This window comes from Staurois parvus, unplaced genomic scaffold (genome assembly GCF_062004578.1).
Source record: "Staurois parvus isolate SC_StPar_1 unplaced genomic scaffold, SC_StPar_1.0 ptg000030l, whole genome shotgun sequence".
NCBI classification, from domain to species: Eukaryota; Metazoa; Chordata; class Amphibia; order Anura; family Ranidae; genus Staurois; species Staurois parvus.
This window is the reverse complement of record NW_028317826.1, coordinates 7,065,636-7,209,814: the sequence shown is the minus strand read 5'-3', so window position 1 is coordinate 7,209,814 and position 144,179 is coordinate 7,065,636.

Here is a 144,179-nt window from a genome sequence, read left to right as displayed (position 1 = left end):
CCCAACACATTGCAGATGTTTCCAGTGAATATTACAGTTCTCTCTATGACTTATGTCACAATACCCATTCAACACAACCTTCCGTAGCTGATATACATACATTTCTAGCTGAACTTAAAGCGATTCTAAAGGTTAATTTTCTTTTTTGTAAAATAACAAATATGTCTAAACATACCTACTGTGTGCAGTGGTTTTGCAGAGTGAAACCTGGATCCTCCTCTTCTCGGGTCCCCCGCAGGCTCTCCTGGCTCCTCCTGTCTCTCAGGTGCCCCCACAGCAAGCAGCTTGCTATGGGGGCACCCGCTCCTCCGTGTGTCCATTCACACACAGAGCAGCAGCTTGGTCCTGCTCCCTCTCTCTCCTCATTGGTTGACTGGCTGTGACTGACAGCAGCGGGAGCCTATGGCTCCCACTTGCTGTCTCAGCAGAAGAGGAGGCAGAGACTCACAACAATCTCGGCTGTCATTCACATTGCTGGATCTCGATGGGGCTCAGGTAAGTATTGAGGGGGCTGGGGGCACTGCTGCACACAGAAAGATTTTTACCTTCATGCATAGAATGTATAAAGGTAAAAAACCTTCAGCCTTTACAACCACTTTAACTTGCTACACTTATCTTCTGTACAACTTCAGGAATTGAATGCTTCCTTTTTGATAACTGAAATTATTCGGGTTATAGACACATTACCTAACAATATACAGTATCTCCTGGATCTAACGGCCTTACTGGAGAGTACTACTGTCAGGGCTCCCAGGTATGACCAGAGGTGTGTGACTGATGCAGGGAAACGCAGACTTCAGATATGTGATAAACAATACAATTTATTAACACTAACCATACAAACATAAACGCAGTGCAATACTAAACATAATACAGTGCAAACAAACCAAACCAAACCACCCACAGATAACAGTACATACAAGCAAGCGTCGTCAGGCAGGCCGGGTCAATATCAATTGGGCAGGTAGGTACAGGGGGAGCAAGCAGAGAATGGTCGGGGTCACGGGCCAGGTTCAGCAGGTAGCAAGCAGCGTAGTACAGAGGGTCAGGCAGAGGGATGGTCAGGGTCACAAGCCAGAGATCAAAACAGGTAACAAGCAGCGTAGTAGAGAGGGTCAGGCAGAGGGACAGGAACAGGATGCAGGACAGATACAGGGCCCAGGAAAAAAACACAACACCAAGGCAGAGTCTGTGGGTCTGGCCATCCCTTAAATACCCCAGCATCATCAGTTCCAGGTGTTAGCTGGCTGAAAGGTTGAGTCTCTGATTGCTGGGAGCACCCGCTGGCCAGCCCTGGTACTGCAGATCAAAAGGCAGGTGAGTCCCACCATTGCTGGCCAGTCCATTCCTAACAGAACCCCCCCCCAAGGAGCGGCCTCAGGACGCTCCAAACAGTCCTAGCTGGGCAAAATGTTCCACCGCCCGGGTCTGGTAACTGGCGGGATATCAAAGACTGGCACACCGGGCAGGACTCCGGGCAGCGGCACACCGGGCTGGACTCCGGGCAGCGGCACACCGGGCTGGACTCCGGGCAGCGGCACACCGGGCTGGACTCCGGGCAGCGGCACAATCGAGCAGAGGCACACCGGGCAGAGGCACCATCGGGCAGAGGCACACCGGGCAGAGGCACATCGGGCAGAGGCACATCGGGCAGGACTCCGGGCAGGACTCCGGGCAGAGGCACATCGGGCAGGACTCCGGGCAGAGGCACATCGGGCAGGACTCCGGGCAGAGGCACATCGGCAGGACTCCGGGCAGAGGCACATCGGGCAGGACTCCGGGCAGAGGCACATCGGATTACCAGGCGAAGCAGCAGGCAGCGGGCCACCAGGCGGAGCAGCAGGCACCGGGCCCCCGGGCGGAGCAGCAGGCACCGGGCCCCCGGGCGGAGCAGCAGGCACCGGGCCCCCGGGCGGAGCAGCAGGCACCGGGCCCTTGGGCGGGGCGACCGGGCCCCCGGGCGGGGCAGCAGGCAGCGGGCCCCCGGGCGGAGCAGCAGGCACCGGGCCCCCGAGCGGGGCAGCAGGCACCGGGCCCCCGGGCGGAGCAGCAGGCACCGGGCCCCCGGGCGGAGCAGCAGGCACCGGGCCCCCGGGCGGGGCGACAGGCACCGGGCCCCCGGGCGGGGCAGCAGGCACCGGGCCCCCGGGCGGGGCAGCAGGCACCGGGCCCCCGGGCGGGGCGACATGCATCGGGCCCCCGGGCGGAGCAGCAGGCACCGGGCCCCCGGGCGGAGCAGCAGGCACCGGGCCCCCGGGTGGAGCAGCAGGCACCGGGCCCCCGGGCGGAGCAGCAGGCACCGGGCCCCCGGGCAGGGCGACCGGCGTCGGGCCCCCAGGTGGGGCGGCGGGCGCCGGGCCCCCAGGCAGGGCGACAGGCATCGGGCCCCCAGGCGGGGCGACAGGCATCGTGCCCCCAGGCGGAGCGGCGGGCGCCGGACCCCCAGGCGGAGCGACAGGCATCGTGCCCCCAGGCGGAGCGGCGGGCGCCGGACCCCCAGGCGGAGCGACAGGTCTCGGGCCCTCAGGCGGAGCGGCGGGCGCCGGACCCCCAGATGGAGCGACAGGTCTCGGGCCCTCAGGCGGAGCGGCGGGCGCCGGACCCCCAGGCGGAGCGACAGGTCTCGGGCCCTCAGGCGGAGCGGCGGGCGCCGGACCCCCAGGCGGAGCGACAGGTCTCGGGCCCTCAGGCGGAGCGGCGGGCGCCGGACCCCCAGGCGGAGCGACAGGTCTCGGGCCCTCAGGCGGAGCGGCGGGCGCCGGACCCCCAGGAGGAGCGACAGGTCTCGGGCCCTCAAGCGGAGCGGCGGGCGCCGGACCCCCAGGCGGAGCGACAGGTCTCGGACCCTCAGGCGGAGTGGCGGGCGCCGGACCCCCAGGCGGAACGACAGGTCTCAGGCCCCCAGGCGGGGCGGCGGGCACCGAGTCACCAGGCACAACCGTGGGCTCCGAGTCAACTGGGATGACCGCTGGCACTGGGTCAGACATTGGATCGTCTGGCTGGACAGTGGGCATCGGGTCACCAGGCATCAGGTCATTTGGCTCGACAGCGGGCACCGCGTCATCTGGCAAGGCAGTGGGCTCCGAGTCAACTGGTATGACCGCGGGCACTGGGTCAGACATTGGATCGTCTGGCTGGACAGCGGGCACTGGGTCACCAGGCATCAGGTCATTTGGCTCGACAGCGGGCACCGCGTCATCTGGCAAGGCAGTGGGCTCCGAGTCAACAGGCACGACAGTGAGCACCGGGTCATCAGGTACCGGATTGTCTGGCTCGACAGCGGGCATCGGGTCACCAGGTATGACAGCGGGCACTGGGTCACCAGGCATCAGGTCATTTGGCTCGACAGCGGGCACCGGATCAGGTACCGGATCATCTGGATCAACAGCGGGCATCGAGTCAACTGGCCTAATAGGATCGTCAGGCTGGATCAGTTCATCATGCTGGGTAGAGGCATCAGGCTGAATGCCGGCGTCCGGCTGAGTAGAGGCTTCAGGCCGAGTAGAGGCTTCAGGCCGAGTAGAGGCTTCAGGCCGAGTAGAGGCATCAGGCCGAGTAGAGGCATCAGGCCGAGTAGAGGCTTCAGGCCGAGTAGAGGCTTCAGGCCGAGTAGAGGCATCAGGCCGAGTAGAGGCATCAGGCCGAGTAGAGGCTTCAGGCCGAGTAGAGGCTTCAGGCCGAGTAGAGGCATCAGGCCGAGTAGAGGCTTCAGGCCGAGTAGAGGCATCAGGCCGAGTAGAGGCATCAGGCCGAGTAGAGGCTTCAGGCCGAGTAGAGGCATCAGGCCGAGTAGAGGCATCAGGCCGAGTAGAGGCTTCAGGCCGAGTAGAGGCTTCAGGCCGAGTAGAGGCATCAGGCCGAGTAGAGGCTTCAGGCTGAGTAGAGGCTTCAGGCTGAACCACGGAAGGCAGGTTCACCGGTTTGGATACTGGCAGGATGGTATTGGTTGGAAAGAATTTTCGCTTTTTTCTGGTTTTAACTACTGGAGCACTGCAAGTAAACGCAGGTCTGCAAACGAATGGAGCAGCTGGAGACAGAGAAGAACTGGAGGATGGAACAGGAGAGGGAGCGGTTGCTACAGAGGGCTCTTTTACAGGGTTAAAGGCAGGATAGGTGCAGCGAGTGGGAACAGGGTACTGACATGCGGTAGATAGCAGGGCAGGAGGAGCTGTTGGGAATGCAGGAATAGAGCTTTGAGGAAATAGATTAGAAGCAGGACTGGGTCTTTGTAAGCTGACTGAGGCTGGGTGCAACAAATCTGTCCATGTCTGCAGTATGGGTTGAACAAAGCTGAGCTTACACAAAGCCTGTCTGGTCAATGACTGCACTGCGTTTATACAATCTCTTAGTGTCTGTGGTGAACATGTGGAATAACGCTCCAGAAAGTAACCCACATCATCCTCTAATAACCACACCAGGGACTCTACCTGGTCTGCACTAAATGGTGGCAAAAATTCATCCCTGCATTCGGGGGAACCAGATGAAACCAACTCAGCACAAACCTCAATCAAAGGCTGCACCTCAGAGAACTCTGTGCCCTGATCTACTAGAACATGAGCGAGCCGTATACATTCTAGCAGTTTATCCCGGGTATACTCCTTCAGAGTTTGATAAGCATACTCCCTGTCATCAAACACTAGCAGATATAAATATTCAACCTCATCAAGATCCATCCTTCCCATCAACAAGCCAAGATGGCTTCCCTGTGCAGCCACTTCTGGTCAGGATTGGCCTTGGTGTAATGTCAGGGCTCCCAGGTATGACCAGAGGTGTGTGACTGAAGCAGGGAAACGCAGACTTCAGATATGTGATAAACAATACAATTTATTAACACTAACCATACAAACATAAACGCAGTGCAATACTAAACATAATACAGTGCAAACAAACCAAACCAAACCACCCACAGATAACAGTACATACAAGCAAGCGTCGTCAGGCAGGCCGGGTCAATATCAATTGGGCAGGTAGGTACAGGGGGAGCAAGCAGAGAATGGTCGGGGTCACAGGCCAGGTTCAGCAGGTAGCAAGCAGCGTAGTACAGAGGGTCAGGCAGAGGGATGGTCAGGGTCACAAGCCAGAGATCAAAACAGGTAACAAGCAGCGTAGTAGAGAGGGTCAGGCAGAGGGACAGGAACAGGATGCAGGACAGATACAGGGCCCAGGACAAACACAACACCAAGGCAGAGTCTGTGGGTCTGGCCATCCCTTAAATACCCCAGCATCATCAGTTCCAGGTGTTAGCTGGCTGAAAGGTTGAGTCTCTGATTGCTGGGAACACCCGCTGGCCAGCCCTGGTACTGCAGATCAAAAGGCAGGTGAGTCCCACCATTGCTGGCCAGTCCATTCCTAACAACTACAAACAATTTAAACATATCTGAGAACTGTTTCTCAACAGAGTATACGATGATGCAGCTGCCTCAGTCACCTCCCCCTCAGAAATGCTAGAAGCTTTAATAGTGACCTCACCAAAACCAGAGAAGACACCGGATGTTCCTCAGAATTTCAGGTCTATTTCTCTTTTGAATAATGATCTAAAGATATGTGCTAAAATGCTCGCACCCCACAGACAAACTTCAGACGCCACCAAGAGGCTTAGTAACATTATTCACCTTAGCATGTGGACAACGAACGCCTTCTCTGATTCTAGTCTTGAATGCAGAGAAGGCATTTGACAAAGTACATTGGATGTATCTGATCAGGGTGATTTCTAAGTTCAGTTTTCAGGGGCATGTGTTGTCCATTTTGGCTTTGTATACTTCTCCATCAGCCTGGGTTTTTACTTCTGGCATGCTATCCAAACCCTTTCAAATAACCAATGGCACACACTAGAGATGCCCTTTATCACCATTGATATTAATTCATCTGATGGAGCCCGGGGCTACAAGCATTAGACAGCATCCCAATATTTCCGGATTTATGATTAAAGGCTGCAAATATGTGATAAGCCTTTTCACAGATGATGTTATCTTAATGCTCTCAATCCTCCCTTGATATCTGTTTCCCAAATATTACAACAGTATGGTATGGTATTATGTTACAAAGTAAACGATACTAAATCTTATATACTAGACCTAGGGGTACTCCTACAAGATAGACGAGTTTTACAAATTAAATTTCCATATATTTGGAATGACTTGAGAATTTCATACCTGGGTATTACTCTTACTCCCTCCCCTAACCATCTATTCAAAACTATCTCCTTCATATAAGTAAACATACTCTATCTTCATCAATCAGGTTCTTGTGGGAAGGTAAAAAAGCCAGCTGACAGCCTTTTTTCTGATTACCACACAACCAAAATACAGGCACAGATGTGGGGCTGGTTCCTGAACTCACCCACTCCTTTATGGGGAATTGAGCAATCTTTAATACCAGGTGGAAGTTTATACACATATCTGCTAGCATATCACCACATGACTGTTATTCCAAAGGATTTACCTCTGCCAACACAAGCAACACTGGGAAAGTGGAAAATCTTAGCCACACCCAACGTGAGTATCTCTTCAACCATTAATCTATATTTACCCATCTCCATCTTTTCATTGTTGATTCCAGATATAGCGACAGATCATTGAGTATCCCAAGCAATGAAGAATGTATCTGACTTGTACCTAGGCCCTTCGAATCGTTACAAACGGAATACAAAAATACTTTACATACCTCCAGGTAATGTCGTACATTCAGTGACATACTCCCTCTTGTTATAAGCTGTGTTGGCAGATTGGACAATATGATGCATCTGCAACTCACCAGAAGTGAGGTATATCGATATTCTATCATTTTCTTAAAGAAAAATACCTATGTACGAAAATGTCTTCTATATTAGCTTAGGAAAGGGACCTTAATACTTTTTACTCTGATATACAATGGCAGAAAGCTCTACAGCAGTGGTTCTCAACCTGTGGGTCGCGACCCCTTTGGGGGTCGAACGACCCTTTCACAGGGGTCCCCTAAGACCATCAGAAAACACGTATTTCCAATGTGTAAAGAGCAGCTACTGTGTAGAAAGCAGCTGCTGTGTTGAAAGCAGCTACTCTGTTAAAAGCAGCTATTGTGTTGAAAGCAGCAGTATTGGAGGTAAAACAACACTCATGAATTATAATTACTGGGTAAATAATTTTATGGTTGGGGTCACCACAACATGAGGAACTGTATTAAAGGGTCACGACATTAGGAAGGTTGAGAACCACTGCTCTACAGTATACCTATGCTTCTATTAAAAGCACCAGTCTTTGGGAACTTTTCCATGAAGTAATGTTGAGATGGTACTTGATTCCGCATAGACCTTCTAAATTTCATTCTTTTCAGTCCCCATTGTGTTGGAGGAACTGTACAAAAGCATGATTTTTTACATTCTTTGGTCCTGCAGCAAATTTGCTAATTTCTTACCTAAAAATTTGTCATAGTTATTCAGGTCACAGGCCTATTTATACCACTGTCCCCTTCTTCCGCTATTCTGAACCTGGGGTTAGAAGATATACCCCCTCCCTCAGACAATTTTTGACAATTTTCTTAGCAGCTAAATTGACTGTTACGCTTGTGGAGATCCCCCTCTGTCCCAGGTATAAATGATACAATACATACACTCCATACCCACTATACCTACGAGCACATATTAGCTACAGTTGCTGGAAACTACTCTACTTTTAGTAAGAACTGACTGATTGGTATTCATCATATACAGCCCTAAAGGAAACTCTTTATTTCCTGTCTCCTACATCCTCTAACAAATGAGATATATTTTAGGCCCTTGAGATTTTGACTTTTCATTGCTAAGTTTTCTTTATGTTTAAAGACTTTTAATCTAATAAACTTTCTTATTGCACAGAAGGTATTGTTTTGATTTGCTGCAGTAAATTTGGCAATAGCCTGTCTATAACAGACTTTTAACAACTTTTCTTTGTCATCTATAGTACAATACATATATGCTTGATAATGGATAAATGTTATTTAACTCGCAGCACAAGTTATTGTGCTCTTCAATGACTTTATTTGTATGTTTATTTGTATTCAAAACTGTACATTTCAATAAAAATGTATTGAAACTAAAAAATGATATATATATATATATATATATATATACAGTCAGGTCCATAAATATTGGGACATCGACACAATTCTAACATTTTTGGCTCTATACACCACCACAATGGATTTGAAATGAAACAAACAAGATGTGCTTTAACTGCAGATTGGAAGCTTTAATTTGAGGGTATTTACATCCAAATCAGGTGAACGGTGTAGGAATTACAACAGTTTGCATATGTGCCTCCCACTTGTTAAGGGACCAAAAGTAATGGGACAATTGGCTTCTCAGCTGTTCCATGGCCAGGCGTGTGTTATTCCCTCATTATCCCAATTACAATGAGCAGATAAAAGGTCCAGAGTTCATTTCAAGTGTGCTATTTGCATTTGGAATCTGTTGCTGTCAACTCTCAACATGAGATCCAAAGAGCTGTCACTATCAGTGAAGCAAGCCATCATTAGGCTGAAAAAACAAAACAAACCCATCAGAGAGATAGCAAAAACATTAGGCGTGGCCAAAACAAGTGTTTGGAACATTCTTAAAAAGAAGGAACGCACCGGTGAGCTCAGCAACACCAAAAGACCCGGAAGACCACGGAAAACAACTGTGGTGGATGACCGAAGAATTCTTTCCCTGGTGAAGAAAGCACCCTTCACAACAGTTGGCCAGATCAAGAACACTCTCCAGGAGGTAGGTGTATGTGTGTCAAAGTCAACAAGAGAAGACTTCACCAGAGTAAATACAGAGGGTTCATCACAAGATGTAAACCATTGGTGAGCCTCAAAAACAGGAAGGCCAGATTAGAGTTTGCCAAACAACATCTAAAAAAGCCTTGACAGTTCTGGAATAACATCCTATGGACAGATGAGACCAAGATCAACTTGTACCAGAGTGATGGGAATAGAAGAGTATGAAGAAGGAAAGGAACTGCTCATGATCCTAAGCATACCACCTCATCAGTGAAGCATGGTGGTGGTAGTGTCACGGCGTAGGCATGTATGGCTGCCAGTGGAACTGGTTCTCTTGTATTTATTGATGATGTGACTGCTGACAAAAGCAGCAGGATGAATTCTGAAGTGTTTCGGGCAATATTATCTGCTCATATTCAGCCAAATGCTTCACAACTCATTGGATGCCGCTTCACTGTGCAGATGGACAATGACCCAAAGGAAACTGCAAAAGCAACCAAAGAGTTTTTTAAGGGAAAGAAGTGCAATGTTATGCAATGGCCAAGTCAATAACCTGACCTGGATCTGATTGAGCATGCATTTCACTTGCTGAAGACAAAACTGAAGGGAAAATGCCCCAAGAACAAGCAGGAATTGAAGACAGTTGCAGTAGAGGCCTGGAAAAGCATCACCAGGGATGAAACCCAGCGTTTGGGGATGTCTATGCGTTCCAGACTTCAGGCTGTAATTGACTGCAAAGGATTTGTAACCAAGTATTAAAAATAAAAGTTTGATTTATGAATATTATTCTGTCCCATTACTTTTGGTCCCTTAACAAGTGGGAGGCACATATGCAAACTGTTGTAATTCCTACACCGTTCACCTGATTTGGATGTAAATACCATCAAATTAAAGCTGACAGTCTGCAGTTAAAGCACATCTTGTTTGTTTCATTTCAAATCCATTGTGGTGGTGTATAGAGCCAAAAATGTTAGAATTGTGTCGATGTCCCAATATTTATGGACCTGACTGTATATATATATATATATATATATATATATATATATATATTTTTTTTTTTTTGTAAAGCAGTTGTTTATAATACACAGTGCTTAACAAACTAAGTGTCATTAAGCTCTAAACCATCAACACAGGGATTCCAAGAAAGTACCATTGTAAATACACCAACTGGCTTAAATTAGCTCCTGTCAACAAATAAGAATCAATGACAATATATGGTCTTGTGATTTACAGATCACAGTGAAAACAGTACAGTTTATTAAAATAAAAATAGATTTTTGACAAGAAAGAATGAGAAATTACAACATCTATTAAAAGATACAGAGATAAAAACAGTCAAACATAACAAAAATTGTATTTGTAAAAATTGTAGCTTATATATTTTAGCAGGTATTACTGAAAGTGTACTCATATAGTTGCACCACTTTAAACCCATTCTTTCACTGGAATTATATGTAACAAGTCCAAAAGGTTTTATCTTCTCCAGCAAACCCTCTAGACTTTACTGTTTTGGCATTTCAGAAAATAAAACATGAAACCCCCATAACTAATCAGGAAACACAATGGAAACCTGTGATTTTTTACTGCCACTTTCAATATAAGTCAAAAAATGTAATGCGTTATGAATCTGATATTTCAATTTCCAGACCAGGAAATATTTAGATTGAAACATGAGCTCTGCCACAGCTGAAGCACTTGTGTTGATTTAAATTATAATCGAATAATCTTTCAATACTTCTTCTATTTGTTAAAACAGACTGTGCACAAAAAGTGAGTCTTCTGGGTATATCGAATGTAAAATGTAATTTGATTTTATCTAGATGCTGAACCGGCCTTGTAAGTTACCAGAGCTGTACTAGCCAAACGTTTCCCGGTAAAGAAGCTGGCCACACAAAATTTTTTTGTGTTGTTAAGGTAATTTGGCAAAAGAAGCCTGCATAGAAATAGGGACCACCCCGAGAGAAGGTCTTTTCTTTGTTGTGGGGGCTATTCTGTCCATTGTTTGCAATTGTATTTCCTGAAACGTTGGTGCTATCCAACTTTTGCAGTAGTGCTTTCTAAAATGTCTTTGATGGCCATTAATTGCAGTTGTCATTCCGGAAACACCTATTATGTTTATTGATTTCAGTTGTCCTCTATGAAATTCTCAATTTGTCTATTGACTTCAGTTGTCTTTTCTGAAACCTCACAATCTGTTCAACAATTGCAGTTGTCGTTTCTGAAACCCCAAATCTGTCTATCCATTGGGGTTGTCCTTTCTGAAACCTTCAATTTGTCCACCCATTGTAGTTGCCTTTCCTGGGCTTGTCTTTATGGGACTTGCTGCTTCCATGAGAGTATGATACGAATCAAACAAACTGCTCACACACATTTCACTGTGACCAGGCACTGCTGATCTCAGTAGGCATAAGTATAAATGCTTGCTTAAGCTCACCTCTTGAAGTTATGGAACTACTATGTAACTGTGGTGCCTAAGGGTGATAATGTCTCCCCTTCTGACTGTCCTCTAAGGTCTTTGCAAGGAGTTTTCCCCAGAGTTTAATGAGTCCACCCCCAAGACAATGTCCTTTACCTTGTCATGGAGGTTAATAAATCCTGTATAATAATAATTCTGTTCATTCTTTGCAGTTGTCCTTCCTGAAATGTTGGCGCTATCTGATTATTGCTTTCTAAAATGTAAGTGATGTCCATCAATTGCAGTTGCCCCTTCTGAAACTCCTGTTCTGTCTATTGTAGTCCTCCCATTACGAAACTCCCGCTTTGTCCATCGATTTCAGTTGTCCTTTCTGACACTCCAAATCTGTCCATCCATTTGAGTTGTTCTTTTCTAAAATCACAAATTTTTCTATCCATTGCAGTTGTCCTTTCTGAAATCTCCAATCTGTCCATCCATTGGAATGCTTTTCCTGGGTTGGTACAAATCATACAAATCGATCAAACACAATACACTCTGACCATATACTGAGATCAGACACTGTTAATCTCAGTAGGTATAAATATAAATGCTTGACCAAGCTGATCTTTTGTGTTCATGGGACTACCATGTAACTGTGGTACCTAAAGGTGACTGGATAATGTCTTCCCACCTAACAGCCCTCTAAGGTCTACATTCACCAACTACTTTATTACGTACACCTGTTCAATTGCTTGGTAACACAAATTACTAATAAGCCAATCACAGGGCAGCAACTCAATGCATTTAGGCATGTAGTCGCAGTGCAGACAACTTGCTGAAGTTCAAACTGAGCATCAGAATGGGGAAGAAAGGGGATTTAAGTGACTTTGACCATGGCTTGATTGTTTGTGTCAAATGCGCTGGTCTGAGTATTTTAAAAACTGCTGATCTACTGGGATTTTCACGCACAACCATTTCTAGGGTTTACAGAGAATGGTCAGAAAAAAGAGAAAATATCCAGTCAGTGGCAGTTGTGTGGACGAAAATGCCTTGTTGATGTCAGAGGTCAGAGGAGAATGGACAGACTGGTTCAGATGGCACGGTCAAAATTTGGTGTAAACAACATAAAAGCATGGATCCATTCTTCCTTGTATCAAAGGTTCAGGCTGGTGGTGATGGTGTAATGGTGTGGGGGATCTTTTCTTGGCACTAGCAAAGTGGACCTAATAAAGTGGCCGGTGTCAGGAAACTAGTGCAGCTAATGCTAATTCTTCTACAGTGAATGCTAATTTTTCTGCAACAACTGCTCAATCCTGTGCAGCTAATGCACATGTACCAGCACATAGACAAGCCCAGGGTAATATCCAGTGTGCACCAACACATAGGTGCATTTCTATGTGCCATTACACATTGATGTGTATGTCTTCCCACATTGGTGCCAAGCTGCCTATTTAAAGGAGACTCTTCTGTGTAATAATTGCTGGATGTTCTTAATCTTCCTGTGATCCATGTTTCTGTGTTCCTGTTTGTACTGACTGATCTTCCGTTGCTGACCTGGCTTGCTCCTGACCTTGCTCTGTGGATTCTGGATTCTGACCTCGGCTTGCCTCTGACTATTCTCTACCTGATCTGCTGGCACTGTCCTCGAATTCCTATTGGACCTCACTCTGCTTGCTAACCTGGTACCAAGTCCAACCCAAGCCTTCCTCCTGTCCACGCTGGTGTCTCACTGTGTATGATCCTGTCTCGCCCTGTCTACATCCCTGACCATGGCAGTCACCTGATATCACACTATCGGCACCTGTGCTTCTTTAAGCCTTGTACCTCTGTCACCACATTCAGGGGTGCTCAGACCAGAGGACCAAGGGAAGTCCTCTCTTCAACTCAGCCTCCAGCCATGTGTGACAGCTGGTGAGTGTATATTGTTGATTTAATAAAAGCAAAAAGGCTTTTCACTTTGCAAGGGAAATTGGACTTTGCAAAGAATGTTCCCCAGAGCTTATTGAAATTGAATCTACACCCAAGAGAATGCCCTTTACCTTCTTGTGGGGTCCATTCTCTCCATCATTTGCAGTTGTATTTTCTGAAACTTTAATGCAATCCATCTATTGCAGTTGTGCTTTCTGGAAGTTTTCCTTCCTAAAAAAAAAGAAAGTTAATTTGCTTTGAAGTTTTAAAACTGAAGCAGGTATGGTGCAAAAAGAAAGCACCAATAATGTTTAAAAAAACCCACATTATTAAATAACACTAAATGTAAGAAATTTATTTTGGTATTGTATTTAGAATTAAAAGTCACTCATCTGTTTTTTTTTACTTTGTGTCTAAACTATTTCACTCTCTCCTACAGTGCATTGCAAATTAAAATCAGGTGACAGATGATATATTGACATATTTCCATGTTCAGGGATTAGGAAAAAGGAGAAAATTCAAAACTACATAATTTAAACTCTATTTATTTTATATAAATTGGTTTAACATAGATCTGCTACTGCATGAGCCATTGACCTTTCCAATAGAACCAGCATCCATGTATGATTTCCTAAAACTGTACAGAAACAATTGAGTACTGTCCGTGATACTTTTTTTATTTGCACTAACATACAATTTTGAGGACAAGCTTTCGGGGTATGTCCCCTTCTTCAAGGTCTAAGCAGTACTATTAAAAATCACAAAGTTTAAGCAGAATGTTAGAATGGATTGAGAGAAAAAAAAAAAAAAAAGGGCTACAGATAAGATACATCAAAAGTGAGGGGGGGAGGGGGGATACAACACTCACACAGAGGGGGTCAAGTTTTAGCTAATAGATAGTCATAAAGCTGACTATCTATTAGCTAAAACTTGACCCCCTCTGTGTGAGTGTTGTATCCCCCCTCCCCCCCCTCACTTTTGATGTATCTTATCTGTAGCCCTTTTTTTTTTTTTTTCTCTCAATCCATTCTAACATTCTGCTTAAACTTTGTGATTTTTAATAGTACTGCTTAGACCTTGAAGAAGGGGACATACCCGAAAGCTTGTCCTCAAAATTGTATGTTAGTGCAAATAAAAAAAGTATCACGGACAGTACTCAGTTGTTTCTGTCGCAAATGCACTAATACGGCTACAATCACCTCAAGCTAAAACTGTACAAAAATTCTAATTTCCCTAATTGTATCTATAGAAACATACCCTGCAGCTTGTGTACAGCAACACCTATCCCATCTTTATTTGATTGAATCCCAATTTTTCCAGAATTGAGCTTTAAAAGAAGTCCACTCTGACTTCCACAGCTGTAGGCACTGTGGGGCGATTCATCCCCAATTTTCACAGCAGAAGCATTGATGTCATTCTCTCTGCAGCTCATCTGATCTTCAGTACACTTTAGCAGCTCAGCTCTCCTTGACCCTATTTTCAGGAGTGACTTAACAGCTCAGCTCGCTCCACTGTTACCTCGTAGCACATATTAAGGTTGAGCCTAACATACTTGGGTTTTGTTCCCAGTGGGTTTGCTGTACTGCACTGAGTTTGGGTGCCTGCTGAATCGAAATCCCATTAAAGTCAAAAGGAGATGAATATTAGAGATCTGTAGTGGCCATTTCTAGGCTAATAAGCAGGGGAATGTCAAACAGATGACAGGGGGGGGAAGCTGGAAAACAGAAATAAGTACTAAAAATTTTCCATTGAGCTGGGAGCAGAAATTTTAATAAATTCTTAAAGCGAAGCATTAAAACTGCAAAATACTTACAAAATGTAAAAAAGGAAAAAAAAACGGACCAAGACAAAAAAAAAAAAGAACATAAATTATTAGGGACTGGTTAGAACTAGAAATTCTGTTAATGTTTTTACTGCTGGCTGTGCCTTTCTCTCCTGGTGACAGCCCATCCCCCTTTCTGTAGGGACAGGAAGTGAGGTGAAATCTCACCAACTGGGTCGCAGACAGACATAAAAACCTGACAGGAGTTTCAACCCTTCTCCACTTTATCCAAACAAAAAATTGGCCATAACCAGGTCATCTCTAGTTTCTCTTTAAATGTATCAGGTGTCAAAACCACCATCCATTTGCTACTATGTTCACTGTTCATGTATTTCCGGTTCTTCGTTGCTTTGTTAAAGCGATTGTTTAGCTATCCCAACAACAGATACACTGAAATCCTCTGGAAACCATATTCAAACAAATAACACTGTGTATGTTGACGTGATACATCCTCACAAGATAAAGCAAATTCCCGATGGATATACATGATGTTTAGTCATGATGAAGAACAGCTCAGTCTTGTTTCATCAAAGGTTTGATCAGAGTTGAGTGAAGCCTAAGTCTATTACAAAGTGCTATTACAAACATGAAAAGAAGTACAGATGTGGAAAATTACCTACATGGGGGATAAATAGATTTATTTTCGATAGATAGATAGATAATGCATCAAAACTGAAGTATAAAAATACAAATGAACGATGAACAGCTACATTTCTTCTTTCATTTAATGGGGAAATTAGACATGAATTGTATTCAGCAAATAACTGTACAATTTTTTTTCTCCAGGTTTAGCGTGCTAATTTTTTGTCCAGGTTAAATGTGGTAATTTGTTATCAAGCTTTAATGTGCTAATTTTTTCTCTAGGTTAAATGTGGTAATTTTTACTCAAGGTTCAATGTGCTAATTTTCTATCCTGGTTTAATGTACCATCCTCAAAGATAGTACCATCCTCAAAGACATTTAACCGCATTTGACTAACTGGAGGAAAGTTCAAAACTAATCTCAGAAAGTATTATTTTACTGAAAGAGTAGTTTATGCTTGAAATAAACTTCCAGCAGAGGTAGTGAGCCGGTCAACAGTAAATAGCTTCAAACATGCTTGGGACAAACATAGATCTATACTCAGACAAAAAAAGTTTAAAAAAAAAAGTATATTAAAAAAAAGGGCAGATTCGATGGATTACTCGGTCTTCTTTTTCTATCGTCACTTTTCTATGTTTTTATAGTTATTAGTTGGACAGATCCAGATAGCTAAATAAAGAAATTTTAGGAACCTAGGGGCCAACAGCAGGCAGACAGATCAAGTATGAGATCAACTTGATTAAGGAAAATTAGCTAGGTATTGGACTAGGGGCGGACTGACAACTCAAGGGGCCCCCGGGCAATAGGGCATCATGGGGTCCTTGTGTCCTCGTCCACACTCAAACCACACCCAAAAATGAACCTATGAATGGTACCAGGGGCATCTCATGGGGCCCCCTACTGACCCCAGGCCCGAGTTCCCAAATGGTCAGTCCACCCCTGTATTGGACCAATCTGGGAGGGAGAATACTCTCAAATTCAAAAACTGAGATTGTAACAAAATCAGGTAGGGTTTCACGCTGCTCATCTGGTTACCTTTAACCTTGACCTGGTTACTGTACCTGTCTTTACCTGCTGATTCTAGTCTGCTTTGCCTGGCTTCTACAAACCTTGGCCTGCTTCCTGGACATGCCCTGCCATCTGGTTTGGTCCCACGCTGCCCAGCTGTTTCTGACTTTGGCCTGCTCTCTGGTTTCCTCTGCTTTGGTACCAAGCTGTTCCTGTGTCCTGTGCTGAAGGCTGTGGCTTCCAGTTGTACCCACCTGCAGTGCGGATTCTGTCAACTAGCTACCACGGCACTTCACACTCTCTGTCTCCACCTTCAGGAGTGTTGGGCAGGAAGTGCAAGAGAAGCCCACACAATGTTCCATTCTCTACCAGGTAGTGTTATATTACTTCATTTCATGTAGTTATTTCACATACCCTACATTTAGATTTAATTAATAAATCCTGTTGTTCAATACATATACCTGTATTAGCCTGATGGCAATAGATTAAGCCATTTCATCAGGCAGAATTTTTACCTTTGTTTGGGAACTGGCCTTAATTGTTGACCTTTCCAGACAATTTCACCCTACATCATTTCATACAACCGTGCATTGAATCATTTTCTCCTTCTGCGTCTTTTCTCATGTGAAACCTCAGACCGTTATGTTCCACGCTACAGTCTCTCCAGATGCATCCTCACTAGTGGCCATTAGCCACTCTATGAAGACTAATCCTTTCTGGCAAAGTAACAAAGGTTATATTGGCAGTATGATTCATCTCCTAAATATTTAATTATGCATAGAAAGGTTTCTGAATGGTGTGACAGCTGTCTGCTAATTTTTCATTTACTTGCTATAATTTCAGTTATTGTTAACCAAACAAGAAAAAGCATCAATTCCTGGATTTCTAAAGGAGCCAACTGTAGAATCATATGGAGAGTTATTTTTTATTTCCTAAAATGAAAAAAATATTTTTTCACCTTTTATGTTTGCCTTAATAGCTTAGGCTGAATTCTAGGTATAGCTATTTTTATATAGTTACGTTGGTCCAGCTTAGACCAATGTAACTGTGCATATACCATAAATAAACATGATTGCAGCACTAAAGCACTGCAAACATGTCTATTTATTATATGAGGTGTATCATATATCTACGTGTATTGCACAGCAGCTGACGTTTTAGAACTAGCTCTGACTATTATAGTTCTTTTATGCATATACCATACCTGGCTGATGCCCCTGGAAACTGGAAATCAATGAAGAAGACACTGATACTCCAGTGATCTTCACTAGCTTCTGGGTCCTGTGCTTAGCGACTGACCTGCTGATTATTGAATACAAGAGGTCATTTGCTTAATAAGGATTTCATTTTGAGAACGCTTTGCATTCCCTCACTGAATGCAAAGTATCTTCAATTGGACAAGGCGGAGATTGTGACATTGCCTCCCCACCTCTCCACCTCCATTAAGAGAACACTTTACATTCATTGAGAAAATATGGTGCCCATGCCAAGTGGGTGATCTCTTGTGCACAATACCCACAAGCTAATGGCAATCACGGTAGTAGCTGTGCCTACAACTGTGATTTCCAGGGGCATGTCAAGGTCCTACCTTTTCCCTGAGGTTATGTTACTCCATGTGCTGGCGTCCATCTTGGATTCTGCTGTGCGTGGTGGGAATCCTTTTATGCCTTCAGGTCTCTGAGGTCCACCCCCCAGAGGGGCGTGGCTGATGACATATAAGCCTGTGGCCCGCACATGCTCTTTGCACTTGTGTCTTGTGTCTTTGTGTTACTATTACTCTGTTCTGACTCTCGTGACTCTCCTGGTATTCTGATTCGGCTTGTGACTTGACTATTCTTTGTATTCTCCTTTGATCTGACCCTCTGTTGCTGAACCCGGCTCGTGACCGGTGATTCTCGTCTGCTGTCCTGTACTGTTTTGTCCTGTTGTTGTTGACCCCGGTCTGTCTGACTACTCTTTTGTCTCTTCCACCAGCTACACGCCATTGGCGGCGGCCATTACCGCAGCTGAGGTGTCTCGGGGGCCGCGACCTGGTTCCTGGCTGCGTCAAGTCCATCCCCACCATCAGGGGCCCTGGTGAAGGGCAGCCTGGGACTTAGACTCCGCGCCCTGGGGGACTTCGGTCTGTGGGTGGTGGTTGTCGTCAGCCAGTGCGTTACATTGTTAGGCCTGCCTGTCCGTTCCTCGGCTCCTGCCCTGACAGGGCATCAGCCAGGCATGATACATGCATGCAAAAGTTACATTGGTCAAAGCTGGACCAATGTAACTACAAATATATCATACCTGGAACTCTTCTTTAAGGAATTATAGACAAATCTTGGGTACATAAAATACTTTAGATGATAAGCAAATAGAAAAAAACCCATTGACTAGGTTAGAGTAGACTCTATGATGGGTTGAAAAGAACTCTTGTATCCAGCATACATCATGTTTATTATTGAATGCCAGTTACAAATATCATTATACAATGATTGTCATGGTACTCCATGTCACTAATAGAGGTCTTGTTCTAATCTCTGTTGTCTGCTGGTTAGAGAACCACTGTAAATGTTGTTGGTAGATATGAATGAAGAGACTTCTCAAGTCCATGGTGGGGCATAGAAGTTCTGTATGTCAGACAGGTTTAAAATTTGTCCCTTAATGTGTGGATTCTCAGAAATGAGGGGACCCACACACAACCAGTACAACTACAGATTTCAGACAAAAGAGAGAAGATTGTGAATATTAAATCCTTGGACTGGATCTGGAGGTGCTGACAAGTCAACAAAACCTTGAAGATAAATACAGCAGGAACTGAGGAGGAGGGGAGGTTGTCCGGGATTAGTCCATCATTATATTTTTTCTGTAACTCTTTAAACCATATGAATAAAAGCCAATCATTGTAACCAGCTTTGTAAGTACAGTAACCAACCCATAATGTGAACCCATCATAAACACACCCATGACCCAATGTGAGTCCGACCCATTGTTTAAGAAACACTGCTATTAAGGTACCAGAATACAATATTTTTCTCTATAGTGGGCCTTTAACATTTAACCTCCTTCCAACACTTAACCTAACCCCTAACACTTAAACTTCATACACACTTGTAATGGTATTGTATATATCTGTGAATAGAAGTGACTGGGAAGCCTGTACAAAGAAAAGACTGAATGAAATTGGGCACAGCAGTCCACCAGTGTTTACATGTAGTTGCATATGGAGTTATTACCTTTGACAAGGGACAGATACTGACGTTCAGCCCTGGTTCACACTGATGCGGTGCGAAATTTGCAGCGTTTTCTGTGTGAATTCCGCACTGCATCAGAATCGCACCCCGTTCATGTGAACCGCTGCGGGTGTGTATCTTAAGTTAACAACACCCCGAAATCGGTCCACAAAATGTGGTATGATGTGCATAATCGGATCGCATAGGTGTGAATACCCATGTGATCCGATTCTAGTGCAGACTCAAAAAGGGTCCTGCACCTTTTTTGGTACAGGTGTGGTGTGATTAGAACCATACAAAATGTATGGCTCCAATCACACCACACACAAATCACATGTGATATGCACAGGAATGTGGTGCGGTTCCTGTGTGAATCACATGCGATATACCGCACCGTATATATGTGAACCCAGGCTCAAGGGGAGCCTATATTGCGATCACATGCAAACACTGGTGGACAGCTGCGGCCGCTATCCACACACATCTGGGATCCCATCCTCAAAATGCTTGCTACACCATGGCCAATTTGGGTATGTGAATGAGGCACCAATCCTCACCCTAACTTTAACACCTAATTTAACCTCTTAAGCAAGTCCCTGACAGTTCGCTCTCTCACACACATAGCCCCTAAAAATGTAAATCTAACCTTGACCCTAATAGTTAAAAAGTAGCCAGTCCCCTCTTGGGGGTCAATGTACATTGCAAGGATTTTAACCCCTTCCCAACTCGGGTACACATATACGTGGCTTCACTGAAGTTGGTTTTCTTCCATGAGGCTCCATACATGCGTACATCTCTTAGCATGGCGTACTCTCATTGAGAGCCCCAGGTCCCATACTAGAGATCACCTGATGGCTGTGCCGCTGATTGGCTATCACATCACTCTAAACCCAGCCCTTTTGTGTGCATGTCTTACCACAGTGTATTCTCATTGAGAGCCCAAGATCCCGTCCAAATGATCGGGATCCAGAAAGCCAGGTTCCTGATCACCCGATCACTGTGATAACCTCTGATTGGCTATCACAGTGATCAATCACTATAAAGCCCGCCCTTTTCTGTGCTTTCTCCTCTGAATGGAGAGAAAGATACATTGGGGTTGATTTACTAAAACCGGAGAGTGCAAAATCTGGTGCAGCTGTGCATAGTAACCAATCAGCTTCTAGCTTCAATCTGTTCAATCAAGCCTTTGCAACAAAACCTGGAAGCTAAATGACTGCCATACACAGCTGCACCAGATTTTGCACTCTCCAGTTTTAGTAAATTATCCCATTGCATCTTTCTCTCCTTGCCAGAGGAGAAAATGTAAATAAATAAAAGTGTGTGTAAAAAAAGAAAAAGAAAAGAAAGAAAGATACTAAAAAAATAATAATTAGATAGCTCAAGGTTTGATCTAGGTCAGTGCCAGGGCTAGAGTTAGGGCCAATATCAGGGTCAAAGGTCAGAGTCAAAGGTCAGAGTCAGTATATTTTAGGTAGGATTAAAAAAGGCATTTTTAAATTAGTACAATGTCAGATAATGTGTTACTAAACCCTGCATTCACTATATCTGGTCTCCCCGGACCCTGCATTCACTATATCTGGTCTCACACAGTACACAGAACATGGAAATGCAATTATTTTAGTAAATATAAACTGCTAAATACCTTTTCTCAACAGCAGTAAGAGCAGTCTTGAAACTTCTATCAGTGTATAGCAGAGCACTGGTTACAGCTTGTAGGAGGAGTTTTCATTTTGCTCTTGGAGGATACAGAAACCTTGACCTGATTGGCCCTGTGCCGATCACATGCACTCTCCCACGAAAAAAAAAACCTCTCTAGCAATACACAACAAACTGAGCATGTGCAAAATGACTCCACACGATATGTCTTATAAGGAGATAAGAGGGGGACACTGGAAGAAGGGGAGGATCAGAGAAGTCAGGATCAAACTGTGGTTTTACACAATGCAGAGGATTAACCCCTTACGTTCCACAGTGAGTATAACAAGCATGCTTTACTACATATACAGACTGATTTTACGGTTGTTGGTTTAGTAACACTTTAATGTCAGTTTCAGTGTGTTTTAGGTAGGATAAAAAAAATCTAATTGTGCACTATTGTTTCTGGGCCCTACTACGGGTGCAAACAACAAATAACATACTCATATTGATACTGCAGTGAATTTTACAGAAAATTACACTGCAGATTGAAAAAAAAGGTAATGTCTAAAGACATTAAATTATAACATGGCTCTATATGGCAATTATATATACAAGATTATTATTTTTTGTTTGTTATATTTTTTTTTTCCATGAAGGCGGAGTTACACTTTAAACTAAACCCTGACTCTACCGCTAACCCAACCTTACCCAAGATCCCCAAACTAACCCATTCTGCAACATATACTTACCTGTGCTGTAAGGTACCTGCGCTAACAATTAACAAAGCGCGCCCACCATCACCCAATGAATCTATACATTTTAGGAGCCATTCATGCAGATTTTTATTAAACTTACAAAAAAATTCAGCATTTTCCTCACAACTGTATATTCCCGTTAATACAACTTTTACTTCTTAAATGTTTCCTGTATATAATTCTTATCTATACAGTACTTAGTCTATTCATCTCACTAGTTCACATCCCCCTCGGCCAACTCATATCTTTGTGTTTCTGTTTATTTAATCTCGCCCACTTTTCCCTTTCATGTCCAATTTGCTGCAGAGACCCTCATGATGTGTTCCTTCAAAGCTTCACTTCTAAATAGATTTCCTCGAGCGCTGGGTACATGGTTCAGCTGTATTATCAGCAGATCTCATGTAGTGCACAGGCATTATCTTTGGGCTCAGCGTCACTGTACTGCAGCTGGCTTCACTCATTGTCTACGTCATGGGGTGACAGCAATGCATGCTCATCAGATAAAGGGGACCCTACAGGATCTCATCATGTACCGCTGAGAAAATCATCAGAGGGTAAGAAGTATAAAATACTAGATGACTTTTGCTTAAAGCCCAACTGAACTCTCAAAAATGTAATTTAGTTAAATGAATTTCAGGTGCATAAAAATAAAAGGTGTCTTATAGTTAAATTTCTTTAGAAAGGGGGCAAGGTCAGGCAGGTGTAGTTTGGCCTCCCTGTAGAGGTGGCACTGTTCAGTGATTGTGGTACAGAGAGAGTGGAGCACAAGGAGGATCCCATGTTCCTCTGTGGCCTCCTTAGGTTTCATCAGGGGAGCAGCTGGCCGATTGAATGCTGTCCTGTCTGCTGGCCGATTGAATGCTGTCCTGTCTGCTGGCCGATTGGATGTTGTCCTGTCTGCTGGCCAGTTGGATGCTGCTGTCCAGACTGACCTCCACAGCCATCTTTCATGTGTGCAGTGCTATTTAACAGCACTGACCCCTTCAGTTGGCATGCATTTTGAGAGTGGTCAGGTCAGGGACAGAAGCCCTGCTGGTTAGGGACAGATTGTCTAGAGCAGAGACAGGTTCCTGTGGAGGAGGAACAGGCTAGGGACTGTTGCTGTCTCTCGGGCAACAGCCTGTCCTTACTTACTGTCAGGGAGCGAGGAGCCAAACACACAAGGAGGTGCAATTAAAGGTAGGTTTATTAATATAAAAATAAGACAAGAGTCTATGCAAGCCCAACAGCGAATATCGTAGCCAAAGCCGGGGTCAAGAGCCAGGAAGAATGGTCGCCAGAGCCGGGATCAGGAGCCAGGAAGAATCGTCGCCAGAACCGGGATCAGGAGCCAGGAAGAATGGTAGCCAGAGCCGGGGTCAGAAGCCAGGAGGAGTCTTAGCCAAAGCCGAGTCGGTATCCAGGAAAGCAATGAGTAGCTAAACAGGAGCTTGCTGTTGTGCAACAGACAGGACACGAATGCAATGGACAGCCACAAACAGCCGACTTATATGTGATAAGCTGCCACCTCCTGGGGGAGGAGCCGCAGAGGGCTGAAAGCATAAAGGATCCCACAATGCTTTGTAGACACCTAAGATGGATGCCAGCACATGGAGCAGTACAAGGTCTGAGGAAAGGTAGGACCTTGACACTTACGTACCCAGTTGCTGGACTGCCTTCCAGCCACTTCCTCTGATGGATGTAATCTTGTGTTATCAGTGTACTCAGATATCCTCTGTATGGTTCATTGTAAGTGCTTTGGCTGGTTATTACTAAGCTCTGAGGTTAGCCGTGATGCTCATGAACCTTTTTTCCCCCACTGGCATACAGTATGGTGTAATCAGTTAAGCTGATTTTCTATACAACAAAGTGGATAGGTGCTTTAATGTGGCCTCCAAGACTTTCCTTTGATCCAAGTGCTTTGGTATTTCCTCAATACCTTCACGTTAATACCTCTTACCACAACATTCAGCCTCTCTGTGTATTCTCTTACCTATGAGCATCGAGCGCTGAGCCTCACTCACAAGCCAGTACCCTGGCAACATGCTGAAAAGAAGGACCTTTACTATTGTGTGAAGCTTCGTGCTGCTGCTGCTGCTGCTCGGTGGTTTGCTGTGCGCTCCGGTGTGGGGGGAGAGGGAGGAGCGCAAACCTGTCCGCCTCTTCACCGAGGAAGACCTGGCCGGATACAACGGGGAGCAGGAAGATGAGCCGATTTATATGGCAGTGAAGGGCACGGTGTTCGATGTTTCAGCTGGAAAAGGCTCTTTATTTATTGAGCCTTGCAAGGTGGAGCGGTTTTTGGGAGCGTGCTGTCGGGAGTTTTGATCTTCGCTGGACCCACCAGGGAAACTGAGATGACCCCAGAGTGAGACTTACCATCCTTGACGACCGGATGCTGTTTCTACCGCTGATGGGGCCCTGATGTCCACCGATGATCCACTTTATCATACATACAACGCTCAGTTTGTATGTCCCTGTGGTAAGCGCATATTTAGATACATAGATTATCTGAATATACAAATCCGGATTTGGAGCGCACCAATTGCTGCGAATGTCACCTGGTGTATCCTATACCTCTTATATCAATTAACGTTTATTCATGAACTTATCATTATGGGCTCTGCTGTACTTGACTACTTGATTATATGAGGCTCAACGTAAGGACTGCTATATGTTTTTATTACTATTTGGTTGATTTCTTTTTTTTAAATCACAATATTATTCTTTTTATCATGTTCTAGCGCTGCATACCCTTTACATGTTATTTTATTTGAGGTGCTGAGGATTGCCTTTTATGCTAGCAGCTCTCTCTATTTTTTGCGCTCATTTACCTTTATTTTAACTTTTATTGTGTGAAAGAGCGGTCTCTCTGCAGTGGTCCAACACACCTCCAGCTGAGTCAGACCTATAGCTCCTTACACTTCAGGAAGCATGAATTTTGTCGATTACAGAACTATGGTCCTGACTCAGCAGAGGGATTCCTGCTTCCACACAGAGAGCAAGCATCCTCTACAGCACAGGTGTCAAACTGGCGACCCTCTAGCTGTTGCCAAACTACAAGTCCAATAAGTCAGTGCAAGACTGACAGTTACAAGCATGACTCCCAAAGGCAAAGGCATGATGGGACTTGTAGTTTCGCAACAGCTGGAGGGCCACCAGTTTGACACCCCTGCTCTACAGCATACTGACAGTAGACAGGCTTTTTACTCAGGCTGTGGTTGTTGGGGTGAGCTGAAGGATAGAAAGATAGATTTGGGTGTCATCAACATAGAAATGGTATTGGAAGCCTAAGCACATGTGACAGGTAATCTCAGTAGGTGGTATAAATAGAGAATAGAAGGAATCTGAAGACAGAACTTTGAGGAACTCCTATGGAAAGAGGAAGAGGAGAGGGGGAGGTAGAGTTGTAAGTGACATTGAAGCTGCAGTGAGATAGCTAATAGGAGAACCAATGAAAAGCAGAATCAAGGGAATTAAGTTTTTTAGGGAGTGGTCAACTGTATCAAAGGCAGTAGAAGGTCCAAGAGTAAGAGCACAGAATAGTGACCATTGGTTTTAGCAGTAGGTTGTTAGTGAGTTTTAGGAGAGCACTGTGGAGTGTTGCAGGCAAAATCTAGACTGAAAGGGGTCAAGGAGGTTGTTCTCAGTGAGGTGGTAGCTCAGGAGGCTCAGGTGGTTGTAGACAAGGCATTCTAGATGTATGGAGGTAAATGTGAGCTAGGAGATGATCCTAGGTTGTTATAATTGGTGGGTCTACTACTGCATAAGGTTTTTTTCCCCCTGATATACACTTTAGGCCTCATGCACACTGGACGTTTTGATAGCTGCTCCTATGGGCATATGGCATTTTTTTCTGCCTCTAAATTCCCCCACATGTTATCCTATGTGTCCATGCAGACATAGGGGTTGATTTACTAAATGAAAATAGACTGTGCACTTTGCAAAGTGCAGTTGCTCCAGAGCTTAGTAAATGAGCAGAAGTTCTGCTAACTTCCATCATCCAAGCATGTGCAAGCAAAAATGCTCTTTTTTTATTTTTATTTTCCTTGCATGTGATTGGGCATTCTTTGCAAAGTGAAGCTTTACCTCATTTACTGAGCTTTGGAGCAACTGCACTTGCTGAGTGCAACTGCACTTTGCAAAGTTCACAGTCTATTTGCCTTTAGTAAATCAACCCCATAGGCTTTTAGCAGAATAAAATGATTTATTCTGGCCAACAAAATAAATTAATGCCCAAATGCTTGACAGAGATAAATTCATTTAAACGTGGCTTTTTTTTTGCCACTGCCAGGAGGAAGGCTTCTAGGAGAGTTTAGAAAAGGTTCAGTGTGCATGAGGCCTTAACCTTTTGGCTTTTTATTATTTACTTCAGGTATTTTCAGTGCACCTAGATTTTATGCAGCACTTTAGATATTTTTCCATTCACATCAGTGCCTGCCCCCATAGAGCTCACAATGCAAATTCTCTCTCTCACATGCTTACTACAGTAATTAGGCACTCATATACTAGGGCCAGTTTAGGCTATCCATATAATTAGAAGTGTGGCACTAAAAGTGCAAGAAGTGACAACACTGACAAATATGTAGAAAAATTATTACAAAAAAAGAGTGAGGGAAAATGTAAGTCCTATTGCCAAAAAAGCAATAAAAGGTATCTTGAAGTGCAATCATAAATCTTCAGTTGCTAGATGATCAAACATAGCCAAGTGTACCACGTGTCACCCCACTCCATGCTCAAAGAAGACTTACCAGATACATTTGACTATCATGTTATAGAATGATCAAAATGGGCACAAGAACAATCTTATGGCAACCACTCCAGCCTCCTTCTTAGCTTCCAATGATGGTTCAGATCAGATGGCGTTCACCCACTCCACATGGATCATGAGTGCATATGTAGTCAGGCATATAGGTACCATATGCATGGAATGAAAAAGCTTCCCATAGCGTAAAATCACTTAAAAATGTATTGGAACCAAAAGAAACACACTTACATGGTTTAAAATCAATGACAGTGCTGTGTTATCAAAAAGATCCGAGTGTTCCCACTTTCAAGATGTACGTGCACGTGTGTGTGGTGACGTACTCCTAAGCTGAAACCCGACGCATTTCATCACAAATGACATCATCAGTGATAGGATATCCATATACTAGTAGATTTTCGAACAAGCATTTGTACAAACATTCGTTTGAACATTCATGTGAAAATTCTCATCAGTACATTCGATGACATTACGAATGCAGTTTGAAAGTACTTCAACAACTGTCACGTACCTGGACAGTGAGCCTGATGTGAAGAGGCAGGCCTTCCATACAACTCCAGCTCAATGGCTACTGATAGTTGGACAGCGGCCACAGGAGCATGGCGGGATATGAGTGCCTGTGATCAGTCCAGTAGGTGATGTTCCTGTAGTAGCTGGTAGGCAGATGAAGCCGCAGGGCGGGCTGAAGGCAGGGAGCAGGATCCGAGTGCAGCAATTCTGGATGCATGGATCACTGGGGAGCAAGGTGGAGGATGCAGGGTCAGATGAGCCGGGTTGGTAGCAGTCGGGCAGATCAGGCATAGACTGCAGGAGGAAGTGTAGTCGGGTCACAGGCCAGGTCAGCGGTGGAGGATCAATCAGATAGGAGCAGGAGACAGAAGGGTAATCCATGACAAGCCAGAGGTCAGGGCAGGTAGCAGACAAGTGGAGGTCAGGTGCTAGCTGGTTCAGAATCAGCAGTCAAGTCAAGGATTAGGAAACACAAGCAGGGATTAAGACCAAACGGTAATGAGAAATTACTGCAGCCAGTTTAAATAGTCCTTTTGGCACCAGCATTAGTGACAGGCGCTCGCCTGGATGCACCAGTGCGTGCGCATATGATAAAGTACCCGCACATCTGCCCGGCTTGTCAGTGTTCTGCGCATGCGCATATTTGTGTGCCGCAAATCGTCGCCTGTACTATGGGCAGGCTTTTCCTGAAAACAACATTTACTTTTAACATTCACTGTCAGAAAGTTAATAATAAAACTCCTGTGCTCTTGTGGAAGAAAAAAGGAAAACCCTCAGCTGCTGTTTAAAGATATCTCCGCTGCTTTCTATTTGAAAATATATATACTTTTAGAAATGTATTCAGTCAAGAAAAAATTATTGCTCTTTTGAATGCTCTCTTCACTGAAGTTGAAAATGAACGTCATCAATTTGAACTCACTAACAAAGGTTGTTAAAATTAAAATTTTTCAAATTTTATATATATATATATATATATATATATATATGGCCTGCAACAGGCCAGCATGTTTTTTGGAGTGTGGGGGAAGCCCATGCAAGCACATCCAAACTCAGTGCTGATAGTGCCCTGGCTGGGATTTGAACTACTGTAAGTAACTCAAGGCAGGAGTACTAACCACTGAGCCACTGTGCTGCCTGTAGGTTTAGATTGTGGGAACATACAAGTCTATATGCCTCTTCTTCCATCCTATGCCCCCTCACTTCCATCTTCAGTCTCTCCCTCTCTAACGGTGCTTTCCCCTCCCCTCTAAAGCATGCACACATCACTCCCATACTTAAAAAGCCCTACCTGGACCCCACCAACCTGTGCAACTTAAGACCCATCTCCCTGCTTCCATTTACCTCTAAACTCCTAGAATGCTTAGTCTACAATCGCCTGAGCTCCAAGGAGCAGGGCCCTCCTATCCCTCTTGTATTGAACTGTATTGTTGCTGTATTGTCTCCCGTTATATTGTAAAGCGCTGAGCAAACTGTTGGCGCTATATAAATCCTGTATAATAATAATAATAATATGCTTAATTTTTGTAGGTAGTGAACATAGAATCAGCAGGTCTAGATGAAAGTCATGTAGCAGCCATGCTGTTTCCATGGTATGAGGCCACATCATGGTTACTTTATACTCATAAGAAAAAATAAAGCCATTGCATTTGCTTTGTTAGCAAACATTGTTTGGATCAGATATACAGATCTGAAAAAGAAGAGATCACAAGTAAATGATGTGATAAAGTACAGATCACTCAAAGGATGTCAGGAACTGACGACCTTCTCTTTACCATCGGTGAATGAAACACAACATGAGGTATTGTGACAACCACCTGTTTGCAATCATAGTCATGGTATTACACAGCCATTTACTAATATCTAGTATTGACAGATGACAGCCATTAATTCACCAGTACCTTATATTTGTGTTCCTGAAATAAGGTTATCACCAAGATCTGAACATAATTTTACTTAGATCTGTTTCCAGTCAACAAGAAGGAAGACTTGTCAAAGACAAAAGATGGCTTGAGAAGCTGAGCCTCAGTCAAAGAATTTTTACCTTGAATTCCCCTGTGTATTTGATTCTCTCTACTCAAAATACTAAAGAGAACAAGTCCCTCTGTAGCAGATGTAATTGCTAAGGAAGAGTTAGAGGGATCTTGTAAGGATAGGAACATGCGAGATCCATCTACTTCAATGCACTGTGACATTTTGCACTTTTTTCTGACACCTAGTTAGTGACTTGCTGATTAGTGAAGCCAGGGCCAGGGTGAGATTTTAGAGGGTAATTCCAGGCGATAATTATCAATTCATTATAAATTATCTGTAGCACTACCCCCATAGGAGCCGCTAGATGATGCTTGTCGTCTCGTGCTGGCTTGACCCTGTAAACTCCCAAGCCCGTCTGACAATCTAGGTTCTGACATATTGAACACCCCAATAAATGATCAGCAAACACAATTTAAATTTAGCACTGCAGGTTCTGTATTTATAAGGGTAAACAGCAGGTTCAGAACGACAATCAACCAATTCCTGAAACAGCCTCTAATATTGTTTGGATAGGATACCAAATAAACAGATATCAGATTGACACAATTAAAGCAATCATGAATGGGCAAATCTAAATGTGTAAAATAAAGATAAACAGCGCAAACATAGACCTCTACATCAAATCAACATACAAAGTGCAAACATATATAAAAAATTAATTTATAATTAATTAGATTAATAGTGAAGTCCATCAAAATTAATAAACCAAAGTTCAAAAAATCTCAAAAATATATTTTGTGCAAAAAGAAATTTTCAAATTCTTCTTCTATTATAAAGAAACTTCCACCTTCCACCCGTGAAAACCAACATCAAATGCACTCACCAGATTTAGGTGAATGAAACGCCTTTAAGGAATTTATGGGCTCCTAAACCCTCTTTCGTATCCACTCTGTAGGAATCCTCACCTCCAGCATAGTCTCCACCATCCGACCAGGGAGAAAAAATCTCAGATAGTGTAATATTGCAAAACACCATTCATAAGTGAAATCAAGGATTAAGGCCACTCACATTAAAATCACTTTAAAAAGGCATATTTATTAGGACCAGCTTCTTTTCAGATGAACAGTAGATGTAAGGCAACCTCCCACGGAATCTCACATCACAGCTCCAGGTCACAGCAGAAGCTCCACAGAGACCACACATCCACAGATCCCAAAAAATGGCCGCTGGAACGCACCGCCCAGCGCGCGCCCCACCCACCGGAAGCGACGCCAGACGCAAGGAGTAACAACCGGAAATGCGTCAACGCGTCTCGCCCCTCCCATCGGGCGCTCCCAAGTCTGAGAACAAACTGAGAAAGACGGCGGCAATCATCGCATGGCAAAAGTGATGTCACCACGCTTCCATCTGATGTGTTGCGTCATGCATCACATGACTGATGAAACGGTGTGACGTCACTTCCGGTGTGGCGACGATCGCTGCCATATTTGTTTATCCTTACCTTATGCTGTATGAGGGACTTTAGCCCTTTGATCCATGTGAGTGCCTTTTTAGCCTATTTCTTATTTTTTTAATAAAATGTATTGCACTATTATTATTATTATTATACAGTATTTATATAGTGCCAAATGGTTTGCTCAGCGCTGTACAGCAGCAAGGGGGACATAACATGAGACAAGACAATAACAATACAATACACGAGGGGTTCGAGGGCCCTGCTCTTTCGAGCTTACAATCTAGGAGGGAGGGGAAGGTGGCACAGGAGGAGTATGAGGAGCCTCTTCCCTTTATTGTGTTTTAGAGCACATTATCTACTGGTTCCCTATGGAAGTGGAGATTCTCCATCGGCCATGACATGCAGAAGAGTAAGGAGTTGAACTTAAGCTCAGTTTGACGTGTGTCATGTGGGTCAGTTTGTGGAGGTGAGCGTGCATGCCTGGTGGTGGTGGATACATCAGCACACCAAGGGGAAGAGTGATGAGCTTTGCACACTGTGGATTGACTATCGTGTGGGATTTAATATTGTCACTGTGGACTGTCACTTTATTTATTTATGAATTTTACTTATGAACTGTATTTATGTAATTACTCTTTCTCATGAGTTTAATATTTCATGGTTTGATTTACACTTTATTGTCTACGACTCACACTATGTGGTCAGCTGGATGTTTATTTATTATTGCTTTCGATATAATATTTTTTACACACAAGACCTACTTTCTGAACATGTTTTGACACCTTGGGGTTTGTAAGTGTTATTTACATTATTTACACATCATTTATATATATTATTTGTATATGTCTATACTTTTCCAACTGAGGCTCTGCGGGTGTTTACTGGTATACACTGTTGTATTTATCGTATGTACTAGAGATGAGCGAATTATTCAAAAATTCGGTTCGGCTGATTCGCCGAATTCGTCGATTAAATTCGCTTCGTGCCGAATATATTCGCTGCGAATTTAACTTATAAAAAGGGTGTTTCTAGGCTTCAGAGAGCCTTTATATTAGTGCAGAACACTGTACCTTTAATTTAAATGCCCTTGGAGTCTGCTGGGGAAGAGAAATAATACTGTCAGTCAGTATGACATGCAGATGAGTGCCGTTGATCTTAGAATCACCGCACACTTCACTCATTTGGGCAGTCACGGGGCCAAAACCAGAGTGTGGAGCCACAGTGTGGCGGTGGAGGCAGCAGCAATGGGAGGCCATACAGCACCCTATGACAAAATGGAACCCACCAGCAGTGTGAGGAGACCTGAAACTGGCACATGGCAGAGTGTGGCGATGGAGACAGCAGCAATGGGAGGCCGTACAGGGACCCATGACACACTCTGGACCTGGCAGCAGCATGAGGAGGCGGTACAGGGGCCCATGGCAGATTACGGGCCTGGCAGCAGCATGAGGAGGCGGTACAGGGGCCCATGGCAGAGTGGCGGAGCGTAAGCAGCTAAAATTGAAGGCCATACAGAGGCCTATGTTAAAAAGTCCCCCCAGCAGCAGCGTGGGGAGACGACTATCAAGAGTCCAATGGCAGAGTGGCGGAGCAGAAGCAGCTTCAATTGAAGGCCATACACAGGCCTAGGTTAAAAAGCGGAAGCCGTCAGCAGCGTGAGCAGACGACAGAGACACATGGTGCAGGGTGGCGGTGGATGCAGCAGTATTCGGAAGCCAAACACAGGCCTCGGTTAAAAAGCGGAAGCCGTCAGCAGCGTGAGCAGACGACAGAGGCACATGGCGCAGGGTGGCGGTGGAGGCAGCAGTATTCGGAAGACATACACAGGACTAGTTTAAAAAGCGGAAGCCGTCAGCAGCGTGAGCAGACGACAGAGGCACATGGCGCAGGGTGGCGGTGGAGGCAGCAGTATTCGGAAGCCATACACAGGCCTAGGTTTAAAACTGGAACCCAGCAGCGTGAGCAGACGACAAAGACGCACATGGCAGAGGATGGATCTGGCAGCAGTATGAGAAGGCGGTACAGGGGCCCGTGGCACAGTGTGGTGATGGGGGCTACAGCAACTGGATGCCAGAAAGTGGCCGATAGGGCTATATACTGCATGACTACATAGGTGGTTTTTATAGTACTTTATTTTGGCCTCCCTCTCAGCAGGTGTGAAAAAGGCCACCATTTTTGAACGGTAGCGAGGGTCCAACAAGGTGGACAGCCAAAAGTCATCCCTCTGTCTGATGGTTATTATTCGGCTGTCGCTATGCAAGCAACCGAGCATGCTATGGGCCATTTGTGCCAAGGAATGCAAGGGACTCCCTGCCTCCATCTCCACAGCATACTGACACGGTGCGTCTGGGTCCTCTGTCTCCTCCTCCTCCTCTACCAGATGCTCCTGCTCCTCCACTCCTGTCCGCTGAGTGGAAAAACCACCCATTTCACTCAATAATTCCTGAGCACCAATGTCCTCCTCTACCTCCTCCTCTTCTTCCTGTCCTGCCCCCACAGGGGTCATGTGGCGTTGAGATCTGTACGCCACGTCTACCGCACCCTGACCAGCCATTGTTAACAGCATTTGTTCCAGGACGTGCAACAGAGGAATGACGTCGTTCATCCCATAGTCCTGCCGACTCACGAATAGCGTGGCCTCCTCAAAGGGCCTGAGCAAGCGGCAGGTGTCACGCATGAGCTGCCAATGGCTGACATCTAAGTTACACAGGGGAGTACCTTTATCCGCTTGTAACATCAGGAAATCGGTGATGGCCTTTCGCTGTTCGTAAAGGCGGTCTAACATATGTAGGGTTGAATTCCACCTTGTTGCAACGTCGCAGATCAGGCGATGCTGTGGAATTCCGTTCTGCCGCTGCAGCTCAAGGAGGGTGTGCTTTGCGGTGTAGGAATGGCTGAAATGCATGCAAAGTTTACGTGACATTTTAAGGATGTCTTGCAGTGGGATGGTGGATTTTAGGAACCGCTTGACAACCAGATTGAACACGTGAGCCATGCATGGCGCATGGCACAACCTTCCTTGACGCAGAGCAGACACCATGTTCTTTCCGTTGTCGGTCAACATGGTTCCGATTTTCAGTTTGCGCGGAGACAGCCATCTGTCGATTTCTCTGTTCATTACACTGAGAAGTTCCTCCCCTGTCTGACTACGTTCGCCAAGGCATACCAGGTGCAGCACAGCGTGACACCGTTGCGCCCTGCACATGTGATATGCCGGTCGGGTAATGGGACTTGGCACGGGGGTGGCGGCTGAGGACACGGCGGAAGAAGAGGTGGTAGAGGCGGACATCTTTGCTGGACCAAGGACGTGCAAACATGGAGGCAAAAGCGGCGTGACCTGTCCAAGTTGCTGGTGCGGCTGTGCCGGCACCACGTTCACCCAGTGGGCCGTAAATGACATGTACTGTCCCTGACCGTAGTTACAGCTCCACACGTCGGCGCTGCCGTGCACTTTGGCAGAGACCGACATGCTCAAAGACTGGCCCACCATCTCTTCTACATGTGAATGCAGGGCTGGCACTGCCTTTTTGGCGAAGAAATGCCGGCTTGGCACTCTCCACCGCACAAGCCATCATTTCTCGGAAAGGTGCTGAGTCCACCACTTGGAAAGGGAGGGACTGCAGCACCAGCAACTTGGACAGGAGGACGTTCAGCTTCTGCACCGTCGGGTGCGTGCTCGCAAACTGTTGTCTCTTGGAAACGGATTCCAAGAAAGACTGCTGACGGAATCCGTGAAGAGGAGTAGCAGGAGAAGGAGCATCTGAACGAGCGGAAGATGCCAACGAGCGACAACTCCCCTCAGCAGAGGTGTTGGAGCCTTGACTGGCTGATAGAGGGCGATTGACGTCGGGTGACGGAGCAAGTAACGGAGCGGGTGATGGAGCTGGGGCTGGGGCAGGCAGAACCGCCGTATCTTTATCACGGTTTTCCCAGGCCACCGAATGGCGACGCTGCATATGCTGACGCAACGCTGTAGTCCCAACATTGGCCCCCTGGCCACGCTTGACTTTCTGGCCACATAGTCGACATACGGCTACGTTTACTTCCTCGGGCGGCGTGACGAAAAATTGCCACACCGCCGAGTAGGAAACTTTGCCCCTGCTACTCCTCACTGGCTGACTGCTACTTCCTCCGTGCACACCGGCACCACTACTGGCCGTGGTGGTAGGCTGCAGTGGAGCTGGTGCTCTACTCCGTGGCCGTTTGGCTCCACTGACACTGCTGCGACCCTGCTGCCTCCTGGGCAACCCACCGACTGTTTTGCTCGCTGGCAAGCTGGCACCCTCTTCTCCTGATGATGTGGAAGCAATAGCCTGATGACGACGAGGCTGCCAAGTGCGATCAGCCTCATCATCATCAATTAGGGTCTCTGCGTCACTACTAGCCCCCTCGGCTGCGTGTGGGTCAGGAGACAGACCTGTCTCTAGACCGGCTACCGAGCCACTCTCCTCGCTAGTACTTCTTCGCCTGGCTGCTGAAGAGGCGGATGTCTCCCCCCGTTCCTGACCGCCCTCTGTTAGCTCTTCCTCACTGTACAGTGGGGCTGAGTCAACAGCATGCGATACTTCGCTTGGTGAGGGAACACCAAAGGACAGGGGCAGGTCGAGGACACGTGATTTCAGTGGGCTTGCTCCCGGGCCATGCCAACTAACGGTTGTGTCTGACGTACCCACCGACCGTTGGCTGTAGGTGTCAGAGGTGACCTGGGAAGAGGAAGACGACCGAGTCAACCAATCGATGACGGCAGGGTTGTCGGTGGAGACACGACCGCTGGATGACACCGGGAGCACTGGCCTCTGGCTGCGACTAGTGCTGCCTCGACCCCTTCCTCTGCTGCCACGTCTGCGTGTTGTCTGACATACTCTTTAATTCAATAAGCACCCCAAAAATAAAACCGGATTTAACTCTTTGAACGTACAATAGTGGTTGTGAAGCAGAAAGTCAGTTTATTTAGCACAATCGGTCAATTGCAGCTTGCCGTTGGCTGGAAACTGTACGTTTATGTCACTGGAATGCACTAATCACCCAAAAAATATTACCGCCAGCCGGCGTGTAAATGGATCTAACTCTTTGAACGTACAATAGTGGTTGTGAAGCAGAAAGTCAGTTTATTTAGCACAATCGGTCAATTGCAGCTTGCCGTTGGCTGGAAACTGTACGTTTATGTCACTGGAATGCACTAATCACCCAAAAAATATTACCGCCACCCGGCGTGTATATGGATTTAACTCTTTGAACGTACAATAGTGGTTGTGAAGCAGAAAGTCAGTTTATTTAGCACAATCGGTCAATTGCAGCTTGCCGTTGGCTGGAAACTGTACGTTTATGTCACTGGAATGCACTAATCACCCAAAAAATATTACCGCCACCCGGCGTGTAAATGGATCTAACTCTTTGAACGTACAATAGTGGTTGTGAAGCAGAAAGTCAGTTTATTGTACACAATCGGTCAATTGCAGCTTGCCGTTGGCTGGAAACTGTACGTTTGTGTCACTGGAATGCACTAATCACCCAAAAAATATTACCGCCAGCCGGCGTGTAAATGGATTTAACTCTTTGAACATACAATAGTGGTTGTGAAGCAGAAAGTCAGTTTATTTTGCACAATCGGCAAACTGCAGCACCAACTGTGCACGACAGCCACCAAAAAAAAAAAGGGTGTATGTCACTTTAAATTTTTGATTCTTTGATAGCTGTGGCCCTGAGTAACGAGTCTGTGTCCCTGAGTAACGATTCTGTGTCCCTGAGTAACAATTCTGTGTCCCTGAGTAACGATTCTGTGTCTCTGAGTAACGATTCTGTGTCCCTGAGTAACGATTCTGTGTCCCTGAGTAACGATTCTGTGTCCCTGAGTAACGATTCTGTGTCCCTGAGTATCGATTCTGTGTCCCTGAGTAACGATTCTGTGTCCCTGAGTAACGATTCTGTGTCCCTGAGTAACGATTCTGTGGCCCTAAAGTCTCTGTGGCCCTAACTCTGTCCCTTAATACAGACAGGTCTGTCTCTCTTGAATGACCGGAGGCTAATGGAGAATTCTAAGATGGCCGCGATTTATAGCTCCACCATTACACAGTGCTGGCTGGCTGCTGATTGGCTAATGCGATCACATGTCATGATTCATGACTCATGAATGCATTATGGGTCAGCGCGCCTTGTCTGCGCTCCTTCCCAGAGATCCCCGCCCCATCTTCTCTGTCCATTTTCTCCTGTCGCCACACATGTCGCCGCCATTTTTGGGAAAATTCGATTCGTGCATCCGAAGTTTGCTATTCTTCGGATTCGTCGCGAATCGAATTTTTCCAAATCTTCGGAACGAATTCCACTTCGTCATGTTCGATTCGCTCATCTCTAGTATGTACCTTATAGATTTATATGTTATCCTTTTGCAGATTGTTTAGGAGGTAGATTTGCTAGCGCAGCATCTTTTATTTACTAACCATCGGATTACAAAACGCACAAAATTTTTGATTTTCTGTATTCTTTAGGAATTCCACCCGTGTACGGCTTGCATAAAGCATGAAAAGCAGGATTCAAGAGAAATGTATTAACATTATACAATATAAATCATAAAATGAAACACAGATGTAGCCATATCACATAAAAACATCCCACATTAAACATAAAAACATAAATGACCACATAAAAACATACGTACAGTCAATAAAATACACATCCCTGAATCTAAATGATATCAAAACCCCTCCATAGCTCAAAAGTTATACGGCCTGGGAGAAGAAGCTATTTTGCAGCCTGGTAGTACGGGAGGCATTTCTCTGAAACGGCCTACCAGAAGGCAACAGTCTAAAGTAAACAAAGAATTACCCAGGAGGGACCAATTCCGTCATGATTCTGTGTGCTCCCTGGAGATATCTACGTTCTCCCCAGTTCCTCAATACTAGGTAGAACTACACATGTAATGATTTTATGGGCAGTCATGGACTGTGCATGACCCTTGCGGTAAGTCAAGACCAGGGGTGGACTGACAACTCATGGGGCCCCCGGGCAATAGGGGATCACGGGGCCCCTGTATCCTTGCCCAAGCTCAAAAAAGCCTATGAAAAAGGTACCAGGGGCATCTCATGGGGCCCCCTACTGACCCCGGGCCCTCGGGCAGTACCTGAGTTTCCAAATGGTCAGTCCACCCCTGGTCAAGAAACTCTCCATAGCACAAACAAAGATGTACGCCTAGGTTGATTTTCCCTGGAGGTTAGACCAACGGTGCTCCAAAGCTCACAGTGTCTTCCTGGTACTTTAACCACCTCCCGTCCGGCCGTTGTATATAAACGGCCGGATGGTGGCAGTGCAGGGGCGGGTGGCCGTTTATAAACGGCCTCCCTGCCCCCTGCTTGTGCGCACTCCCTGGGAGCGTGCAGCACTGCGATCCGGTGCCCGCTGTGTCCTCCAGACACAGTGGAACACTGATCGTCATACTGGACCTCTGTTCGAGGTCCCGATCATGTGATCACTGATTGGCCAATCAGTGATCACATGCAGAGGAATAAGAAAGATGTCACTTCTGACATCATTGGTTACTACTTGTGAAATCTGTGAATGATCATAGAGGTCACATGGTACAAGGCTATTCACAACAGCCTTGTACCATGTGACAAGCTGTGACCAATCACAGCTCTCACAGTATTTCTCAATGGCTGCAAGAATGCAGCCAGAGAGAAGGAGAAATGATTGCTTTTACAGCCCTTATGGGTGTAAAAGCAATCCGTGTAAAAAAAAAAAAAAAAAATCTTCATCTCCCCCATCAACATGGTGACACTGTATTGCTAGGGTGACAGTATGTAAAAAACTAACAAAAAAAACATATATAATATAAAAAAATTAAAATAAAAATGTAAAAAATGTTTTTAAAATTATAATTTTTGGTTATAAACTAATTTGGGTTATTTTTTTTATACTAAAATGATAACTGAATAAATTTTGGCCAAGATTTATGATGAAATATTATTTATTTGCAAAACATTATAAGAAAAACACTTTTTTTCAAAATGGTTGGACATTTTCATTTATATAGCAAAAAAAATAAAAATCCCAGTGGTGAATAAATACCACCAAAATAAAGCTTTATCTGTCTCAAAAAAATGCTAAAAATTTCATATGGGTACAGTCTTGCATGATCGCGCATTCAAAGTGTGATAGCGCTGAAAGCTGAAAATTGGCCTGGACAGGAAGGTTGGTGAAAGTGTCCGGACTGGAAGTGGTTAAACAGCATGAGAGTATAAGGTGAAGAGTCTTCAACTTGTTCTCTCAATAAAAGTAATTTATTTATAAAGGGAACAGTGTGCAAACTACATCAGCTCCTTTTAATATAGTACTTTTATCAGGAGAATGAGTTGCCGGCTTTTCACCCTATGCTCTCACTCTCTATGGCAACCTCGTAGTTGAAGAGGACCTACCTGTAGGCTATCATAGGAATCTGTCACTGTTTCCTAAATGGGCAACTTGGCAGGTCCACTTAGAAACTAGAAATCTGCTTCATCAGCATAATAATGAGACGTGGAGAAAGTAAGCAAAAATATAAATCTATTTCCGCAATTTAATGACTTAATTGGTTGTTCTGAACCTCTGATAAGCAGATGGCCATGAAATAAGTTTATGTTATCTTCAGGTTTCCATGTAGACACAGAAGGAGCTCTCCATGCATAATGTGTTACTAAATCCAGAGCCTGCTACTCATTCCACACATTTACACCAGCTGATAAAAATAACGTGTGAACTTCTCGCATGTTACAGAAAGCAACAAGAACATATCAGTGAATAATATAACTATGGAAATTGCTGCTACTATATTGGTAAGTTAAATTCCAGTGTACGACTGCACTCTCTTTGCAATGAAATGATGAATAAATTGCACTCGATGCAAGTTTATTGGATAGAAAATGTTGCTGCTGGAATCTCCAAGAGATATAGAAAGTTCTATGGTCATTTATCCTGCCCACAGGTGTTTTAAATTGAAAAACTATCTATCTATCTATCTATCTATCTATCTATCTATCTATCTATCTATCTATCTGTCTATCTCTCTCTTTCCCTCTCTCTTTTCTCTTTTTCTCTGTTTTTTCTCTTTCTTTTTCTCTCGCTCTAATATGTCTTTAAATTATTCAAATTATTCACATTTCCTGGCAGATTAAAAACTGGGGGAATCATAAAAGACAACTGCTATTCTGACACTCACATTTTGGTGTGGGCAATGAAAAGACTATACAAGCTGTGTAGGCGGATATAGTATCAAATGATAAATGCTAACTCCTAAGAAAATTGCCTATGTATTTAAGATGCAAACGTATGTAACAAAAAAAAACTGTGCACCTTTGAAAATGTTAGTTTATTTAATTTCCATCCCTGTAAATTATTTGTGGCACAAGCCCCCCACACACACACCCCCACTTAAAGGCCAACCAAAACCATCCCAACTTGTTTGCAGTTTCTCATCCTGTGGCTAGGACACACAAACCGTTGGCCATTTGTCCAGAGCATCACCGGAGAGAGAGCTTTCCCTCTTGCCCAGTGCATGGGCTTTGAGCTCTCTTTCCCCTGTAGTAGCAGCAGCTGAGCTCTCCATTGCTACGATAGAGAGAGAATGGAGAGCTCAGCTACAGCTATTTGGTTTATCTTTCCCATCTGATCCATATGGCTCCATCAGTCACTATATAGAGTCTCTGATGGCTGGTGGCAGAGATGAAGGATCTTGGTTTTGGGAAGAGTCTCCTCTATGCCATATGATGGGTGCTGCCAGCTCAGACAAAGATAATGAAGCTCAACTGCCAGGTACAGGTGGACGGAGCACTGACTGCTAATGGCTTGGTACATTGTGAGAGCTGGAGACAAGAGGGTTAGGAGGCCCCGGTTTATGAGAGCTTACATCTAAGAAGCAGGGGCAAGTAATACATAAAACTATAGGAAGATGAGTTTATGGCGAAAGTATAGTTTTAGTTGTTAGGTAGACATGGATAGGTTTCCCTGATCAGATATGTTTTTAAGGATCGCCTGAAGGCAGACAGAGTAGGACACAGACAAACAGACTGAGGTAGGATAGGAGAGGCTCTGGAGAAGTCCCGGAGGTGAGCATGGTAGGAGGTAACAAAAGAAATAGAGAGCAGGCGGTCTTGGGAGAAGCAAAGAAGACAGTCTGGGAGATATTTTGGGATGAGTTTCATGATGTAGCTTGGGGAAGTGTGCTGGGTGGCTTTCTAGGTGATTGTTAGTATTTTGAATTTTATTCCTTGAACAAACATAAGCCAGAGCAGGGATTGGCAGAGAGGGATGACTGACACAGATTTTCCTGTGTTTTTATTTGCCATTTTTTGAGTTGGTGTCAGGGTCTGTTTAAGTATGTGGGTGCATGTAGGGATCTTTTCGGAGCATTTAATTGCTGTGCATTTAAGGTATTTTTAGTCATGTTATGTAAAAGCCTCCCTTTTAGTAGACATCCAAAAGTCCACTGCTGGGCGCCGCCATCTTGAATGTAATGTTGAAGCCCCAGTAGACTCAGAGGTGTCACTCAAGTGACACTCTATAGTATTCCCCTCCTTCACCGGCAGTTACATACTGTAAAACGTTATGCAGGGTGGTGAGGGGCAAAGAAGCTGGACCAGCACAGACAATAATTAAACACATAGGTTCTTCTTGTTTAAGAGCAGTGTGTACACCAAGCTTCTGCCAAGCTTCAGCAAGCTGTGAGCAGTTTTCTTCACTTTAAAAGACTCATATGTGATATGTACAAAACATAATCTAAATGCCTTCTTGTATCTACATCTAAAAGATCTGCGACTGCTTCTGGGTGCTTCTTGGATGTGATGTCAGCAGCCCAGCAGACTTAGAGATGCCACTCAAGTGACACTCTATAGCAGGGGTGTCAAACTGGAGGCCCTCCAACTGTTGCAAAACTACAAGTCTCATCATGCCTCTGCCTTTGGGAGTCATGCTTGTAACTGTCAATCTTGCAATGCCTCATGGGACTTGTAGTTTGGCAACAGCTGGAGGGCTGCCAGTTTGACACCCGTGCTCTATAGTATTTCTCTTAGCTTCTCCCCCCAGCAAGCACATAAACCGTTATCTAGGGAGTTAAGGGGAAGGGAAAAGGGGCTGGTCCTGCCCAGTTAGTAATTAGACATACTCAGTGCTATGTTATGCAAAGAAGGAGAGGAAATTGACTCTTCTAGAAGTAATACAATTTTCTAGCAAGTTCAGAGACACATTGCAAGTTTATAGAAAAAAATTGCAAGTAAACATTTGAAAGACTTGGTTTTCAATGCTTTTAACTGCATTATTTGTGTTGGTGAAAGGGTCTCTTTAAGTGTGTGGACACCTAAATGTAGGGACTTTTTAATGATAGTTAAGAGTAACGTTTCACTATTTTCACTAGTCTTCAACGTCATAAGATTCGCTTCAAAACCTCCAGCATCGAGCAGTGGCGTCACTATGGTTGGTATCACCTGGTATGGTAAAACATGGTGTCACCCCTCATTCTCAATCTTTTAGCTTTTAGATTTTTTAGCTCTCATTCTTTAAGCTCTACTCTCACTGAAAACAAACTATAATATTTGTAAATCACTAGATGAATCATTGTGATATCATAATGTGGTGTCAACCAAACCAGAAACCATAGATTACAACAAAGGATTTACTATATACTTTCCCCTAATACATCAACAATCACTATGGGAGGTCACGTCTGCTTCCCATTTGTCTTTTGGAATACCATAGAAGGATGTATCATTTGTCATTTCCCGTTTTCTTGGCTTCACCACATAAATTGTACATTTTTGTAATATATGTGTTTAACCGATGAGTTGAAACACAGTGAAGTGTTCCTTCCTCCCCTGGTGTGTCCCAGCATTGTATTGCCAAGGGTTACATTCATTCTTCTGTATTTCCTGAGGCAGAGCCTCACCAACTCCACTCCAATATAGTTGTTTGTTAATATGCACTTTATGGCTTTCTGGAGTCCAGCTGGCATGGCAGGTTAGAGACTGGCACTCAGAAATGGAAAAAAAGATTTCACCATAAATTTAATGACCAAATTCCAGCAACGCGTGCTGTTATTACAGGAAATCCAGTCTATGATATCATACTCTGCTACTTTGTGAACATAAATTTTTTTGTGGGTAATAAAACCTTATTTTTATAATACTAAGAGCTTACTGCTACAAAACATGCAATTGTAATGTTATAGCTAAAGCTTTTTTACCATAAAGGGTTGTTGAATGCCCAATATGTACCTACTGCCCTTCCCCAACCTGGCACAACATTTTTAGGGTGGAACATGTAACATGTCTCCGCTCCTGCAGCCGCAACCCAATCCCTGCACTCCCTGTGACAGCAGGTTGGGGATCTTCTCCATATACCTGATGTCACTATTTGAAAAAAGCGCTGCCATGCATGGTTCTGCTCATGTTGCCATGTCATAGAGTTCTGTGAATGAATGAACAAGTACCGACAGCCTTTGTGGCTGTAGGCTTGTAGTTCTCCATGAACTACCAGGGCGCTGTTGAACTCTCTAAGTAGTTCATTGATGCTTCCTGTCCAGGGGCGGACTGACCATTTGGAAACTCGGGCACTGCTCGAGGGCCCGGGGTCAGTAGGGGGCCCCATGAGATGCCCCTGGTACCTTTTTCATAGGCTTTTTTGAGTTTGGGCAAGGACACAGGGGCCCCATGATCCCCTATTGCCCGGGGGTCCCATGAGTTGTCAGTCCACCCCTGTTCCTGTCATTGTGTAACTGCCTGTATGAGGTATGGGCAGACAGCTTACACTGACAGTCTGCAAGAGCCCTGCATTGCACCCGCAATCTGCTGATCGCAGGTGCAATGATTTACAAGCTCCTAATAAAAAAACAAAAAAAAACAAATGCACATTTTTTTTTCCTGCAAAAAGATGTGCATCTATTTATTCATTTATTTTTTAAGATTAACTTATCCTTTAACTATAGGTGTATGGTAGCCAGACAGAAAAGCAACAAACTGATTAATAAAAAAAAGGGCAAATGTTTGCATAGTGTGATCATTAAACTTTTTCTAGTGGCTAAACAGTACATGTATTAATGTTTTGTTTCAGGATAGTAGAATTTGAAAATGACTGAAGCCAAGATCACCGTACTTAAAAAAAAGTAAAACTTTTAATAAAAAATAAATACTATTCTAAATCAAATATGTTGCCACTGGCACCGACCTATATGTATTGTGAAACTCCCCTTTGTTGCCATTTCCAGGAACTGGTATCTAATTCAAAATTAATATTGAGCTTGAAAAGACATTTTGTTTTAAAACTAGTTCCACAAATGCACGCTTTCCTTTACAAATCAGCTTCTGAGAAAGCAGCAGCATTCGTTGCGGGCTAAATTGGCTTCACTTCCTCTGTCGTTTGGAGTCATTAAGCTGACATGTTCACAAATAAACTACAGCACCAATAAAACCTGGAGTATTTAAATGCTACTTTATGGTAAAGCTGAGTTATAAAAACATCATCCAAACTGAAAAAGTAGTATCATCGCTATGAAAATAAATATTTAGACTGAGATTTTAGAAGATCTAGTAGCATAGTTGTCAATATTTTCATCAACTTAAAAAATTGCAGCAAAAGAGACCTTGTCACCAATTATATACACTTATAGTGCCGCGCTCCTATTGTAAATCCTTAATCACAAAATATACTGTATATCACGCTTATAAATAAATAAACTAATAAATAAATGCATGAAAAATATGACAAAATTAATTAATGTGACTTAAAAATAAATTAAAAATAGATATAAATAGATTAAACCATAATTGTGCTAAAACATACCATATGTGATCAATCAATATTTAAAATAGTGCAAATTCATTAATAAATGTGCAAATGCAATCAATAAAGTGCATAAATAAAGTCTTTTGTAAATATGTGCAATGTGCAGGTGAACTCCTTATTCGCTCTTTCCAGGTGCCGTGTGGTCTCAATATGCGCTCACCTTAATATTTGCCTAAATAAATTTAGGCAAATAGACTTTTAGTCCTTCCAGGACTGGTGGGATAGTGCTCCTATGTTTAGTATTCCAGATGGAAATGTAGGTATGCTAGAACCAAGCACATTAATTAAGCAGATAATTGTCAATATTTTATTGAACACCTAATTCATAATAGCTCACTTTTAAATTGTAGACCTTGTCACCAACCATGTAAAAGCACAGAAAAATCAAGCATTTAAAGCATTAACTTGAAATGTTTTTTTCTTTCCAGAAATGATTATTTTTTTATTTTTATTTTTTACTATATCTTTATTAATTTTATAATGCAAATCCCTTTTATATCAAACATCATAAAATACAGAAAACCATATTTAATTATCTTTTTCCATCTCCCTATTTACCCTCCCCTACCCACCCGACTCCCTTATTCTTCTTAATCCTTCCATTTACTTCTTGATCTTCTATTGTTGTTCTATCTGACTTTTTCCCCGTCTTTTCTTTCTCTCCTACCATTCCCATACTCTTATTCCTATTACCATTTATTTTCTTTTTCCATTACACTCCGACCACTTCTAGGTCTCTTTTTGATTTTTTTAAATTATACCATCATTCCCAGGATTTTTAAAATGTTTCCATTTTATCATCATCTACTGTATATGATATAATTCTTCTATCTGGTATATAAACTCGACTCGATTTTTTATTTTTTATTTTTGGGGGCTCTATTTTTTGCCAGTAGTTAGGAATGAGGCTTTTGGCCGCATTTAAAAGATGGAACAGTATCACATTTTTATATTGCTTCATCGAGAGCTCTGATTTGTGAAATAGGCAAACCCACGGGTCCAACGGTACACTACTCTTCAGTATCTCTTGTATATATTGAATTATCTCCCTCCAAAACTCCTGTATATAGGGCATTCCCACCAAATATTGTCATTGTACCCTTACTCCCACATCTCCTCCAACAGTGGAGTGAGACCTCTGGCCTTAGCTTATGCATCCCATTTAGTGTAATATACCATCATACTAGACATTTATAATTCATTTCAACTATATTCATATTTACTGCCCCATGTATTAATCTAAACATTTAATTTTTTTGTTGCTCGTTCAGTTTTGTTCCAAGCTCCATTTCCCACTTATCCAGGAACATTTGGGATACCGGTCCATCTATTTCAGTAAAGATTTATAAATCCTAGAGGTAGTGTGTTTTTGTATTCTATTTGAGCTAAACAGTTGCTCTAAAGGATACATTTCTTCCTCGGTCCTTAGTGGTTGTGGGAGCTTTGCAACAAAATGTCTTATTTGATAATACCGCCATTCATCCAGTGTAAAAAATATTTCCTTCTTATTTTTTAAATCGTGCAAACAACAAAAAAAACCCTTGTCCACAATATCATTTAAATGTGCATTTAATTTCCATAAATGATTATCTAGTTGCTGGGGAAGCACAAAGGGGAATACTAAAGCTTGTCACTTTATTAACAGTTCTGAGTGTTGGGTCTGATAACACCACATACAAGATGCTAGCACCCAGCAGTATTCTCAGGGCTTTTGAATGTCTACACAAGGGAGGTGTTACAGGTAAATAACATGCATAAAATACTATGTTAACTTCACATATAATCTTACCTGATTATTTTTTTTTTAAAGAATGGTGACCACTAGGCCAGTTTGCAGTGGAAGAGCTTTTATATTTTCTCTTTGTTGGCCCATTTTTTTCTTCCTTTCTTCTACTCAAGAGCTGCAGTTCCATCAGATTAGTCAGCATATAACACTTCTATGGATGTTAGGTGTCTTCCACTTTGAGCAGTGGTTCCTTCTCTAGCATAGACCCCTGACAGGCCCCACTGATTTGCCCCAGGTTCTCTTCTCAATTAGGTATGCAGACAGCTAGGCACCCAACAACTTGGACAGTCTCACAACTCAGTGACCTGGCAAGGGATGTCTTTTTATGATATATTGCTCGATGAACTTGGATGCGGTGCATGGAGGGCTTTGGGATACACCAGATTCAGTGCACAGTTAAACCAAAATACACTTTTTGCTCTGTCTACACTCTTCAGGATAACTATCATTCTGGCAGACAATAGGAGAACAAGCAACAATAGGACCCCAAGTAAGGGAAAGGTCCCAATTTAGCAGCACTGGAGCTGATGCTCAAAGGGGTAGAACAGTGTGAACCATCACCAGGATCCTACATTCCGGCCTATACTCACAATGTCCCCATATACTTGGATGGCTCTGTCCAATATCAGCCAGACACGCCTCCTGTGAGTATCTACTTCAGATCCTCACTGAATCCCCTTGTTTTGGCTCCCGCTATTTCCAGCGGCTAGGCCCCTCTCAGCTCTCACTGACCTGGGGCCCTGATGAAATCTTGTAGACTTCAAATACACTCCCCAGAAGGGCAGCAGCCCTTCAGGCTCGAGTCTTCTCCACCTGGAAAAGGACCCTGCTGCTCCAAGCCCAGACTTTTTATGCACTCCTTAGCTACCTACTGGGCACCTTCCTTGCCCCAGGGATTGGGTGAGACCACATAAATATTCAGGCCTAGTATCTTTCTCTTCCAACCCCCTACATTCTAGAACCCACTATGAGAGCTTTTCTATTGCAGGGCATTGGCAGTTAAGTGATTGACAGGGTTATCTAGGCTCATTCTGGAAGTCAAGAACTAAAGCTTAGGATTGGGCAAATCCAGATGTGGATGTTCGTGCTTCAGTTAATACCCAGGGTTGACGTGCAAACATATCCACACCTCAAAGCACAGATATGCAAATTGCATGGATGGATGTCATTAAAGGAAATTAAAAAAAAGATAATTCATAAAATCTTTAAGAAACCATAAGCAGAAAAGTATTGTACTGTTCTTCTACAGGTATGTATCTTTGTCTGCATGGTGGAAGGTGTATGGGATTCCAAGATATTTCATGCTTCCAATAATACATTTTTTGTAGGACATCATAACTCATAGGTTGTTTGACCTGTTCATTAGTATGGCATTTGCACATTCCATTGCTTAGTGTGCAGTCACATTATTTCTTCGGGGACCCAGTTAACAGAGCTGTAGTAGGTACCAAGAATTACATTTTCTTTTTAAGTCTGGAACTGTCTGGAGGAGGGATCCCCTCTCCAACAGAAGCTGTATACATAGTTACATAGTTAGTCTGGCTGAAAAAAAACAAGGGTTCATCTAGTTCAACCAAAAAAAAGTTATAATCCTATAACCACAGTTGATCCAGAGGAAGGCATGACTTACTAACCGCTAAAACCAATGGTCACTATTCCGTACTCTTGCTCTTGGATCTCTCCACTGCCTTTGACACAGTTGACCACCCCCTCTTCCTCAAAAAACTCTATTTACTTGGTCTCTGTGACTATACTCTCCGTTTATTTGAATCTTACCTATCTCACTGCACCTTCAGTGTCACTTACAACTCTACTTCTTGCTCTCCTACTCCTCTTACTGTCGAGGTCCCCCAAGGTTCTGTCCTTGGACCTCTCCTATTCTTGATCTACACTTCTTCCTTGGGTCACCTGATAGCTTCCCATGGTTTTCAATACCATTTCTATGCCGATGACACACAAATCTATCTCTCTACTCCTCAGCTCACCCCATCAGTTTCCACACGTATCACCGATTTACTAACAGACATATCAGACTGGATGTCACACCATTTCCTAAAACTCAATCTATCCAAAACTGAGCTCACAATATTTCCTCCCCCACGTGCCTCTTCCCCTGATTTCTCAGTCAGGATAAATTGCACCACTATCTACCTATCCCTGCATGCCAAGGTGCTAGGTGTAACCCTGGATTCTGAACTATCCTTTCCGTCCCACATCCAACCCCTGTCCAAATCATGCTGCCTCAACCCCCGCAACATCTCCAGAATACGCCCCTTCTTAACCAATGATACCACAAAGCTCCTAATTCACTCCCTTGTAATCTCTCGACTCAATTACTGCAACTCCCTCCTCATTGGCTTACCTTTACATAAGCTATCCCCCCTCCAGTCCATCATGAATACTGCTGCCAGGCTCATCCACCTTACCATTCGTTCAGTGTCTACTACCCCTCTCTGCCAATCCCTCCACTGGCTTCCACTCACTCAACAAATAAAATTCAAAATACTAACTATTTACAAAGCCATCCACAACTCTGCCCCCAGCTACATCACCAACCTGGTCTCAAAATATCAACCAAACCACTCTCTTCGATCCTCCCAACACCTTCTGCTCTCTAGTTCCCATGTCACCTCCTCCCATGCTTGCCTCCAGGACTTTTCCCGAGCTTCTCCCATCCTATGGAACTCTCTACCCCAATCTCTCCGGCTGTCTCCTAATCAATCCACCTTTAGACGATCCCTGAAAACCTCTCTCTTTATATAAGTCTATCCTGCTTCTACCTAGTAAACCGCCATTTATTTCCTCCATCAGCTCATCCCCCCACAGCTATTACCTTTTGTATCACTCAACCCTTCCTCCTAGATTGTAAACTCTAATGAGCAGGGCCCTCTGTTTCCTCTTGTACCAAATTGTATTGTAATTGTAATGTCTACCTTCATTTTGTAAAGCACTGCGCAAACTGTTGGCGCTATATAAATCCTGTATAATAATAATAATAATAATAAGGCAAAGAAAAACCCAGCAAGGCATGATCCAATTTGCTCTTGCAGAGGAAAAATTTCCTTCTTTATCCCCCGAGAGGCAATCGAATATTCCCTGGATTAACTTTACCTATAAATGTTAGTATCCAGTTATAGTCTGTGTATCCAAGAAAGAATCCAGGCCTTTTTTAAAGCAATCTACTGAGCTGGCCAGAACCAACTCTTGAGGGAGTCTATTCTACATTTTCACAGCTCTTACTGTGAAGAATCCTTTACATATTTGGAAATTACATCTCTTTTCCTCCAGACCTAAAGAGTTCCCCTTGTCCTCTGTGATGTCCTCAGGGTGAATAACTCTACACCGAGTTCACTATATGAACCACTGATGTATTTATATATGTTGATCATATCCCCCTTAATCTTCTCTTCTCAAGAGAGAATACATTCAGTTCCTCTAATCTTTCCTCATAGCTGAGCTCCTCCATGCGTCGTATCAGTTTGGTTGCCCTTCTTTGCACTTTCTCCAGTTCCCCAATATTTTTCTTGTGAATTGGTGCCCAAAGCTGAACTGCATGAGGTCTTACTAATGATTTTTACAGGGTAATATGATATCTCTCTCTATATATGTATAGTTCCAATGTGATTTCCCTGGGAGCAGTGGTATGGGACATGAAAGAGCACTTTTGGTAACTGATAGCAGTGGGAAATTTGTCACCCAAATTACATTAGGAATAGGATACTGTATCTCCACTGAAAACCAATGATGAGGCACAACCATCCTCTCACAGACAGTAATGATATGACCCATCCTTCCACTCACTGACACTAAGGATAGGTCACAACCTTCCTCTTACTTACACCAATTAAGGGACACAACCTGTCCCCTACTGACACCAGTGATGGGACACAACCTCCCCCTCACTGGCTGGGACATAAACATCCTCCAACTAACAATTGTGTTGGGACAAACCATTCCAATCACTGATACAAATAAAGTTGCTCAAACTTCTTCCAATTGAAATCAATGATGGGACACAACCTTCCTCTTATTGACACCAATGAAGACATATAGCCTTCCTCTCTCTGACACCAATAACGTAACCCTAAAGTAATTTGTCTTCCCACTGACCACAGAGGCTGGGACATTTTTCCTCCCATTGGCAAACAAAAATGAAATCCAACCTTCCCAACACTGACACCAATATGAAACACACTTTCTCTCACTGACACAAATGTTAGGGCACAACCTTCCTCCCACTGACAGTAATGATGGAACAAAACCTTCCCTTTACTGACACCAATGATGGTGCGCAACCTTTCCCTTCATTAACACCAATGAAGGGACAAAACCTTCTTCCCAGTGATACCAGTGAGAGGGTGCAATCTTCCCTTCATTGACACTAGATATAGGACACATCCTTCCTCCCACTGACACCAACAAAGGGTCTATGTTCAGTAAATTTTTCCTCCTCAATGACCATCAACACTGACATTTTTCACTTGTATAGACTACCTATTCTGACCATTTTTCCTCTCTATTGCAACTAACCCTAAAGTATTTATTTCTTCTATGTTTTTCTCCCACTGACTATGAATGCTGATGATTTCTCTTCCCAAAAATAATTGAGGCATTTTTCCCTCCTACTGACAGCCAATGATAACAATATTTCCTTCCACTGATCACTAATTCTGACTATATTTCCTTCCACTGACCACTATTGTTGATGACACTTTCTCCTGGTTACTACCAATGTTGATGTTTGAGACTCCTTAGGCAAGCAGAATACATTTGTAATGGAAGAGATTACATTTTTAAATGTATGTACGTATGTCTGTGAGGTGCTCACTGACACATTAATTATGGAGTATGTCGTAGGTGAAGGGACTTCAGTTTTTATATGCAGTATATACAGCAAGTAGTGTCGTGTTAGGTCCTTTTAAACATTCCTTATTAAGCCACGCCCACTGTTCAGTGTAATGTGGCCAAGCATTGCCACAACGTACTCTCTGTATCTTCTCTTTCTTCAGCTAGCCTTAACAACACAGCTCACTGTTCCACTGACAAATGCCAAATTTTAGATTTTCCATCACTTTCTGTTAGAATGACACAGACAACAGTAAAATTGTGACATAGGTTCAATTGAGTACTGATGTGATACTTTTTTTTATTTGCACTAACATACAATTTTGAGGACAAGCTTTCGGGGAATGTCCCCTTCTTCAAGGTCCAGGCAGTACTACTTACAAAGTTTTAGCAGAATGTTATATAGGTCTAATTTTTTCTCATTCTATCCAAAACAATAGTAAATATTTTTGCAGGAGTTCCACCCCTTAATATTAGTTTCTCCTTTGGCAGCATCCCACAGTGGAGCACCCCTTCTTCCTTGGAATTACCTCTCTGTCCAGGGCACCCTCCCAACTTAAAACAAAATCAAAATGCAGTACTGTGCTAAAGTTATAGACAAGTGTGAAGAAATGCTGTAATATAAGGATGCTTTCAATATATATATATTTTAATTGTTTATTTTTATCAATTACAAAATGCAAAGTGAGCGAACAGAAGAAAAATATAAATCAAATCAATATTTGGTATGACTACCCTTTGGCTTCAAACCAGCATCAATTCAATTCATCAAGCTGTTTTGAAGAAGCACAAAGAAACAGGCAACGTGGAGGACTGCAGACACAGTGGTTGGCCAAGGAAACTTAATGAAGCAGATAAAAGACACATCATTCTTACTTCCCTTTGACATAGGAAGATGACCAGCAGTGCAATTAGCACAGAACTGGTGGGAACTAGTGGGACCCAGGTACACCAATCTACTGTCCAGAGAGGTCTGGTCAGAAGTGGTCTTTATCGAAGAATTGCACCAAAAAGCCATACCTCTGATGTGGAAACAAGGCTAAGTGACTCAACTATGCATGAAACATAGGAATTGGGGTGCACAAAAATGGCAGTTGGTGCTCTGGACTGACGAGTCAAAATTTTAAATATTTGGCTGTAGCAGGAGGCAGTTTATTCATCGAAGGGACGGAGAGCGATACAATAGTAAGCGTCTGCAGGCAACAGTGAAGCATAGTGGAGGTTCCTTGCAAGTTTGGGGCTGCATTTCTGCAAATGGAGTTGGGGATTTCGTCAGGATCAATGGTGTCCTCAATGCTAAGAAATACAGACATATACTTATCCATCATGTCATACCATCAGGGAGGTGTGTGATTTGCCCCAAAATTATTCTGCAGCAGGACAATGACCCAAAACATACAACCAATGTCATTAGGAACTATCTTCAATGTAAGCAAGAACAATGAGTTCTGGAAAGGATCGTTTGGACCCCACAGAGCTCCAATCTCAACATCATGGAGTCTGTCTGGGATTACATGAAGACACAGAAGGATTTGAGGCAGCCTACATCCACAGAAGATTTGTGATTAGTTCTTCAAGATGTTTGGAACAACCTACCTGCCGAGTTCTTTCTAGGTGCAAGTGTACCTAGAAGAATTATTATTATTATTATTATTATTATACAGTATTTATAAAGCGCCAATAGTTCACTCAGCGCTGTACATTACAAAGGGGGACAGAACATGTGACAGAACAATACCAATACAATGCAAAACATGAGGGGATCGAGGGCCCTGCTCTTTCGAGCTTACAATCTAGAAGGGATGGGATAGTGGTACAGGAGGAGATAGCTGTGGGGGATGGAGTGGTAGGAAGAGTGGAGGAGGTCAGCAAGTTAGCAGGGGGTGAGGTAGGCTTCCCTGAAGAGATGGGTTTTCAGGGTGCGCCTAAAGGAGAGGAGAGTAGGTGATAATCTGATGGGTTGGGGCAGGGAGTTCCAGAGGATGGGTGACACCCTGGAGAAGTCCTGGAGGCGGGCATGGGAGGAGGAGACCAGGGAGCTAGAGAGAAGGAGGTCTTGTGAGGAGCGGAGTGTGCGTGCTGGGTGGTACTTGGATATTAGGTCAGTGATGTAGTTCGGGGCAGTATGGTGGACAGCTTTGTACGTCAGTGTTAGGATTTTAAATTTGATCCGTTGCGCAATCGAAAGCCAGTGGAGGGATTGGCAGAGGGGGGTGGCGGAAACGGAGCGTTTGGAAAGGTGAATGAGTCTGGCAGCCGTATTCAGGATCGACTGAAGCGGGGATAGCCAGCGGCGAGGCAGGCCAGTGAGGAGGGAGTTGCAGTAGTCGAGTTGTGATATGATGAGGGAGTGGATGAGCTGTTTAGTGGTTTCTGGGGTTAGGAACGTGCGGATTTTGGCGATGTTGCGGAGGTGGAGTCTGCACGAGTTTGTTAAAGATTGGACTTGGGGCTGGAAGGATAGGTTGGAGTCCAGAATGACACCAAGTACTCTGGCCTGCAGAGCGGGTTTGATATTGGCGTTGTTGGATGTGATGTAGAAGTCAATGGGGGGTGGGGTTCGGGCTGGGGGGAAGACAAGGAGCTCGGTTTTGGAGAGATTCAGTTTAAGGAAGTGGAGCGACATCCATTCTGATATGTCGCTCAGTAGGTGTGTGATTTGGGCAGAGACCGAGGGGGTGAGGTGGGGGGTTGAGAGATAGATTTGTGTGTCGTCGGCACAGAGGTGGTAGTTGAAGCCGTGAGAGTGTATGAGTTGGCCAAGGGAGGAGGTGTAGATGGAGAAGAGAAGGGGCCCAAGGACAGAGCCTTGAGGGACCCCAACAGAGAGGGGGAGTGAGGGGGAGGTGGTAGCATTATAGGTAACGCTGAAAGAGCGTTGTGACAGGTAGGATGAGAGCCAGGAGAGAGCAGAATCTCTGAGGCCGAGGGAGTGTAGTATTTTGAGGAGGAGGGGGTGGTCAACTGTGTCGAAGGCCGCAGAGAGGTCAAGGAGTAGGAGCACTGAATAGTGGCCATTAGCTTTGGCGGTTAGAAGGTCGTTGGAGAGTTTGAGTAAGGCGGTTTCGGTGGAGTGTAGGGGGCGGAAGCCAGACTGTAGGGGATCGAGGAGGTTGTTGTCGTTGAGGTGAGAGCATAGGCGGGTGTAGACGAGGCGCTCGAGGAGTTTAGATGTAAGTGGGAGCAGGGAGATGGGTCTGAGGTTGTTCGGGTCATTGGGGTCCAGGGAGGGCTTTTTAAGTATGGGGGTGATGTGTGCATGCTTCAGTGGGGAGGGGAAAGTGCCGGAGGAGAGGGAGAGATTAAAGATGTGGGTGAGGGAGCGTAGGATGGAGGGGGAGGGAGGTCGTAGGAATTGTGAGGGGATAGGGTCGAGGGGGCAGGTGGTGAGGCGGGCATCAGAGAGGATCTTGGAGACTTCCTCGATGGTAGTAAGGTCAAAGGTGCGGAGTGTTGGGGGAGCTTCAGTATGGGGAATGTAGGGTGGGGTGGGAGAGGAGGTCAGAGCAGTGGTGAGGCCGTGGGAGAGGGGTGAAGAGGGGGTAGCTAAGTGAGGGGGAAGGGGGTTGGAGGGAGTTTGAGCAGCGACGAAGTCCCTGCGGGTAATGTCGAGGGGGAGGGGGGATGATGGGGTAGCTGTGTGAGAGGGGACGGGTTGAGAGGGCGTGTGAGTTGCGGCAATGTCCTTGCGAATTGTGTCAATCTTGTTTTTGAAGTGATTGGCAATCTCAAGGGCGGTGAGTGAGGTGCTGGGTGGAGGTGGGGGTGGAGAGAGTAGAGAGTTGAAGGTGGAGAAGAGTCGGCGAGGATTGGAGGAGAGGGCCTTGATGAGGGTCAGGAAGTAGGCTTGTTTGGCTGCGTGGAGGGAGGAGGTGTAGGTGCGGAAGGCAGATTTGTAGCAGGTGAAAGCTTGTTGGGATTTTGTTTTGCGCCATAGTCGCTCCAGGGCACGACTGCGTCGTTTGAGGGTTTTGGTGTGATCAGTCTGCCAGGGCTGGAGTGGTCGGAGTCTGATGTTGCGTGTGGTTAAAGGCGCTAGTGAGTCAAGGGCTGCTGACAGCGCGTTGTTGTAGGCAATCATAGCCAAGTCGGGGCAGGACAGGGGGAGGATGCGGTCGTGGAGTTGATCAGCTGCAGAGTGGAGGGGGGCAGTGTTAAGGTTGCGGAGGTTACGGCTGGTAGTAGTGTGACATTTGGAGGGGTAGGTGTTGGAGGACGAGGAGATAGAGAAGGTGATCAGGTTGTGGTCAGAGAGAGGGAAGGGGGTGTTAGTGAGGTTGTGGGGAGCGCAGCGGTTGGAGAAGACAAGATCAAGGATATTACCGTCGGAGTGGGTGGTGGATTGTATGCACTGTGCAAGTGCAAAGGAGGAGGTTAAGTGGAGGAGACGGGCTGTGTCCGGGTTGTCAAGGTTGACAGGGATGTTGAAATCCCCAAGAATGATGGTGGGTAGCTCAGAGGAGAGGAAGAAGGGTAGCCAGGAGGAGAAGTCTTCCAGGAAGCGGGGTATGGATCCAGGAGGCCGGTATATCACAGCAATCTTCAGGGGGGTTGGGGAGAATAGTCGGACGCAGTGGGCCTCGAAGGAGGAGAAGGATAGGGAGGGGGGGTTTGGGAGGACTCGGAAGGTGCTCTGCGGTGACAGGAGCAGACCAACCCCACCACCTTTACGACCGTTAGGTCTGGGTGAGTGGGTCCAGGTGAGACCTCCATAGGAGAGTGCAGCAGGGGAGGTAGAGTCAGTGGGCTGGATCCAGGTTTCCGTGATCGCCAGGAGGTTGAGGGAGCGGGAAACAAAGAGGTCGTGGATGGCGGTAAGCTTGTTGCACACCGATCGGGCGTTCAGGAGTGCACATGAAAACGGGGGGGAGATTTTAGGGAGCAGGGGGACAGATACTAGGTTGCGGTAGGACATGGAGGCGGGAGGGTGTTGTGCGGGTGAGGGAGGTGGTGGAGGGCCAGGATTTGGGGAGATGTCTCCCGCGGCTAGGAGGAGGAGAAGGGTGAGAAAGGTGGCATGGGAGCGGGATGTGCAGGAGCGTGAGAAACTCCTAGTGGAGGTGTTCGGGCCAGTGGGAGAGTGGAATAATAGGAGGAGGTGGTGGGTGCCATAGAGGGGCGAAGGAAGCAGTGAGGACACAATATACAAATGTTTAGGAGGAGCAGAGGGATATAGTGAATGGATTTTGGGAATGGAGGAGAGGAAAATGAGGAGTAGAAGAGGCATTTTGGGGGTGATGAGGGCAGTAGTAGGGAGATGAAAGCAATGAGGGGGAGATGTGCAAGTTTTGGGGTGGAGCAGAGGGGTAAAGAAGTGAGATCTTGGGAACAGAGGATAGTCGTATGAAGAGGAGTGTATTATATAAAGGTACATAGAGTGGGACTCAGGCATGTAAGAGATGTTTCCCAGGGTGTTTGCTTGCAGTCTGTCCAGCATGCAGTAGAGTTTCTTGCTGTTGTTGTGTCTTTCTCCTGCTTTTGATGCTGTTTTGATGGCAAAGGGTGGTCACGCCAAGTATTGATTTGATTTGAATTTCTTTTCTATTAATTAATCTTCCATTTTGTTAATTGATAAAATATAAAACTTCTATTTCTGAAAGCACTCTTCATTTACAGCATTTTTTTACAACTGCCTATAATGTTTGCACAGTACTGTACATACCTTTGTTCAGCTGTCTTCTGGCCAATCACATGAGGAACAGGCTTCCTTTGGGCATCTGTGGTGGCTAGCAGTCCTCAGTGATGCACAGAATGTTGCTCATAAAGTCCCATGAGTGCCATTCTTTCCTTCATTTTCCTATAAGCCCCAACAGGGGGGGTGTCTTTGACAGCCTGGGCTCATCATTCAACCTGGAATATTTGCAGCACTAGACCTTGGAGAGGAGTTTCTATTGGGGAAGCACCAGAAAGGAGGTGAGAATAGCAGCAAGAGAATTTTTTTTTTATTTTTACAAATGCTGAGGAGTATAATTTCTATGCTTTATTTAAATCTGGAGTTTCACTTTAACTGCTTTGATATTTGTGGATATCCTGTTGTACTCCAGGTTTGTCCATTCTGGTCATCATTTAGCTCATGTCTAGATATAACCCATGTTACACTGACATACAAATGCATAACAGTGAGATTTCCTTGGGCCATTAGATGAGATATACACTCACGCTCCTATTTCGTGATTTGAAAGCTTCCAGTAAATGAGTTGCTCCAGATGTGTCTTTCATGGTCCTGTAATGCTTGCGTGAATATATAGGCAGAGCTTCCTCTCCTTAATTCCAGTGAGAAGTAATTACAGTTTGTTTAATGCAGGCCCATCACAAGTACAAACATTGCAAGTTCTCTCTGTTTTCATTGTGGTCACTTTAAGCTGCTCAGATGTCAGTTTCAACACTGCTCAGATCAATCACCACCAGTCCATATTAATTCTTTCGAAGTGATGCACTCTGCTCCGCACTGTCTCATCACAGCCTCCCCCTTCTGATGGCCACAGTCACTGCACAAGGAAGTACGTGGGAATTTATTTGAAAGCTTTTTATCTTCTGCCAGTGCTTGGCCAGATGCATCCAGCTTCTCCAGTTTTAGGTGTGTTTCACTGTGAGGACCAAATATTATTTTGCGGTCAACATTCAGTTTTTGATGTAGATGAAGACACTATCAAATGGCAATTTGCATCAGGTTAAAGACAGATGAAAGATGAATAGAGTGCTGGGAAGGGAAGGAAGGAAGTTGAGAGAGAGAGGGGTTGTCGCAGAAGAGTGAGAAAAAGGGAGAAAGAAAGAGAGAGGAATAGCTTGAGGGAGAGAAAAGGAGGAAGGGGGAAAGGAGAGAGAAAGCAAGAAAAAAAATTTAAGAAAGAGAGGGGAGAGAGAAAAGAGAGAGAGAGAGGGAGAGAGAGACTGAGATAAAAAATTTAAACAAGAGGGAGATAGGAAAAGAGAAAAAGAGAAATGTAGGAAACTAATAGAGGAAGGAAGGTAGTAGAAGAAAAGTAGCACAGAAAAATACGAAAAAAGAAAGATTAGGAGGAAGGGAAGAAAGGGATGGAAGAAAATGGTGGGGTGGGGGTGAGTGGAAGGATAAGGAGAGAGGTAAGGAAGTAAAGTAGGTAAAGAAAGAGAATGAAGGAATGGAGAGAGGGTAGGGTAATAGGGAGAGAGAAAAAAAAGAAGGGGAAATAGTGATGGAAGATAGGAACAAAGGAAGCAACGAAAGAAGGAAAATAGGGAGGGAGGGAAGAAATTTTGCGGTGCTATGGGGTGGTGAGTGGAAGGATAAGGAGAGCAGGAGGGAAGGGATTTAGGGAAGGGAAATGAAGGAAGTAAGGAAAAGAGGGTTGGACAATGGACAGGGAAAAGTGATGGAAGAAAAAATCACAGGAAAGGAGAAAAGGAAGAGAGAGCTGTACTTTATGAGTGACAAAGAGATAAAGAGAGGGGTAGTAATTTAGGAGGGACAGAAGGAAGGAAGGAGGAAAAGGTAAGATGAAAGGGAGGGAGGGTAAAGAGGAAGAAAGAAGATAAGAGGGGTGGAAGAAGGAAGGAAGATAGGGATAGAGAGAAAAAGATGGTGGGGGTAAGTGGAAGGATAAAGATGGAAGGAAGGAAGGAAGGAAGGAAGGAAGGAAGGAAAATAGGGTAGGGCAATAGGATGAGAGAGAAGAAATGCAAGTATAGAAGGTAAAGAGTGATGGAAGAAGAAGGAAAGGAAGGAATGTAGGATAGAAGATTGGGTGGGAGAGAAGAAAGATAGGGAGGGAGGGAATAAAATGGTGGTGGAGAGTAGGTGAGTGGAGGATAAGGGGAAAGGGACAGAAGTAAGTAGCGAAAGGAAAAGAAGGAAGTATGAAAGGAAAGAAGTAATGGAGAGGGTTTGGCAATAGGGAGGGAGAAAGTGATAGAAGGAAGGAGCCGTGGAAAGAGGATTAAGGAAGGGAAGGTGAAAGTAAATATGGAGTGAAAAAGAGAACAAGTTGGGGTGGCAATTTAGGTGGAAGAAGGAAGGAAGCAAGGAGGAAAAGATAAGTTCATAGACAGGGAAGGGAAAAAAGGAAGAAAGGAAAGATGTAAGAATGGATGGACAGAGGTAGGAAGGAATATAGGGAGAAAAAGAAGATGGTGGGAGTGAGTAGAAAGATAGGGAGCGAAGAAAATTAGTGACGGGAAACAAATTAAGGAAGGAAGGGAGGGCAATATGGAGAGAGAGAAGGAAGGTAGTGGAGGATGGTAGGGAGAGAAATAGTGATGGAAGGAAGGAGAAAAGAAAGGAACATTAAAGAAGGAAGTGTGAAAAAAAACAGGGAGTGGCAAAGAGCGAGAAGGGCCAATGATTTAGAAGGGAGAGAAGAAAGGAAGCCATGAAGAAAATGAAAGGTAAGATGAGAGAGAGAGAGAGGGTAAAAAGGAAGGAAAGAAGCAAAATAGGAGGAAGGAAGGAAGGAAGGAAGGAAGGAAGGAAGGAAGGAAAATACTGACAGAGGTTAGGATAATAGGAAGGGAGGGAATACAAATGGTGTGGGGGGAATGAAAGGAAACGAAGAGAATGGAGAAAAAGAAATAGGGAGGGAAATTAGCAAGAGTAAAGGAAGAAAGCCAGGAAGCTGAGAGGGTAGAGCAATAGGGAGCGAAAGACGTTAGGGAGGAAGGTTGTACATGTAGGGATGAAAGAAAGAAGTAAAGGAAGGAACATTAAGTAAGAGAGGGTGAAAGCAAAGGGAAAATAGGAAGGGCTGGTAATTTTGATATTCTGATGATAGAGAGGGAGGGTAAAGGAAATTAAAGAAGGAGAAAGTTAAGGTGTATGTCGGGAGGGGGCTACACAGTTAGGGTGACGAAAAAGTAGGTAGAGTGAAAACTGGAGAGAGGTCTTGCTGGCGAAGGTCAAATAGGGTCAAACTCTGATTTTTATCAACCTTTTTAAAGTCAGACCTCAATGTTTTTAAAGTCAACCACTCATGATTCTTAACTGTGGTCTGGTGAAAAGCTGGTCTGTCTTAAAATGTCACTCAGCTCGCCCCTTCTCACCATCTATATATTCTATAGCTTCAAACATATCCGTTCCATTCTCACATTTGTTCACAGTAGCAGCAACGGACTCTTGTTTGCTTCTCGTTTCTAAGTTAGCTGAACAGGGAAACCATTAATAACATGAGCATGGGACCATCTGGATGTTGGGTGGTGCAAGCAGTATGATTCTTTCCTTTTTTTTTATTTTCCTGACAGTCAAGCATTTTGATCACCATGGCAACCATTCATGAAACCAGACAGAAATGTATTGTATGTACACAGTCTGAACAAGACTTTACTATGTGTATCTGTTTCCAGATCCTACTCCAAACAGACACTTTTCCTAAACAGATTTAAAACGTCTATTGTTGACAGACCTTCCAGGGAACCCGTAATGATAACACAGTAGATTTAATTCACATCCAATGTGTGTTTTCAGTGGCAGTGTACTCTGGGGATATTACTGGGGACATTCCGAAGTTGTTGGCTCATTTGTCACACATCTAATAAGATGAAGCTCCATGTCATAGTCCATGGCGAAGGCCAGACATGACCGAGCTGTGCAATAAGGTTCTTTGTTATGTAGGTACAAGATAATCATCTCTTTATGGCAAAAATAATGAAAATTTAATTGTTTGCTTTGAAAATTCAATTTGGTTTTAGTTGATTAAAATAACTCCAAAACCAGTCAGAAACCTGGTAACCAACTTAAAAATTGTTTTTAAAAAATCAGCACAATGGACATTACACACAGTAAGTGTGATGTGTCCCTTGTACTGATGGCTGCAGGGTTACCTGAAACTCTCCTCCTCCAATCCCTCCCTATCCCTGCTGCCATAATCTTCCAGTGCTGTGGAGGTTAATACCGCCATTGGATCTCTCATAGGCACTCATTATATTAACCCATATTAACCCACTCGCATTTCATAAACTGTTATCAAATTGTTTATAAGTTGTACAAATAAATATGTAACAGCTGTGATATTAGAAAATCATAAAAAGGTTTTTGTTAGGCTAGGACTTTTATTGCATTAGTCAGAAACGCAATTCTGAGGATTATTCGAAAGCAGTGTCTTGTGCAGCATAAGAGTGAAATGTGGACACATCTGGACGGTCAAGCAGCGAGTCTTTCTGGTAACCTAAACACATTTTCCCTGAGGTCTCATCTCTCAGACACCAGGAAGAAAGCCGTAAATATGTTGCTTAGCAGACAAAATACCCATAGAATAACAGCTCCTGAAAATGTAAATATCCAGTGGTACTTAAAAACTATGGCCGCGCTTTTCCAAATCACTAAAGTTCATATCTGGGTGCGAATATGTAAAGTTTTGTGTACATACACACATGGGTACATAGAAACATTAGATAAAATTCCTATTTTTCATAATGATACAGGTGTAATATATGGCCTGGTTTTACAAGTGTTTATTTCATTATCTATCTATCTATCTATCTATCTATCTATCTATCTATCTATCTATCTATCTATCTATCTATCTATCTATCTAACTATCTATCTATCTATCCACAGTATTTATCATTAGGAAATCTGTCCAAATTCAGTTCTTTAAGGGTTCCGTGAATGCTATTTAACCACTTGCCGTCCGCCTGCTGTTTATAAATGACAGGACGGTGGCACTCCAAGGGCGGGTGGCCGTTCATAAACGGCACCCGCCATTTCTAGCTGTGTGCGCTCCCTGGGAGCGAGCGGCACCGCGATCCGGTGCCTGCTGTGTTCCTCTGGACACAGTGAAACACCGATCGTCGGACGGGACCTCTGTACGAGGTCACAATCATGTGATCGCTGATTGGCCAATGAGTGATCACATGCAAAGTAGTAAGCAAGATGTCACTTGTGACATCATTGCTTACTACGTGTGAAATCTGTGAATGATCACAGAGGTCACATGGTACAAGGCTATTCACAACAGCCTTGTACCATGTGATAAGCTGTGACCAATCACAGCTCACTCAGTAGTTCTCAATGGCTGCAAGAATGCAGACAGAGAGAAAGAGAAATGATTGCTTTTACATCCTATATGGGTGTAAAAGCAATCACTGTAAAAAAAAAAAAATCTTCATCACCCCCCACAAGTAGTACAGTGTCACCATGGTGACACTGTACTGCTGGGTGACAGTATTTAAAAAAATAAATAAATAAATAAAAATATAAAAATAAAATTAAAAATGTAAAAAAAATGTTTAAAAATTATAATTTTTGGTTATAAACTAATTTGGCTTATTTTTTTTTTACTAAAAAGATAACAGAATACATTTCGAACAAGATTGGTGATGAAAGATTATTTATTTGCAAAATTTTATAAGAAAAACACTTTTTTTCAAAATTTTTGGCCGTTTTCATTTACATGGCAAAAAAAATAAAAATCCCAGCGGTGAATAAATACCACCAAAATAAAGCTTTATCTGTCTCAAAAAAAGGTAAAAAATGGGTACAGTGTTGCATGACAATTGTCATTTAAAGTGTGATAGCACTGAACGCTGAAAATTGCCCTGGACAGGAAGGGGGGGAAAGTGTCTGGACTGGAAGTGGTTAACTGCTTGCATGCCGCCCTATAGCAGAAATACTTCTAGTGTGGCAGAGCTGTGCAAAATCACGTATATATACATAATTTCACATTTTTGGGTAGGGGGTGCATGTGCTCCCTACCCGCGCTGCCATTGGCGGCTTCAGCTGTCGATCACCGGGTCCGGTAATTCCCTGATGTATTACTGATGGGAAAGAGGTCTGTATGTAAACAATACAGATCTCTCTCTTGTCGTCTCCAGCACACTGCTTTGTATTGCTCTGCATAGCAGAGCAACACAAAGCAATGTGCTTACACTGTAAAACACACACACTGCACATAGTAAAACAGCACACAGCACACTGCTAACCCTTTGATTGCCCCAGATGTTAACCCCATTCTGCCCAGTCTCATTAGTATAGTGTCAGTGCCTTTTATTAGCATTGATCACTGTATTAGTGTGACTGGGGATGTCAGTGACACCAAGTCAGTTCCTCCCCAGTGTCAGAATGCCTGCCGCAGTCCCGCTATAAGTCACTGATCACCGCCATTACTAGTATAAAAAAAAGAAAAAAAATCCAGTATATACACCGCCATTTATAGACGCTATAACTTTTGCATAAACCAATTTATTTACACATATTGGGATAGCAAAGACCTGTAGCAGAATACATTTTGGCCTATATCCATGATGAAATTTGATTTTTCAATTTTTTTTTACTGGACTTTTTTTTGCAAAATTGACAGTCTTTTTTTGTTTATGGCACAATAAATAAAAATGCACAGCTGATCAAATACCACCTAAAGAAAGCTCCACTTGTGGGAAAAAAGGACATAAATTTAATTTGGCTGCAACGAAAAAATTGGCTTGGTCAGGAAGGGGGATAAATCCTCTGGAGGGCAAGTGTTTTTTAAACTGTACATGATGTTACAGAACAATTCGATTTTCACACACAGTCTCAGTGACTTTTTTTGGGTGTGGAATTGAATTTTTTTCCTTTGATTTATTTTCTCTTAAAATTAGCTTGACTTACAGAAGCAGCATCCCAATCCTATTTACTGCATTTTGACAAAAGCCTTTTGTTCAGGTAGTATAGCAGCAACAGGTGCCTTTTCATCAAGCAGTAACAGGTTTGCTTTGACTGGCTGATAGAAACTATCCAGTAGTTTGTTGAGGCTCTACCTGTTCTGGCCAATGCAAAATTCTCATCAAGAATTAAAGAGACGGCAGATCATAGAGCAGTGTAAAATTGACCAGAATCAGATAACTTTCCAAAAATGTACTAGGGACAAAGAGTACAGGCATGTGTGTTACTACAAGAACTAAGATACTGCAGATGATGCAGCAGTATAAATTTGCCAAGCAGCAAGAGAGTTTAATGAGCAAGGCTAGGCCCAAATTTACTGGAGACGAACAGCAAAGCCAAGGGTTTTACCACATAATTAAGATATCACCAGCAGGGCAGTTTTAATTAGGAATAATAGGCTTAAACAGTATATGACAAACTTTATCTTACTATAGGGATGCAATGAATGTGATGAGACGCCAGATGCACACTGTTCTTGCACTTAGTTTTTTTTTTTCTTTCTTTCATATGATGCAGCAGCTTCATTACTTAACCAACATTCTCTGAGGTTGAAACACTCAACAAATACTTCCCTTAACTGACCAATCTTTTCTGAGGCTCAGGAACAGGTTTCAATATTTATTTATTTCAGGTACTTATATAGCACTGTCAATTTACACAGCACTTTACATATATATATATATATATACATATATATTGTACAGTCACATCAGTCCCTAACCCTCAAGGGGTGTACAATCTAAGATCCCTAACTTATATTCATACATACACATACTAGGGACAATTTAGACAGGATCCAATGAACCTACCAGCATGTCTTTGGAGTGTGGAAGGAAACCGGAGTACCCAGAGGAAACCCACACAGGCAGAACATGCAAACTCCAGGCAGGTGGAGCCGTGGCTGGGATTAAAACCAGCGACCCTAGTACTGCCAGGCAGAAGTGCCAACCATTTAGCCACTGTGCCGCCCCATATCATTTCAATATCATGTTGTTTAATTCAGCAAAAAGTATTTATGCAGTGGGTATAGAAAATAATCGCCCCCCTTTAAAATAATCACATTTTGTTGCTTTGCATCCTGAAATGAAGACAGACACAGCTTTTGTTTTATCCAGCTGTATTTACTCAGTGCAACTTCTAACATCCAAGTTAAAGATATAACACCAAAATGTCAGAAGAAAAAAAAAATCCAAAACAGAATCAATGAATTGAAAAAAGGATCACCCACTCCTAAAAATAACTTGTAAATTCAATCAGGGGTAGCTAATCACCTTCTCAATGGCACACACCTGTGTTTAGCTGTGGTCATTTTGATTAGATTAGCATTAAAAGAGCTTTCCTGGAGCATTTCAGTCCCTGCTAGTGCAACTGAAGCAAACAATCAACTATGGGTAGCAAGGCACTGTCAATAGATCTCTGGGATAAAGGTGTGGACAGTCACAAGTTAAGAGATGGATCCAAAAAAATTCAAAGACTTTATCAATACCTGGAAGCACCGTGAAGTCTATTATAAAGAAGTGGAAGGTATTTGGTACAACACAAACCCTCTCCATGCTTATGATTTATTATATTTTATTATATTTCCATATTTTAACTGACCATCCACATTGAGGGAATTTGCCATATTTGGAAAAGTAAGTAATTTTAAAGTTAATATAACTAAATTTGAATTGCTAAATATTTCCCTTACTTAGACAGATGTGTTTACTTCCATTCTAATCCTGAACCCTTTTCTACCTTTTGACACTACAGACTCTTTCAGATTGATTGCTTGAGGGACATATAAGCCCTTTAAGGTTGACTGTAATGTCTATGCTCCAAACTCCTCAAACAACTTTTATTAGTCATGTACTTGACCAATTGAGCAAATTTGAATGCACCCTTGTCATAGCCTTGTAGGTGACATTAATTTACCATTTTCTCCTCTATAGGATTTCTGCTCTCTATCTTCTGTTGGCTTTCCCTCTCCAATGACCTACCAATTATTATTTATACAACTCATTCAGAAATACCCACTATCTGATAGATGATGAATAAAACACCCTAATAGAAAACCGTATGCATTTTTCTTCAAACCTCATACTATAATTGAATACATGTTTAGTACCACTCTAGCTTTACGAGCTACTACATCAGCCTTGCTCCTCCCTATAAATTGTTTGGATCATACTTCTGTAATCTTAGATTTAGATATAATTCCTCATAAAATAAAAACTTATCACTGGTTACTTAATGATTTCCGCTCAAATCATACTCTTCAAAATCATGCTGAGAAATGGTCTTACAACAGTACTTTCTTCCACGATTTGACAGTATGGCATACACACAAGGATGTGATAAGAGGGCATTGTATAGCAGAAGCATTACTCCCTAATAAAATAGTCTAGCTCTTCAAAAATTTCTATAAATTGAACATAAAATTTGCAGACTCCTGTTTACACTGCCATTTCACTCTATCAACACTTTTAAAAAGTAGTACAGGTTTGTATCCACCTTAGGGAGTGAGCTATAGGTAAAGTTAAAAGAAACTGGACTTACCTACGACAGATGTACTATGATAAAGGCAACAAGGTTGATTCTCTTCTGGGCAATAAACATAGGAGCTGCTCATAAAACATTGCCAAAAGCAATATGTGACCACACTGGATACTGAGTCCACACTGAGTGCAAATCTGGTGCAACTCTGCATAGAAACCAATCTGCTTCCAGGATTTCTTGCCTAAGGTTAATTGAACAAGCTGAAGTTAGAAGCCAATTTGCAACCATGCACCAGATTCTATATGCACCACTTTTAGTAAATCCCCCCCATAACTTAGGAACCTATCAGTATTGCTCAGATTTTTGCAGAGTATTACAATAAACAATACCAAGTTTTTCAAAACTGGAATGAACCCTCCATGACAGTACATATTCAGTGATATCTGATGGATAATGACTAGAGATGAGCGAATCGAAGTATCCGAAGTGGAATTCGAGTCGAATATCGGAAAAATTTCGATTCGTGCCGAATCCGAAAAACAGCCTAATTCGGACGCGCGAATCGAAATTTTTCCGAAAATGGCGGCTGACATGTGCGGCGACGGAGCGGGGATGTCGGGGAAGGCGCGCAGACAAGGCGCGCTGCCCCATAATGCATTCCTCAACGACATGTGATCGCATCAGCCAATCAGCAGCCAGCCAGCCAGCACTGTGTAATGGTCGAGGTATATATAGCGGCCATTTTGGAAATCTTCATTTGCCTGCAGTCATTGAACAGAGGCAGACCGCTCTGTACTAGGGACAGGGACAGAGTTAGGGCCACAGAAACGAGAATTGGGGACAGAGAGAAGTTACTTAGGGACAGAGAACCATTACTCAGGGACACAGACTTGTTAATGAGGGCCACAGAATCGTTATTTAGGGACAAAGAAACGCTAGTTAGGGCCACAGAATTCATACTCAGGGACAGACAGAATTTTCACTCAGTGCCAGAGAATTGTTACTTAGGGCCACAGAAACGTTATTAGGGCCACAGAATTTTTACTCAGGGACAGACAGAATTGTTACTGAGTGCCAGAGAATTGTTACTCAGGGACAGACAGAATTGTTACTGAGTGCCAGAGAATTCTTACTCAGGGCCACAGAATTCATTCTCAGGGACAGACAGAATTGTTACTCAGGGACAGACAGAATTGTTACTGAGTGCCAGAGAATTGTTACTCAGGGACAGACAGAATTGTTACTGAGTGCCAGAGAATTGTTACTCAGGGACAGACAGAATTGTTACTGAGTGCCAGAGAATTGTTACTCAGGGACAGACAGAATTGTTACTGAGTGCCAGAGAATTGTTACTCGCACAGACACAAAATTGTTATTGCACAGACACAGAATTGTTACTCGCACAGACAGAATTGTTACTCAGGGCCACAGAATTCATACTCAGGGACAGACAGAATTGTTACTGAGTGCCAGAGAATTGTTACTCAGGGACAGACAGAATTGTTACTGAGTGCCAGAGAATTGTTACTCAGGGACAGACAGAATTGTTACTGAGTGCCAGAGAATTGTTACTCAGGGACAGACAGAATTGTTACTGAGTGCCAGAGAATTGTTACTCGCACAGACACAAAATTGTTACTTGCACAGACACAGAATTGTTACTCGCACAGACACAGAATTGTTACTCAGGGCCACAGAATTCATACTCAGGGACAGACAGAATTGTTACTGAGTGCCAGAGAATTGTTACTCAGGGACAGACAGAATTGTTACTGAGTGCCAGAGAATTGTTACTCAGGGACAGACAGAATTGTTACTGAGTGCCAGAGAATTGTTACTCGCACAGACACAAAATTGTTACTTGCACAGACACAGAATTGTTACTCGCACAGACACAGAATTGTTACTCAGGGCCACAGAATTCATACTCAGGGACAGACAGAATTGTTACTGAGTGCCAGAGAATTGTTACTCAGGGACAGACAGAATTGTTACTGAGTGCCAGAGAATTGTTACTCAGGGACAGACAGAATTGTTACTGAGTGCCAGAGAATTGTTACTCGCACAGACACAAAATTGTTACTTGCACAGACACAGAATTGTTACTCGCACAGACACAGAATTGTTACTGAGTGCCAGAGAATTGTTACTCAGGGACAGACAGAATTGTTACTGAGTGCCAGAGAATTGTTACTCAGGGACAGACAGAATTGTTACTGAGTGCCAGAGAATTGTTACTCGCACAGACACAAAATTGTTACTTGCACAGACACAGAATTGTTACTCGCACAGACACAGAATTGTTACTCAGGGCCACAGAATTCATACTCAGGGACAGACAGAATTGTTACTGAGTGCCAGAGAATTGTTACTCAGGGACAGACAGAATTGTTACTGAGTGCCAGAGAATTGTTACTCAGGGACAGACAGAATTGTTACTGAGTGCCAGAGAATTGTTACTCGCACAGACACAAAATTGTTACTTGCACAGACACAGAATTGTTACTCGCACAGACACAGAATTGTTACTGAGTGCCAGAGAATTGTTACTCAGGGACAGACAGAATTGTTACTGAGTGCCAGAGAATTGTTACTCAGGGACAGACAGAATTGTTACTGAGTGCCAGAGAATTGTTACTCGCACAGACACAAAATTGTTACTTGCACAGACACAGAATTGTTACTCGCACAGACACAGAATTGTTACTCAGGGCCACAGAATTCATACTCAGGGACAGACAGAATTGTTACTGAGTGCCAGAGAATTGTTACTCAGGGACAGACAGAATTGTTACTGAGTGCCAGAGAATTGTTACTCAGGGACAGACAGAATTGTTACTGAGTGCCAGAGAATTGTTACTCGCACAGACACAAAATTGTTACTTGCACAGACACAGAATTGTTACTCGCACAGACACAGAATTGTTACTCAGGGCCACAGAATTCATACTCAGGGACAGACAGAATTGTTACTGAGTGCCAGAGAATTGTTACTTAGGGACAGACAGAATTGTTACTGAGTGCCAGAGAATTGTTACTCAGGGACAGACAGAATTGTTACTGAGTGCCAGAGAATTGTTACTCGCACAGACACAAAATTGTTACTTGCACAGACACAGAATTGTTACTCGCACAGACACAGAATTGTTACTCAGGGCCACAGAATTCATACTCAGGGACAGACAGAATTGTTACTGAGTGCCAGAGAATTGTTACTCAGGGACAGACAGAATTGTTACTGAGTGCCAGAGAATTGTTACTCAGGGACAGACAGAATTGTTACTGAGTGCCAGAGAATTGTTACTCAGGGACAGACAGAATTGTTACTGAGTGCCAGAGAATTGTTACTCAGGGACAGACAGAATTGTTACTGAGTGCCAGAGAATTGTTACTCGCACAGACACAAAATTGTTACTTGCACAGACACAGAATTGTTACTCGCACAGACACAGAATTGTTACTCAGGGCCACAGAATTCATACTCAGGGACAGACAGAATTGTTACTGAGTGCCAGAGAATTGTTACTCAGGGACAGACAGAATTGTTACTGAGTGCCAGAGAATTGTTACTCAGGGACAGACAGAATTGTTACTGAGTGCCAGAGAATTGTTACTCGCACAGACACAAAATTGTTACTTGCACAGACACAGAATTGTTACTCGCACAGACACAGAATTGTTACTGAGTGCCAGAGAATTGTTACTCAGGGACAGACAGAATTGTTACTGAGTGCCAGAGAATTGTTACTCAGGGACAGACAGAATTGTTACTGAGTGCCAGAGAATTGTTACTCAGGGACAGACAGAATTGTTACTGAGTGCCAGAGAATTGTTACTCGCACAGACACAAAATTGTTACTTACACAGACACAGAATTGTTACTCGCACAGACACAGAATTGTTACTCAGGGCCACAGAATTCATACTCAGGGACAGACAGAATTGTTACTGAGTGCCAGAGAATTGTTACTCAGGGACAGACAGAATTGTTACTGAGTGCCAGAGAATTGTTACTCGCACAGACACAAAATTGTTACTTGCACAGACACAGAATTGTTACTCGCACAGACACAGAATTGTTACTCAGGGCCACAGAATTCATACTCAGGGACAGACAGAATTGTTACTGAGTGCCAGAGAATTGTTACTCAGGGACAGACAGAATTGTTACTGAGTGCCAGAGAATTGTTACTCAGGGACAGACAGAATTGTTACTGAGTGCCAGAGAATTGTTACTCGCACAGACACAAAATTGTTACTTGCACAGACACAGAATTGTTACTCGCACAGACACAGAATTGTTACTCAGGGCCACAGAATTCATACTCAGGGACAGACAGAATTGTTACTGAGTGCCAGAGAATTGTTACTCAGGGACACCTAATCGTTGAATTAAATAGTATGTCAGACAACATGCAGAGGAGTGGCAGAGGAGGCAATGTTTTAGGAGCGAGCAGACGTGGCAGCAGAGGAAGGGGTCGAGGCAGCAGTATTCGCAGCCAGAGGCCAGTGCTCCCGGTGTCATCCAGCGGTCGTGTCTCCACCGACAACCCTGCCGTCATTGATTGGTTGGCTCGGTCGTCTTCCTCTTCCCAGGTCACCTCTGACACCTACAGCCAACGGTCGGTGGGTACGTCAGACACAACCGTTAGTTGGCATGGCCCGGGAGCAAGCCCACTGAAATCACGTGTCCTCTACCTGCCCCTGTCCTTTGCTGTTCCCTCACCAAGCGAAGTATCGCATGCTGTGGGCTCAGCCCCACTGTACAGTGAGGAAGAGCTAACAGAGGGCGGTCAGGAACGGGGGGAGACATCGGCCTTTTCAGCAGCCAAGCGAACAAGTACTGGCGAGGAGAGTGGCTCGGTAGCCGGTCTAGAGACAGGTCTGTCTCCTGACCCAGACGCAGCCGAGGGGGCTAGTAGTGAGGCGGAGACCCTACTTGATGATGAGGAGGTTGATCGCACTTGGCAGCCTCATCGTCATCAGGCAATTTCTTCCGCATCATCAGGAGAAGAGGGTGGCAGCTTGGCAGCGAGCAAAACAGTCGGTGGGTTGCCCAGGAGACAGCAGCAGGGTCGCATCAGTGTCAGTGGAGCCAAACGTCCACGGAGTAGAGCACCAGCTCCACTGCAGCCTACCACCACGGCCAGTAGTGGTGCCGGTGCGCACGGAGGAAGTAGCAGTCAGCCAGTGAAGAGTAGCGGGGGCAAAGTTTCCTACTCGGTGGTGTGGCAATTTTTCCTCAAGCCGCCCGAGGAAGTAAACGTAGCCGTATGTCGACTATGTGGCCAGAAATGCAAGCGTGGCCAGGGGGCCCATGTTGGGACTACAGCGTTGCGTCAGCATATGCAGCGTCACCATTCGGTGGCCTGGGAAAACCGTGATAAACATACGGCGGTTCTGCCTGCCCCAGCCCCCGCTCCATCACCCGCTCCGTTACTTGCTCCGTCACCCGACGTCGTCAATCGCCCTCTATCAGCCAGTCAAGGCTCCAACACCTCTGCTGAGGGGAGTTGTCGCTCGTTGGCATCTTCCGCTCGTTCAGATGCTCCTTCTCCTGCTACTCCTCTTCTCGGATTCCGTCAACAGTCTTTCTTGGAATCCGTATCCAAGAGACAACAGTTTGCGAGCACGCACCCGACGGTGCAAAAGCTGAACGTCCTCCTGTCCAAGTTGCTGGTGCTGCAGTCCCTCCCTTTCCAACTGGTGGACTCAGCACCTTTCCGAGAAATGATGGCTTGTGCCGCGCCGCGGTGGAGAGTGCCAAGCCGTCATTTCTTTGCCCAAAAGGCAGTGCCAGCCCTGCATTCACATGTAGAAGAGATGGTGGGCCAGTCTTTGAGCATGTCGGTCTCTGCCAAAGTGCACGGCAGCGCCGACGTGTGGAGCTGTAACTACGGTCAGGGACAGTACATGTCATTTACGGCCCACTGGGTGAACGTGGTGCCGGCACAGCCGCACCAGCAACTTGGACAGGTCACGACGCTTTTGCCTCCACGTTTGCACGTCCTTGGTCCAGCAAGCATGTCCGCCTCTACCACCTCTTTTTCCGCCGTGTCCTCAGCCGCCACCCCCGTGCCAAGTCCCATTACCCGACCGGCATATCACATGTGCAGGGCGCAACGGTGTCACGCTGTGCTGCACCTGGTATGCCTTGGCGAACGTAGTCACACAGGGGAGGAACTGCTGAGTGTAATGAACAGAGAAATCGACAGATGGCTGTCTCCGCGCAAACTAAAAATCGGAACCATGTTGACTGACAACGGAAAGAACATGGTGTCTGCTCTGCGTCAAGGAAGGTTGTGCCATGCGCCATGCATGGCTCACGTGTTCAATCTGGTTGTCAAGCGGTTCCTAAAATCCACCATCCCACTGCAAGACATCCTTAAAATGTCACGTAAACTGTGCATGCATTTCAGCCATTCCTACACCGCAAAGAACACCCTCATTGAGCTGCAGCGGCAGAACGGAATTCCACAGCATCGCCTGATCTGCGACGTTGCAACAAGGTGGAATTCAACCCTACACATGTTAGACCGCCTTTACGAGCAGCGAAAGGCCATCACCGATTTCCTGATGTTACAAGCGGATAAAGGTACTCCCCTGTGTAACTTAGATGTCAGCCATTGGCAGCTCATGCGTGACACCTGCCGCTTGCTCAGGCCCTTTGAGGAGGCCACGCTATTCGTGAGTCGGCAGGACTATGGGATGAACGACGTCATTCCTCTGTTGCACGTCCTGGAACAAATGCTGTTAACAATGGCTGGTCAGGGTGCGGTAGACGTGGCGCACAGATCTCAACGCCACATGACCCCTGTGGGGGCAGGACAGGAAGAAGAGGAGGAGGTAGAGGAGGACATTTGTGCTCAGGAATTATTGAGTGAAATGGGTGGTTTTTCCACTCAGCGGACAGGAGTGGAGGAGCAGGAGCATCTGGTAGAGGAGGAGGAGGAGGAGACAGAGGACCCAGACGCACCGTGGCAGTATGCTGTGGAGATGGAGGCAGGGAGTCCCTCGCATTCCTTGGCACAAATGGCCCATAGCATGCTCGGTTGCTTGCGTAGCGACAGCCGAATAATAACCATCAGACAGAGGGATGACTTTTGGCTGTCCACCTTGTTGGACCCTCGCTACCGGTCCAAAATGGTGGCCTTTTTCACACCTGCTGAGAGGGAGGCCAAAATTACGTACTATAAAAACCACCTATGTAGTCAGTTGGTCTCTGCCTTTGTGCGCCAACGTCCATCCTCAGACACTGTGGGCCCTGTGCGCTCGCGTTCCGCTGGCATGGCAGCAGGGGAGGGGTGGGGTGGTAGGAGCAGTGGCAGCTCCACCAGCAGCGGCTGCCTCAGTCTGCAGTCGATGATGAGTAGCTTTCTTCACCAGCGCAGTGAGGAAACTACTAACCAGCCGCAGCAGCAGCAGCAGCATCAGGTGGACCTGGAGCAGGAGCTCAAACAACAGGCTTGGGCCTACTTGGACAGCACCCTGCCAACCGAGGTAGACAATCCCCTTGACTACTGGGCAACGAAACTTGACCTTTGGCCCCAACTAGCTGAATTTGCCCTTGAAAGGCTGTCATGCCCGGCCAGTAGCGTGGCATCGGAGCGCGTGTTTAGTGCGGCAGGAGGTATTGTAACTCCGCGGAGGACACGACTGTCCACCCAAAGTGTGGAGAGACTCACGTTTGTGAAAATGAATCAGGCGTGGATTAGTCTGGATTTCAAACCACCAGTTCCTGACACAACTGACTAAATCCGCCATGAATCATGCCTCAAACATGTGCCACTTTCAGGTCTCCTCACACTGCTGGTGTGTTTAATTTTTTGACATAGGGTGCTGGCAGATTACGGGCCTCCTATAGCTGCTGCCAGGCCCCTAATCTGCCATAGGCCCCTATATACCGCCTCCTCATGCTGCTGCTAGGTCCAGAGTCTCTCATGGGTCCCTGTACGGCCTCCCATTGCTGCTGTCTCCATCGCCACACTCTGCTGCCATGTGCCACTTTCAGGTCTCTTCACACTGCTGGTGTGTTTAATTTTTTGACATAGGGTGCAGGCAGATTACGGGCCTCACATAGCTGCTGCCAGGCCCCTAATCTGCCATGGGCCCCTATATACCGCCTCCTCATGCTGCTGCCAAGTCCAGAGTCTCTCATGGGTCCCTGTACGGCCTCCCATTGCTGCTGTCTCCATCGCCACACTCTGCTGCCATGTGCCACTTTCAGGTCTCTTCACACTGCTGGTGTGTTAAATTTTTTGACATAGGGTGCAGGCAGATTACGGGCCTCACATAGCTGCTGCCAGGCCCCTAATCTGCCATGGGCCCCTATAAACTGCCTCCTCATGCTGCTGCCAAGTCTAGAGTCTCTCATGGGTCCCTGTACGGCCTCCCATTGCTGCTGTCTCCATCGCCACACTCTGCTGCCATGTGCCACTTTCAGGTCTCTTCACACTGCTGGTGTGTTTAATTTTTTGACATAGGGTGCAGGCAGATTACGGGCCTCACATAGCTGCTGCCAGGCCCCTAATCTGCCATGGGCCCCTATATACCGCCTCCTCATGCTGCTGCCAAGTCTAGAGTCTCTCATGGGTCCCTGTACGGCCTCCCATTGCTGCTGTCTCCATCGCCACACTCTGCTACCATGTGCCACTTTCAGGTCTCTTCACACTGCTGGTGTGTTTAGTTTTTTGACATAGGGTGCAGGCAGATTACGGGCCTCACATAGCTGCTGCCAGGCCCCTAATCTGCCATGGGCCCCTATATACCGCCTCCTCATGCTGCTGCCAAGTCCAGAGTCTCTCATGGGTCCCTGTACGGCCTCCCATTGCTGCTGTCTCCATCGCCACACTCTGCTGCCATGTGCCACTTTCAGGTCTCTTCACACTGCTGGTGTGTTTAATTTTTTGACATAGGGTGCAGGCAGATTACGGGCCTCACATAGCTGCTGCCAGGCCCCTAATCTGCCATGGGCCCCTATATACCGCCTCCTCATGCTGCTGCCAAGTCTAGAGTCTCTCATGGGTCCCTGTACGGCCTCCCATTGCTGCTGTCTCCATCGCCACACTCTGCTGCCATGTGCCACTTTCAGGTCTCTTCACACTGCTGGTGTGTTTAATTTTTTGACATAGGGTGCTGCAAGATAACGGGCCTCACATAGCTGCTGCCAGGCCCCTAATCTGCCATGGGCCCCTATATACCGCCTCCTCATGCTGCTGCCAAGTCCAGAGTCTCTCATGGGTCCCTGTACGGCCTCCCATTGCTGCTGTCTCCATCGCCACACTCTGCTGCCATGTGCCACTTTCAGGTCTCTTCACACTGCTGGTGTGTTTAATTTTTTGACATAGGGTGCTGGCAGATTACGGGCCTCACATAGCTGCTGCCAGGCCCCTAATCTGCCATGGGCCCCTATATACCGCCTCCTCATGCTGCTGCCAAGTCTAGAGTCTCTCATGGGTCCCTGTACGGCCTCCCATTGCTGCTGTCTCCATCGCCACACTCTGCTGCCATGTGCCACTTTCAGGTCTCTTCACACTGCTGGTGTGTTTAATTTTTTGACATAGGGTGCTGCAAGATAACGGGCCTCGCATAGCTGCTGCCAGGCCCCTAATCTGCCATGGGCCCCTATATACCGCCTCCTCATGCTGCTGCCAAGTCCAGAGTCTCTCATGGGTCCCTGTACGGCCTCCCATTGCTGCTGTCTCCATCGCCACACTCTGCTGCCATGTGCCACTTTCAGGTCTCTTCACACTGCTGGTGTGTTTAATTTTTTGACATAGGGTGCAGGCAGATTACGGGCCTCACATAGCTGCTGCCAGGCCCCTAATCTGCCATGGGCCCCTATATACCGCCTCCTCATGCTGCTGCCAAGTCTAGAGTCTCTCATGGGTCCCTGTACGGCCTCCCATTGCTGCTGTCTCCATCGCCACACTCTGCTGCCATGTGCCACTTTCAGGTCTCTTCACACTGCTGGTGTGTTTAATTTTTTGACATAGGGTGCTGCAAGATAACGGGCCTCACATAGCTGCTGCCAGGCCCCTAATCTGCCATGGGCCCCTATATACCGCCTCCTCATGCTGCTGCCAAGTCCAGAGTCTCTCATGGGTCCCTGTACGGCCTCCCATTGCTGCTGTCTCCATCGCCACACTCTGCTGCCATGTGCCACTTTCAGGTCTCTTCACACTGCTGGTGTGTTAAATTTTTTGACATAGGGTGCAGGCAGATTACGGGCCTCACATAGCTGCTGCCAGGCCCCTAATCTGCCATGGGCCCCTATATACCGCCTCCTCATGCTGCTGCCAAGTCTAGAGTCTCTCATGGGTCCCTGTACGGCCTCCCATTGCTGCTGTCTCCATCGCCACACTCTGCTGCCATGTGCCACTTTCAGGTCTCTTCACACTGCTGGTGTGTTTAATTTTTTGACATAGGGTGCAGGCAGATTACGGGCCTCACATAGCTGCTGCCAGGCCCCTAATCTGCCATGGGCCCCTATATACCGCCTCCTCATGCTGCTGCCAAGTCCAGAGTCTCTCATGGGTCCCTGTACGGCCTCCCATTGCTGCTGTCTCCATCGCCACACTCTGCTGCCATGTGCCACTTTCAGGTCTCTTCACACTGCTGGTGTGTTTAATTTTTTGACATAGGGTGCAGGCAGATTACGGGCCTCACATAGCTGCTGCCAGGCCCCTAATCTGCCATGGGCCCCTATATACCGCCTCCTCATGCTGCTGCCAAGTCTAGAGTCTCTCATGGGTCCCTGTACGGCCTCCCATTGCTGCTGTCTCCATCGCCACACTCTGCTGCCATGTGCCACTTTCAGGTCTCTTCACACTGCTGGTGTGTTTAATTTTTTGACATAGGGTGCTGCAAGATAACGGGCCTCACATAGCTGCTGCCAGGCCCCTAATCTGCCATGGGCCCCTATATACCGCCTCCTCATGCTGCTGCCAAGTCCAGAGTCTCTCATGGGTCCCTGTACGGCCTCCCATTGCTGCTGTCTCCATCGCCACACTCTGCTGCCATGTGCCACTTTCAGGTCTCTTCACACTGCTGGTGTGTTTAATTTTTTGACATAGGGTGCAGGCAGATTACGGGCCTCACATAGCTGCTGCCAGGCCCCTAATCTGCCATGGGCCCCTATATACCGCCTCCTCATGCTGCTGCCAAGTCTAGAGTCTCTCATGGGTCCCTGTACGGCCTCCCATTGCTGCTGTCTCCATCGCCACACTCTGCTGCCATGTGCCACTTTCAGGTCTCTTCACACTGCTGGTGTGTTTAATTTTTTGACATAGGGTGCTGCAAGATAACGGGCCTCGCATAGCTGCTGCCAGGCCCCTAATCTGCCATGGGCCCCTATATACCGCCTCCTCATGCTGCTGCCAAGTCCAGAGTCTCTCATGGGTCCCTGTACGGCCTCCCATTGCTGCTGTCTCCATCGCCACACTCTGCTGCCATGTGCCACTTTCAGGTCTCTTCACACTGCTGGTGTGTTTAATTTTTTGACATAGGGTGCAGGCAGATTACGGGCCTCACATAGCTGCTGCCAGGCCCCTAATCTGCCATGGGCCCCTATATACCGCCTCCTCATGCTGCTGCCAAGTCTAGAGTCTCTCATGGGTCCCTGTACGGCCTCCCATTGCTGCTGTCTCCATCGCCACACTCTGCTGCCATGTGCCACTTTCAGGTCTCTTCACACTGCTGGTGTGTTTAATTTTTTGACATAGGGTGCTGCAAGATAACGGGCCTCACATAGCTGCTGCCAGGCCCCTAATCTGCCATGGGCCCCTATATACCGCCTCCTCATGCTGCTGCCAAGTCCAGAGTCTCTCATGGGTCCCTGTACGGCCTCCCATTGCTGCTGTCTCCATCGCCACACTCTGCTGCCATGTGCCACTTTCAGGTCTCTTCACACTGCTGGTGTGTTAAATTTTTTGACATAGGGTGCAGGCAGATTACGGGCCTCACATAGCTGCTGCCAGGCCCCTAATCTGCCATGGGCCCCTATATACCGCCTCCTCATGCTGCTGCCAAGTCTAGAGTCTGTCATGGGTCCCTGTACGGCCTCCCATTGCTGCTGTCTCCATCGCCACACTCTGCCATGTGCCACTTTCAGGTCTCTTCACACTGCTGGTGTGTTTAATTTTTTGACATAGGGTGCAGGCAGATTACGGGCCTCACATAGCTGCTGCCAGGCCCCTAATCTGCCATGGGCCCCTATATACCGCCTCCTCATGCTGCTGCCAAGTCCAGAGTCTCTCATGGGTCCCTGTACGGCCTCCCATTGTTGCTGTCTCCATCGCCACACTCTGCTGCCATGTGCCACTTTCAGGTCTCTTCACACTGCTGGTGTGTTAAATTTTTTGACATAGGGTGCAGGCAGATTACGGGCCTCACATAGCTGCTGCCAGGCCCCTAATCTGCCATGGGCCCCTATATACCGCCTCCTCATGCTGCTGCCAAGTCCAGAGTCTCTCATGGGTCCCTGTACGGCCTCCCATTGCTGCTGTCTCCATCGCCACACTCTGCTGCCATGTGCCACTTTCAGGTCTCTTCACACTGCTGGTGTGTTAAATTTTTTGACATAGGGTGCAGGCAGATTACGGGCCTCACATAGCTGCTGCCAGGCCCCTAATCTGCCATGGGCCCCTATATACCGCCTCCTCATGCTGCTGCCAAGTCCAGAGTCTCTCATGGGTCCCTGTACGGCCTCCCATTGCTGCTGTCTCCATCGCCACACTCTGCTGCCATGTGCCACTTTCAGGTCTCTTCACACTGCTGGTGTGTTTAATTTTTTGACATAGGGTGCAGGCAGATTACGGGCCTCACATAGCTGCTGCCAGGCCCCTAATCTGCCATGGGCCCCTATATACCGCCTCCTCATGCTGCTGCCAAGTCTAGAGTCTCTCATGGGTCCCTGTACGGCCTCCCATTGCTGCTGTCTCCATCGCCACACTCTGCTGCCATGTGCCACTTTCAGGTCTCTTCACACTGCTGGTGTGTTTAATTTTTTGACATAGGGTGCTGCAAGATAACGGGCCTCACATAGCTGCTGCCAGGCCCCTAATCTGCCATGGGCCCCTATATACCACCTCCTCATGCTGCTGCCAAGTCCAGAGTCTCTCATGGGTCCCTGTACGGCCTCCCATTGCTGCTGTCTCCATCGCCACACTCTGCCATGTGCCACTTTCAGGTCTCTTCACACTGCTGGTGTGTTTAATTTTTTGACATAGGGTGCAGGCAGATTACGGGCCTCACATAGCTGCTGCCAGGCCCCTAATCTGCCATGGGCCCCTATATACCGCCTCCTCATGCTGCTGCCAAGTCCAGAGTCTCTCATGGGTCCCTGTACGGCCTCCCATTGTTGCTGTCTCCATCGCCACACTCTGCTGCCATGTGCCACTTTCAGGTCTCTTCACACTGCTGGTGTGTTTAATTTTTTGACATAGGGTGCAGGCAGATTACGGGCCTCACATAGCTGCTGCCAGGCCCCTAATCTGCCATGGGCCCCTATATACCGCCTCCTCATGCTGCTGCCAAGTCCAGAGTCTCTCATGGGTCCCTGTACGGCCTCCCATTGCTGCTGTCTCCATCGCCACACTCTGCTGCCATGTGCCACTTTCAGGTCTCTTCACACTGCTGGTGTGTTAAATTTTTTGACATAGGGTGCAGGCAGATTACGGGCCTCAAATAGCTGCTGCCAGGCCCCTAATCTGCCATGGGCCCCTATAAACCGCCTCCTCATGCTGCTGCCAAGTCTAGAGTCTCTCATGGGTCCCTGTACGGCCTCCCATTGCTGCTGTCTCCATCGCCACACTCTGCTGCCATGTGCCACTTTCAGGTCTCTTCACACTGCTGGTGTGTTTAATTTTTTGACATAGGGTGCTGCAAGATAACGGGCCTCACATAGCTGCTGCCAGGCCCCTAATCTGCCATGGGCCCCTATATACCGCCTCCTCATGCTGCTGCCAAGTCCAGAGTCTCTCATGGGTCCCTGTACGGCCTCCCATTGCTGCTGTCTCCATCGCCACACTCTGCTGCCATGTGCCACTTTCAGGTCTCTTCACACTGCTGGTGTGTTAAATTTTTTGACATAGGGTGCAGGCAGATTACGGGCCTCACATAGCTGCTGCCAGGCCCCTAATCTGCCATGGGCCCCTATATACCGCCTCCTCATGCTGCTGCCAAGTCCAGAGTCTCTCATGGGTCCCTGTACGGCCTCCCATTGCTGCTGTCTCCATCGCCACACTCTGCTGCCATGTGCCACTTTCAGGTCTCTTCACACTGCTGGTGTGTTTAATTTTTTGACATAGGGTGCAGGCAGATTACGGGCCTCACATAGCTGCTGCCAGGCCCCTAATCTGCCATGGGCCCCTATATACCGCCTCCTCATGCTGCTGCCAAGTCCAGAGTCTCTCATGGGTCCCTGTACGGCCTCCCATTGCTGCTGTCTCCATCGCCACACTCTGCTGCCATGTGCCACTTTCAGGTCTCTTCACACTGCTGGTGTGTTTAATTTTTTGACATAGGGTGCAGGCAGATTACGGGCCTCACATAGCTGCTGCCAGGCCCCTAATCTGCCATGGGCCCCTATATACCGCCTCCTCATGCTGCTGCCAAGTCCAGAGTCTCTCATGGGTCCCTGTACGGCCTCCCATTGCTGCTGTCTCCATCGCCACACTCTGCTGCCATGTGCCACTTTCAGGTCTCTTCACACTGCTGGTGTGTTAAATTTTTTGACATAGGGTGCTGGCAGATTACGGGCCTCCCATTGCTGCTGCCAGACATGTAATCTGCCATGGGCCCCCGTACCGACTCCTCATGCTGTGACGTTGCAACAAGGTGTAATTCAACCCTACATATGTTAGACCGCCTTTACGAACAGCTAAAGGCCATCACAGATTTCCTGATGTTAAAAGCGGATAAAGGTACTCCCTGTGTAACTTAGATGTCAGCCATTGTCAGCTCATGTGTGACACCTGCGCTTGCTCAGGCCCTTTGAGGAGGCCACGCTATTCGTGAGTCGGCAGGACTATGGGATGAATGAGGTCAAATCGGCCATGGGCCCCCGTACCGCCTGTTCACGCTCATGCTGGTCCCACAGTGTGACCTGGGTCCCTGTACGGCCTCCCATTGCTTCCACTCTGCCATGTACCTCTTTGAAATCTCCTCACACTCCTGCGGTTGTCCATTTTGTCATAGGTTGCTGGCAGATTAGCGGCCTTCCATAGGTGCCGCCAGGCCCCATATCGACCATGGGCCCCCGTACCTCCTGGTCACGCTGCTGCTGAGCCCACAGTGTGACCTGGGTCCCTGTACGGCCTCCCATTGCTTCCACTCTGCCATGTGCCACTTTGAAATCTCCTCACACTCCTGCGGTTGTCCATTTTGTCATAGGTTGCTGGCAGATTACAGGCCTTCCATAGGTGCCACCAAGCCCCATATCGGCCATGGGCCCCCGTACCGCCTGGTCACGCTGCTGCTGGGCCCACAGTGTGACCTGGGTCCCTGTACCGCCTCCCATTGCTCCCACTCTGCCATGTGCCACTTTCAGGTCTCCTCACGCTCCTGCTGGTTTCCATTTTGTCATAGGTTGCTGTATGGCCTCCCATTGCTGCTGCCTCCACCGCCACACTGTGGCTCCAAACACTGGTTTTGGCCCCGTGACTGGCCAAAGGAGTGAAGTGTGCAGTGATTCTAAGATCGACGGCACTCATCTGCATGTCATACTGACAGACAGTATTATTTCTCTTCCCCAGCAGACTCCAAGGGCATTTAAATTAAAGGTACAGTGTTCTGCACTAATATTAAGTCTCTCTGAAGCCTAGAAACACCCTTTTTTAAGTTAAATTCACAGCGAATTTATTCGACTCGAATCGAATATTGTCCACGAATTCGCCGAATCAGTCGAATCGAATTTTTCATTTCTTCGCTCATCTCTAATAATGACACCCGCAAACTTGCTAAACTTGACATTGATACCCTTAAAACTCCTATAACACTTGAGGAAACAATAAAAATGGCCTCCCATATCAATATTTCACATTTTTCAAAGACACTCCTACCCCATTTTTTTCTTTATGGCTTTCATCAATACAGACCATATCCCCAAACCCATATGCTCCTCTTACATCATGTTATTCCCAAATTGGGCAAGGACCCCAAGATACAGCAGGATACCAACTGATGGCCCTGTTAAACTCTGGCCTCTAAATATTTATAAAATTTTAACCAATAATCTTGGTAGCCTTCAGGGCTGGATCTAGGGGGGTGCTGAGGTGGGCTGTTTCTGAGAGTGCATCCACTGACCCATGTGAACCACTCTGGTGAGGACAATCCATGTAAGGGGGCACTCTGATGGAGACACCTGATGTAAGGGGACACTGATGGAGACACCTGATGTAAGGGGACACTGATGGAGACACCTGATTTAAGGGGGCACTCTGATGAAGATAACTGATCAAATGTAAGGGGCACTCTATTGGGGACAATTGATATAAGGGGGGACTGTGATGGGGACTCTGATATAAGGGGGCACAGGTTCTGTTTAGTCACCCTAATCTAATGACCGACTAATACATACTAGTGTTTCCCAGGTCATGACACTGTGTCACTCATACACAGTGTTGACATTATGGCCCCTGACTTATTTTACTCCACTCCCAGATTAGATAGGCTAGATTCGGCCCTGGTAGCCTTCTTCTGTCAATAATTAATGAAGATCAAGTAGAATGTATCAAGAACCAACAAGCTGAAGTCAATGAAAAATCATTTGATTGCTCGAGCTGGTCATTTATGTTGTCCTCTTTACACTATATTGATCTTAAAGGTCCCATTCTCCATGCAATACTATTATACTCTAGTCTACCACATCTGCCACTTTTTAAACTACCTCATTCTTCATCCAAAAAAATTCAACTATTCAAAATGGAAAGGGTGCCTGTTATCACCCTTGTTTTTGCTTTATAAAATTTTTGATTTTATAGAATACCCAGCAGCATCTGTAAGAAAAAATTCAGCTATATAAGGAGTCAGAATTTAAAACAAATCATTCACAATATCTTTATATGCCAACATTGTACTTTAACTTACTGAACTGCTGACTTCCCTCCCTAGACTTCACAATGGGATTAGGATCTATAGTCAGATCTCAGGTTACAAAGTTAACCATACTAAAACTAAAGCCTTACCTGTAAATATTGCTCCAGATCTCTTACAACTTTTACAAAGGAACCTTCTTACCTCTTACCTTCTTCCTGTTTACTCCTCATGTGCCCAAAACTTTAACTTCTACTATGGTTTAGCCCTTGACAGCTCACTCTCTGAGATTGAGATTGGACCACTTACAAATCAATTTACAAAGTGATTGTTCTTCTTTTCTGACATACCAGAAAAACATAAAACTGTCCAACAAATCCTTTTATGGTTTTCTCCAAATTCTCTATTTCAAAGCATTTAACATTTGCTGACCTTATCCCATTTGAACATGTACAGTTTCAGCAGATGGTCCCTTGGGTAGGGTACTGATTTTTCAGATTTATCAAATACTTATAATGAGAACACAGGAAAAGGTGTTAGAGTAAGAACTCTAATTTTCATTTGAAGGATTCTATGGAGCCAAAAAAACTTAATATGTAACAGCTATGTGGAACACGTCTACAAAAGTATGATGCATTGGTATTGCACACCATAACTATTACACTCCACATACCTAATTCAAGCAATTTAAGTTACCAATGCGCACTGAATCAGTCTTCCATATTTTTTTGGCAATGCTGGGAGTCATTCATCGTGGTTGACATGGATAATGTGATTGACAATACTTTTTTCTTTAATGTGTATTCTTTTTTAACCACTTAGGCAGTGTTTGTGTGTATTTATTTACTATTGTAATTTTTTTGTGCATAATTGAGGGTACTATATACCCTTTTCATTCACCTAGAGGGGGCAGAAATCTGGGGCCTTATTTTAATGGGGGCCTTCCAGATTCTGATAGGTCCCTCACCACCACCCCAAATCAGGTCAGGGTTGCGGGGTAGAGGCTGTTAGTATGGTTTAGGAGGGTGGAGCAGCAAAGATTTTTGGGGGAAACCAATGCCAGATCCTAATCCTCCTTGATGTATGTAGTTTTGGGCTGTCAACATGCCATTATTTTTACAAACCTAAGAAAGCATACTAGGAGAATTTGCCACTCCAAAATCGGATACTTTCTTTACCCTCCAAAGATATAAACACCATCAACAAACAGCCAGAGCGACCAGTGACTATCACACAGCCACAGTTAGTTGCTGGCAGCGAATATAAACAATGCACTCTGGGATAAATGAAATAAAAAATGGCCCTTTAGCTATGGTATGAATTTTAGGGGTCCCCACACAAAAAGAAACAAAAATTGTTTGGGGGCTCCCCAAAATACTATTGCAGACATTTCAGGAACCCTTGAGCAAGCCCTTATCCAAGAATTCAGCCTGAATGGCCAGGAAAGGGGGGCAAGCATCCCCTCCCCCTTACACTGTACCAGGCCACATGCCCTTAACATTCAAAGGGTACCTTGTTTCACTGGAAATCCCTGTGATGTCTTTGACCAAAAATGGTCATGAAGTCACTTGGGAGACCTCACCTCTATGTTGATACTCAGCTGTCAGCCAAATCTGTCATTTGTGGATAAGCAGTCATTGGGAGAGAACTATGTCAGTGGTTAGCAGTTGTTCATTGTGAGTGACATGGATCTGCATTGCTAGATTACATGACTGTACTGAATATACATCACTAAACATTTTTTTTTGGTCATTTTCAAAAACTATGTGTGTTTTTATTTATTTATTTATTTTTTGTGTGAATAAGTAGAGATATCTAGGGGGCCTCCTTATTTTTAAAAGGTGCTTCCAGGTTCTGATACATCCCCTCTCCTGCAGACCCCCACAACCAGCAGACCAGGGTTGTGAGGAGGAGGCCCAGGTCTTCATCAAACCCCACAACTTTTTTCTGTTTTTGTTTTTTTTAATGGGCTCCCCTTGCTATCCATGTATCCTTCATCAACGATAAAGCCTGATATGTATTTTTAGGGTAACCCCAGACTTTAGCTGTGGTGGATGGTATACATTGTACAGATGCGCCACTGCACAAGCAGGGTCAGGATACCCCCAGCCATGTTATTTAAAGGAATTTAGCATGTTGAATGTTGACCCTTAAGTACTGCTCCCCACCAAATATAATTTTTAACATTTAGTTTTTGCTTTGGTACATGCTCCCTCTGGCAATGCTCAGCTCTCTATCTCATTTGTTTGACGACTTACCTACAAGCCTAGAAATTGGCCTTTACTGGTTTTTAACATTCAGATCCCATAGATTTCAATGGTATTTGGATTCATCATTTGAACTTCAGTAATGTTTACTGAACCTGCCTCTAGTTGAACCCAGGTATGTTTGGCTCATTCCTACTGAGCTTTAGTAATTATCTGATCTCAGTGATTTTGAATGTGAAACTGTGGTGTCAGATTTGATAGTTGCACTATTTTAGAAATAACTGGTCAACTACTATCACATACTCAACTTTACCAAGTAAGAAACTAAAGACATCCACTGAGCTCCAGTTCTATGAATGAAATCAAAGGAGCAAACATGGAAGTCCATAACTGCTCCAATACCCATGGGCATGTGCTAATATACAGTATGTTTGGCTGAGTGGACATCCTCCCCCATTCAGACCAGACATTTTTTAGCTTTGTGTAATGCGAGTCATGTGCTGGACTACATGTTCTCCATGTGTACATGGGGTGGGGGAGCACACAGTCTCTTTAACCCATTCCTGTCTGAACATAGAATGTTTCCCTGGAGACATTGGGATACTATGGGCACGTGGCTCTCCACTGTACCTGCTGACTTTTTCTAAGAGAATACTCTGTGGACTCCCAGCCTGATCTAACCAGCATCCCATATAGTTTGGCACATTCTTGCTTCAGGTCCCAATGGCAATGGACCTTTAGTTGCCTCCACCAGTACAGACCATTTCCAGAGGTTTTCCTACCTTAAGGTTAGGAGAGAGCAAAGTTCACACAAAGAGACCTTTTAACTATTTTGTGAACATTGATAACTTGAATATACATCTTCAACCATCCTAGACAGGTGACAGCACAGTATTCCAAGGTTACAAACACAGAAGCAAGTCAAATGCAAGGAGAGTTGAGGAGAAGCCCACAGCAAGAGGTGTTGCTTGAGTCCAACATTCTATGCAAATGGAATGGGAGTAGTACCAAAAAGGCCTGCGTTTTCCACCCCTGCTTCCCCCATAAGAGGAATAAATTCTTGCAGACCAAATTCTCACTTTGACTTGATTTCCCAGAGGATGACCCCATCTTCCCCCCAATGGGTATACCACTGACCTGTTACCCATGGTTCCCCTACACTGGCATAACAGAGCTGGCTTTACCTCTGGTGACAACCTAACTCACTACTCATTTACACACCGGGGACCTCCAGTGACCCTCAGATAACTACATCGGCTACATAATCCAAGCTGATTCCAAACCTCCCATTTTTCTGGCTAAGGGCTCTACCAGGGAAGTCTTGCACATCAGCTCACAGATATGACTGAATACAGGTAAGAAGATATGAGCAGAGATCAGAAAAGAGGACAGAGAATTGATCTAATCTGTCTGCTGCTTTTCCTTTCCTGTCCATCCACAGGGTGAGGGTGGGAACAGGAATTGTAAGTGTATATATTTTTGCATCAAGGTGCCACATTTAGAAAAATCAATAGAATACAATGGAAAATTACTGATTTCTGAGGCATCATATATACAAATTATAGGTTTAAGAATGTCTATTTATTCCAAACATCCATTAAAACCATCATAAAAATCTCCCAAGACTGTTAAGTGTTATTGAATTTCAGTAGAGAAAATCCTTTCCTCCCAGACTGGACTGTGTGATGTACTAGAGCTGTGTAAATTTCAGGACTGAATGAACATAAAAATAAATCCTTTGACATGTAAAACAGCCCTCCTATAAATATATTTCACCTCGGTATTTAGCTGTTTGCTTGACATACAGTTAGAAAATCTAGCCATATTTTATGTTTATTGCTCTTCATTTTCTAGATATGTTTAGAATACATTTCCAGACCACCAATGTTCCAACCTACCACAACAAAGGTTGCATTGTCCAAAGCCATAAAGAGTTACAGTAACAAACTGAAATTTCCCATCAAAGAAAATGATTTAACCACAAAAGACGAACCTGGCCCTCTTGTAAACAATTACACTTTAAAGACTTCCTCATCCACTTCCAAGCACAGGATCTGAAATATTCTATACCTTTAAAATGGTTGTTTCCTATATGCCAGGAGTACAACGAATGGCCATTGTCAAAATTTTAACTGTAGGAACAATTAGGTTTACTGAAAGGGGCTTTTATAACTGTTTATGGTGTAAGTGCATAAAAGAACCCAAGTTAAATTCAGATATTTATACCGCTTGCATTTTATATATACATTTATTAAAGTATTAAAAAATCTGTAAAATAAACATTTCATATTCCTGACATGTGCCTGCTGTACCATGTACTTGTATGAAAAAATATCCTGTTCTCTTTGTATTACTTCCTTGTGTGAAATCCCAGGTGTTCCTGCCAGTCCCTCTGTTTTCCTATTAAAAACTGACCACACTAGGCAGGAGAACACAGTGTGGTCAGTTCTCTAGCTGTGCTGGGAATGGGAGTGTGCTCTCCTCCAATGACCAGACTTTTCTTGACACCCCCTTTGCCTGCACAGCCATTTACTGGGAAGACCAGTGCCCGGCTGTTTCTCCTCCCTCACCTCTCTATGCAGCTGAGAACAGAGGGTATGTAATCAATTATAAAACAAAAGAGGGGAAAAAAGGAATTTATAATGTTTTTATATCTCTACACAAATGTTGTACCTTTGATATACACATTTATGTCTTCTAGAACTGCCTGGAGTTCAGCTTTAAACTTTCCCCATTCTTTCCAAAACAAAAGTGAAGTTTAAGTGGGAGATTTGCTTTGCCCCTTTGTGACTAAGAATAAAACAAATCCTAACGCCTAAACACAATTCTGAAATTTGGCACGTGTTCGTAAAACTGTACATATCATTGAACTACTTACTGTACCCTGATGGATTCTGCCTTGTTTTTTTTAAATAATAAATTTAACTTTCTTTTGATGGTAAATAATAAGGGATATCTCCTGATTTTTTTATATCAGCGATACCCGGGGCTTTTTTTCTCAGATAACACTGTTCAACAGGTAAAAAGTTTTGGGCATAAAATTAGCTAATCTTACATAATTTTGGGGTGCTGAAAACGAAAATGACCCTAAAAAATGTTGATTGGCTCTAGTTTCCATGATATATTCACCCATCTAATGACGTAAGCCATTCAAAATTATGATGCAACTTCAGCTGCATATTGCGCAATCGATACTGTTGACCAATAGAAAATTGCATGTATACTGAGATGATGCAATATTAGCCTTTAATTGCATCACTTCACTGCATAAAAGCTGCAGTATCTGTAGCTGATTGTAGTTCGACAGCGTCTTTACACTTCGTTTTATGCTTATATAGGCTACTCAGTAATGCCTCGAACTTGTGTGAATAAAGCAGATAATTTATGCTATATCTGCGGTGAAATAACTTTTATCTCACAAAAAAGGAGGATAACAGGAATGATTAAGAAAGCCTACAACTTGTATTTTGGCTGCAAGATAGGAGACCAGGACAAGAGCTGGGCACCACATATATGCTGCAATTCTTGTGGGACGGCACTGGAGCAATGGTTGAATGGAAAAAAGGCATCTATGCCTTTCGCTGTGCCAATGATTTGGAGAGAGCCAACAGATCATGTTAGTAATTGTTACTTTTGTATGGTGCCTCCAATTGTAAAAGGGCTAAATAAGAAGAAAAAGTTATCTGTGCACTATCCAAATATTCCATCGGCAATACGTCCAGTTCCTCATGGAGAGGGGCTACCAATTCCTAAAGCACCAGAATCCTTCGTGGTTGAGTCAAGTGAGGAAGAACCTGAAGCGTGTAGTCACATGCAGTTGTAAGAGATAGCCCTTTCCTCGAATACAAGAGAAAAGCCAAGAGAAGCAAAACCGACACAAACTGAAAACAAAACTAGTGAGAATCCTAAGTATTAAAATGATTCAACTTAGCTTATGGCTATAATTTTTCTTGGTAATCCTAATCAATATATTATGCCATTTAGGCTTTGTTATGTAGTCAATATCACTTGCTTTATATTTGTGGAAAGACATCTATCTATATAATTATTGTGCATTATGTAGTCATTACGCCTATAGTAGAAAACTTTCCGTTTACAGAAAAACTAAAGCCAATTGACAAATTTCATTGTTATATTTGAACTCAGAATGTGAAATTCATTAAGAAATGGATCCTTTTGTTTCCAAAACTGGCAAAAAATAAAAATTTGTTGAACAGTGTAATAGGTGCAAGTACTCCCCCCTTCTGAGTTACTACTTGTCTCTGCCCCCTACCCACCTCTGAGCACCATCACTTGGTTCAACCCCCTACTCCCCTCCCAGTATCATTCCTTTTTGAGAATACAGAACCAAGTATCATTTTGTGGTGCTAAGTAATTTGTATGGAATTTGCTAATGATAACAAGAAAAGCAGTAAAATAGATCCCCTGCAGCCAGCAACAGTAAATTCACCCCAGCAACAATAGATCCCCCTCCAGCAACAATAGACTCTCCTATAACAAAATACTCCCCTGAGCAACCATAGTCCCCCTTCCAGAAACAATAGAATATCCCAGCAACAATGGATATATCATAAACAATAGACCCCCACCAGCAACAAAAGATCTCCCAGCAGCCAGCATCAAAAGACCCTTCAGCAACCAGCAACAATAGACACCCAGTATCCCTCCCAGCAACAACCCCCCCAGCAACAATATACCTCCCTGCCAACAATAGAACCCCCAGCAGCCAGCAACAATAGACCCTCCAGCACACCCAAACACCCCTATTTTCCATTCAATAAATTCGGTGCTGGAGGTCCTGCAACTGCGATCCACACGTTCCCACTGAAAAAAGCCCCGGCGACACTACATATGTGTATGATAGTTGTTTGTACCCATAGCAGGGCCCAGAAACAATGGTGCACATTTTTTTTTATCCCACCAAAAACACTCTGACATTGATTACAAAAAGCTTTTTAAAAAATCCTACTCAAAATATACTGACCAAAACCTTTGACCCTAACATTAACACTGGGAAGGACCTAGATCAGATCTTAACCAGTTGTCGACCGCAGATAGCCGAATGACAGCTACACTGCGGCCGGCCAGTTCTGGGAGGGCGTCACATGACGTCCTCCCAGAACGCGCTCTCCTGCGCGCTCCCGGGGGCGCGCCACCGGCAATCTCCATGATCGTTGTGTCCTACGGACACAGCTGGTCACGTGATGTGGTAAAAGGCCAATCACACATTTCTCTCGCTGTCAAAGTGTGAGGAAAGTACTGCCGAGAACCGGCAGTTGTCAGAGCAGGGATCAGCACCGATCATCAGGGCACTGATGATCAGTGCCCTGATCGGTGCCCAGCAGTGCCACCCACCAGCTCCGCCCACCTGTGCCCACCAGTGCTTATCTATGCCACCCACCAGTGCCCAGAAGTGCTACCCACCTGTGCCCACCAGTGCCACCCACCAGTGCCCAGCAGTGCAGCCCACCAGTGCCACCAGTCAGTTCATATGGGTACAATCTTGCATGACCGCGCAATTGTCATTCAAAGTGCGACAGCGCTAAAAGCTGAAAATTGGCCTGGTAAGGAAGGGGGTATAAGTGTCCGGTAGGCAAGTGGTTAGTCTAGGTATGGTTTATTTATTATTTTATTTATTTATTTTTTACGCACTTTTGTTTGTTGACATTTTTTTCCCCTGCAAGGAGAGAAAGAGACAGGAGAGAAAAACATATAGGCGGGTTGCAGAGTGACTGATTTGTGATAGCCAATCAGAGGATATCACAGTGATCAGGTGACTAGGAACCGGGAGTCTCGGTTTCCGATCATTAGTTTGAGTTCTGGACCTCCCGGTGAGAGCCCAGTCTCTGTGCTGAGAGCGCATTATACACAGCTTCATGGATAAAGACCCAATTCCATGAGGACACATATATGTTTACAGTCTCTGGTTTAACCGCTTCCGCTTCCATCCAAAATATTGTTTTTTTCTCAAAACTGTCGATCTTTTTTTGCTTATAGCGCAAAAAATAAAAAACGCACAGGCGATCAAATACCACTCAATTTGTAGGAAAAAAAGGAGTTAAATTTCATCTGGGTGTGACATTGCATGACCGCGCAATTGTCAGTTAAATTAATGTAGAGCCATAATGCAAAAAATGGCCTGGTCAGGAAGGGGGGTAAATCCTCTGAAGGTAAAGTGGTTAAATAAAAATATAATCAAGTACCGTATTTGCCGGCGTATAAGACGACTTTTTGACCCTTGAAAATCTTCTCAAAAGTCGGGGGTCGTCTTATACGCCGGTACACATGTTAGGGGGGCTGCGGCATTAAGTACAGGGGTTTGCAGGGGCTGATGTCTCTTACCTGGATCCAGTCCCACGACGATCCGGTCCAGGAAGCGCGGCGTCTCCTTCAGTTCGGCCACTGGATGTTCGTGCGGCTGCTCGGCTCCGCCTCCTCACCGGTGATTGGCCGCCAGAACTGTAGCTCAGGAAAGGCACACAGGCGGCCAATCACCGGCGAGGGGGCGGAGCCGAGCGGCCCCGCGAAAATTGAGTGCCGGAGCAGCAGGTAAGTGTGCTGTGTAGAGGTGCTGCTGCAACCACATATGCTGGCTGCAGCAGCACCATACGAGAACATCGGTCAGCAAGTCTCAGTGGGAGGAATAGTGCCCCATCATTGGTGTCACTGATACCAATGATGGGGCACTATTCCTCCCACTGATACCAAAGATGGGGCACTATTCCTCCCACTGACACCAACGATGGGGCACTATTCCTCCCCCCCACTGACACCAACGATGGGGCACTATTCCACCCCCCACTGACACCAATGATGGGGCACTATTCCACCCCCCACTGACACCAATGATGGGGCACTATTCCACCCCTCACTGACATCAATGATGGGGCACTATTCCTCCCACTGACACCAATGATGGGGCACTATTCCTGCCACTGATACCAATGATGGGGCACCATTCCTGCCACTGATACCAATGATGGGGCACCTATTCCCCCCACTGATACCAATGATGGGGCACTATTCCTCCCACTGATACCAATGATGGGGCACTATTCCTGCCACTGATACCAATGATGGGGCACTATTCCTCCCACTGACACCAATGATGGAGCACTATTCCTCCACTGATACTAATGATGGAGCACTATTCCTCCCACTGACACCAATGATGGGGCACTATTCCCCCCACTGACACCAATGATGGGGCACTATTCCCCCCACTGATACCAATGATGGGGCACTATTCCTCCCACTGATACCAATGATGGGGCACTATTCCTGCCACTGATACCAATGATGGGGCACTATTCCTCCCACTGACACCAATGATGGAGCACTATTCCTCCACTGATACCAATGATGGGCACTATTCCTCCCACTGACACCAATGATGGAGCACTATTCCTCCACTGATACTAATGATAGGGCACTATTCCTGCCACTAATGCCAATGATGGGGCACTATTCCTGCCACTAATACCAATGATGGGGCACTATTCCTCCCACTGACATCAATGATGGGGCACTATTCCTCCCACTGGTGTGCATTGGAAGAGAGTTAGTCTTATACGGCGAGTATAGCCCAAACACTACATTTTAGCAGGAAAAGTAGGGGGGTCGTCTTATACGCCGGCAAATACGGTATGTATTCTTAACTCAAAAAGACCCTTCTATTACTTTCAGCCTTTTTTAAATCTCCAAATTCTTTTTTTTTGTTGCTGCTGTGATCTGACTTCCTGTTAGAGGGTGGCTACATTTTTTCACCGTGGTCCCACTGTATGAAAGACTGCAGCCACCCTCTCTTGTTTACTCTTGAACTAGGGACTATGGGACTTGTAATGTACTATACTAATGTGTGCAGCTCATACCAAACAAACAGAAGAGAGAGGTTTGGGAGCTCACAGAGGATGTTACAAGGAGGCAAAAAAATAAAAAAAACAGTAAGAAATGATTTCACAAAAAATAGATTACAAGGAGATTAAGTAGTACATGTGTATGGATTCGTTTTGTAGCATAAGGATATGGTTTAGTGTCACTCTATGGAGGGGTCTGTGGAGTACTGGTTAGCATAAATAACCCTGTCCAGGGGTGGACTGACAACTCATGGGGCCCCCGGGCAATAGGGGATCATGGGGCCCCTGTGTCCTTGCCCAAACTCAAAAAAGCCTATGAAAAAAGTTCCAGGGGCATCTCATGGGGCCCCCTACTGACCCCGGGCCCTCGGGCAGTGCCCGAGTTTCCAAATGGTCAGTCCGCCCCTGACCCTGTCTGTGCTGTGCTGGAACTGGAACACATAATACACATACAGGGAATATCTGATTGCCTCTCCGGGGACCAGGAAGGAATTTTTTTCCCAGCAGGAGCAAATTGGATCACGCTTTGCTGGGTTTTTTTCCCTTCCTCTGGATCAACTGTGGGTATAGGATCATAACGTTTTTTTTAATGTTTGAACTGGATGGCCAGACTAACTATGTAACTTTGTAACATTCTGTATACTTCGGTGTGACAGAGTCACTTTGGGTGGGGGGCCCATGGAACACAGCTCACTTTAGAGAGGTGGGGAGACCCCTGTCTCAGCTCCCCATATCCCTCTTATGTGTAAGTCACCCTGTGCCTGTTAGGGGTGCAGGGTGAAATGTCCTGATATTGTGTAGACATGTATAGGTGGGGGTTGTTCATTGTTTAATGCCATGTGGTTGTCCCATTGTTCTATGGTGCAGGGGCGGACTGACCATTTGGAAACTCGGGCACGGCCCGGGGTCAGTAGGGGGCCCCATGAGATGCCTCTGGTTCCTTTTTCATAGGCTTTTATGAGTTTGGGCAAGGACATAGGGGCCCCATGATCCTCTATTGCCCGGGGGCCCCATGAGTTGTCAGTCCACCCCTGCTATGGTGTGTCTTGCTTGGGAGCAAACTATTATGGATGTATGTGTTTGTGTATTAGCTTGGTGGGGGTGTCTGCTGTGTGTCTCGTTACTAAATGTATTGCCCCGCCCTGTGTATATATCTTGTATCTATGTTAAAATAAAGCAGTCTATTTTCTGGTTTCCTTCAAGTCTGGTGCTGTCTTGTCTTGTATGACCAGCGGTAGTGTCCGTGGATCTGTGTTCGGACAGGGAAGCGGGAGTCTAACGGAAATACCCTAGTGCAGTTGAGGTCCGGTTCCGTAACATTGGTGGTTTCTCAAATTTTACTGCAAAGGTGGAATACACTTTAAAGTGTATTTCGATATTTGCAGTCAAATTGGGATATCGCTTACTTTATATTTGTTACATGTTCCCTTTATATAGCATAACTTAAAACAAATATTTAAAATGTTCAGCTTACATTTGTTAGACGCTCTATATTGGACCCTCCAGCATGAAAAAATTCTAGGTAGTTTTCTTTGTGAGGGGGCTGGGCAGCTGTGTTTGCCATAATTAACCCTCTCTGTACTGTGCAGGTGGATCTTCACTTTGAGTTGTAACTAGTTTGGAACACTGTTTGTCCTAACAAAGGTTTAAAGCTGTAGAGGCTGGCCTTCTTGCAGTGTATATTAATGGGACAGACTTGGGACAAGCTCTTCTAAAGCCAGCCATAGATGGATTCAAATTTGGCTGGTTCAGCAGGGACCAGCCGAATTTCAATCTGTTTATGAGCTTGTTCTGAAGTCGATCCATCAATCCACTTCAGGACAACCAGCCTGTCAGTTTTTTTTTTTTTGAACACTGCCGGCGGCTATAGCTACCAGCAGTGACCATTGTATTCTGAGTGCTGGGAAACCTCCTGCTGTCAAAATACAAAAGCTCTTCGGGAGGGATTCCCCCGTCAACACTGACTGTGTTGAGGGGGGGATAGAGCAGTCTTCTTTCCTGCAACCTGTGGCTGCAAGAAAGAAAATTGCTTAATGTACAGCCTGCTTAACAGTGTTCAAAAAAACCTTTAGGCTAGTCATGACTCCTTGAGGTACATGGCCGGTGACAGATATCGCCACAGTGCGGCCCTGCGGGCACACGCAAAGTGCGTTCCGGGAAGGACGCCATATGGCGCCCTTTTAGAGGGATGAAGTGTTTGCCCAGTCCGTCATTTGACCATAGGTCGGGCGGCAAGTGGTTAACAGTGTTCAAAAAACCCTTTAAGTCAGTCATGACTCCTTGTCCTGAAAAACATCTATAAGGTAAGAAATGATTAATAAAATGTTTCAGTTATGCTGAGTGAATGGGAACACATAACATATAGTGGGGGTTTCCCAAATTGGACTTCAAAAGTGGAAAGATGCCTTCAGGGGTTAGCTTGAGGGTTTTTTTCATACATTTGCTCAATATTAATTAGCAAAAACAAAGCCAGGAGTTTACAATACAGCTGATGGCATGGATTGAAGGAACAATTGGTGGCCTGAGTTCTTCAGAATCATCAATTGTTTCCCATGAATCAACATAAGGAGATCCAGGATTTCCTATAAAAGCAACTTGCAATAAAATACAACAGCTGAGCCGAGTTACAGCTAAACTTCCTAATCCATTACTTAACATGGAAAGATCCCTCCTTAGGCACAATAGCTATGAGCAGCCAAAGACCACAAAAGTGAAAATACAAAAAATATATCAGAATATTTTTAGTTATAGGAAGAGTTAAATGCATGAATAAATCCTAGTGTATAAAGAGCGGAAACCCAACTTCCAGAGAATGGAGACAGTAGACATAATCCCAGACTTTTACGTGGGGGCACACAGTACTCAATACCACTGGCTGGCTGGGTGACTGGCTATTTTATGCCTTTTTACTTTTTATACTTACCTTTTCCATAGTCTTCAGGCTGGTCATGTGATGTCACAACTTCTGCAAGCTGTTCTTTTCCCATGTCTGATTGGTCAATCCGCAACACAAGCACTGCCACGTGAGGGTGGTGAAAGAGTCTTGGTAAAGTGTATATAAGCCCATTAATTAAAAATATAATATATTGCAGCTTATCAGTCCTTCGATGTGTTCTTTATTTTCACTTGGTAATCCGGCCAATAATACGCTTCCTGCCCTAGGGTGCCCACACTCATTCGCTGCACAGGATTCATTAAGGTGTTTCATTGTTGCCCTAGATTACTCACTCCTGATTTGCACTATAGAACAACTCCCCCTATCTTCCTTCCCATAAAATGGTAGTGGTGGTGGTGGGGGAATTCTGTAGTTCATAAAGGAGAATTCGGTACTGTGAATAATAGTGCTTAAGATTACAGCACAACAGAAACAGAGTTTACAGGGAGTTGGGAGCTCTCTGGATTTCTGGCAAGATCAACAATGTTTTTTATTATTTATCCTACAGATATATCAAAATGCTTTAATGGTGTATTTATTAGACTAAAGTCATGTTCATTTTTGGGGTCTACAACCACTTTATGCTACAACTAAACTGCCATGGAGCTTACACAGGAATTCTTCTCCCTTTAGTGAATTGAGGGAAGGGGGGGCAAGTACAAGATAAGTATAAGCAGATGGGGGTAGGGTGGAGGCACAATTAGGTATTGCATTGGTGGAGGCACAATTAGGTAGTGCATAGGTGGAGGCACAATTAGCTGGTGTGTTGGTGAGGGCACAATTAGGTATTGCATTGGTGGAGGCACAATTAGGTAATGTATAGGTGGAGGCACAATTAGGTGTTGTGTTGGTGGAGGCACAATTAGGTGGTGTGTTGGTGGGGGCACAATTAGGTGTTGTGTTGGTGGAGGCACAATTAGGTGGTGTGTTGGTGGAGGCACAATTAGGTGGTGTGTTGGTGGAGGCACAATTAGCTGGTGTGTTGGTGGATGCACAATTAGCTGGTGTGTTGGTGGAGGCAGAATTAGGTGGTGTGTTGGTGGGGACACAATTAGGTGGTGTGTTGGTGGAGGCACAATTAGGTGGTGTGTTGGTGGAGGCACAATTTGGTGGTGTGTTGGTGGAGGCACAATTATGTGGTGTGCTGGTGGAGGCACAATTATGTGGTGTGTTGGTAGAGGCACAATTAGGTAGTGCGTTGATGGAGGCACAATTAGCTGGTGTGTTGGTGGAGGCACAATTAGGTAGTGAATTGGTGGAAACACAATTAGGTGGTGTGTTGGTGGAGAAACAATTAGGTGGTGTGTTGGTGGGGACACAATTAGGTGGTGTATTGGTGGAGGCACAATTAGGTAGTGTATTGGTGGAGGTACAATTAGGTGGTGTGTTGGTGGAGGCACAATTAGGTGTTGTGTTGGTGGGGACACAATTAGGTGGTGTGTTGGTGGAGGCACAATTAGGTGGTGTGTTGGTGGAGGCACAATTAGGTGGTGTGTTGGTGGAGGCACAATTAGGTGGTGTGTTGGTGGAGGCACAATTAGGTGGTGTGTTGGTGGAGGCACAATTTGTGGTGTGTTGGTGGAGGCACAATTATGTGGTGTGCTGGTGGAGGCACAATTATGTGGTGTGTTGGTAGAGGCACAATTAGTTAGTGCGTTGATGGAGGCACAATTAGCTGGTGTGTTGGTGGAGGCACAATTAGGTAGTGAATTGGTGGAAACACAATTAGGTGGTGTGTTGGTGGAGGAACAATTAGGTGGTGTGTTGGTGGAGGAACAATTAGGTGGTGTGTTGGTGGAGGAACAATTAGGTGGTGTGTTGGTTTGGACACAATTAGGTGGTGTATTGGTGGAGGCATAATTAGGTAGTGTATTGGTGGGGACACAATTAGGTAGTGTATTGGTGGAGGCACAATTAGGTAGTGTGTTGGTGGGGACACAATTAGGTGGTGTGTTGGTGGAGGCACAATTAGGTGGTGTGTTGGTGGGGGCACAATTAGGTGGTGTGTTGGTGGAGGCACAATTAGGTGGTGTGTTGGTGGGGACACAATTAGGTGGTGTGTTGGTGGGGGCACAATTAGGTGGTGTGTTGGTGGGGACACAATTAGTTGGTGTGTTGGTGGGGACACAATTAGGTGGTATGTCGGTGGGGGTCAAATTAAGTAGTGTGTTGGTGGGGGCACAATTAAGTTGTGGTTGCTAGAGGTACAATTAAATGGTTTGTTGGGGGGGAAGGAGGCACAATTAGGTGGTGTGTTGGTGGGGGCACAATTAAGTGGTGTGTTGGGGGGGCACAATTAGGTGGTGTGTCGGTGAGGGCACAATTCGGTGGTGTATTGGTGGAGGCACAGTTAGGTGGTTCTTTGACCTGCCATAGCAAAGCACAAGTTCACTTTAAGAAGGTGCATTATTATAATCGCATCCAGTTGACCCTTTAATAGAAAAATAAACAAGTAATTCGATTCAGGGGCTCTGATATAGCCAATCCTTTCAATTGTGCTATTTTTAGACAAATCCCTTTGATATCGGAATATTAATAATAAATGGTTTGTGCAAAGTCTATCATTTCACTAAAAAGAATGAATGCCAGCTGCCCTGGGAATGAGAAATAAGGAACAAGACTCCATGGGGCTATGTGGCCGTAGCTGAAAAAAAAATATACAGTGTCACAAAAAATAAAGAGTTTTGGGCTGTTTTTTTCTCATAAACTGACACAATGACACCACTATGAGCATCGGGTTCCCATGTTAAAAATGTGAGACGAATCTGCAGCTGTAAAAGTCATTCTGGTGTAGAACATATGAGGTGACATCATTCCGCATTCTCACCTCTGTATGAGTCTTGAGCATGGCTGGCCTTCCCCCAAACACAGGCTAAGGAAAGATTAAAACAACTGTTCCCATCTATAGCTTGATGAGGATTATCCATACATTACAATTACTATAGTGAAGGCACGAGCAGCATTGCATGAAAGCATGCTGCACGCTGATAATGTAATGTAATGATAATGCTAAATGAAGAAATTAGATTTTTTTATTTTTTTACTGGATATGTTTTATAGCAAAAAGTCAAAAATATTGTTTATTCAAAATTTATATTTTTTTGTTTATAGTGCAAAAAATAAAAAATGCAGAGATGATTAAATAACACCAAAAGAAATCTCTATTTGTGGAAAACACACAAAAAATTTAATTTATGTACAGTATTGCATGACAACGCAATTGTCAGTTAAAGTAACGCAGCGCCGTATTGCAAAAAATGGCCTGGTCAGGAAGGGGGGTAAATCCTCTGCAGGGCAAGTGTTTTTGGATTGTTACGCTCAGATACAGTTTAGTTCCCCCTGTACCAGGGGCGGACTGACAACTCATGGGGCCCCCGGGCAATAGGGGATCATGGGGCCCCTGTGTCCTTGCCCAAACTCATAAAAGCCTATGAAAAAGGTACCAGGGGCATCTCTTGGGGCCCCCTACTGACCCCGGTCCCTCGGGCAGTGCCTGAGTCTCCAAATGGTCAGTCTGCCCCTGCCCTGTACTGTACTCATGTAGCTGAAGATGGTCATTATGGGCAACTTTGTTTTTTTTTTTTTTGGTTCTATTCTCCAGTTTATACAACATGCTCTTAGCAGCAATTCCCATTACATTTTCAAAAACAAAAAAAATGGCATTTATTTTACAACCCATATAAACCTCTTAGCAAGCTATACAGAAAGATCTGACATGCTTGTAAACAATTCACACATTGGGCTCTTTTCACTTTCATTCTACACTAATGAGCGTCACATTCAAAACATGTGAGATATTTCTATTGAGCTGAGCAAGTATGGAAAAATAAATGTGCATTAAATGAGTTTACTCCCAGTATTGCCAGTCGGAGGTCCATGAAATTTGTTTTGGTTCCACAACATGCAGACGTGATTCTGTGGCTCATTCCCTCATCACACTCAGACATTCCAGTACTTAAAAGCTGACATGTTTCAAGCTTTGTAGTGCGCTATCTGTCAGTGTCAAGGCACGTAACTGAATGTAAGATGTTCCAAAATCAAATTTAATTTTCCTACAGTATATAAATAATTTTAAACAGCTCATTAATCCTTTAATTATTTATTTTATATTGACTACAAATGAAGTTGGCCTCTCTTTAACCACTTCATCTCACATTGTACGTTGCCTTTGGACCAAAGCAATTTTTATATTTGTGCTTTCTCCTGAAACAGAAGAAATGGTTGACTTTTGAGGGGGTATGACCACAAACAGCTCAAAATTCTGCTGGTCCCTGATGACCTGGCTGAATTTTGATCAGTGAAAGGCCAGCTTTAGGCTGGGCTCTTTGTTTTGCAAACCACCCCTTGAAACATTTTGTAAAAACCTATTTATCCTGTCAGTTGAACCATTGGTTAGGCACTTCCTTTGACAGGTTGGGGGTGCTGATTACCAAAGGTTCTTCTCCCAGATTAGTGCAGACAGCCAGGCACACAACAACAATCACTCACTCTGGCCCAATGACCAGTCTAGGGGGTTGTCTTTTGAGATTTATTGCTGAATAACTTGGATGGGGTGAAGGGAGATATGGGATACACCAGCAACAATGTGTAGTAACAGGAGGACTATATTCACTATGTCAGTGCTTCTTGGAACAGTCCTTACAGTAAGAGTAAAGAAAAGGATGATCAGTACTGAGACTTTGTAAAACTTGTCCCAGTCAAAACAAACACTGACACTAGTGCACATTGGAAAGAGTAAACAGTCACTGGAATCCTAGACTCAGGTCTGTACTCACAATGTCCCTGGATAACTGTCAGGTCTGTACTCACAATGTCCCTGGATAACTGTATGCCTCCTTCCAATATCCACCCAATGAGCTCTCCAGACTAGATTCCCAGTAAAGTCCCTCAATTCGCTTAAAAGATTCTCAGAAATAGGCCCCCCAGCTGTGACTCAGTTGGGACCTCGGTGAACACATGTGGAATTGCAGCTGAACTATCCAGGAGGGCAGCAGCCCTCCTGGCCAGGAACCTCTCCTATTGGACAGGGCTGCTTTATGCTCCAGACTATTTCTGCACTCCTCAGCTGTCAGGGACCGCCGCGGCTCCATCCCCGGCGCATGCGCACTAGCGGCGGCTCACGCCGGGACACAAGCACCAGGTCCCGGCGGGCCGTGGCTGACAGGATGCCGCACGTGCGCAGTAGGAGCCGCAGGCGCGCCTTGGGCGGCCAATGACAGCCTGGGGGCGCATCCTGGGCTGCCAATGACAGTGCAGGGCACGATATTTAAAGATGCCCTGCACTGTCACAAGTTGCCGCAAGGTCTGACCTGTTACCTGAGTTTCCTGTGCCCTGTGATTGTGACCCGGATTGTTTGACCTTTCTGCCTGCTCCAGCTCTGACCCGGATTGTCTGACTACGCTGCCTTCTCCTGAGTTTGACCCGGATTGCCCCTGACTACGCTTCTTTCTCCTATCCCGACCCCCGGCTTGTTTGACCATTCTGCGGACTGACTACGATACTGACCCTGCGTGTGACCTGACCACTCTCTGCCTGCCGTCTCTGTACCTTGCCATCCCCCACGGTGACAACCGCCGGTTTATCCTGCCTGGTCCTGCCGGCCTCCTCACATCTGGCTCTCTTCTGGTTTACACACATCCCTGGGGGTTTCCTCTGCCACTGGTGGTATTGCTCGGAGGTCGTGACCTGGTCCTGGTTCTGCTCCAAGTCCATCCCCACCATCAGGGGCCCTGGTGAAAACGCAGACCGGGACTTAGACTCCATGCTCCGGGTGATTCCGTCTAGTGGGCTGCCAGAGGCACCACCTGGCGGATCCGTAACATCAGCCACCTACTGTGCAATCTTCCCCTGGGATTGGCTGGGACAACATAAATATTCAGACTGCTGATTTGCCTTTCCCAGTCCATTACATTCTAGAATCCTTCAAAAGGCAGGGGGAAACAGTCAAATCTGCAACCAGGGAAATCCAGAACAGCCCAAAGCAATCACAAACTGCTCCAAACTGAGGAGCCAAAAGAGTTATGTTTTCCTACTTATCCTAGTGATCTATTTAGGAGGGTGCTAATTTTAGTGCAAACAAAAAAATTACCTAATTTTTAGTAAAATATAAACGGTAGGGTTGTATTGAGTAAAAAGATACCAAACGCGTCGAGTCTTAAACTTGTGTCCTCCTGTGAAATTGCAAAAAATTATGACATCCAAAATTCTCCATCGGCAGGTTATGAACCTTTACACATTATCAAATTAGAGCTAAATAAAACTCTTTTGGCCATACTTCTCATGTGAGTGAACTTAGTTCTCCATTCCTGTGACCCAAATTCAGCTGACAATGGGCTAAAGATTGCTGTTGGCTGACATCACAGAGTTGTTCCAGGCTCTGTAGGGAACCCGACAATAATGTCAGCATCCATCCAGATACCTTACTGGCAGCTAATTCAGCCGCTCGGTGTACAGCTCGAAGCCTAAGCCATCTGCTCCTCCCTCCACAGCCCTGAACTCCAGTGAGCACTGGAGTGGCAGAGAACAGAGCCGGTAACTGATAGTAACTGCTCTCTGCTCACGGAAGAAATGAGCAATAGAGGGGGACAGCTGCAGTATTGGAACAATGTTGCAGCCACACAGATGAGTATGTGTGTTTGTTTTTTTTTCTAAATACCATACTTCTCTTTTAACTTTGGATTATGACACTAGAATTATTGCTTTCATTCTGACAGTTCCAAGAACAATTACATATACATGCACATGTGCTGCACGTTAGCACTGTGGTGTGTGTGGTGGTGGTGGTAATGACCTTATAGACTGGGGGTCACAACAGTTGGTGAGTGCAGTCCCATTGGGTGTTGGTGCATGTAGTTTGTCACCGTTCCATGTTGATGGACACTGTATATTTATATAGAACATTTTTTTTCCTTTATTGGTTTTTCTATACTTTGTATATGATTGACATTTAACACGATGAAGTGCTGCTCTATATATTTATTTATATTCTATGTATGTGTAAGGAGATGCCTAAATGGCAGGATGCTACAAAAGTGTGCTCACAACACCAAAGGGAAGAGGGCGCTGGCACATTTAAAGGCCGCACATGTGTAGTGTGTAATCTCTCCCTCTGTAGCTGGATTCTTTCTTAGATCACAGAATATAACTGGTTACTAACATTTAGAGGTAAAGTTGATCCATGGAATATCCGATTGCCTCTCGAGGATCAGGAAAGAATTTTTTTCCCAGCAGGAGCCAATTGGATCATCCAATGCTGTGTTTTTTTTTACCTTCCTCTGGATCAACTGTGGGTATAGGATTATAACTTTTTATTTTTTATGGTTGAACTGGATGGACTTTTGTCTTTTTTCAGCCAGACTAACTATGTAACTATGTAGCTAAAGTGACTGGGCTCAAGGAGGGAGCGATCACACTCTTTGGAGCTGGCATGCTCAAACCTTCAGTGATAGCTATTTCACAGCCTTATTTTACCTTCCCAAGGCAAACTCTCTCCTCATTTCTCCTCCAGCAAACAAGGACCTTCCTTAGGCTAGCAAGTCGCTTTGTGCGTGATCCTGCACACAAACATTATTTCAAATTATGTTAACAAACATGTTAAAGCCCACATGAGATTTTAGCTACTGCGTTTAGAACTACTTTAACCGCTTGCCTACCGGGCACTTTCATCTCCTTCCTGCCCAGGCCAATTTTCAGCTTTCAGTGCTGTCACACTTTAAATGACTATTGCGCGGCCATGCAACACTGTACCCAAATGAAATTGCTATAATTTTTTGGAGACAGCTAGAGCTTTATTTTGGTGGTATTTACTCACCACTGGGGTTTTTAATGTTTTGCTAAACAAACAAAAAAGACCAAAAAGTTTGAAAAAAAAAGTTATAGCTTATAACAGAAAATTTCTTTTTTTTGCAAGCAGGTAATTTTTCTCCTTCAATGATGTGCAGCACTTATGGACACTGATAGGTTGCACTGATGGGTACTAGTGAGCTGGCACTGATGAGGCTGCACTCATAGGAAGTACTGATGGGAACTGATAGGCTGCAGTGATGGGCACTGACAAGGAAGCACTGATGATTCTGCACTGATGGGCACTAATAGAAGACACTGATGGGCACTGATAGGTGGCACTGACTTGTGGCACTGATGAACACTGACTGCCAGCACTGACTGGCGGCAGTGATGGACAATATTTGGTGGCACTTTTGGACACTGACTGGCAGCACTGATCAACCCTGACTGGCAGCACTGATGGATACAGATTGACAGTACTGATGGACACTGACTGGCAGCACTATTGGACACTGTTAAGACTGCACTAATGTACACTGTTGGGGCTGCACTGATGTCCCCTTGGGGCTGCACTGATGTCTTCTGATGTTTGAATACACTTGCCGATTACCGACTCTCCTCTCTCCGTTAATTGGCAACTGTATTTACACTGTGATCAGCTGTGTCATTAGACTCAGCTGATCACGTGGTAAAAGGGCAATGTAATTGGCCCTTTACCATGTCATGTTATCAGTTGTGTCCAAAGGACACATCAATCACAGAGCTCGCCGGGTATGCACCCCAGGGGGCGCAGGGGAAACACGGTTCTGGAGAACATCATATGATGCCCTCCCAGAACTAGACGACTGCACTGTAGCCATCATTCAGCTATAGGCCGGTCATCAAGTGGTTAAATATTAGTCATTGAGCTCCTGTCAATTGTCCTGTCAGCCTAGGCTGAGATGACATCATGGGGTTTATTTACTAAAGCTGGAGAGTGCAAAATCAGACTCACTTCTGCATAGAAACCAATCAGCTTCCAGGTTTCATTGCCAAAGCTTCATTGAACAAGCTGAGGTTAGAAGCTGATTGGTTTCTATGCAGAAGGGAGTCTGATTTTGGACTCTCCAGCTTTAGTAAATAAACCCCCATCAGTCTGCTTCAGGTAGGAGGATGGATTTTCTCAGTCTCCTCCCCCCTATTAATCAGACAGCAACCCTGTAAATTTGTAACAAGTCACAAAGAAGATTTGTGTCAGACATCTGTTAAGGACTGCACAACTACTAGGGTTTTATATGATAGTGCCATCTCTTAGTCAGTATCTTTCAGTCCAAGTAGTAGATTCTGAGCCATTATAATTTTTGTGTGGGCTTTAGCCATGCAATTTAAACGAGAACAAATCTGTGCTTTGCAATTGCTCACAAGAAACTGAAGAAGGTAGGAATGCCTCTATTTTGACTACATTGCTGAAAATTCCAAAAGATTTGGAAAATTCGCTAAGCCAAAATTTGCTGAAAACAGGACTTTTCCGCAGTGATTATTGTCAAGTGACTCAGGCCACACAGTGAAATGGTAGAGCCATTATTTGGACTTTTCCTTCGCATAAAACGCCTTGGTTCCCCACTCAATTTAATCTCAATTTAATAATTTAATATTTAAGTTTTGCTTCAAAATATAACCTTCAATTGGACTGCAACTAAAAATAGAATTGTAATATACAATAGGGAGAAACAGTCTACAGTGAAACAAAATTCAGTTCAATGTTATTTTACGGTCCATGGTGCCTCCCGAATTTGGTACAGCTCTCTGAAAAGGTGATAAGTTGTTGGTTTGTGCAGCATATAAGCAGTTCACAGCTCACCTGAGGGGGGCTCTGGGATGGTAGATAAGATTGCATTTTGATCATCAAACTCAGTAGCCTGCAGCGTGAGACTGCTGAAAGCCACAAGACCCTGTTGAGCATTGGACTGGAACCAAATTCTAAGACTACCATTGCTGTAATCCATCGCTTGTAACTAAAGTGTTACTTTTTATCCTTTTTTTTTTTTGGGCGAGCATGTTAGTATTGACTAGTACCCTATTGAGAGGAACCTTTTTGAGATATTTGTTGTATTATTATTATATTTGGCTTAATGCCTATATTTCTAATCCCCCATGACATGACACACTGAAAAGTAAAAAATGGAGTCCATTCATAACCTGCAAATCAAGTGATCTAATGTACAGCAGAAACCTAAAGCGTTTTCGGCTTGCATAGCTTTACTCAGTAAGGCTGAAACACATTAGCTTTCTGCTGTTTGCTGAGCCACCTGACTTGCAATAAATAAATTCTGATGATTATGTATGGACTCCATCGTCGACTTTTTCAAGTACCGACTGGATGGGGCTGACAGGAGTCGAACTGGGAGACCAACACCTGCTACATGTTGATAATAGCCAGGAGGCAGAGTTAAGTTCATTTGTTTGGTGACACTCCATAACATGACATTATGTAGTGGCATTCCATGACACCCACCCACAATGGTTCATAAGTTAAGTAAATGGACCGGTCATAGATCCACGGGGCCCCTTTTCTTTTACACATCAAGCCTTGTTCAATTTAATTGTAATCAATTCAACCTTGAGATATGCTGTAGAGATTTAAAAAATATAAAAAAACAAAAATCACAGGACCAATTCAGTCAATTTGTGGGGCCATTTTTTTTTAACTCAAATGTTTAGCCATCCCCTGCCACATGGAAGTGATTACAGACTTTAATGAGAGTTTTTTTTTTCAATGGCTCATAATTATCTCATTAACAGGAAAATATTGAGTCGTGTCAAATCGACCTTCGTCTGAAAAGCTCCATGTCAGCCCCATGACACTTCATTCTGCAAAGGCATTCTTTATGCCTGCGTAGCAATCTTTCATATTTGGAGCTGATATAAAAGCAGGCCCATGTATCAAGTCTCAGCTGGGGCTGTCATCACGTCTCGGGAATGAGCAATGGCTGTCCCAGCTCGGGACCTCGATGTTTATGTGTTATTATAACAATATGAATGTGGCCATCACACATGCAATGAGAATAATACCCTGTCTGCACGCATTGATTGGTTAGAATGTTTCATGCCAGTTTTATTTTATTTCCAATAAGGCAAAACTTTGCGAGTATACGTTTATTTGCATTAGGAACAGTTCACAAGAAATGAAAACTGTATAAAACCAGCATGACAGATTATCTCAATAATGTCACCACTGGGCATATACATTATGTGAATGTCTGACCAGAGACAGTCTATGAGTTTACCAAATGATTAAAGTTGGTTGAGAAAATATAAGCTCACTTATTTAAAGCAACATATATAACTAAAAAAGCGTGCCATTAATACTACAGAATCAGCAAAAGCGAAATTGCTCTGGACAGTTACTGCTACACGTCTTTCAAGGGAAATATTGGTCGTGAAATTTTTATTTTCTGCATGTAGGTCCTGGCAAGTGATAATACACTAAACTGCTGTTGACGTTTAAAGTGAGCTTGAAGTCAAAATGTAAAGCAAACATATAGAAATTTAAATTATGTCTAAACATTATCCTTAAAAAAACGTTTTTTAAAATTCCCTCTTGACTTTATACAGTTGTGCTCAAATTTTACATACTCTGGCAGAAATTGTAAAATGTTGGCATTGATATTGAAAATATGACTGATCATGCCAAAAAATGCTCTTTTATTGAAGGATGATGGTCATAGGAAGCCCTTTATTATCAAATAGTTGTTTGGCTCCTTTTTATATCATAATGATAACAGAAATCACCCAAATGGCCAGCATCAAAAGTTTTCATACCCTGGACTGTTTGGCCTTGGTACACACACACAGGGTGACACACACACGGGTTAAAATGCCGATTAGAGGTTAATATCCCACATCTGTGGCTTTTTAAATTGCAATTAGTGTCAGTGTATAAATAGTCAATGAGTTTGTTAGCTCTTACGGGGAAGTACTGACTGAGCTAGATACTGAGCCAGATAGTGAGCCATGGGGATCAGAAAAGAATTTGCGTAACAAGGTAATGGAACTTTATAAAGATGGAAAAGGACATATAAAGATGTCCAAAGCCTTGACTAAGCCAATCAGTACTGTTAAATCACCTATTAAGAAGTGGAAAGTTTGGGGATCTCTTGATACCAAGCCAAGCTCAGGTAGACTAAGAAGGATTGCAGCCACAACTGCCAGAACAATTGTTTGGGATACAAAGGGAAACCCATATGTAACCACAATAAAAATACAGGCTGTTCTGGAAAAATACAGTGTGGTTGTTTTGAAGGAGCACAATATGATGACACTTGAACAAAAATGAGCTGCATGGTCGAGGTGCCAGAAAGAAGCCTTTACTGCATCAATGACACAAAAAGGCCCGGTTAGGCATGTCAAGGTGTTGTCAGGCATATTGTAACCGGGCTTTTGTGTGGCATTGGTGCAGTAAAAGCTTATTTCTGGCACTTCAACCAAACAGCTCATATTTGTTCAAGTATCACCGTATTATACTCCTTGAAAACAACCACACCACCTTTTTCCAGAGCAGCCTGCTTTTCTTTTGAGGTTGCCTGTGGGTTTTTCTTTGAATCCCAGACAATTCTTCTGTCAGTTATGGCTGCAATCTTTCTTGGTCTACCTGACCTTGGCTTGGTATCAAGAGATCCCCGAACTTTCCACTTATTAATAGGTGATTTAACAGTACTGATTGGCATAGTCAAGGCTTTGGACATCTTTTTATGTCCTTTTCCATCTTTATAAAGTTCCATTACCTTGTTACGCAGGACTTTTGACAGTTCTTTTCTGATCCCCATGGCTCAGTATCTAGCCTAGTCAGTGCTTCCACATAAGAGCTAACAAACTCATTGACTATTTATACACTGACACTAATTGCAATTTAAAAAGCCACAGATGTGAGACATTAACCTCTAACTGGCATTTTAACCCGTGTGTGTCTGTACCAAGGTCAAACATTCCAGGGTATGTAAACTTTTGATCATGGCCATTTGGGTGATTTATGTTATCATTATGATTTAAAAAGGAGCCAAACAACTATTTGATCATAAGTGGCTTCCTATGATCATCATCCTTCAATAAAAGAGCATTTTGTGGCATGCTCAGTAATATTTGCAATATCAATGCCAAAATTTCACAATTTATGCCAGGGTATGTAAACTTTTGAGCACAACTGTATCTATAATCACTGTTACAGATGCCTGTGTAAGGGAAAGATTTGGAGAGAGATTTTGTGGTCAGTGTTGTGCTGCTCACTATGACTTTTTGAACCTCTCCTGCTGGTGCTTAATTATTCCTTCGTCAGTAATTGGGATAGCAAGTCATTTTTTTTATTTGTTTTTTTTTGTATTGTTTTCTTTGCAGTATAGTTAGGCTCCATTCACATTGACTTAAAAAATGCCAGTACTCTTGGCAGAAAATATACTAATTTAGAATGTTTTTTGTACTAGCATTTAGGAGCGTTTAGTGCTTTGTGCTTTTTACTGCCAGAAAATGCTCTCAAAAATGCAAAAACTGCCTCTAAATACTGAACTTAAAAAACACCTCTAGACTATTTAATGTGCATGGAAATACAGGATAACATTAGCTGCTTGTATAGGTAAAACACTAAACGCCTCTAGGAACAGCGTTTTTTTAAGCCAATGTGCATGGAGCCTTAAAATTGAAAGAAAAAGGAAGGAAAGAGTGAGAGAAAAAATAAGGATAATTTTTTTAAAAGAGAAGACAGACGAGGTAAAAAGCAAGAGGAAAGGAAAAAAAAGGGGTGGGGATGACAAAAATAAGAAAAAAAAAAGGAAATAAAAAACCCTGCACCCAAAAGAAAATGTAATACAAGGGAGGGTAGATGATTCCACTTCCACAATGAGATCATACAATTCTTGAGAAAATCTAAAGACCTTCCGGGGAGCCAATTTTGGTGATAATGGTCATAGGTGCCCAGATCACGTGCATTAAGAGCCTCCATATGATCAATATTGTCCATCTCAGAACCCCATTCCAAAAGAGTTGGAGCCTGTATTGATTTTCAGTGGCACGGAATAACTGCCCAGGATGCATTTAAAAAATACCGTAATATGTTTTATTAATATGTTTTGGGAGTATCAGAAATAACAAAGAGCAGTGTGATTTGGGGAGAGTTCGATATAGTTGCATCAGTGATTTTCGTGTAAACCTCCAAGATCGAAGTTCAGAATGAATGAACAGGAGAGCAAGCCCACTGAAGGTCAGATCAGTCACAGATAGATAGAGACAAAGAATAAAGCTTGAGCTACTAGATAGTAATTTGAAGCTAGTCTCTTGGGTCCTACTGGCTAAGGATAAATGATGAGTAAAGGATTTTTTCCAGTCTTCTGATAAGATTGAAACATCAAGTTCTGTTGCCTGGTGGTTTGTCTAATCAGAAAGATCAGGATGACTGAAACACAAAAGGATGTTATATTGAGAAAGCACAATCAGACATGCTGTCTGAAAGGAGCAGGTCCTCCAAGGGAGTTGGGTCCATAACCAGTAGATCCCTATTAGGTGAGGAATGGGAAAAGGACAACTGACTATATTCCAACCAATGGACATAGATCTAATAAGGATGACTGAGGAAAGGGGGGGGGGGTACCACCTCATCACGTAAAATCTGAACCAACTGGTGGCACTCAGAAATTTTGCCAGGACAGAAGTGTTGTATGGGACAGAGCTAGTGAAAACTTTAGGGTCTCAAAACGGGGGGTTGTAGGCCTCACAAATCATGATAGAAAGAACCTCTAGCAAGTCATGAGGAAGCTGCCTCTACAAATATGGTTGCCTTCACACAAAGACACAGTGCAGAATACGTCATGGTAAGTCAATTGCTTCTTCAGTTCAGGTCCTCCTATACAGGGAGGTTGGCTTCGGATTGGTCAAGTGAAGTGCAGAGTCCTTTTTGTCTCTGCTCTATTGCTGGTTGGTCCTCAGTGATATAGAGAGTAGCACTGATGCAATGACATGAGAAATGCTCTACATGAATGCCCCAGTGGTGCGTCTTAAGCTGGTAGGTCTGGGACACCTTTTACATATAAAACCACGCTACTTGAAATTTTATTACAACTTTAAAACCAAACTCACTTCTTTTTAACCTAAATCCATGAGAATAAAGGTGCAGAGGAAGTTACAACCTGAAAATAAACTATGTTGTCTATCAGCTGAACTACTTTGTTAGTCTAATCACCAGATCTACTGTGGCAACTTCAGTCTGTTGCACTGAAAAGCCATACATCAGATTTAACACAGTGAAGCATCAGTTAAATGTTCGTTAAGTGGGGTTGTGAAAACATTACAAGCCAAGGACTGGCTAAGGTTCATTGCTGCAATAAAGCGTCACGTAGCTCAAGGAGACTGGAGATTGAGTATATCCCCCAAGTTGCTGTGAGCGTTCACCATGGCCTAGTATTTCCACATATTTACACACTTATAGGAATATACAGTACACAAGGGACAAGCATTATTGATCTCATTAAAGCTGAGTTTGCTTACGCAGTAAGTAATTTATTAAGGAAGTGACCCCGCTCTCACCTACAGGCACATGGCTGTTGGCTGAAGTTTATTTATTGTGTTTCACTATAGAAGTAACAAGCAGAGGAAGACCACCTGGATTGAATGGATCCATAGATAATTTTATTATATAAACATTATTGATAAACTCCACAGTGGAAGTTTAGCAAGGAGAGGAGATCTTGCCTGGTTTGGAATAATCACCAATTAGTAAAGGAAACGTAGTATTTTTACTGCCACTACCTGCGTGGATGAGAATCAAACGCTGCATTTTCCATTCCAATGTATGCAGCTGCATTCAATTCAAAATGTAGCATTTGACAAGAAAATAAGGCATTTGACATGCTTTGCCAGGAATTCAAATGCACCTTAATAGGACATGTTGTACTGCTCATTTACACCCCGGTCACATCGGGGGCAACTTGGCATGCGCTTTTGCATTCCATGTGACTTGCAAATCATATGCTAAGTCGCACCCTATTTTCCGCAATTAGAGCGGTCAAATCGGTGCGGTTCCGACTTGGTCAGGGCAGCCTCAATTTGTAAAGTAGTACATGTACACTTTTGGTGAGATTTGCATAGACATCTGTATCAGATGTCTTGCAAATCGCACCTGAAATCAGCATCTCACCCGACTTTGAAATTGTGAGATTTCACTTTAAGTTGCACAATTTCAAAGTCTGGCTTGATGTGACCGGGTGGTAAAGTCAGTGATGTTTAGCCAAACTGCATTTGAAGTGTGTTCCATATGCACATCAAACACAGGAAAGACAGGGTGGTGATGTCAAGCTCTCCACCTTGTGCAATCAGAGAACGCTTTGCACTCATTGAGAGAATGCAAAGCATTCTCTGAATGGTGTCCATGCCAAGAGGTCAACCTCCTGCATTCATAATGCATCAGGGCAGCCACTCAGCACGGAACCCAGAAGCAAGTGAAGATAGCAAAGTCTAATTCATTGATTTCCATATTTCAGGGGGATTGGGCAGGTATGTAATATACTGTACATAGTTACATTGATCCAAGCTGGACCAATGTAACTATGTATAAAATATCCATATCTGTAATTCCTCCTTAAGATATCTTTAGTTTCACTAGTATTGTGGGCAGCACAGTGGCTAAATGGTTAGCACTTAAGCCTGGCAGTGCTAGGGTTGTTGGTTCATATCCCAACCCCAGCACCACCTGCCTGGAGTTTGCATGTTCTCCTTGTGACTGCGTGAGTTTCCTCCAGGTACTCCGGTTTCCTCCCACACTCCAAAGACATGCTGGTAGGTTAATTGGCTCCTGTCTAAATTGGCCCTAGTATGTATATGTATGAATGTGAGAGTTAGGGACTTTAGATTGTACGCCCCTTGAGGGATAGGGACTGATGTGAATGTACAATGTATATGTAAAGTGCTGCGTAAATTGGCGGTGCTATATAAGTACCTGAAATAAATAAAAATTGTGGAAATACAAGTAATACTAAAGAGTAGCAGGGCATGCTGGGTGTCAGTACCCAGGTCTGAACCTGTAACATCTTCTGTGTCTGGCAGTGATTCTTCTTGCTGAACCACCTGAGATGCTGGACAGCTCCCCAAACAATTTTTTAACTCTATTTTGTTATAAACCTTGAACCATGTGCTCCTCCCATGAACTTTCTGATTTAAGCCATGCCTTTGCAGTTCCCATTTGCCAGATTATTGTGCAATCTCCAGCCAATATTTTGCTCTTGTCACTCCTGCTGCCCTCCAAATGTTCGCTACCTTTCTTTACCAGCCTTTGGCCATTCCCTCAGCTATGCTTCTGCTTCATCTCAACCTTCATCTCAACATCTAACCATTTGTAGACCAAACACGATTTCTTCTGCGCTCTAGGACCCAGGCGGGTGGCAAATAGATGGAACCAGAACTGGAAAAAAGCGACCACCAGTGCATCAAAGGTTGTGGAGTTCCAAACAAGGCTGGGGAAGCCCGACCAACACTACAAAGCGAAACAAAAACGAGAAGCGCACAGACCTTAGGCATTACCTCAATAAACAAAAATGTATTAATAAGAAAAGGTACTCACAAACAGCGAATAAAATCAGGCATGAAAGTCCTCACAGGGACTTCAAAGATAAGGAGCCAGCGCGAGTCCCATCGTGGGGGTAGACACTCAGTTCAGCTGACACGTTTCGAAGGCCATTCCTTCTTCTGAGCTCTGATGAGTACATTTTCCTATTAATAAATTTTTGTTTATTGAGGTAATGCGCAAGGTCTGTGCGCTTCTCGTTTTTGTTTCGCCATCTAACCATTTGTCACTGATCATTGGCATGTTTACTGGCTACGCGTTCAGCTTGATTCCTACCTGCTATATCTGGTACTGGACCTTGGCTTGCTCACCTTCTGGCAGTGTGATCCTGAGGACCCAGACCTGGTAATAACATGCAGCAAAACCCATCTCAACCATCAGGAGCTCTGATGAACACTGGTTAGTGCTTCAACTCTGCACCTTGGGTGAGCCCATGTCATCCACCAGGGTGACGTGCTTCAGTATTTATCCAGCCGGTTGGTGGGAGCCTTTCTACTGCTATAGCTACTGGTTTCTGAGCCTGACCCCTGACCGTGACACTGGGATCCAACATTCTATACAAGACAGGGAAGCTAATGTAGCTTGTCTCATATATAAAACACTGCCTGATAATTAAAGAGCTACATGTTTTTTTCTGTTCTCCATAAGAAAGCAGAAAGTCTTGATATGTCAGCCAATGCTGACCATTGGTGGTATCCACACTTGTTCTGTCTCTCCACCTGTTGTCAGATTTTGGCTGTGCTAAGAATTCTTGATGCTGCTTAGTGATGTGTGTGCTGATTTCATGCGAAATGGTTAAAGTTTCTTTAACCACTTTACTACAGCGCTAGAGCTGACTGAAATGAGAGTGTTTGAAGAGCGGGTGAGGAGAAAATGGAGTGAAGATTACACTGAGTATTGAAAAGCACTTTTCGATGTATGCAAGTAAGGTGCATGCCTGAAGGGGAAGGGAACAAAAACGCTGATCTATTTGCACATTGGAGGTGGATGGAGCATGATCACACTCTTACTTAAAAAGATCATTTTAGTGATGGAGAGTTGTATGCACATTCTCACCCTGTGAGGGTAAGAGTAATTAGTGTGGATAGTGGTGGATACGAATCACACCCTGTTCTATATTTTGCACGGGTGTATCACGTATTACATTATATGTGGAAATGACTACACTATATTAGTTGTTTTGTTGTGGAGATTGGAAGCAGTCAAATAGATGGTCAAGAAGAAAGAGAGAGGAGATCATATGATAGATAACGTATTCTGATTGGGGAGACTCTGGTGAGAATATAAGATGACCGGTGAAGGATAGTTGTGCACTGTTTAAAAAAAAATGTGCTTTTTTAATTCACTGCTGCAAAAAGGAGCAAACAAAACAAGGGAGAATGAAAAAAGTTAAAAAGGTAAAAAAAAGCAGAAAAATAATAGCAAGAATGCAGATGAGCTTATCTCACTCTGCTCTCCCCTTCAATCAGCATGTTCCTTGTTAGCATTTGAGCACTGCAAATTACTGGCTCCTTGTGCTGCTTCTCCCTTTTCCACTCTGAGTCCTGCTGTATAGGTGGTTTCAAGAGGCTGCTTCCAGTCAACTACACTGCTTTTAAAAAAAAATGCATTATGTATTCAATACTATTATTATTATATAGGATTTATATAGCGCCAACAGTTTGCTCAGCGCTTTACAATATAACGGGAGACAATACAGCAACAATACAGTTCAATACAAGAGAGTTAGGAGGGCCCTGCTCCTTGGAGCTTACAATCTAAGAGGAAGGGGCTGGTGGTACAAAAGGTAAAAACTGTGGGGGATGAACTAGTAGAAGGAATAGAAGATTCCATTATTCCCTGAAGAGATAGGTTTTCAGAGATCGTCTAAAAGTGAGCAGAGTAGGCGATAGTCTTGATAGATTGGGGTAGAGAGTTCCTGGAGTCCTGGAGATGAGCATGGGAGGAGGAGATAAGAGAGAGGAGCGGAGAGTACAGTTTGGGTGATATTTGGAGACAAGATCGGTGATGTAATTTGGGGCAGAGTTAAAAATTGTTTTATATGTTATTGTTAATGTTTTGAATTTTACTCGTTGGGCAACGGGAAGCCAGTGGAGGGATTGGCAGAGAGGGATGGCAGATATGGAATAGTTAGCAAGGTGGATGAGTCTGGCAGCAGCATTCATGATAGACTGAAGAGGGGATAGCCTGCGATGAGGTAGGCCAATGGGGAGGGAGTTACGATAGTCAAGGCGAGATATAACAAGGGAGTGGATAAGTTGGTTAGTGGTTTCCAAGGTTAAGAACTGGCGTATCTTGGAGATTTTGCGAAGGTGAAGTCTACAAGATTTGGACAGTGATTAATGAATCGTTAATTTGTGTTCTTAACTTCCTGGCATTCAGATTTAATTAAATATTAAGCTTAGCCTAACTGATCAGCAACAAAATTCTAGATTCAATAATGAAAACATGGAAAGGAAATAACTTGGTGTATTGTGACTGTGGCAATAGGCATGTCACTGGTTTTCTGAGCACGGCCTATACTCGGTTAATCCTGAATGACACAGCAATCCACAGAAGACAGGCAAAGAAAAACAGTTTTATAACTTAATATATCGCTTCTCATTTTGACAAAAATAAGCTGAATGGAGACGAAAAGGAAATGAAAGAGTTTCATTTCAGCCCAGATGTCCAGAGATTTTTTCCTAAAGTCCGTGAAAGCCTAATACACAGATCAACTTGAGCGGGTTTAGTTTAGGAGCCCTGCTGGACATTATATAAACAACATAATAATTTCTAAATATCCATGGAAAAATTAGACAAATCAATGGTATAAATGGATACAAATCTCAGTCTTGGTCAAAATTTTCACATATACAGTGTAACAACCTCTAGTTAAATAGGATCTTCACCCTAGAAAGAAAAAATTAAAAGTCAGCAGCTAAAATTACTGTAGCTGCCGACTTAAAAGGACACTTACCTGTCCAGGGATTCGGCGGCGTCCTCGCCTGGGCCAGTTCTGTGCCAGTCTTCAGGTGCCTGGCATCGACATGTTTAGAGTGGGAAGGCAGCTGTGACTCCTTGTGGCTTCACAGCTGGCTTCCCATGGTGCATGCATAAGCCACACTGCACATTGTGAATGGTCCCACAGCCTTCAGGGACCTGTGAGACCTGCAGGAGAAGAGGGGCGATCGAACTTCTGCTTGGAACGCTTCGGCAATCCAAGTGGAGGTGGGAGAGGATACCTATCAAAGCAAGGTATCCGCTCTCCAAAAACAAATTATTGTGCCAAAATGTGGAAGAGAAGAGGCGGAAGGGGAACAGTAACAGCACTGTATGTAAAACTGTCCTGAATAGCCAAATCATCTGGGGCACACGATGATGCCATGCCATACAGCCCCACGACACGTGTTTCGTCAGCATTACACCGTGTTCCAAATGATATGCAAATTCTATTTAAGTGTCACAAAGATTAAATATTTTGTTTTTCAGTGTAACTCATGGATGGCATTGTGTGTCAGGGCTCTTTTGATCACTGAAAACAATCTCGGACACCTGTGATAATTAGATTGGCCGGTGAGCCCAATTTAAGGAAAAACTACTAAAGGAGGGTGTTCCACATTATTAAGCAGAGCACCATTTTCAAGCAATATCGGGAAGAAAAAGGATCTCTCTGCTGCCGAAAAGAGTGAAATAGTTCAATGCCTTGGACGAGGTATGAAAACATTAGATATTTCACGAAAACTTAAGCGTGATCATCGCACTATTAAGAGATCTGTGGCTGATTCAGAGCACAGACGGGTTTTTGCAGATAAAGGCACATTGAGGAAGATTTCTGCCAGATCCATGCATCGGATCAAGAGAACAGCTGCTAAAATACCATTACATAGCAGCAAACAGATATTTGAAGCTGCTGGTGCCTCTGGGGTCCCACGGACATCAAGGTGTAGAGTCCTCCAGAGTCTTGCAACTGTGCATAAACCTTCTATTCGGCCACCACTAACCAATGCTCACAAGCAGAAACGGCTGCATTGGGCAGAAAAATACATGAAGACTAATTTTCAAACAGTCCTGTTCACTGATGAGTGCCGCGCAACCCTGGATGGTCCAGATGGAGTAATGGATGGTTGGTGGACGGCCACCCTGTTCCAACAAGGCTGCAACGTCAGCAAGGCGGTGGTGGAGTCATGTTTTGGGCCGGAATCATGGGAACAGAGCTGGCCCGCCCCTTTAGGGGCCCCAAAGGTATAAAGATGACCTCTGCAAAGTACGTGGAGTTTATGACTGACCACTTTCTTCCCTGGTACAGAAGGAAGAACTATGCTTTCCGTAATAAAATCATCTTAATGCATGACTATGCACCATCTCATGCTGCAAATAATACCTCTGCATCAATGGCTGTTATGGGGATAAAAGGAGAGAAAGTCATGGTGTGGCCTCCATTCTCCCCTGACCTCAATCCTATTAAAAACCTTTGGAGCATCCTCAAGCAAAAGATCTATGAGGGTGGGAGGAAGTTTACATCCAAACAGCAGATCTGGGAGGCTATTCTGACATCTTGCAAACAAATTCAAGCAGAAACTGTCCAAAAACTCACAAGTTCAATGGATGCAAGACTTGGGAAGCTGCTATCAAATAAGGGGTCCTATGTTACAATATAACGTGACCTGTTCAAATGTTTAAAAAGTTAGAATGTTGTTAAAAGTTTGATTGAAATAGCTTTTGATTTCAGTAAATATGCTGCAAACACAACAAATGACAATTTTCATTTCTTTACAACCTATAAAGTGTTTTGAAACTTACTGTGTGTAATAATTTGGAACAGTGCATTGGAAGTGTTTTATGTTTAACAAAAATCCTGTTATCATTAGGAGGTTTGTTCAATAAAATGTGAATTGTACTCTTAATAGTTGATAACATGAGAATTATGCTGACTGTTATTTACATCAATTATTTAGGTAAATGAGAAAAATATAATTTGCATAATACTTTGGAACACGGTGTAATGTCTTCCAGGGCACAGACAACGCTGTTACTGTTTTACATATGTAAATTCAATTATTTATTTTAATAAATCACTGCAATGGATTTTACTCTATGTGGGGAGTCTGGTCTCCTTCTTCTTTTTAACGTTATATATGGGATTTTGATTCAAGAAGAGTATGAACAGTGCTGTGTCATCCCAACTGTTCATCCACTATATGGAAGCCTGAGGCTTGCCCAGTAGCGGTTGCAGTTATATCATGCAATATATGATTTCTCTATAACTTGAGAGTCATATATTTCCTGTAAGCTTCTTGCTGTGTCCTTAAAGTGATAGTAAAGTCTTGTTTTTTTTTTCTTAAAAATAAGAAACATGTCATACTTACCTGCGGTGTGCAGTGGTTTTGCACAGAGCAGTCCAGATCCTCCTCTTCTTGGGTTCCTCACTGGTTCTCCTGGCCCCTCCCTCCTGTTGGGTGTCCCCATAGCAAACAACTTGTTATGAGGGCACTCAAGTAGGTGTGCTCCTGAGCTGCTGCTCTGTGTATCCATTCACACACTGAGCTGTGGCTCGACCTTTCCCTGCCCACCCCCTTCCTAATTGGCTCACTGGCTGTGATTGACAGCAGCGGGAGCCAATGGCTCTCAGCCTCCAGCTGCTGCCTCAGTCAATCGGGAGTGAGAGTCCCTGGAGAACCGATGATCTTGTGCACATCGCTAGATCAAGAGGGGACTCAGGTAAGTGTTATAGGGGCTGGGGGGACTGCTACACACAGAAGGTTTTTTTACCTTCATGCAAAGAATGTATGAAAGTAAAAAACGTTGAGACTTTAGAACCACTTTAAGGTGGCAGAGATTGACTTGGAGCGGGATTCACAGTGTTATGTTTGTATTTGGACTTTTGCATGCACAATCACAACCTTTGCAAATATTAATGATTGTAGACTTTTTAAATTATTCTTTGTATATAATTGTGTTTATTATGTACAGTGCACATCATATTCCTTCTGTGAATGTTGGACCCTTCCTCATCAAGAACTCAGTGATGGCATGATGCTTCTGCTTGGAATCCTTTATTTACCTGCAATTAAAAAGAAGAAGAGTTACTATAGAGGAAGAGTTTTTCTACCAATGTGTCTGAATTACTTTCAGTGCATCCGTTGTATATGGCACACAGATATTTCCCCCCCCCCCCCCCCCCCAGGGGCGGACTGACCATTTGGAAACTCGGGCACTGCCCGAGGGCCCGGGGTCAGTAGGGAACCCCATGAGATGCCCCTGGTACCTTTTTCATAGGCTTTTTTGAGTTTGGGCAAGGACACAGGGGCCCCATGATCCCCTATTGCCCGGGGGCCCCATGAGTTGTCAGTTTGCCCCTGTTCCCCCCTTTTTCATCATGACACATAACTGTGCCACTATTAAAAATATTTACTTTTATTTTTGACCAAAATTATTACATAGGTAAAGAAAGTCTACTGTTTCTATTTTTTTCTGACCACTTACAGTATTTAATCTCCTGATTCATTTTCCTGATTACTGATGAAAACAATTTTGATATATAGAGGAACATGGGTTTGGGGGGGTTATTAATCCCTTGGGTGCCAGCTATACTAGGTACTCTGCTGCTACCCTATAAATGATAAGATGAAATAGCATTAATTTTGTATACAGATATGTACTATATTTTTCGCTCTATAAGACGCACTTTTTCCCCCCCAAAAAATGGGGGGGAAATGTCTGTGCGTCTTATGGAGCGAATATGGAGCGGCTGGCATGGTATTCCCCACGCTCCCTGTTAGAATACTGAGCCGGCCGCTTGGCTCTTCTGTGCAGCAGAACCTGCAGACCTCCAGTGATCCTACCTGCTCCTCAGTCCAGCGGTGTCCTCACCATCTTCTCTCCCCAGCACCGGTATCTTTAGTGTGGCAGCTTACGGCTTCATGGCTGGGTGCCCACTGCGCATGAGCGAGAAGCGCTACGCTTTGTGAATGGCCCTGTTGTCTTCTGGGACCTGTCACATGTCCCAGAAGACTACAGGGAGGGAGGGGGAAGGAAAACTCTGTGGAAGTGGGAGCAGGTACCTGCCAAATTTGAGTACCCGCTCCCTAAAGGTCCGCAGTCTCTGGTCATCTCCTGTACTATGTCTGCAGTCTTGGTCATCTCCTGTACCATGTCCGCAATCTCTGGTCATCTCCTGTGCCATGTCCGCAATCTCTGGTCACCTCCTGTGCTATGTCAGCAGTCTCTGGTCAACTCCTGTACTATGTCCGCAGTCTCTGGTCATCTCCTGTACTATGTCTGCAGTCTCTGGTCATCTCCTGTACTATGTCCGCAGTCTCTGGTCATCCCCTGTACCGTGTCCTCAGTCTCTGGTCATCTTCTGTACCATGTCCGCAGTCTCCGGTCATCTTCTGTACCATGTCTGCAGTCTTGGTCATCTCCTGTACCATGTCCGCAATCTCTGGTCATCTCCTGTACTATGTCCGCAATCTCTGGTCACCTCCCGTGCTATGTCAGCAGTCTCTGGTCAACTCCTGTACTATGTCCGCAGTCTCTGGTCATCTCCTGTACTATGTCTGCAGTCTCCGGTCATCTCCTGGACTATGTCTGCAGTCTCCGGTCATCTCCTGTACCGTGTCCGCAGTCTCTGGTCATCTCCTGTACCATGTCCGCAGTCTCTGGTCATCTCCTGTACTATGTCCACAATCTCTGGTCATCTCCTGTACTATGTCAGCAGTCTCTGGTCATCTCCTGTACTATGTCTGCAGTCCCTGGTCATCTCCTGTACTGTGTCCGCAGTCTCTGGTCATCACCTGTACTGTGTCCGCAATCTCTGGTCATCTGTAGTAGGTCTGCAGTCTCTGGTCATCTCCTGTACTATGTCCGCAGTCTCTGGTCATCTCCTGTACTATGTCAGCAGTCTCTGGTCATCTCCTGTAGTATGTCAGCAGTCTCTGGTCATCCCCTGTACTATGCCAGCAGTCTCTGGTCAACTCCCGTACTATGTCCGCAGTCTCTGATCATCTCCTGTACTATGTCCGCAGTCTCTGGTCATCTCCTGTACTATGTCAGCAGTCTCTGGTCATCTCCTGTAGTATGTCAGCAGTCTCTGGTCATCCCCTGTACTATGCCAGCAGTCTCTGGTCATCCCCTGTACTATGCCAGCAGTCTCTGGTCAACTCCCGTACTATGTCCGCAGTCTCTGGTCATCTCCTGTACTATGACAGCAGTCTCTGGTCATCTCCTGTACTATGCCAGCAGTCTCTGGTCATCTCCTGTACTATGTCCGCAGTCTCTGGTCTTCTCCTGTACTATGTCCACAATCTCTGGTAATTTCCTGTACTATGTCAGCAGTCTCGGGTCATCTCCTGTACTATGTCCGCAGTCTCGAGTCATCTCCTGTACTGTGTCCGCAGTCTCTGGTCATCTCCTGTACTATGTCAGCAGTCTCTGGTCATCTCCTGTACTATGTCAGCAGTCTCTGGTCATCTCCTGTACTATGTCAGCAGTCTCTGGTCATCTCCTGTAGTATATCCACAGTCTCTGGTCATCTCCTGTACTGTGTCTGCAGTCTCTGGTCATCTCCTGTACTGTGTCCGCAGTCTCTGGTCATCTCCTGTACTATGTCCGCAGTCTCTGGTCATCTCCTGTACTATGTCTGCAGTCTCTGGTCATCTCCTGTACTATGTCTGCAGTCCATTGGTTCAGAATATTTTTTTCTTGTTTTCCGCCTCTAAAACCTAGGTGCATCTTATGGTCAGGTACGTCTTATGGAACGAAAAATATGGTTACTCTAGTTTGTAAAGCAGCCAGTGAATTGTCCCAGAATAAATTAAAGAACCCCTGAGCCATTTCAGAAGTCCAGTCCTCTCCAAGCTGGAGGTCTCTCTTCATAGTGTAAGTGAACATTCTTTCAACCAGTTTCATACAAGACAGGGGGACCCCCATGTAGCTGTTATATTTACCCAATCATACAAACTGCAAAGCTCAGCCTTAACCATCACGTCTGGTGAAGTTTGCTGAACATTTAGGAGAAAGCTCCCTTGAAAAAACATTTTTTATCTGAAACAAGTATAATTTATCATGTAATTAAACTAGCTTTGCAATTAGAGGGGAAATGTAACAAGATAACAAACTTGAATTAAAGAAAACAATATTTAAACAAGGCAAATCTAATGTATCAATTTTGGCTCAAAGAGGGCATATTCTGCACAGGTATGCTCTGTGGAGTGTTAATTAAGCCTTGATTGCATTGGGCAGCTGAAAGTTTAATCCCAAAGATTAATGCTTCAAGGCCTCTAGCCATGTGAGACATGTCAAAATTATACAGAGCACATGGGATATTATTATCTACTGTATAAACAGAAGGAAGATAGTTTTAAAATTCAGTCCAGTATGTTATATAACTTTCTATTACTATTATACTGTACATGTATTTATTTTGAGATTATTCCACCACACTTTACAGCTGGCAAGGTGTTTTTTATGAAGTTTAATGATGGTTGGCACCAGGGATGGACTGGCCTGCAGGGGTGAAGGGGAACCCCTGTGGGCTCTGAATATGTGACTGAAAAATGCAGTAAAAAGTACTTGGTGGGAGTCTTTCATTTACATCTGAAACTGCACCTGTCTGTTGGCAAGTGATGGTCTGCCTCATGTGTGTACATAGCAGTCAGCCAGAGCACCCCCAATAATTACTGACCTTTCCGGGATTTCAGTCCTTGCCTTGTAGCTCTCATTCACTTCCTCTTGATGTGCAGGAGGGAGCCAGTGACCAAGTCCTCAACGCATCCTCCTGGCTGCTCACCCATACCCCTTCACTCCCAGACTCTGGCCCAACTTCTCCCAGAGCTTGACAGCCAGGTGACATCACTTACAACTCTGGCTCTCTCACCACATCTAATGCAATACCTGAATAACTCCACACAGAGATTACATGTACATAACTTCTTCTTTACTGAAGATGCAATTCAGAATTACAGCAACTCAGGTCTCAGACGTCAACGTAGTCCAGCAATAAGTCTTTCATAGATTCACTATGGTGGTTTTAGGCAGTTGATGTGTAGCTAGGCCCAGCACCCTTCAGGGGGAACCCAGGATTAAGTGCAGTCCTTTAGGAGACCATTCTCCACATGGCAAACCTTCCAATGGCCAGGGCTCTCTCCTAATAAACTCCTCCCACCATATTTATGGGGATCCTGCCAGGAAGGAAGTGAACTCACTCTCCTTCCTCGACAAATTTGAAAAGAGCCACGTTCCTAGATGGGCCGCATAGTAAGCTTAGCCTCAACCTGCCTACATGTCGATCCTGTTAAATTTATGCCTGTCTCTCTGTGTCAATCTTCCCAGCCCCAGAACCCCAAACCACTTTCCCATGAATTGTAACAGTGCACAGCAACTTCAACAAGTCGCTAACTTGACTGATGGCTATTTCCCACCCTCTGTATTATTCTGTACTTGTGTCCTGCATTGCTAGGTTTGTGTTGTCCAAAGTAAAGACAGACATCAGTCCCCTTGAACTCTTCTTCCCATTGACACCCTCCGCAGTCTGAACAAAAAACACCCCATGGGAACTGATAGTAACTGCACTGCGGAGCTGGCTGGCTGTGTGGATCAGGTGTCCAGCGGAAGAGACACGTGGCAGCAGGTGACCAGCTTCTTTAGTAAGTGAACAAAGAAAAGCCCAATCTGAGCTGAACAATTACCCTGCTGGAGAACAGTGAGCATGTTATAATTTTTTGCAGGTAAGTCACTCAATGTGGGACTGATAATGCTGTTTGCTGGGGTTTGAACAGGTAGCCATCTTGTTTAGCAGGTAAACTGGAAAAACCTAAACTAATTTAAGTCATTGACTGGCTTACAGGGCTGGATATGATCTTGGGATGCAGTAAAAAAGTCAAGGGACATAATGGCAGTAGTGTGACAGGGATGCATGAAACCAGTATTCCCTGTTCACTCGGCACACTTCTGTACCAAAACCTGGAAGTAACGACTGACAGGTAGTGCAGAGGTGGTGTAGGAGTGAGCTGGGCATGCTGTCATTAGTTTAGGGTGATTAAACAGAACCTGTACCCCCGTATATCAGGTGTCCCTATCAGAGTCCCTCCTTATATCAGGAGTTCTTCTCAAAGATCCTCCTTACATCAAAGCTCCTATAAGAGTCCCTCTTTACATCAGGCGTTCTCACCAAGAGTGTCCCTTACATAAAAAGTCCCCTTCAGAGTTCCCCCTTACATCAACTGTCCCCATCAGAGTGTCCCCTTTCATTAATTGCCCCGTCAGAGTTGCCCCTTACATCAACTGTCCCCATCAGCTCTAATGGATTTGTGGATGCACTCTCAGAGGTCTGGAGGGGCACAACTAAAATCTGTGGGGTATAGCCCACCCCAGCACCCCCTAGATCCTGGATCTGCTGGCATAACTATATCCTGGAGTGCATTAGGAATGGTAGAATTTATTTTGGATCCCTGGTGGTAATTCACTCCCTTCTGGGCTTGTAATGCTGGGCAGCCAACTTTATTAAGTGAAACAGAAAAGCTTAAAGCAGGCACGTCCAAAGTCCGGCCCGCGGGCCATTTACGGCCCGGGGTCGGTTTAATATGGCCCTCCAACAGCCCTCCCTGCTCTGTGTAATGTGGCCCTCCCACGGCCCTCCCTTCTATGGCAGACAGTCTTCTGCTTGAGAGCAGAGGGCAGTGCGCATGCCTGACTGCGGCACGTTCTCCCTGGTCTGTGTAAATGCGGCTGTCGCACAGCCCTCCCTTCTGTGGCAGACAGTCTTCTGCTTGAGAGCAGTGCACATGCGTGACTGCGCCGCGCTGGGAGCGACAGAGGGCGGTGACGTCAGGGCCGGGCTTCCAGCGTGAAGTGTGTTTCTCTTCCCCTCCCGGCTGCCGAGCAGAGACTTCAGCTCCAGCTACCTTTTTCACCCTTCACATTAGTGCAGGTAAGTTTTTTTAAAATTTATTTTCAATACATTGTGAAAACTCAGCTGTCAGTTGATCTTAATGTTATGAAATGAAAAGTATGTCGTTTGCAATTAACTTGGCATAAAATAATTTATTTGCATTTAATTGTAATGGTTCAAAGAATGTTCGGAAAAATGTTCGGCCCTCCACCATGTTCACTTCATCCAATCTGGCCCTCTTTGAAAAAATTTTGGACACCCCTGGCCTAAAGTAATTGTCAGGAATGGACTCAGCACTGGTGGTGGGACTCACCTGCCGTGTGGGCTGCAGTACCAGGGCTGACCAGCGGGTGCTCTCAGCAGCCAGAAGCTCACTCCTGCAGTCAGCCAACACCTGAAGCTGATTGCAGGAAGTGTATTTAAGGAATGACCAGGCCTGTGATCAGGGCCTTGGTGTATGTTTCCCATGTGCCATGTTCCCTGTCTCTTACCTGCTCTGTTCCTGATATTGTTCCTGTGTTCATTCTGTTGCTGACCTCTGCTTGTTCCTGATCCTGCTATTCTCCTGATTAACCCCTGGCTTGCCTGACTACTCTTTTGCTTGATCCCTGGTACCGCGCTGCCCGCAACCTGCTGAACCTGGCTTGTGACCCCGACCATTCTCTGCTTGCTTGTCTTGTACCTCGCTGCCCACACGATACCGACCCGGCCTGCCTGACTACGCTTACTTCACCCGACGATCCATCCATCCATCCTGCACGGATCACTTCAGTAAGTCTGCCTGCCTCTTCCCATCAGACTCCATTCCCACACTCCCCTGCCAGTACTCGCTACCACAGCCGGACGCACTCAGGGGTCGTGACCTGGTTCCAGTCTGCACCAAGTCCATCCGCACCATCAGGGGCCCTGGTGAACAGTAGGCTGGGACTTAGACCCCGCGCACTGAGGAAATCCGTGCTGTGGACTCAACCTGCCTGTCCGCTCCACCTCACTAGCCCTGACTGCACTGGTGCCTATCAGTTTAAGGTTTATTGCACCTGGTTGTACATATTTATGTAAGTGTTGAGTTTGGTTGTTTGCACTGCGTTTATGTTTGTGTTGTCTTTAATAAATTATATTGTGTTACATGCTATACCTGAAGTCTGTGTTTCCCTGTGTCGGTCCACACACCTCTGGTCATACCTGGAGCCCTGACAGTAATTAACACTCAAACACATTTTGAATGGGCATTATAAATATTAGTATGTTATGTGTTATCAGTAGGTTACACTCGCATGTCTTCTAACGTGACCGAATACTAGTAAAGAAACATATTCTGTGGCACAGGAAAAATGCTATAATTTACTGGGGATGTCAATCCCCTATTTTTGGACTGGTGCTGCTGGGATTTGTAGGGTTTGTGCCATCATCTTCTTTAATAAGTGAACCAGAAAAGCTCAAACTAATCTCCATAATTGACTGAATAATAAGAAAAAACATACAGTATATTATTATTATACAGGATTTATATAGCGCTGACAGTTTGCTCAGCATTTTACATTATGGTGGGAGACAATACAGGTCAATACAAGAGGAATTTGAGGACCCTGCTCCTTGGAGCTTACAATCTAGGGGGGAGGGGATAGTGGTACAAAAGGGAATAACTGTGGGGATGGAGTGGTTGCAAGAGTAGAGGATTCCAGTATTAGCTGGGGGCGGGGTAGGCTTCCCTGAAGAGATAGGTTTTCAGAGTACGCCTAAAAGTGATCAGAGTAGGCGTTAGTCTGATAAATTGGGGTAGGGAGTTCCAGAGGATGGGGGAAGCCCTGGAGAAATCCTGGAGACGAGCATGGGAGGAGGAGACAAGGGAGCTAGAGAGTAGGAGGTCTTGCGAGGAGCAAAGAGTACGGTTTGGGTGGTATTTAGAGACAAGATCGGTGATGTAATTTGGGGCAGTATATCCTGTAGAATGGGAAGAATGCTATAATTTATCAGGAAAGTCAGTCCCCTTTCTGTGGACTGGTACTGCTGTGATTTGTGTGATTTGGACTGTCATCTTCTTTAGTCAGTGAGCCAGGAAATACTCTGTAATCTTAGTAACTGACTAAATAATAAAAAATATGATGTATGACAGTAAGACTCTTCTTATTTTGTGGGGTTAGCCCCTGACTTCTGGACTAGTAATGCTGGTATTTGTGGGATTTGGGCTACCATCTTTTTTAGTATGTGAGCCAAAAAAACTTAAACTAATCTCACTAACTGACCAACGTAATAGGCAAAAAATATAGCAAGTTGCACTGTAAGAATAGTATAAATTTCTTTGGAGGTCAGTCATTCACTTTTGGACTGGGTAACACTGGAATTTTTGCAAATATTTATAAATATTAAGGCCCTTAATGGTTAATCCAGACCAAAAATGTGACATTACTACATAAGCTATGAAAACTGTAGCACAGTTGGTTGATGTTGATATTGTTCTACCCAATGTTAAAACTTTTTGGCTCTAAAGAAAATTATTCATTTTAAGAACACCATGCCCTCCTTAAAATATACAATTTATAACTTAATTGAGAATAAAAACCTCACAGATGAGAAACATATATAGCAGGTGTGAACTGTCTTACTTTGGTTTATGATTTTTTATGGCTAGTTCAGTTTGCCGCATATACAAACTTTTTGGCAGTACTTAAAGATTTGCTTACTCTTGCATGCACTCAATTTACTTGTAAAAGAATAGTATTGCAATAGCAATAAATTGAAACTTAATATTGTAAATTAAAAAAAAAGATTAAGGTCTTTAACTGGACAGAATGTTTTAGAGTTCCTTTGCACTGAACACTTAGAGGGAAATCATCTAAATATTAGTTATGCTGACATCTTTGTTAAATGCGCTCTTTCTCCTTTACTCTTAATAGACAGACATGGCTAAAGTCTACATTACCAATGCTGGCATCTTGAGGACTGGGAAATACAATTATTTCAGCTCAGTACCAATGGTCATTCTCATCATACTTAGCAAAAGACTTGACTGACCAATTACTGGCCATCCTGTCCATGACTTGCCCTCCAGAGGACTTACCCCACTTCCTGAACAGGCCATTTTTTGCGATACAGTGCTGCGTTACTTTTACCACATGCCGCCCAGCCACTGTAGAAATACGGCGGCAGGGCGGCACGGCTGGGCAAAACCACGTTTTAAAACGTGGCACGCCGCCGCCCTACCTGTCCCGCCGATCACAGCCACGGATTTCAGTCGCTGGGTCACACCCGGACGTTAGCGGCTATGTCCCGGCAATCGGAGGCAATCGCTGACAGAGAGCACAGCTGCAGTAGCTGTGCTTTCTGTCAGTTCCCTGACAGCTCCTGACACGCTGATCGGGACAGAAGAGTTTCTCTCTCCCGATCAGCGGTGTTCCCTGCAGTACACACCCCCGCCCCCTAGTAAAACACTCCCCTCACACAGTTAACCCTTTTCCGGAATAATAAACTTAACCCCTTCCTCCCCAGTGCCATTAGTACAGTGTCAGTGGGTTTTTTTTTGCACTGATCACTGTGTTGGTGTCACTGGGGATGTCAGTGACCCCAAGTCAGTACCCCCCAATGTCAGAATGTCCGCCGCAGTCCCGCCATAAGTCGCTGATCGCCGCCATAAGTCACTGATCGCCGCCATAAGTCGCTGATGATTCTGCTACGTTTTTGGTAAAAAAAATCCCAATAAGTGTATATTGATTGCTTTGTGTGAAAGTTATAGCGTCTACAAACTATGGTATAGATACTGCAATTTACGCCATTTTTGTGCTATACAGCGCTGTGCTAGTTTAACGGACAATTGCACGGTCATGCAAAACGGTACATAAATGAAATTTACATCCTTTTTTTTTCCCATGAAATGAGCTTTCTTTTGGTGATATTTGATCTCCTGTGCATTTTTATTTTTTGCGACAATTTTGAGAAAAAAACAATATTTTTGACATTTTGCAATTAAACATGTCCAGTAAAAAAAAAATAAAGAATCAAATTTTGTCATAAATTTCAGCCAAAATGTATTCTGCTACATTCTTTGCTAAAAAAAATCCCAATACTTGTAAATTAATTGATTTACATGACAGTTATAGCGTTTATAAATGGTGGTATATACACTGTGATTTTTTTTAATTTTTAAAAATTTTTCACTAGTAATGCGAGCGATTTATAGCAGGGCTGCAGTGGACATTCTGACACTGGGGGGAGCTGACTTGGTGTCACTGACATCCCCAGTGACACCAATACAATGATCAGTGATAATAAAAAGGACTGACACTGTACTAATGGCACTGGCCAGGAAGTGATTAACATCTGGGGTGATCAAAGGGTTAACTGTGTGCTGTTTTGCATACTGGGCTGTGTGTGTGCGTCACTGTAAGCACACTGCTTTACATACAGCCATGCAAGCCAGTGTACAGGAGCTGACATGGAGGAGAACTATTTTGTTTACAAACAGTTATCCCCCCCCCTCCCAGAGATGCTTGGCAATCACGGGGCGCTGGCGAGTAATCACCACCTGGGACCTGGTGATTGACAGCCGCGGCCACGAATTGCGGCTTGGGCGGGGTGTGCATGCGCCCCTTACCTGGAAATTCAAAATCACGTATATGTACGTGATCCTGCACACCCATGCCGCCCTGTAGCAGTATTTCTGCTATAGGGAGGATGGGAATAAAATTCTATGTGTTGGTTTTAAAGACTCATCAGAGTAACTGGAGTTGATATATATAAACCGGCGGGCTGCCCTTGGACACCTTTTTTCTATTTTCTTTGTGATGTACTTTTCCATCTACCCATAGAATCAGTGCTGTATACAGTACATCTTGTATCTTGTTCACTGCACACAAAAGTATAGAAATCATTTGGAAATGTGTCTGATTACATTTACACAATTGTGTTATGAATACTATTCAAATAACTATTATTTTGTGTTGTCATCAGAAGTAAGAAATAAAGGCAATGTTGTTGGGTGAAGTCTATAGTGGTGTTGAAAAATTTGATAGGAGAGAGTGGGCCCCAGAGCTACAATTCCCCTGTGGACCCTAGAATCACATGCTGTCATTGGTTTGCACAGAGTTGAGGAAGAACCAATAATTTTTATTTTAGTGCCTTAGTTCTTAGTTCCAGATGTCTTCAGTGTGAGGCTCTCAGCAACAAGGGAAATTTTAAAGTTCCTAGAACTCACTAGTTAAAGTGGTTGTAAACCTAAACAACACAAATCAATCTAATCCTGCAGCTGAATAGATTTTACCTTTACTAAGAAATTGAGCTTAGTTTGGTATCTTGAAGCAATCCCCTTCTCCAGAAATCCCCCCTGCTCTTCTGAACAAAATAAATCTGACTCAAGCAGAAAAATGGTGTCGCCACTCCCCTTCTCCTGTGAGTGACAGGCTGAAGATGAGACCATCATGAGCCTCCATGTAATACACTGCAAAGGGATGGGGGAGTGGAGGTCCTCTCCCTGCTGGTCTCTGCCGTCACAAGATCGAGAACTCAGCACCAGGGATTGTTCATGAGCGCAGGCTGGAGGGTGTGTATACCTGAAGGATTGTGTGACATCACATCTCCGCCCACTATTCTCTGGTCCTAAGCCACGCCCACAGACCAGCAGTTTTCGGGGGGCTGAGACAAGCTAAGGGAGCATTTTTCTGAGGTACACTCACAGCTGTATGTATGTTTACATTAAAATGTATTCATTTATAGCAAAAAGTCATTTCTTTTATATTTGCGTTTACAACCACTTTAACCACTTGCCTACCGGACACTTATACCCCCTTCCTGACCAAGCCAATTTTCAGCTTTCAGAGCTGTCGCACTTTGAATGACAATTACACGGTCATGCAACAGTATACCCATATGAAATTTTTATCATTTTTTTCTCACAAATAGAGCTTCCTTTTGGTGGTATTTACTTGCCATTGGGTGTTTTACTTTTTGTGCTATAAACAAAAAAAGCAAAACATTTGAAAAAAAAAAGTTTCTTTGTTTCTATTATAAAATTTTGCAAACAGGTCATTTTTCTCCTTCACTGATGTGCGTTGATGAGGCTGCACTGATAGGCAGCACTGATGGGCACTGATAGGCATCACTGATAGGCGGCACTGATTGGCACTAATAGGAGGCACTGATAGGCAGCACTAATGAGGTGGCACAGATAGGTGGCACTGATAGGCAGCACTGATAGGTGACACTGATGAGCTGGCACTGATGATGGGTACTGATAGTCGGCACTGACTGACGGCACTGCTGGGTACTGACTGGCAGCACTACTGGGCACTGACTGGTGCAACTGCTGGGCTGCACTGCTGGGCACTGGTGGGCACAGGCGGGTGGCACTGTTGGGCACAGGTGGGTGGTACTGCTGGTCACAGGTGGGCGGAACTGGTGGGTGGCCCAGCTGGGCACCGATCATCAGGGCACTGATGATCGGTGCCGATCCCTGCTCTGACAACTGCCGGTTCTTGGCAGTACTTTCCTCACGCTCTGACAGTGTGAGGAAAGTGCAGCTGAGAACCAGCAATTGCATTTCCCGGTTATCAGCATGTCATTGGACACAGCTGATCATGTGGTAAAAGGTCGCTGTGATTGGCCTTTTACCACATCACGTGATCAGCTGTGTCCGATCACGAAGATGCCCCCAGAGAACGCATTCTGGGAAGGTGTCATATGACGCCCTCCCAGAACTGGCTGGCCGCAGTACAGCCGTCATTCGGCTATCTGAGGTTGGCAACTAGTTAAAGTAACACTAACGCATCACCCACAATTGTAACACGAGTGGAACTTTAGTCAATAAATGAAGTCCTGATACTTCACTTCAGACTGGCCCCTTTTGCAGGTAAGCTATGTAAAACATTACAAATAAATGTCTATACTGTTTAAAATCCAGTAAAACACTGTCTCACCCTACTCTGCACATACTCAATTGCTCTCTATTCTTATCATTTTGCCTAAATTCAGTCACTAGAGGCCATTCAGCTTGAAGATTTACTGTTGCTGAAGGTGGAAGAAACAAACAGGAATAAGAATAATAGGCTTTTTTGGGTGTGATTTGAGTGTGGGAAGGACACAGGGGCCCCATGATTCCCTATTGCCCGGGGGCCCCATGAGTTGTCAGTCCGCCCCTGGGGAGGGGGCAAACAAAAGCAGGAGAGGTGACAAGACAAACTCTGCTGCCAGGGAGACACAAAAAAATGAAAGCAGAACTATAGGCAAATGTTTTTGCATTTTATATAAAGTAAGGGAGGGTTATAACCCCAGTCATATTTTGTTTTTGCCATCTATGTCCCATTGCTGAGATTTCCCTTCACTTCCCGTCCCATAACCAAATTGGAAGTGAGAGGAAATCCCTGCAAATAAGGGCATTCCTTGGGGAACCCCAGGTCACCAGAACTAGTGTCCCCATTTGAAGATTTCTCCTCTATTACTTTTCTGGGAACAATCCAAAATTTTATGTTTTCTTCTACTTTCACTTTTAATGATAATGGTAAACAGTACAAATATAGCAGGTGAATCTCCTTACCGGGAGGCAATAAAAACTGACGGGTTCTCATCCCGCTGCAAAATCCAAAAACTAAAAGAAAAAAAAGTTTTGCCTTTAGTTTTATGTAAGTTGTAAACAAGCACATTACTTTTGCGGAAAATCAAATGATCGGTCTATCTAGGGGAGTGTTTGGTGCAATTGCAAATTTAGATGAACTTGGCTAACAAATTAAAGCTGAACTCCAGCTAACACCTTTTAAGCCATTAAAGTCATGCCTTTGTTTTCTTTTGAGATGAAGGTTTTTACATTATCATTGTAACTATTATTATTAAACAGGATTTATATGGCGCCAACATTTTGCTCAGCGCTTTACAATATATAGGGAGACAATACAGCAACAATACAGTTCAATACAAGAGGGTAAGAAGGGCCCTGCTCCTTGGAGCTTACAATCTAAGAGGGAGGGGCTAGTGGTACAAAAGGTAATAACTGTGGGGGATGGACTGGTAGAAGGAATAGAAGATTTGGTTATTAGCTGAAGGAAGGATAGGCTTCCCTAAAGAGATAGGTTTTCAGAGATCGCCTAAGAGTGAGCAGAGTAAGCGATAGTCTGATAAATTGGGGTAGAGAGTTCCAGAGGATGGGGAGGTTCTGGTGAAGTCCTGCAGATGAGCATGGAAGGAGGAGATAAGGGAGTTAGAGAGTAGGAGGTCAGGCAAGGAGCGGAGAGTACGGTTTGGGTGATATTTGGAGACCAGATTGGTGATGTAAATTGGGGCAGAGTTATAAATGGCTTTACATGTTATTGTTAATTTTTTTAATTTTATTTGTTCAGCAATAGGAAGCCAGTGGAGGGATTGGCAGAGAGGGGTGGCTGATATGAAATGGTTAGTAAGGTGGATGAGTCTGGCAGCAGCATTCATGATAGACTGAAGAGGGGATAGCCTGCGATGAGGTAGGTCAATGAGGAGGGAGTTACAATAGCCAAGGCGACAGATAACAAGGGAGTGAATAAATTGTTTAGTAGTTTTCAAGGTTAAAAACGGCCGTATCTTGGAGATGTTGCAGAGGTGAAGTCTACAAGATTTGGTCAGTAACTATCCCGGTTAGTGGTAAATGGTTTGTCTCAACCCAATAACGGCCACTTTTTTGGACTGCTTGTTCTTTAAAAAAAAGTTGAAAAATAACAGAATTACTGTCCAGATCACCAGTTGAAAATAAAGGGTAAAAAGGCCTAAAAAAAGAAAACTAATGAATCCACCACAATTAAGGATTGGAAAGCTGCAATATATATTGACTTTTGGGTTTAGATACACTTTAAGGTAGCCTGAAACAATTGAAAATGGATTGCTGGAACTGGAAATCTAAATAGAGCAGAGATGTGGAGCTTTTATGGCTTATACTTAGCATAGTTTATCTTATTTTATTTCATGTTCCTTATATTCTGAAGTTATAAAAACTCCAGAATCTCATAATATCCATTTACGGTAGTTTTGAAAACAAAAACATGAAATTAGACCACAGTGTCCACAGGATATGTCAGTAAACATAAGTAACAGCTCTGTGCATTCAAGGTTATTATTATTATTATACAGGATTTATATAGCGCCAACAGTTTGCTCAGCGCTGTACAAAATAAAAGGGAGACAATACAGCAACAATACAGTTCAATACAAGAGGATTAGGAGGGCCCTGCTCCTTGGAGTTTACAAGCTAAGATTATCTTAGTGATTTAGCATGGTAGACGGTGAACGCAGCGCAGGATCTTTTGCAACCTGTCTGTGCACATTATTAGCTGATCCCAGTATAGAGTCCATTACATCACACTTAGTGAAAGGAATAGGTTGTGTAAGGCAGCTGTTACATCTCATAGCCATTAGTAAGACCTTCCAAATGGGAGGTGTAATGTGTCATAGAGTCTTCCATTTTCCTAAAACAACTTTGGTGAGTGAAATTGTTCAGTGATGCTTTCCCCATGAATTAGTAAGGACTGACTTACTCTACTTAGAAAAGAGAAGGTTTAGCAAGTGTTAGAGCCGGATTCAGATTTCAACACACATGCATCAATGCAATGCCTTTTTGACCGTCAAAACTGAATTTTAGGTATGGCAGCTCAAAGTTCAGGTATGACAATTTGTACATAGTTATATTGATCCAGCTTGGACCAATGTAAGTATGTAAGTATGTGCCATACCTGTGGGATCCCTGTGGAAGCTGGGAATCAGTGTAGTAGTCAATGTGCTTAAAATATTAAATGTGTCGCGCTCCTCAATAGTATTTAGTGATATATAATAATATGTAATTGATATAAAAAATAAATAAATCTAAATAAATATTAATCCATGGTGATATAATTTATAATTGAAACACTCCTTGTGCTATATTTGATTAACCATATTAATAAAATAGATCATGTGAAAAAAGCAATTAAATAAATTCAAATTATATGGACACAATATTAAAATTAATCAAATCAGGTAAACAAAGAAACCCCCATACATAGTGGTATTTATGTGCAAAACATGTATGTGCAAAAAACGCAAAAAAATTGCACAAAACAGTTATATAAAAAATGAAAAAAAAAAAATATATATATATATAAAAAGCAATAAACTAATTCATATAAAAATAATAAATAATGATAAAACAGTGCAAATAATATAGTATGCTCACTCTCACTTGTGCAGCCTCAATAGTAGTCAATGTGCTCTTCCATTAGCTTCTGGGTCCCATGCTGTACAGCTATTGCAGAAATGTGAGCACAGGAAGGAGCTAGCCCAGCACAGTCACTATCCACGGAATACTTTGAGGTTGATTTAATAAAACTGGAGGGTGTAAAATCTTGTACAGCTGTGCATGGTAGTCAATATGCTTACAGTTCAAGGGGTCACAGAAAGTGACTAAACAGCTGTACAGCCACCAGACCACTTTTTTTGGAAAGCCGGCAGCCGGCTTATGGAATACTGTAGCAGTCAAGAGTGTGTGTAAAACTCCCCACTGCCACATCCTCGGCAGTAAAAAGATCAAGCCACTTTCTGGTTAAATGCACTCCAGCAATAACTGCATGGCATTGCTCAGGGAGGTTCCCTGATGGTGAAAACAGTGGACCATGCCTGCATGTTTATTGGAACAGTCACTTATAGCAATGACAATGCTGGAGTACATCTGGGCAATAAGGGTATGTTGTCACCCCATAACAGGAAGTGCCAGAAGTGCCTGAAAAATTACCTTTATGGCAGGATCACCAGTTATATAGATTAAAATGTTATTTAAGATTATTTTCTCCTAGATTGTAAGCTCGAAAGAGCAGGGCCCTCAAACCCCTCATGTATTGTATTGTTACTGTTTTGTCTCATGTTCTTTCCCCCTTGCTACTGTACAGCATTGAGCAAACCCTTTGGCGCTATATAAATAAAGTATAATAATAATAATAATAATTTTAGCATGAGATTTTAGTGATGGGGTACAATATATAGAAAACTATGACAACAGCCTTGGGGCAAGCATATGTGAAGTGGACTCCAGTGGAAGCTCTTAGTTTTTCCCTTTGATACAGTACACATGGCACAAGCTTTTGGCTGTTGAAACTGCACAAGAACAAAGGCTGTAATATTCTTTGATCCTCACTTTGTTCTTAAGAGTGCAGTCCACTCCTTTAAAGCAAAGTGGTCAATTATGAAAACAAGCCACTTATACACAATTTACTCACTTTCTAAATGGGGCATTATTACACCTGGGAAATTGCATTTGAATAACCTTTGACTCAAAGTATTCCCACTACTGAATATTCTAGTTGGGTGTTATATTGCGCTATCAGCAGTTGGTAGCTCATCTGCCCCCTTACCTACCTAAAGGAACAATTATAAATCAGACTATTGAAGGACCTGCCCTCATTCTGATAACTAGAAGCAAGTATGCAGTAAAATATTGAGACCAGGAAGGGAATATTACAGTAAGTGTGAACAACTTTCTGGTTTTCTGGGACCAACATGGCAGCATACATGCTGTAAATAATTAGACACATTTAATCATTTTGAGAAACCCTTATTATTTGCTCCTTTTCCACATATTCTTTGATGGCTGTTTCAACGTCATCCTTCCAGGACTAAAGTGCCAATGATTAAAGGGAGTCTGCTTTTTCTCCACTCTGAATGCCTTGCTTGCATTCACCAGCTGCTTAAAGAGATAGAGGCTTTCAGCCGTGGTTCACTCTGATGCGGTGTGGAATTCGCAGCGTTTTCAGTGCGAATTCCGCATGGTATCAGAATCGCACCCTGTTCATGTGAACCGCTGCGGGTGTGTATGTTAAGTTAACAACACCCCGAAAGCGGTCCACAAAATGCAGTGTGATGTGCAGAATCGAATCGCATAGGTGTGAATACCCATGCAATCCGATTCTAGAGCGGATCCAAAAAAGGGTCCTCCACCTTTTTGGTGCGAGTGCAGTGCGACTAGAGCCATACAAAAGGTATGGCTCCAATCGCATATGATTTTCACAGGAATGCGGTGCAGTTCCTGTGCGCATCACATGCGATATTCCACACAGCATATATGTGAACCCAGGCTCAATATACAATTATCACAATTCTATCTACAGCTCGAGTCCTCCAACAGCCATTTTCTTAAGTCCTGAAGAAGAAGGCAGAATGAAGCCCCAAATTGCATTGGCTATTGAGTTCACTAAATGTTCTTAAATATAACCTGCCTATTGGATTTTAAGATTTCATTGTGGCCTTCTAATTCTTTGATCCAAGCAGTATACAGATCTCCCGAGGTTTTCCATGGCGGTCCCTGGTTGTATGGAAGAAGCCTGCACATCAGGGTGATAAGAGCGGAGTTTTGTAAAAATACCATCATAGGTACGTAGTAGAATCCACCTAGGGTCCCAGCATCATTCAATATACTCAATTCAGTCTTCTCCACTCTTTATCATTAATCTTGATTCAATTTGTGTATCTCTTCCATGAACAAGAAGTGGACGGACAATTCTTTAAGGAATGGAAAGTAGCTGTTTACTTTCTTTGGTGATTCAGTGGATTCTACCTAATCGATGGCAAAGTATGGTATAACCAAAGGTTAATCAAAACCCAAATTATATTAGCTGACTTGCACCTCACTGTCATTTTCCTCCTTTTCTGGGAAAACTGATGGAGGCTGCAAAAGGAGGTGTCTGCCTTGAGGTGGAGGGTTGAGATGCACTCTCTGTGGTTGGGGTGCAGACTGTCCCAGTCGTATTGAGAGCTTAGGTATGGAGTCCTGTACCTTATCCCCAAAGAGGGATACTAGTTTGACATTTTCTGTCTCCTTATACCTGGACATTTCGGCAAACACATGTACCATAAAATAATTTGTTTAGGAGCCCAGTCCAGCATTGCTGTACACTGAAATGGTCTCATGAGTGTGAGACCATACACAAACAAAAATTCAAGTAATGAGAGGATTTCTGGGTCTGGAAAAACAGTCCTGGAGTCCTTTCATGCAGGACTGGAGACAGAGCAAGGTAAATGATAAAAATAGATTTCTTTTGAAATGAGTATATACTTACCTACCTAATTTGCTTCTTATCTAACTCAATGGCTGGATTCTTGCCTATACTGTGAAGTCACTAGGCAACTTGTGACAAAGAAAAGGAGATTCAGGTCAGAAAAGTATAATGCACCTAAAGAGTGCAGAAGTGAAGCTGGCAAAGTACATAACTATCACTGCTGCGTGAATTAGAGGGAAAGCAAACAGCAGGGCAGCAGAGCAGCATGACCAGACAAGACAGTCTTGCCACCATGCGGCCTGCTATGGGTTTTCAAGGATGCCCAGGCTAATTGATGCTCACAAAAGAAACTTTTGGGCTTATTGGTATGTTTTGTGATCTAAGCTCTGAGAATGCATCAGTTAGATGCTCATTTTGGACAGAGGTACCCACTGGTTTGTGCACAACAACAAAAAAAAAGAACAGGTGGTCCTTTAAAGGTCTGATTTACAGTTATCCCCAGTAGGTAGGTAAGTAGGTAGGAAGAGGGCTGTAGCCTCTAACAGATGCATACTTCAAGGCAGGGGCGGACTGACCATTTGGAAACTTAGGCACTGCTCGAGGGTCCGGGGTCAGTAGGGGCCCTATGAGATGCCCCTGGTACCTTTTTCATAGGCTTTTTTGAGTTTGGGCAAGGACACAGGGGCCCCATGATCCCATATTGCCCTGGGGCCCCATTAGTTGTCAGTCCGCCCCTGCTTCAAGGTTGTACCCAAGAAAGTGGTGTTCCTGTTAAAGGTTCAGTAGTTAGAGTTGCCTGCTAGATTATTTATCTCTGAGATTTTAGAGGTGAGATCTACAGTGTCATTCCTGGCACATTTTCAGCCATTGTGGAGTCTCATTCCTGCCACTACAAAATAAGCATACATGGGTATCCACACTCCTCCTATTACATCTACCATTTAAAAATAAAAAAGAAACGATCCCACAAGGGTCCATCTCTACTTCTTGAAGAAGGTTTGTGGACCATAAAACGTACTATTTGGGTCACGTCACACAAGCACCTGGAGGGGGCAAGGAAACACATCTTTAGAGGTAAGTAGAGCCCCCTTTCAGGTGTTTCTGCTGCTGGCAATTTGGCATAAGGACTGGTAATCCTTGGAATCCTTGAAAGACAGAAAAAAACAGTTGCTATTGCATTTGGGTGCACTGGTACTTTCACTGGTCCAGGAGAAAGAGCTTTTGGATATTCACTGATTCACAAAAAGATTGCTACAATAAGGCTGTCATGTTCCTGATTCATGTAATTTTTAAGGGTCCATTCAGGCCCATTCGCTTTTCTGCAATGTATGCTAAGGCAACCCATTTAAAAAGACAAACCACAAAACATGGCATTAATTGTGCATTACAATGCACCGCAAAAGTGTGTTTTGTCCTTTAACCACAGTGCCACCTTCATTTCTTTAGGCCTCAAAAGTCAGTGACAAAAACGGTCAGACTCAAATCTCATGTCTGCAGTAGGCAGGCACTGACCAACTTGATACAGTGTTGGCAAAATACATGCCAGCTGCGGATGCAGCAATATCATAAACAGTACTTAGCCCAGGCTCTGCAAAAGACTCCAAATAGTTCTGTAGTATAATAGTTGTAAACAGCCTAGCAAGGAATACACATCTCTCAGACTGTGGGTAGTGACCTATACTAACATACGGATGAACTGATATATCAGTTTAGCTTCATATGTTCTCCCTATTTCTCACTATAAAGGAGTTTTCTTCATAAGAAATGTTAGATTATTGTTTGTCAAGATGCAAATCAGTTAGAAATCAAAAACTACTACAGTATAATACAAACTCCAAAGGCTAATAAAACACCTTAGATTTCCTAAGCAATATACACTCACCGGCCACTTTATTAGGTACACCTTGCTAGTGCCAAGAAAATATCCCCAACACCATTACACCACCAGCACCAGCCTGAACCATTGATACAAGGCATGATGGATCCATGCTTTCATATTGTTTACGATAAATTCTGACCCTACCGTCTGAATGTCTAAGCAACCAGTCTGCCCATTCTCCTCTGACATCAACAAGGCATTTTCGTCCACACAACTGCCACTCACTAGATATTTTCTCTTTTTTGGACCATTCTCTGTAAACCCTAGAGATGGTTGTGCGTGAAAATTTCAGTAGATCAGCAGTTTTTGAAACACTCAGACCAGCCTGTCTGGCACCAACAACCATGCCACATTCAAAGTCACTTACATCTCCTTTCTTCCCCATTCTGATGCTCTGTTTAAACTTCAGCAATTCCTCTTCACCACGTCTAGATGCCTAAATGCATTGAGAAGCTGTCATGGGATGACTGATTAGCAATTTGTGTTACCAAGCAATTGAAGAGGTGTACCTAATAAAGTGGCTGGGGAGTGTATGCATAACATCCACATCATATTGGGTCTCTAATGAATCATAATTTCATTATGTCCAATAATATGTTTACTTGCTGGATTGTGAAATCTTTTAAGATGGAAATAAAAATTTATTGTATATAGAATAAATAGCATTAGAGTGTGTCTGCTGATCATAATAAAATACATATTAAGGGGTGTTAACCCTTCAGACCCTTTGAGTGGGTGTAATAAGATCTTTCTCTATAAAGAACAAAATGCTGTTGCATTTGGCAACTGCAGCTTTTGTTCACCATTGAAACTATGAAGGAATGCTAAGACTTATTTCTGGGAGCTAGTGACTATGATATATCAAATTGGACTTACCCTGCAAGCGAATCAGACTCTGCATGGAACCAAAGACTAGCCAAACTTTAATATTTTTCACTTTTACTCCCATTTACTTTGCTGTTTCTTATTGTCTGTTTTGTAATATTTTTTCTGTTTGTAGTTTCCTGCACCATTTTCTCTTTTTTTCATTTAAACAATATTTAAAAATCATTAAGTTGTATCTGTCAGCAGGTGCAATGTGTTTTCTTCTCTGTAAGTGTTGCTCAATCCGAGTGGTACCACAGCCTGGAGAGGAAATCCAAGGGAAATAGAGTTTCTTTATGGTCTCCTGGGTCAATGGAGCAGGGTTCCTGTTGGCTATGCTGTGGCCATGTGACCCTTGGTGGCCATCTTGGGTCAGCAGGCTCTATTTAAGTCCCTGCCCCTGGGTTTAGTGTGCATTCTGCATGTGGCTATTGTAGGGAGAGATACCCCGCTTGTTAGGGAAAGTAACTAGCAGTAGCAAAAGGTTCCTGATGAGGAGGGACAGGCTAGAGGCTTGCTATCCTGGAATGGAGCTTCCCCCCTTGGGACCAGACCGGCCAGGCCACACTTCATCCTTTGGAACAGAAGCTGTCGGCACCTCTTCTCAGCCTCATCTGACTGCATTGAGCCGCAAGTTATTTCCATAGCGGTGCTCTCCCACCAGGGTGTTTGTAACATTGGCATTCTGTTTAATATAAGTTCCAAGTTTTACTGCAACTGGACTCTGTGTATTTACTGCCCGCACCATGCTGCATCTCCCCACATATCTCTGAAGCACTTTTGCTTCTACAGTATTGTAAACTCAATTACATTCCTGTCTGGATGTGGCAACAAGTAATACAGACTTTTCTTTTAAAGGATAAGTTCACCTTTGGGAATATGTTACATGTTCCACTCGTTTGTAGGGTAGAACATGTAACTTGTTCTAGATTCTGCAGCCGCCGCCGGCTGCCCCCCTCTCCCTATGGCAGAAGTACGGGGAGAAGGTACTAGCACCCACTTTTCAAAAACAGCGCAGCCGTGAGGGGCTCTGCTCACATGGCCACGCCATTCATTCACAGTCCTTTGTGAATGAATGGACTACAGTTGCCAACAGCCTTAGTGGCTTCTAGTTTTCAATGAACTACCACAGTGCTGTGAGCACTCTGGTAGTTTATTGACTGTTCCTGTCAGAAGTATTGGCTTGCTTGTAAGAGATGTACGAGCAAGCAGATACACTGGTAGTCTGCAGGAGACCTGCATGGCATCAGCAATTTGCTGATCGCTGGTGCAATGCTGTAGAGGCTCCTAACACAAAAATAAATGGACATTTTTTTATCTACAAAAAAATGTGCACTTATTGTTTGTGTAAATGTGAACTTATCCCTTAAAAAGTCAGAATTGCAACAGATGCTGTGAATAGTGTCTGTTTCTGTTAAAATATGTGAAGGTGGCTTCTATGTGTGTGTTGAAAAGGTTAACTGTGTAGTCAACCTGCCCTTGTGATAATCACGAAGGGCAGTTAAAGTATTATAAACTCTGTTACATTCCTGTCTGGGAGTAGCAGAAAGTGGTGCAGGTATTTGTTTTAAAAGGTCAGAATAGCAACACAAGATGCCATGAATGGTACCTGTTTCTGTCTAAACATGCGGTGATGTGTTTGTAAATGGTTAACTGTGTAGTGAACGTGCCCTAGTGACGTTTACTCTAAGTCTGCTGGTACTTAGGTTGATGTCTCAGAGAAAATCTCTGCAAATCCCTGCATGATGGGAGGCTGAGTGTGTAGTACGTCATATTCTGGTCTCCAGAGGTAGAATTTGAGAGTGTAATCATCACACTAGCAATGTTTTTTTTTTAAAATATAAGAAAAGTTATATTAAAATAATCAAAACTAGAAAAATGCAGAAAAGCAGTTTTACAATTGTGATTATAAACAGGCTTAAAGCAGTTCTTTCCTGCACTTTTTATTTTTTAACTCAATGAAGAATAATTTAATACATCCCTATGCATTTCCTCCTCATGGTTAATTTGTCTTTGGTTGAATCCCCTTTAAGATATTGCAAAATTCAATATTAGCTTAACACCAGCCGTTTATTTTACATTGCAATCTTTTCATATCTACAAATTGTATAAACTAACCACTTACAAATGATACCTGCTAAATTCTACATCCGCCCAAGGCGTTTGTTTAAGAAATCCATTGCAGCCCAATCTTAGGATTTACCGTAAAGGTCTGTAAATTGTGGTGGCAGCACAGTATAAAGGAATGGCAGATACAGTTAATGAGAACCATCTACTTGACTGTATATAATAACATTTTCAAACTATCAGTGATAAGACTTCCTCTTGGTAAGCTCATTGGAGAACATGGGAAAATTTAAACAGACATTTCCACCGGCCTGACAGATGTGATCAATTTGTTAGAAACAAGCTCTCATCGCCTTGCCGGGGTAATGAGAGCCTTACACAATGAAACGTAGTTTTATAAGCTGGTTCCATAGATAGAGCAGACCCTCGATGTCTGTCACACTGTAGACTTGTCATAAACTGAGAACGCTATCCTAAGATAATACACAAAATGAAATATAGGCTCTACAAGTAGCAAAATAACATAAAATGTCTAATATACACAAAGAGTTTGCAGGAGAAACACATTATAAATGCCATGTAGCACCCTCCTAAAATATGTTGCTAGAGAGGTTCAGGTAAATTCAGTTCTTTAGCTCCTCTGTAATCATTGGAACAGTGTGTATAATTTTTTTGGGCTGTTCTGGGTCTCACTGGCTGCAGGCTCAATTGTTTTTCCTTGTCTTCTAGGTAGTGGATTCTAGAATGTAGTGGGTTAGAAGAGGAAAATCATGGAGCTGAGTATTTATGTGGTCTCAGTTAATCCTTGGGGGAGAAAATGTTTAGTAGGTGGTTGTAGAATGTGTAAATAGTCTGGGGCCTGAAATAGCAGGGTTCTTGACCATGAGGAGAAGACCCCA